At 44.6% G+C, this 144,179-nt stretch overlaps 1 protein-coding gene across 1 annotated transcript; it reads left to right on the forward strand.

Moving 5' to 3' along the window:
- Positions 1–2,142: 2,142 nt before the first annotated feature.
- On the forward strand, positions 2,143–80,411 carry ABHD3 (abhydrolase domain containing 3, phospholipase). Its single transcript, XM_088469796.1, has 9 exons — positions 2,143–2,442; positions 2,530–2,693; positions 25,876–26,058; positions 30,659–30,704; positions 59,350–59,462; positions 65,826–65,999; positions 66,897–66,945; positions 69,134–69,299; positions 79,224–80,411. Exons 1-9 carry the CDS (start codon positions 2,143–2,145, stop codon positions 79,400–79,402), a joined length of 1,374 nt encoding a protein of 457 aa, XP_088325922.1. The 3' UTR covers positions 79,403–80,411.
- Positions 80,412–144,179: the final 63,768 nt, after the last annotated feature.

The raw sequence follows: 144,179 nt of genomic DNA on the forward strand, positions 1-144,179 counted from the left end.
GGGAAGTACAGAGCCGGCTGTGTGTAGATGGGGAGCACAGAGCCGGCTGTGTATAGTGTATAGATGGGGAGCACACAGCCGGCTGTGTATAGTGTATAGATGGGGAGCACAGAGCCGGCTGTGTAAAGTGTACAGATGGGGAGTACAGAGCCGGCTGTGTATAGATGGGAAGTGTAGAGCCGGCTGTGTATAGATGGGGAGCACAGAGCCGGCTGTGTATAGTGTAAAGATGGGGAGCACAGAGCCGGCTTTGTATAGTGTATAGATGGGGAGCACAGAAGCGGCTGTGTATAGTGTATGGATGGGAAGTACCGAGCTGACTGTGTATAGAGTATGGATGGGGAGCACAGAGCCAGCTATGTATAGTGTATAGATGGGAAGTACAAAGCGGACTATGTATAGAGCATGGATGGGGAGCACAGAGCCAGCTGTGTATAGTGTATAGAAGGGGAGCACAGAGCCGGCTGTGTATAGTGTATAGATGGGAAGTACAGAGTCGGCTGTGTATAGTGTATAGATAGGGAGTACAGAGCCAGCTGTGTATAGTGTATAGATGGGAAGTACAGTGCCGGCTGTGTATAGTGTATAGATGGGAAGTACAGAGCCGGCTGTGTATAGATGGGGAGCACAGAGCCGGCTGTGTATAGTGTATAGATGGGGAGCACAGAGCCGGCTGTGTATAGTGTATGGATGGAGAGCACAGAGCCGGCTGTGTATAGTGTATGGATGGAGAGCACAGAGCCGGCTGTGTATAGTGTATAGATGGGGAGCACAGAGCCGGCTTTGCATAGTGTATAGAGTATAGATGGGGAGCCCAGAGCCAGCTGTGTATAGTGTATAGATGGGGAGCACAGAAGCGGCCGTGTATAGTGTATGGATGGGAAGTACAGAGCTGACTGTGTATAGAGTATGGATGGGGAGCACAGAGCTGACTGTGTATAGAGTATGGAAGGGGAGCACAGAGCCAGCTATGTATAGTGTATAGATGGGAAGTACAAAGCGGACTGTGTATAGAGCATGGATGGGGAGCACAGAGCCAGCTGTGTATAGTGTATAGATGGGGAGCAGAGCCGGCTGTGTATAGTGTATGGATGGGGAGCACAGGCTGTGTATAGTGTATGGATGGAGAGCACAGAGCCGGCTGTGTATAGTGTATGGATGGAGAGCACAGAGCCGGCTGTGTATAGTGTATAGATGGGGAGCACAGAGCCGGCTTTGCATAGTGTATAGAGTATAGATGGGGAGCCCAGAGCCAGCTGTGTATAGTGTATAGATGGGGAGCACAGAAGCGGCCGTGTATAGTGTATGGATGGGAAGTACAGAGCTGACTGTGTATAGAGTATGGATGGGGAGCACAGAGCTGACTGTGTATAGAGTATGGAAGGGGAGCACAGAGCCAGCTATGTATAGTGTATAGATGGGAAGTACAAAGCGGACTGTGTATAGAGCATGGATGGGGAGCACAGAGCCAGCTGTGTATAGTGTATAGATGGGGAGCAGAGCCGGCTGTGTATAGTGTATGGATGGGGAGCACAGGCTGTGTATAGTGTATGGATGGGGAGCACAGGCTGTGTATAGTGTATGGATGGATAGCAAAGGCTGTGTATAGTGTAAGGATGGAGAGCACAGGCTGTGCATAGTGCACGAATGGGGGAGCACAGGCTGTGTATAGTGCATGGATAGGTTACAGTAGCACTGTCTGTGTGTAGTGTATGGATAAAGAGCACAGGCTGTGCATAGTGTATGGATGGGGAGCACAGGCTGTGTATAGTTTACGGATAAGGAGCAGGGAAGAGCCGGCTGTATATTAGTGGATGGATGGGGAGTACAGAGCCAGCTGTGTATAGTGTATGTCTGGGAAGCACGGAGGAGCCGGCAGGACAGATCATGTGATAACCCAGGCACGGCTCGCAGCAGACACACCTGTGACACAGAGCTGCTGCCGGCGGAGTAATCTGTGACAGGTCGCTGAGACGCCGCTTTGTTAGTACCAGAAGGATGAGGATGATGATGCCGCTGCACACGACGCCCACATCTGCCGATGGCGATTATTAATGGCCTACCCCTGGGAAAACTGCTGCCTTCTGATTGGTCGTGACAGCAGAGGGGGCGGATATTTGCGTCTTCCTGGTGACCGATTGGATGAAGGTGGAGCAAGAACAATCTCCTCATCTTCCCAGTGCCGCACCGCCGGTTCCTGTGCTTCTCCTGCTGTTGCTGCCCGGGGCCGCTGTCATTATTGCATGTGGCTGCAGGGCTGGCAGGGTGACAGCGGGTGGAACAATGCTGGGGATCATCAATCTGCAAGGGCTGACCAGGGAGCTCACACTCTATTTGGAAAGCCAAGTGCGAGTGGGTCTGTTCGGCTCCGGGGTGGGCTTGTCCTTGGTGCTGGGCTTCGGCGCCGCTTATGCCTGCTACTACCTGAGTGCCATTGCCAAGGTGAGAGCGCTGCACGCGAGGAAAGCTTCTCCCATATACATTGCAGCACCGTGTCATTGTGCTCACCTCTCCTTTCTCTCTCCACAGAAGCCCCAGCTGGTGACCGGCGGGGAGCCCCTGTGCCGCTTCCTGAAGACCTACTGCCCAGCAGTGACAGAAACTTACTACCCGACGCTGTGGTGCTGGGAGGGCAGAGCCCAGACATTGCTGAGACCATTTATTACTGTCAAACCACTAGTGCATTACACCAAGTGAGTATTACAGCTGCTGCAGGGCTTTCTCAATATATCTTATTTAATATATATTTTTTAATATGTACCCACCTGTGATGGTAAATATTCTCCAGGTACTCTTTGCTATAGTAAGTATCCCTATGTTTGTCTATTTATCCAATCTGCAGCGTAATCTAAGTACATGTTTTCCTAAACACTCATTGGGCCTGATTCAGATCCGCACGCAAATGCCATCGCAGCGCAGCTGCCATATATCTCACATATCGCAATTGCAAACATATGCTAATGACTCGCCCACTGTCCAGTGCTTAGAGACGCCCACTGAAAGCATCTCACATTAATTGCAAACGCACAAAACCGGAATCATCGTACGCAGATCAGACGGCCATCAGCCTTCTTTGTAAGTCTAAGCTGCCGCAAACATAGCGGGCCAACAGACATGTAGAGGGCTCCATAGGCAAATGCAGGGGGGGTTCCGGTTGCCTGGAAACCCCCCTTACTAGACCAAATCATGCTGCCCATAATTGAAATAGCATATAATACAAAAGTTCCATGTTTTTAAGATGCCCTCAGTATCACAAATGAAATTATTATCTCGAACTGTTGATCTTTTAAAATGTGTCAGTCAGTAATGAATATACTTTTGCACCAACTAGGTTAGGGGTGCACTGATATAGACCATCTGTTTAATTATTAATACTATATAATAATACAATATCCAGTACATAAGGAGACCAATCTGTACATATATGTCCAGGGCAGTGCACGGTTCTTTTTCTGCCCCTCTCGATTCCCGAACTTGCTCAAATGATTTGGAATGGATCCCACATCTGAAATAAAAACATTTAGCTCAGACAGGATGGCCCTACTGTCCCATATAATGGCTTACTGTGATCACTGGTCCTGTATATGTCAGAATTATTACATACTGTACACTTCTGTAAACTGTACTTTGTATGCCGTATATTGTAGCATGTTAAGTGCTGATCATGCCCTATTAATGGACTGGCCACACTTGCTTTAAAATCAAGCATTTGGAAACCCCTTTCTAGAAATCCTGCGTTTGCCACTGGGCTCTCCTGCTGCGAGCACAGACGAAGTGGCTATCTTATGCACGCCCAGAAAGCAGATTTTAAACGATCAGACACGCCTGCATTTTTCTAACCATCTCCTGTTACCCCCCAAATGCCTACTACCTGTCACAAATGCCTACTACCTGTCACTCACTTTGTGAGTGATTCCTCTGCCTGTGCGTGATCGCAAAATAATAGGTGCGGGTGCACAGTGCGACTTTCACGCATTCGCAGTGGCTAACAATCGCTGAAACTGCGTAAATGTCAGCATGGCGTGCGGATCTGAATCAGGAACATTGTGCATTTCAGTATATTAGAAATTACCATTCTGATTAGTCAGCGCTGTAGCTAGACGGCAGTGCGCCCAGTGCAGCACTGCCGCCCCTCTCACTGACTCTCCGCCCCCCACCCGAGCGCTCACCCTACCTTCCGACGGCAGGAGGGAGGGCGGGATCTTCCGCCGATATTCAATGTCCGGCGCGCACCACAGCCGGAGGTCTCTATCTGCAGACCTCCGGCACAGAAAAGTGTGTGCCCGGTGCCGCTGGAGGATGGCGCCAGGTGCACATGACCCCTCAGCCCCCCCCCTAGTTGCGGCCCTGGATTAGTTATGCATATGTTTTATACTAAATATGTTATTTTGAGTTCTGTTTAACATAATTAATCTTATATGCTATACCCCTTGGGGTACACCTACCACAAGTGGAGAACATACTGTAGCCTTTAATGCATTAATCCTGAAATCAAACACATCCTGCACATTTTATTGATTATACAGTATCTGCATTGGTACAGCAATCATTAATACATTTAAACTTGTCTTGTTGTGATCTCAAAAACCTCTCTTATCATAGTTTCCCCCCTAGTTATGTATTAATGTATGAATATCATTAAGTTTCCTATCATCTAGTAATTGCCAATGCATACCAGGCTAATAGTAATGTGGCTGTAGTCACCATTTCTCTGGAGCACTGTTCCAGCCACTGATGCACACTGTTCACTCCTCTACCACCAAGAATGGCAACAGGCCCAATGTCCTTCTGCTTATGGCATAATGACAGTTCCGCAAAGTAGCAAGGTCCAGAGACATAGCATACCTGATCCTTACCACAGGCATACTAGTCCAGTCCCACAGGAGCCATAACCCATGGTCAGCCAGTCTAAAGTAAAATGTACTATTATGGAGGATGTATCAAGCCTTGGATAGATAAAGTTAAGAGATATAAAGTACCAACCAATCAGCTTCTAACTGTCCATTTACAGGCTGTGCTTGAGAAATGACAGCTAGAAGCTGATTGGCTGGTACTTTATCTCTCTCCCCAAGGTTTGACACTTCTCCCTCCAGGTCTGTATGATGGGGCTCCCACTTTTACGCCCTGTACAGTTCCTGCAGTTGTGTTGCATCTGTGGTGTTGGTAATAGTTAGCAATTCATACATTTAGAGAATAGCAAAACACCAAATTTTAAATATTTTAGTGGTATACAACACAATCAATGCATATTACTAGGTATTTACAACAGTAGTGGGTGAGAAGAAATGCCACATGAGCTTAAACTTTACTTTCAATATGCCCAACACCTTGCTGTCTCCACGCATCCCTACTTATGTACTGGACACCAATATGTATACACTAAATTGCCTTTTCTTCCGATTCCTTGAAAAAAGTTTTTTTTAGCAAAGTTTAGCGGATGGCAAGCCAGGGGCATTTTATGTACCAATGAGTTGTCTATTGGAATCTGCTGGAGTATCATGGCACAGGTCGCAGTTCCATTTCTTCAACACCTTTATCCAGAAATGTTGAAATTTCAAGACCACATAATTTGTGAGAATGAGCTAATGGTATCATAGTCCCTTCAGCAAGCAAGGAGCATCTTATGAAGTTGAATGGGGCTGTTATGACACATCACCAGCTGCTTTTAGTACCATTTCTGTGCTCTAGAACTCTTTGATGCAAGGATGTGTAGTCAGGGGAGGCAGAGCCTCACCTGTCATACTCCAGAGATTTGATCTAAAATTGATTAGAATATTACAAAGAAGATATTTATAACATATAGACATCTTTTTTGATTATTGTAATAATTTTTATAGTTAACACTCAACAGCTTTGTGGAGCTCCCTGGGATTGCAGGGAGAGTAGAAATGAGGCATCAACAGCTCAGCCTTGCTTCGGTATAGTCAGACACTGCTTGCAGAGCTGGGGGCAGGGCCACACCACAGGCAGTAAACTGCACAGAAAGAGCTATAAAGAGGCATGCCTCTGAGTTTGGGAGGTGTGCCTTGAGCACTGATGGACACCTTGGATGTGTCATGTGACCAGGAAGTGCACTGCAGTGTTTAGAGATGAGAGCTCAGTCAGCAGCAGCAAGAGAAGACACATTGATGCAGGTAGGGGAATCAATGGAATCTGAAGCTTAGTGTAGTGAGAGGAGAGTTACAGTGAGTAGGGGGTGAGATAGGCTCCCAGCACTCAAACCCATCTCCATGTGTGCCTCCCCAGCCATTGACCTCATCGCACATCACTTCGTTGATGATACATGTGATATTATAACTACATTATGCTTTTGCTGATCAGTAAAGGTACAACTTAATTCTTCCTCTGATTCGATTGAGAGGGAAACCCTGAGACTCCAATCAAAGGAAAATGTTATATATTTGAAAGAATTAGTTTGTTGAAGCCCCAAAGGGACATAGGATTTCAGAGGAGATTTCAGCATTGAGCTAATTAAATAATTAATGTGAACGTGATGCTTGAAGTCAAGTAGGGTTGATCCAAACTCTTCTGTAATTGTGGACAAAGGGCCTGATTCAGAGCCGTTTGCTATTGGCGGTCGTTCGTTCAAAAAAAAGGGGTGGCTATTCAAATGAACCGTTCGCTCATTGCGGTCTGTTCACGCCTCTAAGTCTGAACGAGCGAGCAAAACTTGCGGTCGAAATTTTGAAAAATACGCCCCCTGGCCGCTCGCCCCATTCGTCATGTCCGCTATTTATTTGATTAATCGAGTACATCGAACAGCGTATGAACTGCTCGCTATTCTTGTGGTTGGTTTTTCCTACCACTATATTGCGAGCAGTTCTGACTATAAAATAACCCAGTGACGTGGTCAATGACGCTGCTGTATTAATTATGCACACCCATAAAACGCCCGTTTTGACCTTTAAGCACGCCTGCGTTCGGATCTCCACTCCCAGTTTTCAAGCACCATCCCCTGTTACCACCCACATACGCCTCCCTCTGTCAATCAAAATAGCAGGCATTCGCTATATAGCGAACAAACGATTTTCGGCCGCACAGACTGGTTCGCTCATGCGTATTACAATCCGTACGCATACGCAGATGAGCGAACATCGGTCAGAACGAACGAGCGGCCGCTTACGAGCGGCTCTGAATCAGGCCCAAAGTTTTAATTGTAGATCCTGATATAAGATTTGCAGAGAAGCAAAGGGCCGTCCGTCTTCTAGTTCCGGAAATGTAGGAAGCCTAATGATGGGTACACACTACACGATATGCTCCCTGAGCGATATCGTGTAGTGTTGTCCCCGGCAGGCTGTGCTCAATGTCGTTCATGACATTGAGCACAGCCGCTGAACGATATCATTAACGATATCGTTCAGCGCCGGGCTCTCTCCCCCATTCCCTGACATGCAGCAACCTGACGAGATCGTCAGGTTTGCCTGCATTTCAGCCCGATGAACGATAATGACGAATGACCCGCGGGAACGCGCATCGTCGTTATCGTTCGTGTTTTTGGGGTTAAAAATGGACGATAAAATGGACGACTGAACGATAATGATATCGTTACCGTTCAGTCGTCCACTTTATCGCCCAGTGTGTACGCACCTTAAAACTGAGGGTTGAGGAGCTTGTTGCTGTTCCATGCTGTAAGATTGATAGTTGACACAGTAAGTATGGAAGATACATGGCCCCTCAATTCCTGGTGCATTTGCAAAGCAAGCTGCAGATCCATCACAGCTAAGTTGTTCTCCAATCTCACCCAATACTTTTGTTTACCATGGTCAACTTTGCCATCAATTCTTGTAAGGGCAAATTTTGTGTAATAACCTTAAATTCAGGCATCATTAGACTACCATAAGATTTAGAGCATCTTCATGTCTTGAATACCAAATTATTTTTTTCTCTTCCCAAATTAGTTGTTAACTAGCTTCTGTAGGGTCTTACATGACTCACTTAGAGTGGCAACAGGGAGAATATGTAGCATGACGTGAAGCCTCAGCAGAATAGTCATTTTGATAATACCCCCTCTGCCCAACTAGGTAAAATATTTAGGTCCCACTTTTTAAATTCATTGGAGACCCTGTTAAGTAAATTAAATGGTTCAAAAAGTAATTCTGCTTAAGCTGTCTTAGATAGAGTATGTCTCCTTCGATTCAAGTCTTATTAGCCTTATTTCATTTAAGCTTAAAGGTTAGGGGCACTCATCCTATGGTTGTATATAAAAAAGAGTACCGTATATACTCGAGTATAAGCCGAGTTTTTCAGCACATTTTTTGTGCTGAAAAATACCCCCTCGGCTTATACTCGAGTGAAGTGTAGCGCTGACCGGACGGAGTTCGGTCAGCGCTACACAGCACAAACACACAGCCGCCGGAGCCGGAAGCTGTGTGTTTGCTGTAATCAGCAGCCGCTGAGAGTCTGTCAGACTCTCATCGGCGGCTGCTGCTCCCACTGCAGGAGCCATCTTCCAGCTCCCGCAGTGGGTAATGGGAGAGACGTCATGAGTAATGACGTCTCTCCCATGCAAAGCAGCGGGACCAGGAGCGGGAGTTTCAGGTAAGTGATTTTTTTTTTTATGCTTATTATGTCTCTCTCTACTGGGGGGAGGGGAACTACTGGGGCACTACCAGGGGGCGATTCCTACAGGGGGCACTACCAGGGGGTGATTACTACAGGGGTCACTACCAGGGGGCGATTACTACAGCGATCACTACAGGGGGCACTACCAGGGGGGGATTACTACTGGGGGCACTAAAAGGGAGGGATTACCACTGTGGGCACTACCAGGGGGGGTTACTACTGGAGGCACTAAAATGGGGGGATTACCACTGGGGGCACTACCAGGGGGGGATTACTACTGGGGCACTGAAAGGGGGTTTACCACTGGGGGCACTACCAGGGGGGATTACTACTGGGGGCACAACCAGGGGGAATTACTACTGGGGGCACTACCAGCTGCTGCATTTCCCACCCTAGGCTTATACTCGAGTCAATAAGTTTTCCCAGTTTTTTGTGGTAAAAGTAGGTACCTCGGCTTATATTCGGGTCGAATTATACTCGAGTATATACGGTAAATAAAGAAGGGCTGCGAAAGTGGATCATTAACCTTTACTCAGTTAGAGCAAAGGAATTTGTTCCAACCTGTGAAGAATGAAACCCATTGAAAGTAAATTTTTCAGAATCAGTGGAGAGAGGTAAAAGATGGTCATCACAATGTTACATTAGGTGTATAATGTTTTATTATCCCAAGTCTCCCTTTTTGGTACAGAGGGCCTGATGGTTTATGTACATCTCCGATGGTGGAGCTCCTGCTCATGTTCAGGACCCGTTCTGATCACACACAGTGCCCCCTAGCTGCAGCATGGTAGACATGCTGTAGTGTTCCTTCTAGCTCCGGCGGGAGGCAGGGCGCCGGAGCTAGAGAGGGCATGCACGCGCGACCGAGAAGGGGGCGTGGTCATCGGAAAAGGGGGCGTGTCTATAAGACGCGTCCCCTTTTCGTCACTCTTGGGGGCATGCCCGGCACTTACGGACACGCCGGGCAGCCCCCAAGCCCTGCAGACAGGGAGAATAGATGCCGGGCGCATGCGCCCGGTGTCTATTCTCCGGCGGTGACTGGGCCACCGCATGTTTCTCCACCCGCGGGACACTGTGTCCCGCGGGTGAGAACGGCTCCCGCAGGCTGTGAGGGCAGGGCGCTTTTTGCCCTCCTCCTGGAGGGCAGGGTGCTTTTTGCCCTCCAGAAGGAGGGCAGGGCGCCGCGCCTCGCTAAAACAGCCTAGCGGGAACGCTAATGCTGTGGCCGATTGGGGGTGAGGAGGGGGTGGCCCCGGCCTGCGTTCCCAGAACGTGGGTTTGTCACACACGTTTCCTAGGAATGCCAAGGCCAGGGTCTGCGACGTAGGACACAGATATCCTGGCATCACAAACGGGCAGGAGGCAGCCAGTCTGAGTAAGAACAATGGTCGCAATGTTGATCTGATGCTGCGTCTTCGGGCGCAGTACTCGGATCACAGATGCTGACAGGCGACTTTTTCCTTCAGACGCCTGCAGAATATATACACATCCCTGCTGTGTCCACAGACGAGGCAGCGATGTGTTCTGTGTCCATCTCTGAATCAGGCCAGAGCCCGCTTACTGAGTGTGAGTGTTTCAAAGTGGACAAGAGTCTTTCCCTGCTGTGGAAAGGGATTCAGTAGCAGAGTCTGTGGGTGATGCAGAGCGATACTTTGCCAGTTTTTATAGTGTATTTTGCATAGAATTGCTCTGCGCAATGTTGAAGATAGTGAACACTACTGAGTATACTCCATTTTGGTTCCTCCAGGGAGACTCTTAATACCTTACTAAGATGGCCACTGTCAGTAGTTCTGAGCATGCGCAAAACCATCTTATTTCTGTCTTAGTGTGCCACTGTGGGAGACAGACATTTTCCACTTAGTTCCTCAGAGACCCTGCGACTACTGCCTCTCCAACCCTATTAAAGACGCTACACCGCTAGCCACATACAGTCACCGGCTGATGACCTGTATGCTCCACGCAACGCAACAAGTCTGTGTATGCGTAACAGTACGGTTGTACATTCACATTGCTACTAAATAAACCACCCCATTGGTTAAGTTTGTTGTCTCATGGCATCCGCTAGTGTGTACTTACCCTCTGCCATACCACCGCCACTTGTACACACATATTCCAACATGCAATGCCCAGAAAGATGACACATCTATATGTACCTATGCAGATTTGCATGATTCTGACACTTACACCAGCCTACTCCTGCAGAGGCAGGACAGGTGAGGGAGGGAAGGGAAGTTCCTATGTAGCCTGTGCACAGTAAGGGTGTGTTTTCGTAGTTGCGAACACAAGGTACTGGGACACAGACATGTGTATACGTCTGGAAAGCCGTATTATTTTTAGGTGCTCAGGGGCAACTACTTGATCATGATGATAACGGTTGCAAGCCTTATCGATTTACGAATGCACCACTGATTGTCACACTTCTCGGATGGATTATGGATGCGGCCCGTATTAGGGAGTTGGCTAGACCTATGCCTGAGGCTCAGAGTCTAATGTGCTTGCGGTATTCACCAGGGACCCTCGCAAGAAGGTATGGACTTGGCTGCGTCCGACACACAGGTCGCGGCCCTCAGGATAGGTTCCCTTATACAGGTGCTGGTAAACTCTGGATGCAGTGGAGGAGACATATAGCTTAGTCGACAGGCCGGGTCAGAACCAAACGGACTAGACGGTACCAGGGAGCAGGCCTAAACAGGTCACAGGGAATAGCCGAAGTCAAAATCAGATATCAGATGCAGTACCAGGGGTCAGTCAAAATCACAAACAAAGCCAAGGTCAGAAACAGGTAATGGAATATCACAGGAACGCTGGAGTATGGTAAATGAGCCTATACTCTGGCACAGGAATGCTCTCCTAGACTTCCTTAAATAGGCAGGGCTTGATTTTGGCGCCTTCTGTGGCTACACTAAATTGTGTGCATGTCCCTTTAAATCCCATGCAGAGCGGCGTGCACGCTCCTATGGACGCCGCGGCCGCCTGCACACAGTCGCCGGAGGAGGAGGGAGAAGACAGTGGGCGCCGGGGATCTCCCGCCCGCTGTCCCACGCCAGCCCGGAGTCCAGCGTCGCCGGACCAGGTAAGAGGGACCGGGATTCGGCAGCGCTGTGACACTGATGCTGATAGAAATGACTCCGCCAAATATTAAGGCTTTATGTGCCTATTATGTCACATTTTTTATGTGAACCTTTTTTTCGGTTAAGCCCAATTTGTGACCAACTCTTAATTTAGCCTTCTGCCAGCAGGAAGCTGACACATCTTAAAATGGGAGTGGACAAGAAGAAACAGCACTATGTAAGCCAACAAATGAATCTGTTATGAAATTGAAGGCTGCAATAAGGCATAACATTCTGTTTGTCGTACTAATCTGTCACCAACAAACCAATCAACAACAGTAATCTCACCTGTATTGAAATAGCCAACTACAGTGCCATCTATATACCATTTCCAAAACTCCAATACTGCACACAAAATTGTGTATGTACTGTTTAGCAGTAAAATGACTTTATCAGATATTATTTCTCATGTGACATATTATAGAAATATAGGTGTTGATGCTGAGGCAAAGCAAAAATAGCAATTAATTTGCTATCTGGAATGAAAATACATTTATATTTTTGCATGTAGAGTAAAAACGGGCTGCTTTTGCATGTAGCCTACAAATGCTGGACAGCTTTATTTTTACACTGCAATTTAGATTTGAGTTTAGATACACCTCTCTCAAATATAAATCTCTTTGCACATTTTAAATCTAACTACCCTGCAGTGCAACATAGTTTTGTAAAGGTAGTTGAGTGAAACGTTTGACTTTATGGGGTCGATTCAGTTAGGTACCAGCGGGGCAAAGTGCTGTTGCAATGGCAAAGAAACACTGGCAATGGCACCTCAGCTTGCTCCTATTTGACCCCTATGGGGCTGCGAACAAAATTTCCAATTTCTGAGCTACTTAAGCTGGGTACACACTGATAGATATATCGGCCGTTCTATTGAACAGGCAACACATCTATAGTGCATTGCCGGGTGTGTACAGCGCATGTGCTGTGCAGCACAGCAGATGGCCGATATTTCTGAAAGATATATCAGTCAACTGCTGGTGTGTACAGGCAGACTCGGCGGTGATTGACAGCTCAACTGGGTGAGCATTTTGAATGCCCACCCAGTTAAGCTGCAAGCGCGGCACATTGGGCAGACGATTCGTAAGTATGTATACAGTTACCAATCGTCCGCTACCCGTCGACCTTGTGTGTACCCACTGCAAGCCAACTCATGGCTAATTGAATTGACCCCTAAGTCTACATGTCAAATCCTGTTAGTAATTTTCAAGGACTCAGATAATAATATCATGATTGGATGTTTGTTTGCTCATTCATTTTACTTTATATGAGTGACTTGTTTGTTTCACTGTCCTTGTCTGTGCGCTTTGTTGTGTGTCAGCATCTGTGTGCATTACCATGTGTCAGCATCATCTGTGTGCATTACCATGTGTCAGCATCATCTATGTGCATTACCATGTGTCAGCATCATCTATGTGCATTACCATGTGTCAGCATCATCTATGTGCATTACCATGTGTCAGCAACATCTATGTGCATTATCATGTGTCACCATCATCTATGTGCATTACCATGTGTCAGCATCATCTATGTGCATTGCCATGTGTCAGCATCATCTATGTGCATTACCATGTGTCAGCATCATCTATGTGCATTATCATGTGTCAGCATCTATGTGCGTTACCATGTGTCAGCATCATCTATGTGCATTATCATGTGTCACCATCATCTATGTGCATTACCATGTGTCAGCATCATCTATGTGCATTACCATGTGTCAGCATCATCTATGTGCATTACCATGTGTCAGCATCATCTATGTGCATTATCATGTGTCAGCATCTATGTGCGTTACCATGTGTCAGCATCATCTATGTGCATTATCATGTGTCACCATCATCTATGTGCATTACCATGTGTCAGCATCATCTATGTGCATTACCATGTGTCAGCATCATCTATGTGCATTATCATGTGTCAGCATCTATGTGCGTTACCATGTGTCAGCAACATCTATGTGCATTATCATGTGTCACCATCATCTATGTGCATTACCATGTGTCAGCATCATCTATGTGCATTACCATGTGTCAGCATCATCTATGTGCATTACCATGTGTCAGCATCATCTATGTGCATTACCATGTGTCAGCATCTATGTGCGTTACCATGTGTCAGCATCATCTATGTGCATTACCATGTGTCAGCATCTATGTGCATTACCATGTGTCAGCATCATCTATGTGCATTACCATGTGTCAGCATCTATGGGCATTACCATGTGTCAGCATCATCTATGTGCATTACCATGTGTCAGCATCATCTATGTGCATTACCATGTGTCAGCATCATCTATGTGCATTACCATGTGTCAGCATCATCTATGTGCATTATCATGTGTCACCATCATCTATGTGCATTACCATGTGTCAGCATCATCTATGTGCATTATCATGTGTCACCATCATCTATGTGCATTACCATGTGTCAGCATCATTTATGTGCATTACCATGTGTCAGCATCATCTATGTGCATTATCATGTGTCAGCATCATCTATGTGCATTACCATGTGTCAGCATCATCTATGTGCATTACCATGTGTCAGCATCTATGTGCATTACCATGTGTCAGCATCATCTATGTGCATTACCATGTGTCAGCATCATCTATGTGCATTACCATGTGTCAGCATCTATGTGCATTACCATGTGTCAGCATCATCTATGTGCATTACCATGTGTCAGCATCATCTATGTGCATTACCATGTGTCAGCATCATCTATGTGCATTACCATGTGTCAGCATCTATGTGCATTACCATGTGTCAGCATCATCTATGTGCATTACCATGTGTCAGCATCTATGTGCATTACCATGTGTCAGCATCTATGGGCATTACCATGTGTCAGCATCATCTATGTGCATTACCATGTGTCAGCATCTATGTGCATTACCATGTGTCAGCATCTGTGTGCTTCACTATGTATCAGCATCTGTCTGTTTCCCTTTGTGTAAGTGTCTGTGTCCAGTTTTCCTGCACTAACATGTTGTTACAGTACTGTACATGCATGTGGTCAATATTCCCATATGTTGACAGTTCTAAATGAATGACACATCTTTAAGGGTACAATGCACATTAACCGTCAATATTTCCTCCCATTTGCATTATCCATTCAATTATTTTAATTTCCTTTTTCTATTTAAATATAGGGGAAAGTTCAAACACATTACAGATGTACCAAGGGTACATAGAGTGGGATTCTTTATGGTGATGAAAGAACAGTATAATTATTAGTGAGGAAAGTGTATTACAAACGATATGTGTAGCTGTTGTCAAATTCATTATTAATTCTTGTGAATATTTTGTTTAACTAGGTCCTGAAGATCAGCAATGGAAAATATACAGTATATGGAATGTTATTATGTATACTGTAGATGTGTGCAAAACCAAACATTCATAGCTTTACAATAAACACTGTCTTTTTCTATACACACATTCAGATAACACCATAAATGGTCCTATTCAAATTATCTGTTCTTGATACATGACATCTATGAATTTGTATCAGTGTGATTTAGTTGCACAGCCAACTGCCTTCACCTACACACACACACACTGCGTTTTTATGCTAATGCTGCAGCAGATGGTCTTGATACTGCGATGCCCACTCGCTTCGGCACTAATACCTCGCTGTGTGTATTAAGACGCACCATTGGTCACACGATTTAGATTGCACCCGCCCAATAGAGGCACAAAATCTCCATCTGGACATGGCTGCCTATGTTAGTGCAACTGTGTCTGTAGACACAGTCGCGGACCCCGACACGCACATGTCTGGCTAGCCACCCCCGTTGTCTCCCTGCAACGCCCACCAAAATCTCCCAGTGCAATTTCGATCTGCGTTTTAGGGGGGTTGGGTATGACTTGCCGGCAGTCGGGATCCTGGCGGTCAGAATCCCAACGCCGGGATCCCGACAGGGTTAACATACCGACACTTGTTGGTCGGTATGCTAACCCTCCCCCTCTCCCTACCCTTACCCTCCCTCCCTGGTGCCTAGCCCTAACCTAACCTCCTAGTACCCCTCTCTCCGCACCCTAAACCTAACCTTCCCCCCTTAGTTCCTAACCCGAACCCTCTCCCTAGTGCCTAACCCCGCACCATATCCCTCCCTCTATCCCCCAATACTTATCTTCTGGATTCCGGCGCCAGTATTTAGACTGTTGGCATCTACCAGCGGGGATGCTGACTATATCCTGTTTTATAGCGCTTGTGTGCCGTATTGACATTCTGTGCACCTTTAAGTCCGGCCCAAAGGATTATGGAGTGACAATTTAAAATTGTAGACTTTTCCATTCCTGACCCAAGGTAGGAAACCAAAAGAACCAAGAATGTGGTATTTTCAAGTAAACAGTCTGCAGTGAAAGTTGTGAATGTAGACGATGGGAAAAAAGTACAGTTGTCTTTATCTTCCTGTTATTATTGAAGATACTATCTTAGCACTAGCAAAATGAAGTGCAGTCACTTGTAAAAATGAATGAATTCTATCTCTATTTACATCTCTAGTTGATTGGATTAATTTTAAAGCAGTTAGTCATTAATTATACATTATAATCTCTAATGTGCAGTGGTGTAGCTGGAATCCACTGGAGCCCAGTGCAAAATCTGAGACAATGGTACAGATAGCCCCGCATTGCCATGTCACACGCGCAGATACGTACAGAGGGCCTGATTCAGAGCCGCTCGTAAGCGGCAGTACGCTCGTTCCGAGCGATGTTCGCACTTCTGCGCATGCATACGGTTTATAATATGCATGCGCGAACCAGTCAGTGCGGATGAAAATCGTTTGTTCGCTATATAGCGAATGCCTGCTACTTTGAGTGACAGGATGAGGCGTATGTGGGTGGTAACAGGGGAAGGTGCTTGAAAACGGGGAGTGGAGATCAGAACGCAGGCATGCTTAAAGGTCAAAACGGGCGTTTTATGGGTGTGCATAATTAATACAGCAGCGTCATTGACCACTTCACTGGGTTATTTTATAGTCAGAACTGCTCGCAATATAGTGGTAGGAAAAACCAACCACAAGAAAAGCGAGCAGTTCATACGCTGATCGATGTACTCGATTAATCTAATAAATAGCGGACATGGCGTATGATGCGAGCAGCCAGGGGGCGTATTTTTCAAATAAACGTCCGCAAGTTTTGTTCGCTCGTTCAGACATGGAGACGTCAACAGACCGCAAAGAGCGAATGGTTCATTTGAATAGCCACCCCCTTTTCCTGAACGAGCGAGCGCTAATAGTGTCCGGCTCTGAATCAGGCCCAGAGACTCTCCCTTGAGCAATGACCCAGCTCTTGCATAGATCTATAATGCATAGAGACCCCCCTGTAACAAAGGAAATGGCTGCAAATATCTGTTGTGCCATTCATTACAATATAAAAGGATTATATATTATTATATAGGATTACATATTATTATAGGGTATTAATATTTGAGTATAGTTTAAAAATGAAAAAATATAATTAATTTGGGAACATTGTAAAGTTCTTATCCAGCAACAAATAATGGGGCTGATGCAGAATTCAACATACGTCTGTTTGCAGAGCACAGTTTTGCACTGCCCATGCCTAGAATATGAGCGCACATAAATGTGGGACTGCAGAGCAAATGCCTTCTTATGAGCAGCCATGAGTATGCTGGTGCAAGCATACCCAAACACTATATGCATGGCAGGGCTGAGCATAGCTGAGACTTGTAGTTCGCAGCAAAAAAAAAAAGTTTCTATTTTTCACACATATATTGACTGTATCCCGCCACACACACTCTTACAGGCCCTGGCATAGCTATAACACGGCTGTAGTTACACAGTTCTGTGCATTTAACAACACTATGAAATTATTGTTCTTATGTACTCGATTGAGATACTGTATATTGATGATCCTGCTTGATGAATGTCCACATGAATCATGATGAGTAATGCGAAGCTGAGAGAGATGGCTTGTAGGATAACACATAAGCTAATAAAAGCATGCACCACACTTGCTAATGCTAGCTGGAAAAGAGTACAGAATAAACATGTATATAAATCAATGCTTGGATTTAAAAACATTGGGCAAATATAATAGGGTGAGAGTATCGAAATGTAAGAGTTTAGCAGTAAACTCTCTCACTTTTTAAATTCGACCAATCTAATAGAGTCAGAGAACATGAAAACTCGCATGTTTTTAAAATTTATACTAAAAAAACTCACGATATAAACTCTCATCCAGATGTTTTCCCATTTTGAAGATAAAACTCGACCAATGTGAGAGTTTACTGCTAAATTCTCACATTTTCTAAACGCTAACCCTATTACATTTGGCCCATTATCTTAATGTAGCCAATAAGATGCTAACTAAAGCCATATACAGAAACGATAACTCATTAGAAAGGAGCACTAAGTAGGAATATATAGTATTTATTAAATTGCATAGAAAAACATAAAATAATATATCAAATGTACATCATAAAAAAATATTAAAAATATTACTAAAAGTTCTCAAGCTGTAAAACATCACATTGGAATCACATTGATTTGATTCAAGTTTGCTTCTGCAGTGGGCATCCTAAAACATAAATAATAGAAGTACATGTGGAAATATAAAAATCTGTATTGCACGCTGGATCAGCATGCTGGATCAGGCTACTGTGTTGCATTAAATATAACTCTTTCGCTGTTGTCATTACCATTAACACACGAAGCAATGTAAAGCAACTTTTTTAAAATGTGCAGTCGCAATGCACGCAATTTATTCCAGTATTTTGAATTAAGTGTGTCTTATACTTGGGGCCACTTCTGCTTGGAGAGGCAGGGGCATTTAAGTGTACATCCAGTATAATGGGGGCGGGAAGATGCATCTGATTTTACTTACATGTATCTTTAAGATGCGCCTTTCAGGAGGAGTACTGGCTCCCAAGATGGCTGCCTTTCCTTTTTACATGCTTCTCAAAGTCTAGTACTAGGCGCCCAAGATGGCTGACTCACCTTTTACATGCTCCTGAACATCTCCATAAAACAGATTACATTCTACAAATCTGACATAGAAGCACCAGAAATATCCAAAATCAACAGATTGCATTCCTGCACTGAGATTCACCTCTGCTTCTTCAACTAGAACCCAGACACCCCAGAGCAATGTACTGTGGAAAATAAACTATCTTTAGCTCCATCCAGCTCCCCCCTTAGACATCATTAACCTCTGTTCTCTGCTCAGCAAATGACTCTGAGTTATTGCATTAATAATTTAAAATAAAGTATCCCCAGTCTCTGAATTCTGGAAGTCTGTTAATTTTAAAACACAGGATCCCATCTTTTTCCCTGGAGACGTGTTATCTTTACCCTTGCACAGAATATCCACTTCAAAAGGAGTCTCACAATGGCATTTTCACACCTATACAAAGGAATGGCTTCTAACACCTTTCCACAAGCCTGCTTTGTCCTGGAATAATTTTGAAGTGTGACTCTAAATCATCAACTGAAAATACAAGTTATCTTATTTAGATACTCCTTGTTCAAAATATAACTGAGCATAGCAATAGCCAAATTAAATTAGATTGTTCATGAATCCCATTATAACTTCTGGCTCACACACAGAATTGAGAAACAAAACTAAAAAAAAAACTGCTTGATCTTCTCTCATCATCATATGCAATTCATGCTCTCTCATTGATGACCCAATGTATTTTTACACCTCCAACTTTATGCTTTCACTTCGCTCACCACGAACAGCAGTTCCTATTGATCCAGCACAGGCTTCCATTCTTAAATCCCTTGGCATTTTCAAAAAAAACTCAACGGGGCAGTCGTGGGAAGCGAGGATGAAAATCTCTTATCCGCTGTAACCACCTAAGATCCTTGCCTTTAGGCTCACCAGATTCCTATAGTAGACAAATAGTGGTACCTAACAAATGGTTCTGTGCTTGGAAGAACAGATCTGTAATTCTTGCTCTGTAACTGACATCCCCCGAGCCATCACACTCAATATAAAGAAAACTACAGGGCCCAGGGGCGGATTGGGATGGAAAACCAGCCTGGGAAATTTCTGAAGCAGCCCCAAATGGGAGGAGGTGGAGTCTTTGAAGGGGGCAGGATCTGATGGCATATCTAAGTGGGTGATGGTATATGAGGGTTATGTAAATGAGAGAGAGCAAGAGACCGCCTAAGGGCCTCATTTAGGCCGTTTTATTCATTCACAATGAGTGATAAAACTTGCTGTGTATGATAATGGTGCTCCAGTCAATCACCTCCCAACTGTCATCTGTTTGAAAAATGATAGTTGGGAGATTATTGGTTAGAGCACCATTGATAAAACTAGTTGATAAATGAGGCCCAGATGGGAGAGGGAGAGAGAAAGAGGCATAGGAGGAACAGAGAGAGAGAGATGTCTGAAAGCTGTTTTATTCCTCATCATTTATCAATGTACAGTCCCCTCTCCTTTATATAATAATGCTACATATCAGTGTGTGCTGGGAGCTGTGTTATTCCCCCTCATATATCACTGTACAGTCCCCTCTCTCCTATAAAATAATAATACCACATATCAGTGTGTGGCGGGAGCAGTGTTATTCCCCCTGATATATCACTGTACAGTCCCTTATCCTCTATAAAATAATAATACCACATATCAGTGTGTGGCGGGAGCAGTGTTATTCCCCCTGATATATCACTGTACATTCCCTTCTATATATAATAAAAATACCACATATCAGTGTGTGCTGGGAGCTGTTATTCCCCCTCATACAGTATATCAGTGTACTGTCCCCTTTCCCCTGTTTAATAATAATACCGCAAATCAGTGGGCTGGGAGCTGTGTTATTCCTCCTAATCCATATCACTGTATGGCCCCTCTACGGTAATTAATATAAATAATCCTAAATCAGTGTGTGCTGAGAGATGATTATTAACACTAACATAAAGAGCATACGGAGGAGTGTGATAGCACATTAAGGTGCACCTGGAGGAGTCTTATGGCACATAAAGGGCATATGAAGGGGACTATTGGCACGGGTATATGAAAGGGTCTGATGGCATAGTTGTGGCATGTGGAGAGTTCCATTACTCATATTTTATGCCAATCACCGTCCTTAAACATATATTCCCATTACCCCCCTGCTCCTTTATATGGGGCGGTCAGTGGTGCGGTACAGTGCTGCAGTGAGCTGAGCTCCTTTTTTAGGGCAGAGCCACCACCGAGGACAGCATGAAATAAGAAGCTGTTGCCGGGACCAGCCAGGGCCGGGTGTGCACTGCCAATTGCATACCATGCATCGCAGCATGCGCCCGGCAATTTGGTTTGCGGTGGCTAAGCATTGGCAGGCTGGGCAGCAGCTGTTTTCGCATGCACCCCCGCACGAGGGATTGTCCGGCTGAGGGCGTCGTCATACTGGGTCCCGCAGTCCCTTAGCAGAGGGCGGGGTTCTGGGTGAGTGGGGTGGGGCCACCCACTCGGCCAGTCCGAACTTGGCTGGAAGGAGAAAATAAAGCCTTTCCAGGAATTAGTGGCGAGCTGTAAATGATGCGGCGCAGCCCCAGTAAGTGCTTCCAGGCCGCTGGATACTTGTCCAAATGCCTCTAAAAGGGGACCAGCCCGGGGGGGGGCATATTATCCCCCGCCCAGCCCGCCCCTGCACATATGGTCGCAAAGGCACAACACAGTCATGGCAGTGAAGGGGCTGCTAATGGAAGGTGTCCGGCCCAGCGGGAAGCAGCCCGGTTTCCCGGCGGCCCAATCCGCCCATGACAGGGCCTCTGGTATGCCCAATCAGGTCTGTCCTTTGTAATGCCAGATCTATAGGAAACAAGACTGCCACCAGGGACAAACGTAGGATTTCTAGAGGGGGGTTTCCAAATGCTTGATTTTAGAGCAAGTGTGGCCAGTCCATGAAGAGGGCATAATTAGCACTTAACCAGCTATAATATACATTATACAAAGAATAGTGTATGTAATAATTCTGACATATACAGGACCAGCAATCACAGTAAGCCATTATATGCAGCAGTAGAGCCATCCTGTCTGAGCTGAATGTTTTTATTTCAGATGTGGGCTCCATTCCAGATCATTTGAGCAAGTCCAGGGGGAGCAGCAAAAGAACCTAGCACTGCCCTGGACATATATGTACAGATTGGTCTCCTTATGCATTAAATAGTGTATTATTACACAGTATTAATAATTGACCCTATAGATGGTCTATATCAGTGCACCCCTAGCAGTGTACAGTATGTTTTCCAGATCTCCTAGTTGATGCACAAGTGTATTTATTACTGGCTCACACATTTTAAAAGATCAACAGGTGCTGCTAATTATTTAAATTTTTTACACTGGGGAGATCTTAAAAACATGCACCTTTTGTATTATATGCTATTTCTGTTGTGGTCATCATGGTATGGGCTAGGGAGGGGGGTTTATTGGCAACCAGAAACCACTCCTGCTTTTGTCTATGGCCACAATTGCAGACCTTATTGAATCTTCAGATCTTGCCTGTGTTACAGAGACTTGGCTAGACGAAAATGCAACACCTATTTTGGAAGCTGCGGTTCCAACACATAATTCTGTCATTCACAACCCAAGACTTAACTGCAGGGGAGGGGGAGGTGCCATCTGCTTTAAAAAAATTAAATTTAGGGTCCACCCAATGGAAATAACTCACTCATTTGAGTTCATCGCTGCTCAGAGTTCTACAGACTTGGTATTCAGATTACTTCTCATTTACAGCCCCCCTGGAGATGGAAAGTTATTTCTACAAGAATTTGCAGATATTGGGCCTGATTCAGACCCACTCGCGAGCGGCTGTCCGCTCGCAAGTGGGTCGATGTTATGGACTGAGCATGCGCACGACGGAGGGAGCTCCGTCGTGCGCATGCGCCAGACGCGACGAGCGAAGGAAAGTCCTTCGCTCGTTGTGTCTGATCAAAGGGGGCGTGCTGTCAATGTTGATTGACAGCACGCCCCCTTTGGTGGGCGTGCCAGGGGCGTGCCTCCCTGACGGGGGCGTTCCCACGGGAACGCCTCCCGTCAAAAGCCGGCCCACTGACATCACTAGTGATGTCAGTGGGAGTGATTTTGGCTCTGATAGAGCCAAAATCACTCCGGAGCTTGCGGTTGAAAACCTCAACCGCAGGCTCCGGCTCGCAAATTCGATGGTCGCGATGGTCTCGACCATCGCGACCATCACAATGCACGCTCGTATAGCCTGTGGGTGGTGACCCACAGCTATACGAGCGTCCAGGAGGACGCTCCATGAAAATGGAGCCCGGCCCTCATTCAGAGCGTGCGCTCTGCTCAGAGAGTACGGCTCTGAATGAGGGCCATTGTTGCTGGACTAGCTCTGGAGCATGAAAGATGGCTAATCCTTGGGGATTTCAATGCATGGGTTGAGGATGAGCTCTCACACCTTGGCCAAGACCTCCTGTGCACAATGAATGCTCTGGGCCTCACGCAAGTCACTCCTTCTGCTACACATATAAGTGGTCACACTCTTGATCTTGTCTTCCAGATTGGATTAGAAGTCTATGACCTAAATATAAACCCAGTCACGTGGTCAGACCACCACTCAATTTGCTTCTCAGTTGCAAGCCCTCAAAATAGAACTTTTCCCATGGAGTTGACAAGGTATCGTCCAAGGAGAGGCATGACCCGCCCAGACTCTTGCAGCAAACCTGGATCTCTGTGGTAATGGGGGCCTGTGAAGATCCTTCTTCCATAGTACATTACTATAACAGGGATGTGACAGCTGCAATGGATATTATCGCCCCTGTGCTTATACGACCCCGCATATCACACCATCAAGCTCCTTGATTTGACAGTAATGTTAGTGAACTCAAGAAAAGGGGTTGTAGACTTGAAAGACGATGGAGGAAGACGAACCTGGTAGAGGATAAGTTAACACTAATCAAACATTTGGAGAATATCAATCAACAATCACCGTAAGAAAACAGAGTTCCTTTCAAATGAGATCAAGGCAGCAAACAATAGGCCAGCTCAGCTTATCTGTACAGTGGAGATGCTTTGCAAACCAGCATGCCTGCAGCTTGATGAAACCCTCCCCCAGTCATGATGCAATGAGTTTGCAAAATTCTTTGCAGATAAAGTACCCTCCATCCGGGCTGGAATCCCCACAGTGCCATCAAAGGAGTGCCAAACTACCAAGCCTGTCAAGGTAAGCCAACTGTCTTCATGAAACAGCTTTCACATAATGGATGTAAAAGACATTGCTAAAATGAGAATGTTGAGACCCACCACCTGTGATCTGGATCCTGCCTCAACCAAGCTTCTCATAGGGTATACGGCCCTGTAATTGCAAAAATAGTTCAATACTCTTTGCAGACAGGAATTTTTCCAGAACCACTAAAGGAAGCAATTGTTAGACCACTTCTTAAAAAACCTAATTTAGACTCCGACTGCATGACCAACTACAGACCGGTATCAAACCTTCCTTTTCTAGGAAAGGTCATTGAGAAAGTGGTGGCAATGCAACTGGAAACCTGCCTGTCTACCCTTCATATTTATGATCCATTCCAGTCAGGATTCAGGAGAAGACACTGCACTGAAACTTCCCTGGTATGTGTGCTAAATGATCTTCTGATGGCAAGAGAAAGAGGTGATTGTTCAATCTTAAACCTGCTGGATCTCTGCAGCATTTGATACCGTGGACCACGGGATTCTAATTGAGCACCTGAAAAATTGCTGTGGACTGGTTCTGGAGTAAACTTCATCACTAGTGCCACTTCCATGCATGAATGAGCTCCACATTCAGACCTGCTCGCAAGATGTGGCCGTTCGGTGGCAAAAAGGGGCCGGTATTCAAATTCCATGGTCGCACTGCGTGGCTTAAGGACGCCCTCTATGTCTTAGCGAGCTACGGCACTGAGCGCTCGCTAGTGTATAAAGATGCCCCCTTTTCCACTCGCAACACACGTCCTCTTCTGGAATTGTAGGATTAATCGGTAACATCGAGAGCCATTGGAGCTGCTCGCAGCCCTTGAGATAGCCTTACCCCGCCGCAAGCACTGCGATCAGTGCTGGTTGAAATACATGCAGGTGACGTGTACAATGACTATGCTAATTATGCATGCCCTTTAAACAGCATTTTGACGGACTGACACGCCTGCGTCCGCAACACCACTCCCCCGTTTACAAGCACCTTCCCGTTACCACCCACAATCGGCACTGTCACTCAAAGTAGCGGGCAGTCTGTGTACTACGAGCGCACGATTCCCCATCGCTGAGACTGGCTTGTGCACGTGCACTGCGAATTATACGCATGCACACTGAGCAACAATCGCCCGGCAATGAGCGATCGCGCCTTAGTGAACAGCTCTGAATCAGGTCCTAAGCCCATAGTGTTTAACAGTAGTAAGTAATATTATGCAATTATTTAATAAATTATATTTTGTTAGGGTGACTTGTTTGATCAAAAGTAATTGGCGATGTATTGATGTTTTGTGGGATGTTGTGGGTGGGACTACTCCCATTTATCCTGATAACCCAGATGATGAGGAATTAGGATCATAAGCATTTTGACCAAAAGATTTTGATTAACTACCAGGGAAATCTAGGGGGTCATTCAGACCCGGTCGTTAGCGCCGATGCGCTCGGACTGGGTCGATGGCCCCCCACAGAGCATGTGCACGACGGCGCCGTCGTGCGCATGCGTGAGACACGCTACGACCGACAGCGCCGGTCGTAGCGGGTCTCGATCCAAAGAGGGCGAGCTGTCGATGTTGATTGACAGCTCGCCCCGTTTGGAAGGCGGGCCGGGGGGGTGGCAGCCCAAACGGGGGCGTTCCCATGGGAACGCCTACCGTTTGGGGGCGGCCCCACTGACATCACTAGTGATGTCAGTGGAGAGCTTCCGGCTCAGACAGAGCCGAAAGCTCTCCGGGGCTTACGACAAGGGAGACCCTACCCTAGGGTCTCGTCGTAAGCCCCGATGGTCGCGATGGTCTTGACCATCGCGACCATCACCTTAGGCGGTCGTAAGGCTGTGGGTGTTAACCCACAGCCTTACCAACGCAAAGGAGGACGTCTTGAAAATTCAAGAGGTCCTCCCCTCATTCAGACCGACCGCACGCTCTGTGCGACCGGCTCTGAATGAGGTCCCTAGTCCCTCCTTCTATGGACTGCTCACCAATCCTCTTTTCATTATTAAACTATATAAAGTTATAATCACTGAAGGTTCTTTCCAGAAATCTCATTAAAGCGGTGTACTCTTTTCTGTTGTGTCTTACAGTGAGCTTATTAAAACAGCAGATGGAGGGCAGATTTCACTGGACTGGTTTAGTAATGATGATAATACACTTTATCCTGATTCCATCACAAGACCTACAATCCTTTTACTACCTGGCCTCACAGGAACAAGTCGGGAATCCTATATTCTCCATATGATTAAACACAGTGAAGAACTTGGCTACAGGTAATGCACAATAATATGAATAAAGGTATAAGCACATGTGTAGGAGAACATTTTTGGATACATCTTTTGTGGAATGCTTCTTCAAAAACATTTAAAGTATTTATGAGAGGCTGCAGGGGAAAGGAGCAGCACAGAAATACCATGATAAGGGTATGGTGCATACTTATGACTGATAAAAACAGGATATGCATAGGCAATCAGCGCTGGAAAACATATTGCTAGGCATCTGGGATTGGGCAGGTAGTATTTTTATTGTGTGTATCTATATATGCCATCATGTTATGCAGCACTTCCAGAACATTGAATTATTGCATCAGCTAATGCACTATACAGTGTACTACAGAATAAATCGCTAACAGACACACTAGGGTCCAATTTATTAGGAGCAAAGTAACCTGCCAGCATATGTTTGTAGTGTGGAAGGAAACCAGAGTAACTGGAGAAAACCCACACAAACCTGGGAGGAACATACAAACTGTACACAGATTGGGCCCTCATCAGAATCAAACTTACGACCTAGCACCTTGACAAAACCATGTTGTGTTCCGGGTGAAGGTGGACAAAATTAAAATGTTGAGTCAGATTTAGAGGTCAGAAGCGGTGGCGCATCCATCTCAAGTGCATAGCACAGTTGTAAAATATATGCTCAGTGTTTTGTGTGCTACAGATGTGTCCTCACACACCTAGCCTCAATACGCCATGCGGCGCAAGACGACTGGACGAATGAGGTGCCAGTCCCTTGTGCTGAGCGTCTTTATCTGCCGAATGTGACAAACCGCTTCAGGAGACCGCACTGATTAATTTGATATTCAGCACTTGTATATCTGTGTACATCTGAGTGTGTATACAAAGCACAACTGAACATGGCATGAAAGAAAGCTGCAGTCGCTGCATCGTAGCACTTCGGATACAGACTCAGTCGCACACTGATATACAAGTATCGCATTTCAAATTAATCAGTGCGGCCTCGTGAAACAGTTTGTCCCATCCGATTTCTATTAAGTTGCATTTTCGGCCAAAAAAAGACACTTGCTGCGAAAGGCGCAACTGCAGCAATAGTGCATAAGGACAAATGCAAAAGCATGTTTTATTCCTATATACAAAAGAATATTGCATTGCACCCCTTGCTTCGAAAAATGCACTGTAACTTGGTTGTGCTGATTTAAATACACTGTGGCCCTGATTCAGAGACGGACGCTCTGAAAGAGCGCTCGCTCTGGATCTGGGCGGTTATTTTTTGTGCGGCCTCCAGGCCGCTCGCATAGCTGTGGGTGACCACCCACAGCTATTGCGAGCGGCCAGGATGATGGTCGTGATGGTCAAGACCATCACAAGCATCGGGCTTGCGACGAGACCCTTGTGGTAGGGTCTCGTAGCCGCAAGCCCCAGAGAGCTTCTGGCTCTAATAGAGCCGGAAGCTCTCTCACTGATATCACTGGTGATGTCAGTGGGGCCGGCCACAAACGGCAGGCGTTCGCTTGGGAACGCCTCCGTTTGTGAAGCCACCCCCTGCCACGCCTACAAAACGGGGCGAGCTGTCGATCAACATCGACAGCCACCCCTTTCGTAGTGAGCCACGGAGCGAGAGATTTTCTCTCTCGCTCCGGGGCTTGCGCACGCGCAGTGCGACCGCTGCGCGTGCGCAGAGCGCACCATCGACCCCCTTGCGAGCGCTCAGGCACTTGCGAGCGGGTCTGAATCATGCCCCGTATTCGCTCAAAGATTGGTGAAACTAGATTCCAGAGATGTAGAGAGACCGTTTACAATGGTGTTTTTCGTTACCAGTGGGCCAGCAAAAGAACCAGCTTTACACATCCTCAGAGGTGATGGTGATCAAGCCTCTGTCTATACTTTCAATGAGATGCCTTTTACAGCTTCCATGAGAACTTTATAAAGCACATTTGTTGGCACGATACATTTATGTTGGCAGAAATACATTTATGATATATAGAAAATCTCCATGGACACCTCAAAGATCCGGTGATGTATCCATATATAGTGTCATCATGCACACTGCACGATACACCATACGACAACACAACATATCGGTACATTCTTAATGTAACTACACTGCATCATACGTCGCATTGTCCGATGCAAGCACACAATTCATCAAATGATTTTGTGTGCACACATTACACGATGGTTGTGCAGGTACCATTATTGCACGACAACTCGTGTAGTGTGTACCCAGCTTTACTCTCATGATTAATTTAAGACATAACCAAGGTGTGACTGAACAGGTGTTTGTGGGAGAGAAAAGGAAAATTTTAGGTGAATGAAAGGCTCCAAAACTTTCAAGTGCCATATTTACTTTTAACACCTTGCAAAGTGCAAAGTTGATGCAGAGTAATTTACTGGGGAAGTTCCCAAAGTAGAATGTGGGTGTGCACCTGTGTATGCTCTTGGCAATTAAATACAGATGTGTCATTAAACAGCTTTGATGCAGATAAAAAGCCCCTCTCGGCATGCCATGAAACTCTGCTAGTGCCGGGCGTCTTTTTTGTGTCTGTTTTCGCCGAAAATGTGTCTTAGGCCCGTATTCAATTTGAGGCGAAAAGTCCAGACTTTTCGCCTGCTGGACTTTTCACCTCCTTCGGCTGTTTTCCAGGTGGAAAAGTATTATGCGCGTGCCCGATATTCCCCCTATTCAATTTAAAAGGACGCGAAAACGGGACCTGGTGAAACTTGGATCGTCGAAAAAAAATGGGAATTTTCGGGAAATTATCCTGGGACCCCCTTACAAATGTCCAGACATGTGGGATCACTATGGGTACCCCCGTTTTGCATGCAGAAGAGAAGTCGAGTTTTTAAATAGCTGCGGCAGGTGCATAAATGCGGCTTTGAAGAAGGTGATGCAGAAGAGCATTTTGCTATTTTGGGGGGAAAAAATAACTATGTCCATCAAATTTGGGGTACATGAAAATGGGTGCAAGCATATTTTTAAGTCCCTAAAATTATTTTTAAAAATTCTTCAAAAATGCACCTGCCACTACTACCCACATTGAAGAAAACACCTGCCGCATACTTCAGAACCCCTCTGGAATCTATTTCTATACTTTAGGATGTGTTCCCACTTTTTTTTTAACCCCCAAATTTTAAATAATTTTTTTGGGGGTGTCCCGATTTTATTTTACATTTTTTGTTTTTATACAGATTGTTTTTAGGGGGCATTCGCGCCGGCGAAAAGTCAATGTAATTGAATACGGGGGATAATTGAAATAGGTGAAAATGACGTCATCGGCCATAAATAATCGCTGATAACGACTTTTCGCCTCCAATTGAATACTGCCCTTAGTCACAATGCAATGCAACTAGAAAACACCAGCAGGCTGTGCTGATTAGTTTTATATGAAACACTTGTATATCTATGTGCGACTGAGCCTCTGAATCTGTCCACAATGTAACAGCCGCAGCTTTTTTCATTCCAAGTTCCGTTGCGCTTCATATACAGACTCTGTAGCACACAGATATACAAGTGTCACATATCAAATTAACCAGCAGTCTGCTGGTGCTTCTTATTGTCACATCACGTTGCGACTTAGACGCATTTTCGGTGAAAAAGACGCTTGACGCTAGCAGAATAGCGCAGGACCTGGTGGCTCACTCATGCCAGGCATATCGCGCTGCGTGGCATATTGAGGCTAGATGTATGAGGACACATCTGTAGGCACATTGTCAAATAATGAAATGACCGCCCCCCCCCCCCCCCCCCCCCAGGGAGTGGTATACAAAATGTGTTTATTATCATCTTTGTTTTTCAAATTAAGATAAACTCATTATTGTTAAGAGAAATAAATAATTATAATTTCATAAATCTCATGCCATGGCTTAGAACAATGTTGTAATAGATAAAAAGATTTATTTTCATTTATTTGTTAATTAACTGTAATAAATAAGAACTGCAAAAAGAACTATTACAGAGATATATGAGAATACAGTTTGCTGATTCATATAAAAAGTGTTGGCTTCTGAGAATAGCAGCAGTGCAGGAGGAACTATTTGGCCAATGATCCAACTCTCAGTATGATTAGATGACAATCCACTTATATTAAGGAAAACTGTGGTTTCTGAGATGGTTATTTGCAAGGTTGTTATCCTTTGTAGATCAGCTATTTTGTTTTGTCTGAGCTATTTCTAACAATATTGTAAAAACTTGTAATATGGACCATGCATGTGCTGGTTTACCTTAGCCCTATACCAGCACTGGGCAAAACTTCGGGTCTGACGTTGCAACGTCCTCCACACTACTGGTCTGTTCCGTATCAGTAGGGAGTGGGCACTCCTAGTGCAGATGTCCATCTTAGGACATGCGTTCCGCAATTATGATATAGATTGTAGTCTGGCTCCTGTTTGACAGCGAGTAATAGACATTATCAAATTCTCCCAAAAGTATAGAAACTTTGATATATATATATATATATATATATATATATATATTTATATATATAAATTGTTTTTATACCTTTATTTTTGTCCCTCTATTTTTGTTTCAGTGATCCTATAATATGCTGTTATAGTAAAACACTTAATTAAAGTAATGAAATACAGCTGGCTTTTAATAACCACTGCTAATCAATGCTGCTCATTCCTTTTTCAGGTGTGTTGTTTTCAATAATCGAGGTGTTGCTGGTGAGGATCTTTTGGTAAGACTTCATTACAATATATTTGAGTCTCAGGAACACATGCCATATTAATTTGCTTGCACTGCTTCTTACATAATTACTGTTTCATTTAGTTTACCTGGTCATGAGCTTTAAGTCATTACTCAATACTGTTGGAGAAATCTGCACCTTTCACTATCAAACTTTGACTTACGGTTTCCAAATATGCCCTTTTCCCTCACATCATCACGCTTGCCTGTTGCCCAACTTTCACTTACTCTGTTATACAGTGTACAGGTCCACTTCCTCCCACATCAGCAAACTCATCTGAAATCCTAAAAATGCTGCTGTGAGCATTCTAATGTCCTAGCCCCGCCCACGTGGAGACTGCTTATACATGAACTTATAAAAGATGGCAAGTTAATACATTAGCTGCTCTGTCTCTACTCATACACATGTAACAGTTGCACTGTTATAGGATTCTTTCACGAAGAGTTTTTACATCTGAAGTGGAACAATAATGTCCGATTAATGCAGTCCTTTAGTAGTCAATTTGGTAATGCCAAACAAAACTATTTTCAACAACACATATTATAGAAAATGTACATTATTAAATCTGAATTTGTCTTCAGAATAAGCAAAAACTGTATTATTATTTTTGGTAAATATTTCCTCATCCAATTATTTTGGTAATAATACGAATAGTTGAACATTGTTCTTGGTGGATAGTTTTACTAATATTTTATGATATACATAAAGGGTATCTGCAGGTAGAATGTGTAGGGTTAGGCCACAGGAGGGATATGTAGGGTTAGTCTGCAGGAAGGATTTGTAGGGTTAGGCCACAGGAGGGATGTGTAGGGTTAGGCTGCAGGAGGAATGTGTAGGGTTAGGCTTCAGGAGGGATGTGTAGGGTTAGGCTGCAGCAGGGATGTGTAGAGTTAGGCTGCAGGAGGAATGTGTAGGGATAGGCTGCAGGAGGGATGTGTAGGGCTATGCTGAAGGAGGGATGTGTAGGGTTAGTCTGCAGGAGGAATGTGTAGGGATAGGCTGCAGGAGGGATGTATAGGGATATGCTGCAGGAGGGTTGTGTAGGGATAGGCTGAAGGAGGGATGTGTAGGGTTAGGCTGCAGGAGGAATGTGTAGGGATAGGCTGCAGGAGGAATGTGTAGGGATAGGCTGCAGGAGGGATGTGTAGGGATAGGCTGCAGGAGGGATGTGTAGGGATAGGCTGCAGGAGGGATGTGTAGGGTTAGGCTGCAGGAGGGATGTGTAGGGTTAGGCTGAAGGAGGGATGTGTAGGGTTAGGCTGAAGGAGGGATGTGTAGGGTTAGGCTGAAGGAAGGATGTGTAGGGTTAGGCTGTAGGGGGAATGTGTAGGGATAGACTGCAGGAGGGATGTGTAGGGATAGGCTGCAGGAGGGATGTGTAGGGATAGGCTGCAGGAGGGATGTGTAGGGTTTGGCTGCGGGATGTATAGGTTAGGATTGGTGTTAGAATACTTACAAAAATCTGTTGGGACTTGACCGCTGAGATTCCGCTGACGTATTCTGACCATCGGCTTTGTGACCGTCAGAATACCATATCCAACCCATAAAATAGTATATACATTATCCAGTCAATCTGAGCATATGATAATATATGATATAATGATTCTCTATAATAATGTTATAGCTGTTAAAGATTTTGATTGGCTAACTTATAAAAATGTGTAGCAATTTGCATTAAAAAGCTGCAGTTGCGGTCATATGCAAAGAAGCAACTATAATAAGATGCATACATATATATCAGATATACTTATATCCTACTTGCACTCATGGTTTTGCCCATTTATTTTATTTTAGCAAAAACATTGAGTCAGAGGTGGAAGTTTGCACAGTTGAGTGATGCCTAATACTTCATGAGTTGCTGGGCTTTCCCTAGTCTGTCTGCAGCGTCACCCCCCTCCCCCTTCCCTCGGGCCACTGTGATCTGATGGTGGGATGCTGGGACTGTTCCACCAAAATCAGTACTGTTAAGAGTTATGCTTTCATGGCATTTTATTTATAGAAGGAGGCTAAACTACTTATCTGATGGAGGGTTAACATAAAATTTATAAATACAAAAGTACTTAGGGGTCTATGTACTAAGCCTTGAATAGAGATAAAGTACAACCAACCAGCTCCTAACTGTCACTGTCAAAGGCTGTGTTTGAAAAATGTCAGGAGCTGATTGGTTGGTACTTTATCTCTATCCACTTTTATCTCTGCCCAAAGCTTAGTACATACACCCCATAATTTGCAATTAACTATAGTTTGTGTAAAATACCAATATTTTACTGTATTAATACTATCTATGCATTTGGGATATATAATATGTATGATATAAAATGTCCTGGCACAGAATCTGGAGACAAATTGCTCCCTGGACCACTGTGTAGATTTATTAGTAGTCTAAATACATCCACTGGTTGAAAGATCTGCATGTCCTTTCTTTATTGTCTGCTCACTATAGTCTCTTTAGAGCTGTTTAGTATTCAGACAGGACCAGACATTTGTTTGACAGTATTGTCACCAAACACGGATTGCAGAGAGACCGGCAGTAAACTCTGATCTGATAGTGATCTTTTTTTCAGGACCTTGTTGTGAGTGTTTGGAAATATCTTACATAGGTCATACATTTCCCAGGGCAGATATGTTTTCTCTAAATTACTTACATAATGTGATTAGTTAGAAAAAGGAGAGATTTTATTATGTGCAGGATGGCTACACTTCTCTTCTAAGTGACTAAAAAAGTTTATTTGCATGGAGGCTACACCTAACTATGATATATTATGTTACCTTTGTAAAATAGCAGTAAAACATAGTAAAGTTCTAATTGAATCATCAGGGTATGTGTTACTACTGTCATATATATTTGTAAGGAATTCCCATGTAAGTGATTTTCTCTACTGAACCAGTAGGTGAAAGGGAATAAATGCAATAGTATCTCAGTATAAAGCCGGCCATACACGGTGCAATATGCACCGCACAACGCGACGGGGGATCCGACGTCCGACATATAGGGCCGTCCCCACACATGGTGCGATTGGGTGGCCGACCACCCGATATTCCAGCACCCCACCCGCATATCGCTGCATGGGATCGCATATCCCATCAACAGATCGACTGAACCTGCAGTAAGATCTGGGGGTACGATGTACCACCCCAGGGGTGCACGCTCTGTCCAATATCATGCCCATACACGGTACAATAGAGCAGCCAAATCGTACCAATCCATCAGATCGGCTGATTTATCGCACCATGTATGGACACCTTAAGTGTTCCTGTATTGCAGTTAGTGCTAGTAATTTGTTGCACTGCAGTTTATTGTCAGAGGCCATTCTGTTACACATGGACGGTGAAATGGGCCTGGGACAGTAAAGGTAAGTCGTACATTATGTGGACACATTGACCATTGCAACAGTAGAAGTGGAACTTGGGTGGGGGGAAAGGTGTCCTCGCTTAGGCAAATTTCACTGATGGCGCGTTGACGCATATTCTGTCTATGCAGATCGGCATGTTGGGGAATATAAACCTGTTAGGAGGCATAACATTTGCCCCTGGTACAGGGCATGTGCACGTGCACACTGATGATGATGATAACTTACAGTATAGTAAACCAGGTGCATACATGATAACCATGCAGTGTAGGCCGCTTCTTGAGATATGTACAGTTCTCCAATGGGTAAAAAATTTATTTTTGCACATTTCTTTTATGTAATATAGGCTGGATTTACATAGGGGTTACATTTATGTATAAGTAATATTTTGTGTAAATGTTGACTTTTAACTTTTTTGTTTCTGCTGATGAATTTATAATGGGAACTGTAATATATTCTAAACAAGCCTGATTTAGCATTCATTACTGTTGCTGTTTCAAACTCATCGCCGTTCATCTCTTGATTTGAAAACCAGAAAGTTAGTAAATGTACCCCAATGTCTTCTTTGACTGTGTCTTGTGAACAAGACCTGTTTCCATACTAGATATAAAGTTCTTGACAATATGACAATACATAGCTGCTACACAAGTATAAACTAGACCAGTAATTTTACTCTGACACCACACTAGAATCAATGGCAGATTTCCTTATGAAAGGAATCTCTTCCTAAACCTTCTAAGAGAACAACTGGTTCCGTGTTGCTTTGGAAATCACCACAATGCCCTTTTGTGGCAAGACGTACATATTCTTTATTAACAAAGCTCAAGTCCGTGAACTGAATAACTCCACAGTATAAGCAGATATGTCATAATCAGCTTTAAATATCTTGGTATGTTAAGCGCCTTTTTAGTGTTTAATGTTTTGTTTCCTGAGTGTTAATCCCATAATAAATTTCCATTTTTTCCTGTCAACTTCAAAGATCTTGAGGTAGCTGTGAGGTGATAAATACTGTAGATATGTAGGCAAGAAATATGCAGTTGTGCAACATAGTGTAATCTTATTTATTTAAACCATTCTTGACAGAATTAGTTTGCACCATAATAACCAGATCACTTTTATGCTTTATTGTCTATATATTTTTCCCCAAAAGAAATAATGTTTTCATTTGGTAGGAAAATTGGATTAAATATGTATTTAATTTATGGGTTGTAGATAGTGGAAATATGCATGATCACATCAAAAATATACTTGAATATTTCTTATATATACGAGAGTGCAGGAAATTACCAAAATGTTATCGCCTTGTTCTCCTGAGTAAAGGGATACTTATTTGCAATGAGTTACGTAGTTGTAGGACCATTATTTCTTATTTAACTCACCTAACAAGCGTGAAAATCACCTTAATGCTACTAATAAACTATAAAACATAAAATAAACAATTATATATATTTATAAAAGTTTTTTCTAAATAAAAGTGCACCACAATAAGTCCAAAATAAATGGTGATAGTGATGGACTAGTAAATTCCTCTTTCCATGATGGCAGTCAGTCTTGTATGAACCACACCAAATCGAAAGTCTGAAAATATAAAGAACACAAGGGCAACTCCTAATGCAATAATGTATGAAAATCCACAAAGTGCAAGAACTTCAAATAAAGTGGTCCCATAGCAATATAAAAGAAAGAAAGATAAAACTTATCTCAGAATGACTCCTTAGACCAGGAATGGCCAACCTGTGGCTCTCCAGCTGTTGTAATAACTACAAGTCCCAGCATGCACTGCTTCAGTTTTGCTATTAGGGAATGCTAAAACTGTGGCAGGGCATGTTGGGATGTGTAGTTTCACAACAGCTGGAGAGCCACAGGTTGGCCAGGCCTGCCTTAGACGATCCTCCATAAAACAATTCTTCTTTAATAAGGCTTATGGGAATACAAATATAAAAACAGACTAGTGTTCCCGCCAGGCTGTTTTAGCAGGGCGCCGCACTCTGCCCGATTTTAAAAGTGCAAAATGCGCCCTGCCCTTTTAGCAGTACCCTGCTAAAACAGCTTGCCCTGGGCCTTCCCCAACCACGGGCTACAGTGTCCCCCGGTTAGGTAAAGTTGCGGTGAACGATCGCCGCCGAGTGAATAGACGCTGTGCACATGCGCACAGCATCTTCTCACTGTGAGGGGAGAGCTTGGGGAAAGCCCAGCTCCTCCATGAGTTCTTTGCAAACCCCCAAGTGTGACAAATCAGATGCGTGTCACAAGAACAACCCCCCTCCCTAGTCTTTATTAGGATTGATAAAGGGCAGAAACATTGCTGCTCTATTTGGATAATGTGCTTTAATCAGGATAAAATAAAAAAAGATTGTGCTAATAACTATAACCAATGAAAATTGTGACATGGCAGAAAATATATCAGTCAGCACTCCATTATGTAAATTTATGAAAAAAATTATCATTTAATCACATATAAAACATTAGAAATACAGTGCATCCGGAAAGTATTCACAGCGCTTACATTTTTCCACATTTTGTTATGGTACAGCCTTATTCCAAAACGGAATAATTTCATTTTTGTTCTCAAAATTCTACACACAATACCCCATAATGACAACGTGTAAAAAGTTTTTTTGCGATTTTTGCAAATTTAATAAACAAAAAAAAATAAGAAATCACATGCACATAAGTATTCATATTCACAGCCTTTGCTCAATACTTTGTTGATGCACCTTTGGCAGCAATTACAGCTTCAAGTCTTTTTGAATATGATGCCACAAGCTTGGCACACCTATCTTTGGGCAGTTTCGCCCATTCCTCTTTGCAGCACCTCTCAAGCTCCATCAGGTTGGATGGGAAGCGTCGGTGCACAGCCATTTTCAGATCTCTCCAGAGAAGTTCAATTGTATTCAAGTCTGGGCTCTGGCTGGGCCACTCAAGGACGTTCACAGAGTTGCCCTGAAGCCACTCCTTTGATATCTTGGCTGTGTGCTTAGGGTCATTGTCCTGCTGAAAGATGAACCGTCGCCCCAGTCTGAGGTCAAGAGCGCTCTGGAGCAGGTTTTCATCCAGGATGTCTCTGTACATTGCTGCATTCATCTTTCCCTATATCCTGACTAGTCTCCCAGTACCTGCTGCTGAAAAACATCCCCACAACATGATGCTGCCTCCACCATGCTTCACTGTAGGCATTGTATTGGCCCGGTGATGAGCGGTGCCTGGTTTCGTCCAAACATAACGCCTGGCATTCACGCCAAAGAGTTCAATCTTTTGTCTCATCAGACCAGAGAATTTTGTTTCTCATGGTCTAAGAGTCCTTCAGGTGCATTTTGGCAAACTCGAGGCGGGCTGCCATGTGCTTTTTACTAAGGAGTGGCTTCCATTTGGCCACTCTACCATACAGGCCTGATTGGTAGATTGCTGCAGAGATGGTTGTCTTTCTGGAAGGTTCTCCTCTCTTCACAGAGGAATGCTGTAGCTCTGACAGAGTGACCATCGGGTTCTTGGTCACCTCCCTGATTAGGGCCTTCTCCCACGATCATTCAGTTTAGACGGCCGGCCAACTCTAGGAAGAGTCCTGGTGGTTCCGAACTTCTTCCTTTTACGGATGATGGAGGCCACTGTGCTCAATGGGACCTTCAAAGCAGCAGATATTTTTCTGTACCCTTCCCCAGATGTGTGCCTCGAGACAATCCTGTCTCGGAGGTCTGCAGACAGTTCCTTGGACTCCATGCTTGGTTTGTGCTCTGACATGCACTGTCAAGTGTGGGAACTTATATAGACAGGTGTATGCCTTTCAAAATCATGTCCAAACAACTGAATTTACCACAGGTAGACTCCAATTAAGCTGTAGGAACATCTCAAGGATGATCAATGGAAACAAGATGCACCTGAGCCCAATTTTGAGCTTCATGGCAAAGGCTGTGAATACTTATGTACATGTGATTTCTTAGTTTTTTGTTTTTTTTTAATTAAATTAGCAAAAATCTCAAAAAAACTTTGTACACATTGTCATTATGGGGTATTGTGTGTAGAATTTTGAGAACAAAAATTAATTTATTCCATTTTGGAATAAGGCTGTAACATGGAAAAACTGAAGCGCTGTGAATACTTTCCGGATGCACTGTATCTCAATAAGTGTTTAAAAACATCGACATAAAAATAAATTATCTCTATATTACTTTGAATAATTATAGTGGTTCAGATCAATGTCCAATACCTTAATACTGATGAGACATTCAATTGCAGTCCATTGTATTGATCCGGCTCAAGCACCCTTGCGTATGATTCCAGCATCCAAACATACAGCCAGTGTCATTAAGAACTATCTGTATGTTTGGGGTCATTGTCCTGCTTCAGAATAAATTTGGAGTCACTCAGACGCCTCCTTGATGGTATTGCATGATGGATAAGTATCTACCTGTATTTATCAGCTTTGAGGACACCATAATTCTGACCAAGTGCCCAACTCTGTTTGCTAAATTGCAACCCCAAACTTGCAAGGAACCTCCACCATGCTTCACTGTTGCCTGCAGACATTCATTATTGTACCACTCTCCAGCCCTTCGGCGAACAAACTGCCTTTTCACCCCCTTAAGGGGTAGAATTTTGAAAGATCCCTGCTTAGTGGGTGCTTACGTCATGGCAGCAATATACTCCCCAAATTTCATGTTTCTAGGTCATGGAAACAGGGCGTTGATGAGTCAGTCAGGACATTGCATTGTGGGAGTATATATTTTAGCCTTTTTCACCCCCTTAGTAGTCAAATTTCAAAAATTCCCTACTTAGCGGGTGCCTGCGTCATGGAAGGCATATACTCCCTGAATTACTTGATTCTAGATCCAGGGGTTTGGGCTGGGCGTTGATGAGTCAGTGAGTCAGTCAGGACATATGTATTTATATTTAATATATATATTTGGCTAAAGCTGGGTACACGCTATTAGATATATTGGCTGATCTTGTAATCCGTGATGGATCACAGTGATCATCATTTAGTGTGTACACCCGAATCATTGTTTGAGAAATTGGGTGGTCGCTTTTTCCATATCAGATGGGACGATGTCACAATGACACGGTGTTACATTAAGCATGTAACAATATATCATGTTGCACTCTTCAGAGCGATGCGATATATTGTTACAGCTCATCGCTGGGTCGGCACATCGTTTAGGTGTGTACCCAGCTTTAATCTGTCATGTCTCTGACATGCGCAGTGGGAGTAAGGAGTGTTTCATACATGTTTATGTGTAATGATCTTCATGCCTTATATCCCCTGTGTTATACGTTTGTTCCGTGTGTTGTTGCATTTATTCACTGTCATATTTTATCTGGTTTCTATTTACTATTGACTTCAAGTTGTTTGACATGAACCTGTCTCGAGTTCTTTATCACTAGAAAGTATCCTTTCCTTGATTCTCAGTCATACTATAGCCGGCTTCTTCAGCGATTCCATTGTGATCTGATTATAACCTTCTTATAATGCTACAGTTTAACTGTAATACCTGCCTAACATGTATTGTTTTTATTATTTGCTTGTTCAAGTACTGTTCTGAACCACCCATTAATCTCCAGGCTTTAGTGTTCTCTATTAATCTCAATGTTCTATTTGTTCATGTACCGTACATCTTTTTTTTTCCACACCTATACCCATTATATCATTCTCTGTACCTCCACTCCCAGGCTACCATACACCCATTTTACTTTGCTGTATTTCTTTTTTTAAATCAAGTTCTCTTCTGCTTCTCAGAGAAAGCTTGCTATATTAGTCCTTCCTATTGTTTTTAATAAGTTTCTACTACTTTATATTTTAATTTACTTTTGTATATATCACTGTTTTTATCTTTGGAAATATTGGAACAAACATACAGGGCCATACAGCCGGTACTGATGTACTGAGCCTGGCTCACAGAGGGGCCCTCAGCGTGCCGATGATCTAACCTGTGAACTGCTTCTTATTCACAGGCAGCTGTCTGTCTGTGAGTAAGAAGCAGTTTGCTGTTAGAATCATAGGCACGCTGAGGGACAGTCGATGTTCTGCTGTCCGGGCCGACAGACTCCCATGCATACAGGAAGATATGTGCACCTTCAGTAACACCCTCCTTTATTTAAAACACCCATTTCTCAGTAATGTTATATCCGGAACTCAAACTTGGGACCTCACACATTGCAGTTAGACACCTTAAACGTGGAGTTATATGCTCCTGCATAGGAAGCCTGGTAATTCTAACGATATGAAGCTAGGTGTAATTGTCAGTATAAAACCATTACAGCTACTGTAAGTAGAAATATGTAGTATCCAGCCACACATCCAATGCCCTGCAGTCACACAGTAAATAGATTTAAGAGGATTTGTGTTCAAATCACTCTTGGAGAGGTCTGAAATTAAGTGTAGATGTGCTAAAATTCGTGTGTGTGTGTGTGTGTGTATATATATATAATTATAATTATATATTTATTTGTGCGTGTATATATACACAGTCGAGTCACATTATTTTGACCACCAGCTAATAGCCAGAGTAGCCGCTGTGTGCAGCACGGACAGTAGCTAGACGGGCTGGGGGTGACTCAATAAGGTGCTGGTAGGTTGGCACAGGTATCTGCAGCTATGCTGACTGCAGTGCATCCCACAGCTGCTGGAGGGTGCGTGGTGGAGTATCCATAGAGCGAACCCAATGATCAAGGTGGTCCCGCAGATGCTCAATTGGGTTCATATCTGGGGAATTAGGGGGCCAGGGAAGTACTTGGAAGTCCTGGTCGTGCTCGTCCAACCACTGACGGACATTTCTAGCTGTTTGACATGTCGCATTGTCTTGCTGGAAGATCCCATCCGCCTCAGGGAAGACATTCAGCATGTATGGGTGTACGTGCTCTGCAAGGAAGGATGAACCAAATCGGTTGAGGGTTCCTTCCATATGGATGAGTGGACCCAAAGAATGCCATGAAAACATTCCCCAGACCATAACGCTGCCACCACCAGCTTGTGTTCTTCCAGCAATGGTTGCAGGGTGTTTGATCTCTGATGTTTCTCGCCTTACACGCCAACGTTCCTCCATTCGATGAAGCAGAAAGCGCGACTCATCGGAGAAGGCAACCCTTTGCCAATTAGCGGAGGCCGAATTCCAATAAAGGCGTCAAACTGAAGCATTTTTCCGCCGATGCACCTTCGTTAGCATAGGTTAAGTGACCATCCTTTTCCTTCAGAGCACCATACGCAGCAGGGTATGCTGAACTGTCGTTTTAGACACACGTCTGGTGGCCCCAGGTTCTTTTTGACGGTGAGCTGCTCCATTATAGCATGTCGGTCGGGCCTCACACACCTTCTTAGCCGATGTCCACCTCTCACATCAATGGCATGTGTTGCTCCGCAGTTTCCAGGTCGGTTATTCGCAGTGGTGTCATTTGTCCAGTCACAACACAGCAGCACGCAAACAGTTCACAAACTGCGCTGTTTCAGAAATACTGCCACCCTTGGCCCAAAAGCCAATAATCATCCCTTTTTGCAACTCGGATAAATCGCTCCTTTTACCCACGACAGCCACGAGTGATATGTGTGCAGACGGCCTATAGCACACCTTATATACCCACCAGGCCAGCGCACGGCACGTGACGTACTTCATGGGCGAAGCGCTGCCGATGCAAAATGTAGGAGGTGGTCATAATAATGTAACTCGACTGTGTATGTGTGTGTGTATGTATGTATATATATATATATATATATATATATATATATACATATTTAGATCCACAGAAAAGAAGAAGGTGGCACTCAGAGACTTGTCACATCAGTGAAAAAGGCGAAAACTTGACTGCATATATCGACATTTCGGGGACGTGCTCCCCTTCAGGACAGTAATAAATCATGAATACAGTGAAACAATAAATAGGTGCACTTACCAATCGTGTTCCCTCCATCTGTGTGTCTCCTGGACACGCTGCTCGCAGCTCCGGTCTTTGCACCGCCGGAAATGCTTGTCTGTAAAACCGGAAGTGACGTCGCGGGTCCCGGCAGCGCTACCATAGAAACCTAGTAAACAAAGTATAATTATTACTGATACTTAAGAACCACTAAAAACACAAATAGACTTTCAAAAAAATGTCAAAAGTGACAATGATTATGTGCAAAAAATAAAGTGCTAAGGCATTGTGCAAATGGTTATGGTTTGCACAATGCCTTAGCACTTTATTTTTTGCACATAATTATGTGTGATGATTGCACACGTCTTAACTTGTTTCTTGTCACTTTTTTTTTTTTAAAGTTTGTGTTTTTAGTGGTTTTTAAGTATGAGTAATAATTATGCTTTGTTTACTATGTTTCCACGGTAGCGCTGCCAGGACCCGTGACGTCACTTCCGGTTTTACAGACAAGCATTTCCGGAAGTGCACTGACCGGAGCTGTGGGCAGCGCGTCCAGGAGACACACAGATGGGGAGGGAACACGATTGGTAAGTGCACTTATTTATTGTTTAACTGTATTCATGTTTTATTACTGTCCTGAAGAAGGGGAGCACGTCCCCGAAATGTCGATATATGCAGTAAAGTTTTCACCCTTTTCACTGATGTGACAAGTCTCTGAGTGCCACCTTCTTTTCTGTGGATCTATACATTGAGGGGTGCTGTCCCCTAAGGAGGGCACCAGAGCAAGCTATCCCCTGGTGGGGTGACGGAGTGCCGGAGTGGTGGAGTTTATATATACATGTGTGTGTGTGTGTATATATATATATATATATATATATATATATATATACATATATATATACTGTATATGTATATAAGGAGACTATAGAATGGTGCACCGGTTTAAGTCCCAAGTAAAATTGCTTTATATAAAGCTTAGTGCAGAAGGTTCAAATCCAAATAGTGCTAACAGGGTAACACGTTGATCCTTCTGGAGAAGGTGGCAGCAGTCTTCCCGTGTTTCCAAGTGGCAATCGGATAAAAGTGATCTAGAGATGGGGGTTGGAAGGCACATGCACCTGATATTGTAGTAATATTTAAAAAATGCACGTGCTCAAATAATAATCTATGTGTGTACCAAATAGAAAAACTTTAAAGCTTATCTGTAGTTCTTTACAAGGATTCCATGTGGTGGGACTGACCCGGGATTCCAAATGGCTGGAAGCCTTTATAGGAAGGGCTCAATCGGAGCCAGATGAGACACATATATAGTGTAGTACCTCTTTATAAAACAATTTGCATAATTAAATGAAATGCGTACCAAAAAGAAACTTTAGTATCAGCATGTAGAAATGTATGTCCTGGTCATTTCATCAATATCCCATATTTGCCCCAGTGGTTTGCATATAGGTAGGTTAATTGGCTTTAAATAAGCAGAAAATAACCCTTTCTCAGCAACAGTTTTAAAACAGGGGTTTATTGAGACCTAATACAAGGGGATATGGAATACAGGGACTAAAAAACATTAAAACAAATAAAGTTATAAAGTGCTTATCTGCAAGTGGTCAATAGCATGGAGAGAGACTGTTACAGAGGTCCCAATGCGTCTCGTCCTGATATTTTCGACAAAAAAAACAGGCGAGAACGCAATTGGCGAAAAGAAAACTAAAGATAAGTTTTCTCCATCCCAGACCAGGCAAACAAAAATGCGGGGATTTCTTTCAGAACCCTTTGGACACCTCCCTAATGATAAATTACCCCAAAAATGTTTTCGTAAGTTGTGCACTTTGGCAAATAACGACCACGCAATTTTGGGTAAAAAAAAAAAACCTATGAAAATGGTTTTAATGTATTGGATCCGGTTTTTCCGGGGGGGGGCAGTATGGATGTGTGAAGTGTTTTAAACATCGCACGCGGTCGCAGCAGGCGTTTTTTTATGGTTTTTAAAATTGCGTTTTTGCGACACAAAAATATACTTGCACCCATTTTAATGTACCCCCAATTTACGTGGAACAGTCATTTCCTGTAAAAAAAATTGCTTTGCATCATTTTCAGCTTTTTTTCTTTTTTTACTTTTCTCCAGTTTTTTTCGGCAATTGCGGTTTTGCCTGTTTTTTTTTGCGAAAATATCACCGGTTTTTGGCAAGAAACGGCCGTTTTCGCCGCTAATTGAATACGGCCCCATGTATATATTTGTTAATATTATTATTTATACAACAATTTATATAATTTTATCAGTGGATCAGATACAAAATAAGGAAACTAAACATTGAATTATATGATACAAACAAAATATTTCTTATATGTATTCATACTCTAATGGGGCCTATCCATTACATGACTTTTAGAGCGATCCGACCAAAACCTGGAGGTTTTGGTCGCATTGTTCACAAAGTCGTGTAATGCATAGCCGGCAAGGACCAGTGATGCGCGTGCACGCTGGGTCCTTGCCGACCCCGACTATATACGGAACATGCCCGTCAACCTGACGACGATCGGAGGTCGGACTCCTGCCCTGAATGACGTTGAACGCCGTTCAGTGCGGGCACCGCACCTCGGCGACCTGAAGGTCTGTACGCAAGTCGTTCAGTCTTTCAGATCGCCTAGTGGATAGGCACCTTAAGTCATTTTAAAAATATTCAATTTTCTTCTGAACCAGTGTTCATCATCTGGGTTTTTTTTTAGGAACTAGATCTCCTTTTTAGCAATAAAAGTTGAGCGGAACAGCATTTAGGTCGTAAGTCACGCCTCGCCACAATAGTCTTTATAGACAGTAAAACATACTTCCGTTCAACAGTAAATGACAGAAAACCACACTTCCATATAGCACTACAAAATACTGTATAGAGGTAAAAACTGAATGTCCATAAAATAGCTGCAGGAAAGTTGTTAGGTTATCACCAAAGTGCAACAGCGGCATTAGTCAATGATATTTTTCTATAGTGCATGCGCAAAATTTTGGGAAAATGTCAGCCGGTTCATTTTCCCGGTGATGTTTTTAGCGCCAGCTAAGGACTCCAGACGCTTACGTAAAATGGCTGCAACCATTAGAGATACACCCATGCAAGTTTCCTATGTATATATTCAGAATAATATACTGTGTTTCTTAAACTTTTCAAATGTCTGATATGTCCTAGGAAAATGATATAATATTTGTAGAACTCACTATTAGAAGTGTTTTTCTTTCTTTTCGGAAAAGGCAATGAAACAACTGTAAATCACATTACTGTACCTCTGCTCTGATGTCACAGTGAAGAGGATTTAGGTGGAAATAGTTTAATTTTCAGTTCTTGAAGCTCAGGCATTCTACATATTTATCGTCCATAACTCATAGCCTTTCCCGGGCAGCATATAACATGAGTGACATGAGTACTGTTTCTGTTTTTATTCCAGTTTTAATGTATTTTTTTGTATGTCAAGTTATCACCATTTTTGTTGAATATACATTGTAAAATCTTATTATATTAATCTTCAGTGTGTCTTTATATTCTTAAAGAAATTCTAATGGTACTGTACGCTTACTGTAGGTAGGGGATTGTTTGGATATCAGTATCCCAGGTTACACAAGTCTGTGACTTCAGTTTCAGATGAGTCTGGTGTAACTGAAGGCTTCCTAAGGGTGGGGGAATGCAATTGTTTGGGTTTGGGTGCCCATTTAGTCCGCCCAAACGTTTTTGCGGCTATGGCACCTAACCAAGCTGAGGAATGTTAGCTCTTGAACTAAAACTGGGTGTTTATGAGTGGATGTGAGATATATTTTGGGAGTGTTCAGTCATTTTTAGGCAGGCATGGTGGTTTTGTTTTGATTAATTAACCCTTTAACACCCACATGTCACCCATGATCATGTGGGTCTTGTTGTGACACCTGCTCTGTATGCTTAGGTATCATATTTTTTTAAACAGAAAAGTTACTTTTAGTGTTTCATTAGCTATAGAGGTGTGTGCATATATGTTGCTTGTAATGATAATTTCCCTTATAAGATTACAAATAAAAATCACTGAAGCTGCTACACACCATTACAGTGTTCTCCCCCAAAAATTTTGTCAGCCGGATGGGGGCAGTGAAATTCTTTGCAATAATGAAAATTGTTGAAATCCTGAACTTATATTAATTTGAACTCGAGGGGATGTTGTTATAATCCCGATAAATCAGGATGCCGGTGCTTAGAATGCCGGTGTCAGAATCCCGGCACCGGCATCCCGACAGTAAGTACTGGGGTGAGGGTTAGGGTTTGTCACGACCAGGGTTTCTCGGCATGGCGGTCGGCGGGTGATACCTGTGAGGATGCTATGACGAGGGGCGTCTGGCGGTGGCGCTGGTGCCTGGCGGGGTGCATTGGCTGTGCGTAGCCCTGTGCGGGCATACTGTCACTCTGGTCTGGTTTGGTGGTGCTTCCGTTCCGCTCTGGCATGGGCGCCACCATCTTACCTCCGGTCATGTGACCTAGTCGCCCTATCCTGGTGTGTCACATGCTCCTCTCTGACCAGTCACGGCTGTCGAAGCTGGATAATTGGCTGAGACAAGAGCAGTTTAAAATTGGATCACAGCGACGCCATCTTGCGACTAGCCGCAAGACGCCATCTTGGAAATGAGATCGCAAGACGCCATTTTGTGAATGGCCACCCAACTAGTCGCATATTAGCGAATGCATAAGATCCTGTATGAAAACGCTGAATATTAGCTTCATGCACACGCATCTGCCCCAAGTTAACTAGCGTCTTTACATTAAACCCCACAAGTGCGCTTTAGTGCTAAACCCGGACTTTCTGTTTTGCCACATTAATGTCTGTTAAGCCACTCATTAAAAACTCTACGTTTAATTTTAAATCTGCTTCAGTGTCTGCTCCTAATACTACCCCGGGTCCACAACAAAACCAGGACCTCACAGGGTTAGGCACTAGGGGATGGGTTAAGTACTAAGGGGGGAGGGTTAGGTTCAGGCAGAGGGGAGAGAGGGTTAGGATACTGTTGGGCATCCTTGTTGGGATGCCGGCGTCGGGATTCTGACCGCTGGGATCCCATACCCATCCCGAACTCCAGATTAACATTTTATATATTCGTTCTTCTCTTCTTAGAGGCCTACTTGTCTGCTTTTTCATATTGAAAATCTGTAGGATCTGGTCTCTAGTGAAATCAGCATCAGTTTATTTTGGTGCTCTGCTTCTTGCGATTCTTTGAACAGGCTTTAACTCTTTATAGAGTAGAAAATGCTCTTCCACATTCAGTTTTGCTTACAGATATAGTCAGTCTAATAGCAGCTCGTTTTGCTAAATTTGGGAAAGATTTTTGCTCAGTTGTTGAAAATGTATGCATTATTTCTTTTGAATCTATATTTTTGTAGGTCTCTAGTTCAAACTATTTTGATGCAACTGCCCATTCTAGTTTACTATGTCAATAGTGTAAAGATTGCAGGACTTCCATTTTTAGAATAATGCTCAAAAAGAATCTCAAAAGCCTCATTTTAACATGGCTCTCTCTATTGAAAACTGGGTATGAATGGCATATCTGGAAATCTTGCTTCTAGGTGGTTAATAACTGTGTCTACGTATTTATTACAGATATTCAACTTAAAAACAGTAGCATTAGCATTAGAACAATTTACACGAAGGTCTGGCCATTCACCAGCATGATGTAGATGGATATTTTTAAAAAGGGTTGGGTATGGGATACCAGCAGTCGGGATGCCGGCAGTCAGAATACCGACAGGATTAAGTAAGTATCCTAACCCTCCCCCTAACCCACCTTTTCTGCAGCCTAACCCTCCCCTCCCGCAGCCTAACCCTAATACTTACCATTGGGATGTCATCGGTTGGGATTCTGGAGACGGGATTCTGACTACTGTCGGGATTCCGGCGCCGTGAATTCTGACCGCCGAGATGCTGACTACATCCCTTTAAAATGAGTAGCAAGTGTGTTTTTCAATTCCTTAATGCATAGTTTTGTAGCTTCTAAGACCGGGTCTATATCAGTTAAATTAAGATCTTGCCTTTGTCAAACTTTAGACAAATGAGGCAGCACACCTAAAAGCATCATAAGTGAAGCTACTGAATTGTATGTTCTCATATATTTGCTTAACCCTTCAGTTGTGATTTCATTTTGTTCAGTGGCTTCTCTTTCCAATACAGCAATGACACTCACCAAGGATTCAATTAAAGATTGTAGAGCAAAGTCAACAGACAGCCACCAAGTGTGACTAGTCATTTTAACTTTAATCTGAGGACTGTTCAGTATATTTTGGATTTCAGTTAAGCCAGCCATTCTAACTGGGGAATATTGAAAAAAAGAACAGTTGTCTCAAGATATTGTTAAACTTTACAAAAAAGTCACTGCTTGGGCACTATCAAGAGTCAGGTGGTAGTTAATGCAATGACATTGAACATGATTCTGCCTGTTTCATCTTTTAATAGTTTTCAACTCTATATTGCCAAATATTTCAATAATTTTGTTAGCTATAGTTTCAGCTTTGCCATCAATGATATTACATTTTGATAACAAACTAATACTAATCTTTTTTAAGTTGACAAACATATTTAATGCATATAATAAGCTGCTTCAAAACCGAGATGTCTTTTTTTTCATCACACAGAACATTGAAATAATCAGCAGAATGCATTTTTTTTGTATTTCACATCTAATTGCTGAAGCTAAGATGACAAGTAATTCTTGCATTATTCTTTCCGAAGTGTAATTTGCATTCTTTCCAATATCAAGTTGCTTTAAGTATGTTAAGCCCAAAATCTTGCAGTGCTCAAGCAATTTTTCATACAATGTAGTATGTGGGAGTTTGTTTTTTACCAGCCAATACATACTTTTTAAAGTTCCCACAAAACCATCTCTCTGCAAATTAGTCAAAAATGAAATTGATCTTTCAATTTCTCCTAACCGGTTTCTTCAAGAACATTTTTTAATTATATTTGAACACAAGTCATTAGGTAACTTACTTTGCTCATGGTCAAGTAAACTTTGTTTTTGAAGCCTTTTGCACAGAGTAGTCGCTCAAGTCACGTTCTTGTTGAGGCTGGTCACTTTCCATATTTAATACATGTGGAATGCATCAGTCCTGTCACGACCACTCACTGGGCACCTCGATAGGAGGACGGGAAGTTGGCGTACTAGGGTGTGGAGTGACAGCAGATGAGGAGGAAGTAGGTATGTCTTCGTGGCACCCAGTGAGCAGATCGCTGCCCTCTGGTCAGGTACCCGGAAACTAGCAATGAGACAAGATGGCAGGGTTGAAAAGAATAACTACTTGCACTGGAGAATACACTGGGAATTATACACTGAAGGATGACACACCGGAAGAGTCACTTATGGAATACACTGGAGAATGACACGTGGAGGATACACTTGAGAATGACACGTGGAGGATACACTGGAGAATGACACGTGGAGGATACACTGGAGAATGACACATGGAGGATACACTGGAGAATGCTAGAGGCAGTACACGGATGACGAACTGAATACACACACTGGTGATCCAGACGCAGGTGAATCACTGTAATAGAGTACTTGGAATCAGTACACAGATGATGTACTGAGTACACACACTGGTGATCCAGATGCAGGTGAAACACTGTAGTAAAATACTTGGAATCAGTACATGGATGATGTACTGTGTACACACACAGGTGATCCAGACGCAGGTGAAACACTGTAGTAAAATACTTGGAAGTACACGGATGATGTACTGAGGCCCTGATTCAGAGCCGGACCCTCTGAAAGAGCGCTCGCTCTGAATCTGGGCGTTTTTTTTTAATTTTGTGCGGCCTCCTGGCCGCTCGCATAGCTTTTTGTGCGGCCAGGATGATGGTCGCGATGGTCAAGACCATTGCGACCATTGGGCTTGCGACGAGACCCTTTTGGTAGGGTCTCATGGCCGAGAGCCGGAAGCTCTCTCACTGACATCACTTGTGATGTCAGTGGGGCCGTCCACAAATGGCAGGCGTTCGCTTGGGAACGCCTCAGTTTGTGAAGCCACCCCCCGGCCACACCTACCAAACGGGGCGAGCTGTCACTCACCATCGACAGCTCGCCCCCTTTGGTACGAGACCCAGGGCGACGGAGCACCCATCGCTAGCCAGGTCTCGCGCATGCGCACGACGGAGCCGGCTCCGTCGTGCGCATGCCCAGTGGGCAAACATCGACCTGGTTGCGAGCGCTCAGCGCTTGCGACCGCGTCTGAATCAGGCCCTGAGTACACAAACAGGTGATCCAGATGCAGGTGAGACACTATTGTAAAATACATCAGTACACGGATGATGTAATGAGTACACAAACAGGTGATCCAGATGCAGGGGAAAAACTGTAGTAGATTACTGGAGATCAGTACAGAGACTGATAATGAAACACTGGGAATCAGCATATGAGCTGAAACATATAATACTAGGAATCAGCGTGAGAGCTGAAATATATAACATTAGGAATCAACGTGAGAGCTGAAATATATAACACCAGGAATCAGCGTGAAAGCTGAAATATATAACAGTAGGAATCAGCGTGAGAGCTCAAATATATAACAGTAGGAATCAGAGTGAGAGCTGAAATATATAACAGTAGGAATCAGCGTGAGAGCTGAAATATATATAACAGTATAAATCAGCTTGTGAGCTGAAATATATAACACTAGGGCTCGTATTCAATTAGGTGCGAAAGTTCTGGACTTTTCGCATTCTGGATTTTCCCGCCATCATCACTGGTTTTGCATTCGGAAAAGTATCGTGCTCGTCCCCGCTTATCCCTGTATTCAGTTCCAAATCAGCGAAAACGGAACCCGGCGAATTTGAAACCAGCGAAAAGTCCTGTCAGATTTGGGGAAATCAGCTTGACACCCCCCAAAAGATGCACTGATATTGGGGATCACTATAGATCCCCCGAATAGGCCTGCTGAAGGTATTTCGGGTACTTAAATGCTCTCAATAGCCGCTAATTAGCGTCTTTGCAGAAGTGGTGAAGAATAGCATTTAGCAGGGTTTTTTTGCAGAAAATAAGTAGTCCCAGCAAATTTGGGGTACATGAAAATGGGTGCTAGCATATTTTGAAGTTGCTAAAGTGAAGTTTTAAAAAACCTGCCACAAACAACTGCAATCTTAAAAACACCTGGGGCATACTTGGGGACCCCCCTGGAGTCTTAGGCCCTCATTCAGAGCCGTACGCTCTGAGCAGAGCGCACGCTCTGAATGAGGGCCGGCCTCCATAACTATGGAGCGTCCTCCTGGACGCTCGTATAGCTGTGGGTCACCACCCACAGCCTATACGAGCGTGCAGTTTGATGGCCGCGATGGTCTTGACCATCGCGACCATCGAAACTGCGAGCCGGAGCCTGCGGTTGAGGTTTTCAACCGCAAGGCCCGGAGTGATTTTGGCTCTATCAGAGCCAAAATCACTCCCACTGACATCACTAGTGATGCCAGTGGGCCGGCTTCTGACGGTAGGCGTTCCCTTAGGAACGCCCCCGTCAGGGAGGCACGCCCACCAAAGGGGGCGTGCTGTCAATCAACATCGACAGCACGCCCCCTTTGATCAGACACAACGAGCGAAGGAAAGTCCTTCGCTCGTCGCGTCTTGCGCATGCGCACGACGGAGCTCCCTCCGTCGTGCGCATGCTCAGTGCAGAACATCGACCCACTTGCGAGTGGACAGCTGCTCGCGAATGGGTCTGAATCAGGCCCTTATTTCGCTAGTTTTTAAGTTTTTTTCCCCTAACTTTGTACTTTTTCACCCCCTTTTTCAAAGTAATTTTTTGGGGTGTTGTTTTTTTTTTACTTTTTTTGACACAATTTACCTTTGGGGAACTGTACCAAGGGTGTAGGGTGGTTCCCGCAAGTTTGCACCCCAAAACCCCAATTCTGCACTTTTTTTTGACAGGTTTTTCATTGGCGAATCTATTTCGCCTATTCCAATGCATCGACTTTCCGCATCGGTGAAAAGTCTTTGGAATTGAATACGGGGGAAAAGTTTTCGCCTGGTAAAATGACGTCACCGAAACTTTTCCGCAGGAACTGACTTTTTGCACCTAATTGAATACCCCCCTAGGAATCAGTGTGAGAGCTGAAATAGAACACCGGAGATCCTGACGCTGAGTAGCTCCGGAGAGTATCTCGGAGTGGAGCCTGGTGCAATGTAATAGTCACAGTCACTGGAGTAGTGAGCAAAGTTGTACAGGAAACTCCTGTTTCCTGAAGTCCTGCTTAGGTAGCTGTCCATTGGAGGAGTGAGTCAGCTGAGAGCTGGCAAGGCTACCATTGGATGGGGGACTAATCAGGTGATACAGACCAACATGGCTGCACCCATGACTGCAGCCACGGGAAAACTCCACAATGGAGCATCTCACAGAAGTCATAACAGACCCCGGGGAGAATACTCAGCGCGTCACCCGCCGCTGAACATGGCATCTGACCGTCAGGAAGATCAAGGGAAGGCGGCGACATGGTGAGCAGCGGCCGATCCCAGTCCACATCCTGACAAGTCCATTATCTTTCACCAACAGCCACTGAAATGTTTTCATTCAGTCATTGTTTTATTCCTGATATGCGATGTTTAGAGAAACATTTTTCATGTGAAAAAGACTGTGCTTAGAAGAAGATAGAAGATAGACCAGCCTCGTCTGCAATGTCCTAGTTAGAAATCTCTGGCTCTGTTGTTGTTTTTCATACTTTCATTTATCTTAAAGAAACGTAACATTGTTGTTTTCTGATTTCAATTATTTCTTATTATTGCTGAACACAGATCTGATTTTTATAAGCTGCCCAGTGTCACAAGCGTAGGATTTTGAGGCTGGGTCTTGGACCTGTACTATTAAACTCAGATGCTCTCTGGAGGAGACTTGGGACCTCATTCAGAGTCTCGCTAAGGCACGCTCGCTCGGTGGGAGCGATATTTGCACATCTGCGCATGCGTATAATTCGCAGTGCGCGTGCGCAAGTCATTCATTGCGATCTGATTATGGTAGCTCGCAAGCCACTTTCAGGTCGCTGCTTTTAGTGACAGATAGTGCCGTTTGTGGGTGGTAACAGGGGAAGGTGCTTGTGAACGGGGGAGTGGTTGTGGGAACGCAGGCGTGTCTGACCGCCAGAATGGCTTTTAATGGGTGTGTATAATTAGCAAAGTAGTGTCATTGCACACGTGACTTGGTTGTTTTTTAGCCTGAACTGCTCGCAGTGCTTGGGGTAGGTTAGGTCAACCCCAAGCGCTGCGAGCAGCTCCAATGGCCCTCGATGTTCACAATTAATCAGATTCTTCCCGGAAATTACGTGTGCTGGTAGTGACAGGTGGGAGGTTTTATAGTCCAGCGTACACTAACTGCCGTCGCTCAATAAGACATAGAGGGCGTCCTTACAGCGCAAAGTGCGATCGCTTGATTTGCATACCCGGCCCCTTTTTGCAAGCGAGCGATCGCATCTTGCGAGCGGCTCTGAATGAGGTCCTCAGTTTGATGAAGTTTCTATGCATGAAAGAGTATAAACCTGTAGATACTTATGAGTGCGTGTAGAAGGATGGCTGAAAGCTAGTGACAGCACGGAAGCTGCTTGGTGCGTCTAGGAAGGCGTAAGGTGAACGGTGGTAGCACTGGAGCTACGTGGTGCGGCTGGGAAGCCGTAAGGTGAATGGTGGCAGTATGGACTGCTTGGAGTGGCTGGGAAGCCATTTGGAGAAGTATTTGCTGGATGGTAGCAAATACTCACAGAGCTCAGTGAAGAGGCTCACTTAGTCAGACTAAGGGACTTGTTGCACTGGCAATTTGTGAGTGCAACAGGGAATCCTTTTATAGAATCCACAGGACGCTGATTGGCTGAGAAAGAAGGAGAAACATCCTCATTGTTAGTAGTGGAGTCACATGGGCAAAACCATGATAGCCGCGCCCATGGACTGCAGGGCAGCATTTCCAGCATGTGAGTATTGGAGCCGGAGCAGTCAGCAGGAGCCTGCGTGGAAGTGAGAGGACAGCAGGACCTGTCGGAGAGGACAGCAGCAGAGGGAGAAGACACAGCTGCACATCGTGGGGGCCGGGAGACACCGCGGGTCAGCGCCCGCAAAGGTAAGTGACGGGGTCTGATCCTGCGGTCTCTGTTGCGGGCTGTGACACCCAGATACTGCCTAATATCTGTCACTATAAGTATATAATCATTGGCTCACTGGACTAATGGAACATTATTTGTTTTGCCCACTCGGGCTGACCACCTAAGGGTCAGGCCTGCCCAACATAGAGCATGTGGCCACATTCATCACAGATTTGCCAGATTTTCAATAAGGATGGACATCTGGAATTTAACCGTCTTTCTGAAAATGGCCACAGTAAGCAGATTTAGGCTGGATGTCATTACTATATATTTTTATAGATCTTAATTACACCCTGCCAATGTTGGACCTCCCTGGTCCTCTTCCTAAAGAAACCATTCTGCAGCATAGATTCCCTCTATGGTAATAGTCCCAATAGAAATGTAAGGGAAGCCCAGATTAAATCTCTCCTGCCTCTAACACTATTAGGTACAGCGTTACTGGATCTAATAGCAGCGTACATAACAAAATGTGGAAAAAGTGAAGCACTGTGAATACTTTCCGAAAGCACTGTATAAGTCTCCTCTTGCTAATAGATCCTATCAAAGTGTAAAGGAAAATCGCATATAAAACCTTTTTTTAAAAAGTAAATAAATACAGATAAAATGTTAATACTATACCAAGACTGTGTCCTACCTTGTGCACTTCATCATATGCTCTCATAAAAATGTGTGAATGTCTCCCAAAATATGGGATGGAGACAAGGTGGGTAGAGTGAGAGACAAGTTAAGAGGATATTTAAAGCTGGGACACTATGTGGAACTTAACGATGGGAAGAATCATGGAACAGCAGTATTTTGTTGAGCTACTAAAAGAAAGCACTGTCATCTGAAAAATACATAAATGTAAAATAGAACTTACTTGCATGGGCTAAGAATAGAAAAGTTCTACCCATGTGAATTGGCATATTGCAAAATTTGAAACTTTTTGAGCAGTTGAAGGCATAGTTGACATTAGGGGCATCAGATATTTGCCTAATAAAAGAGGGGGTATCTCCCTATCTATGGCTGTTTATAGGAGGGTTATCTCAGCAGCATATTGCCAGCAATTGGTGGGTGTACGTGTAACTTTTTGCTGGCAGTTGGTGGGTATATGTGTATATAATTGGCAGTAGTGATAATACTTTGTAATATGTGGCTGGCAATGTGGCATTTCTTTGCAACATATGGCTGCAGTGCTTATTCGTTATCTTTGCGCAAAATGTTTCTAGCAATGAACTTATTATTAGTACGATATGTCTCCCAGTGGGGTCATCCCTGCAATATGTGGTTGGTAATTGGTATATATAAATTGATGTGTATACATCGGGATTCATCCTGTTGCTTCCGGTTGGTTGCTTAGCAACCAAGACTGTACACCGATTGGCTGTGTCGTGAATTATATGTACTGTATTTGCCTTGGATCTTACTGACTTATTTATGCTGAGGGAAATTGATCCGGCTTCCTATCCGACACCCAGACATAATTAGGGGTTGGTTATGATCCAATGTTTATGTTTAGTGGTGACGTCGCTGGACCCGCTGACGTCACTTCTGGCACGGCGGTACGGACCTGCGTTCCCCTGGCCAAGGGGACACGCTTGTTGGTTCCGCCTACCGGTGATTGACAGGATCCGGCATCAGCGACACGAGGGAGGAGGGTTAGACAGGTGAGTACACTTTAGCTGATTAAGATAAGGGCTATTTATATGTATGCTTGGGGAGTCCAGTGTATAGCAGACCCCTGAGGAAGGTGGTAGTACACTGAAACAGCTGTCGGGTTAGGACCAGGAATCATTCATCCCCCATTGCCTGTGCTCTGTTAAGTACCTTTTTTCATACACTATTTTTGCACTTTATATGAATTACTGCATTTGATGCATTTTTTGTTGCTTCATTAAAATGCATTAAGAATTGACTCTTCAATAATGGAGTGCGGAACTATCTCTCTTCATACCTCAATATGTTGAGCTGGTTGGCAATTGTGTAGGTTATTTGTCTGTCAGTGTGGAGGGTGTGCCTTATAACCAGGGGCCTGTTCTATCTGTAAAAGTATTTTTTCCTAATTTTGTTTATTTTTCCCTATAAACCAGACTCAATAAGTTGGCTACCCTAAAAAGTTATATAAAACTTAGTATGCTAAATAAAACTCAGAAAAATGCTTTCCAACAAAATGGCTATACACCAAATGTAAAAAATTGTTTTGGTCTTAAAAGGTCATAAAGGGCAAGGTATGATAATGGTGACCCATTGCCAGGAGACTTGTGATCATTATTAAGTAGGTGAATAGCAGTCATTTGCTGTGCAGGATAATAAGGTTATTGTTACGTATGATATGCTGTGTTGTGATTTTCTGCACATTTATATATGCTTTAAAAGGATAAAGCCACATTACTATTTTGTGCAGTATGTGTCATGCACCCAATGACCCTTCCTGTGCCCACAAGTAACCACTGATTTTGTTTGGTACAGAAAAACATTCTGCTCACACTTTATTAGAGAGAACATTGATTTTAGTGTGAGTGGCCACTTTATGGGACTGATTCTGAGATGGGAGCAAAACAACAAAAGCGAGTATCTGGAACAAACCATGTTGCAATGCAAGGGGTGCAAATATATTTATTTTTGTGCATGCAGGGTAAATACTGGCTGCTTTTTCATGTAGCCCACAAGTGCTGGAAAGCTTCATTTTTACAATGCAATGTAGATTTGAGCTTGGAAACATCCCACTTAAATGTAAATCTCTCTGCACCTGTTAAATCTGTACTTGTTACTTGAGAACAGCGGTATCTAGAATTGTAGTGACAAACCGAGTCTTATCCTTACATAACTGTTCTACCATTGCTCCCTAGGTCATGAGGTCTCCTGAGCTGTCAGATGATCTTCATAGTAATACAGCAGGTAAAATAAGTATTGAACACATCAACATTTTTCTCAATAAATATATTTGTAATGGGGCTATTGTAATGAAATGTTCACCAAATGTCAGCAACAACCCATGCAATCCACACATGCAAAGAAATAAAACCATAAATGTCCATTATTATTATTATCCTTTATTTATATGGCGACACAAGTGTTCCGTAGCGCCTTACATAGTACAAATCCATAAATTATGTGTAATAATGTGATATGACACAGGGAAAAAGAAAAAGTATTGAACACATGAAGAAAGGGAGGTGCAAAAAGGCATGGAAAGCCAAGACACCAGTTAAAATCAGTAATTAGAAAGCTATCCTGGCCCTTGTCAGTGCAAATTAATATAAACTGGTTCAGTCCCAACTGATGGCCTATGAAAAGGTGGCTCATTACCAAGGTGTCACACAGGAAACATCTCATGATGGGTAAAAGCAAAGAGCTCTCTCAAGACCTTCGCAACCTTATTGTTGCAAAACATACTGATGGAATTGGTTACAGAAGGATTTCTAAACTTCAGAATGTCCCAGTGAGCACTGTTGGGGCCATAATCCGGAAGTGGAAAAAACATAATTTCACCATAAACTGGGCACGACCAGGTGCTTCTCGCAAGATTTCTGACAGAGGAGTTAAAATAATTATCGTAAGAGTTGACCAAGAGCCAAGGATCACTTGTGGAGAGCTTCAGAAAGACCTGGAATTAGCAGGTACAATTGTTTTAATGAAAACAATAAGTAATGCACTCAACCGCCATGGCCTGTATGCACACTCACCACACAAGACTTCATTGGTGAAGAAAAAGCATGTTGAAGCTCATTTAAAGTTTGCTGCACAACATTTGGACAAGCCTGTGAAATACTGGGAGAATATAGGCCCTGATTCAGAGCCGGACGCTCTGACCAGAGCGCTCGCTCTGAATCAGGGCCCACCTCCATTAATATGGAGCGTCCTCCTGGACGCTCGTATAGCTGTGGGTCACCACCCACAGCATATACGAGCGTGCAGGATGATGGTCTCGATGGTCTGTGAGCAAAAGCCTGCGGTTGGGTTTTTCAACCGCAAGGCCAGGAGTGATTTTGGCTCTATCAGAGCCAAAATCACTCCCACTGACATCACTAGTGATGTCAGTGGGGCCGGCTTCAGACGGTAGGCGTTCCCTTGGGAACGCCTACGTCTGGCAGGCACGCCCACCAAAGGGGGCGTGCTGTCAGTCACCATCGACAGCACGCCCCCTTTGATGAGACACTCCGAGCGAAGGAGAGTCCTTCGCTCGTCGGGTCTCGCGCATGCGCACGACGGAGCTCCCTCAGTCGTGCGCATGCGCAGTGGGGACCAGCGACCCACTTGCGAGCGGACAGCCGCTCGCGAGTGGGTCTGAATGAGGGCCATAGTCTGGTCAGATGAGACCAAAATTTAACTCATTGGATGCCATAATACACACCATGTTTGGAGGAGAAATGGCACTGCACATAACCTCAAAAACTCCATGCCAACAGTGAAGTTTGGAGGTGGGAACATCATGGTGTGGGGCTATTTTTCAGCATACGGTACTGGCATACTTCATATTATTGAAGGAAGGATGAATGGAAAAATGTACCGAGACATTCTTGATAAAAATCTGCTGCCATCAACCAGGATGGTGAAGATGAAATGAGGGTGGACATTTCAGCAAGACAATGATCCCAAGCACACAGCCAAGGATACTTTCAATTGGTTTCAGGGAAAGAAAATAAAGCTGCTAGAATGGCCCAACCAATCACCTGCCTTGAATCCAATTGAAAATTTATGTAAAGAACTAAAGATCAGAGTTCATAGAAGAGGCCCACAGAACCTTCAAGGTTTGTATGGAAGAATAGGCCAAAATCACACCTGAGCAATGCATGCGACTAGTTTCTCCATACAAGAGGTGTCTTGAAGCTGTCATTACCAACAAAGGCTTTTGTACAAAGTATTAAATACATTTTAGTAAGCTGGTTCAGTACTTTTTCCCTGTGTCATTTCACATTACTACACATAACTTAATTTATGGACATCTATGGTTTGATTTCTTTGCATGTGCGGATTGCATGGGTGGTTGCTGACATTTGGTGAAAATTTCATTACAATAGCCCCATTACAAATATATTTACTGAGAAAAATGTTCATGTGTTCAATACTTATTTTACCCGCTGTGTATGTTATCTGTTTCTCTGTTTTACAGAATGGATAATGTTCTTTTTTAATAAATAAAATGTGTTTCTTTTGAAGTATACACTTTCTGAAACCTTGAAAATGACATTGTAAGAACACCATTAAAATAGATTATTGGATATAATGTATTTTGGGGTAAAACCTGTAAAGATTTTGACTTAATTTATTCCCTGGAAAATAATCACATATTTGTACATTACTATGACCTTTCATGGCAGCTGTATGAAGCTTATCATAGTGTCTTCTTGTTTGGCTTCTTCTCATAGACACCCAGGACATATTGTGCTGCTAACACAGAGGACTTAGAGACAGTCATTCATCATGTGCATAACATGTACCCAGAAGCTCCACTTACCGCAGCTGGTGTTTCCATGGGAGGGTAAGATCGATTACATTGTATTTTCATTATTTTACTGGAAAACACATTGAACAATATGCACTTAAGCTACTGTATACAGACATATAGACATTTTAGTGACTGATGTGCGATAGGGAGCTTAAAAAGACAAATATACAATTAATTGGGTGGTATTCAATTCAACGCAAATTGAATAGCGCCGGGAGGGAGCTCCCGGAGCGATTCAATTCATCTTCTGTTATGTCGGAGAATGCCGGTTCTCGCGACTTAAACTGGGTAACTGACTAAAGTGCCGGGCGCTCGGCTGTTAGCGCCACGCTAAGCAAGAAAACAGCTGTGCGGCCGGCACTTTTGTTGGATTTCTCCTCAAATCCCCAGGGGGGTGCGAGAAGAAATCCTTATCCCACCCAAACCCCGCGTTGAATTGAATGGCTTCGGAAGCTCCCTCTCGCGGCTATTCAACATCACTTTTAATTAATTCCCCCCCATACAGCATTACAGTGACCACTAAAGATTAACACAGTGATCTTTCTTGTTAATATACAATACAGAGAGCATTCTAGTGACCGACATAGATAAACACAGAGATTATCCTAGTGGCCATTATGTAATATGAAAAGAATTTTAGTAACCAATATATAACACAGAAATCAAACTACACAATTTTACTATAGAATACAAATACACAAAATATAAACGACATTCTGGTGAACTATACACTATAAACAGAGCATTCTGGTGACCTGCACAATTGACCAATAAACAATACAGACAATAATAGTGCCCAATATATAAATACATACCAGTCACCTCTAGACAATACAGAGAGCATTCTAGATATCTCAATATAACACACAGAACATTTCAAAACCAGTATATATTACATAAAGAATACAAAGAGTTATCTAGCAACCTACCAGCACATAAAATGTAGAGAGCATTCCGTTGAGCTCTGTACAACAGTGCAACTTTTTTTCTATTGTCCTTTATACAATACAGAAAGCATTCCCGTGGCTGATAAACAACAATCAGAGCATTCTAGTGACCGAAATATAAAACAGAATGCATGTAGTAAGCTCTATTAAAAAAAATAGAACATTTGAGTGATCTCTATGCTATACAGAGAGCATTCTAATGACTAATTTGCAATAGACCACATTTTACTGACCAATATACAGCATTCTATAGACCAAGATATGAAAGAGAACATTTAAGTGACTGCTATTAAATACAGAGAGCATTCTAATGACAGATATATGAATACAGAGAATGTTCTAGATAATTATATTCAATACAGAGAGCATTCTAGTTACTGTTATATAGATAGAGAGAGCATTCTGGTGAATGTTATACAATAGGGAGACCATTCTATCTACATCTGCAATACAGAGAGCATCTTAGTGTCAGACAAACAACGCACAGTATTTACCTTTGACCATCATAAAGTGCAAATTCTGGGCAATACTTTACTATATAAACATGAGTTGTCTATTGTCTATACAAGGCAGACCTCAAATCTATGGTGGCTGAATTAGGGCATACACACAAACACGAACAAAAAAGACAGTAATAGCATATCCTTTAACGTGAAAGTTGATGAGCCATCATCCACCCTCCCCCCACCTTCTCTTCCCTTCCTTAGACGAGGCCATGTATTCTTCATATGCATGCATGTATTCACACAGCATTAAAAACATAGTTAAAACAAAAACAACATAGTTTTGGAGATTCTGCTTTAACCAATTGCCTACAGTACACATGAAAGTATACACTGTGCTAAATATTTTTCCTATAACAAGGCTATGAGCAAATTAAGGGATCTCCGCTTGCCTCTCTATACCTATTGTACATTTAAGATTTTATAGCTGTGTAAATATCATACGCTCATTTAGCCATAACTATAGTAGCATGATGGTCACGTATCATCGGCATTAAAAGAACTTTATTGGCAGCTAATTAAAGTTCATAGAAAAACAACATTAAAAATAAATAACAAAATAACCAGAGGCCTTTTGAATGCCAGCAAATCACAACTCTCACATTCTCTCTGTAGTGTAATATTGCCTGCAGGAGTAAGCACATGATTTGTACAGGTGGATTCCACTTTTGTACATTACCAAAATATTAATTTACTATTGATCTTGTATAGAGCAGGGGTAGCCAACCCTGGTCCTCGAGAGTTACCAACAGTGCATGTTTTCCAGGTCTCCTCACAGAATCACCAGTGAACTAATTAGCTCCAAATGTGGATCTTTTCAAATGTTTCAGTGAGTAATGAATACACCTGGGCACCAGCTAAGTGGTCTGGAAAACGTGAACTCTTTGTAACTCTCGAGGACCGAGGTTGGCTACCCCTGGTATAGAGTATATGTAGCAAAGATTTATACATACATACATGCATACTTTTAAATGAATCCGTGCAAAGGTATAGATTGTATCACATAATTAATTCAGCACATCCAGTACTCTAGAGGGGGAATTCCAGGCACATGTAATGCCCCTCTGTGCTTGCCTTTGGCCTGGTACATAATTATACAGGTTTTATGTAGCTCATTAAGGGCAGACATATGCTTTATTGTTATCAGACAGATTTGGGACACTTTAACTAAACCTGCTCTAGTGTTCCCATGTGTCCTCAGCTACAGAACCTCTTAAGCACAGTAAAAATATAACATTTAAAAATAACAGCTGTGTGGAAAATGCAGTGATAGAATATTGAAGGTCCAATAAAAAATCAGCTAATTATGGCATATTGTAATGCAGACCAGCTACCCTTTATAGTTAGGGCTGAAGAAGTGAAAAAGTACCCTGAATGCTGGCTAGGTTGTTTCTTATTTTCTAGTGCTGCATGCTGTCAATATTAAAGCATAATTTTGTTTGTTTTAACCCGTACAAGCTGTATGGAGACACACACACATATCTATCTATCTGTCTACCTACCTATCTACCTACCTATCTATCCTATATCCAGTTTGGCACTCCTGTGTACAGCAACACAACTCTGCCCGATGCCTCTCCTATTAATTTCAATAATAACACCCACAGATGGACGGCACTCACGACTGTATACAATGTAATAAATGAACACGCCGGAATAAGCGCTAAATGATCAACGTTGCAGAGTCTCAGCTCATTCATCAAGACAAAGAATAAACAGAAACTTGCATACCTTTATAGAAGAACACCTAAATGTGCATAACCTTCACCATCATGGACCCGTGGAGTCTTGATGACATCATCAGGCTGCGCCTCAGCGCCTGCTACTCCGCAGCCAACCGGGTCTCACCACCTCACGTGACCCATCACCATGGTTACATGTATACACTGATAAAAAAAGACATACATATCTATTAAAATGTAGCGCTCAAGTATCTGAAACAGGCAGTCAAATACTGACAACAATGCCTAATACTTCATATAATGCAGCGCTAAACCTGAACTAAACTGGATCCTATTCTATAATGAATGAATGTATAATTGTTGGCAAAATGCCATGTTAGCTGCGAATATAGAATAGTAACCTTAAAAGAAGGAGATCTAACGAGGTCAAATAATTTAAGACTATAGAATGCAGAAGCTGTTGAGGACTATAGGGTACAGTGACTGTATTGAAACTGAAAAATGGCAGTCAGAGGTAGCATGATAGGGAAAGCATCTCATTCAGACCGTGTGGATGCACGGTATTTAATCAATGTATCCATCTTGCATCTCTTTGTAAAAGGGCTTTATTTACGATCTCCGCCTCTGCGCTGTACGGGTTCATGATCTATCATCTTATACTTGATGGTTGATAATCCGTGCCTGTAGTCACGAAAATGTCTGGCTACCGGTTGCTCCGATTCTTTTCCATCAATTGCTGCACGTATGGCCGGTTGATGCAAAGCCATACGCTCTTTAAACTGGCGGGTGGTTTTACCTATATAGAGTAAGCCACAGGGGCACCTGATGTAGTATATGATGTACTTGCTGGAACAGGTAAGGGGGTAACTCATTTTTAGAATGAGGATGGACAAACGTATCTCCCAATTCTAATGAACTGCACGTTATGCAGCCTAGGCATTTATAGTTGCCTGGTTTGCGTCAGGTAGCGTCACTCCAACTCCCAAAAGCATTTAGTCTCACAATTAGACTTCGTCAGTGTGCCCACTGACGAAGTCCAATTGTGTGACGAAACTCGTTTGAGGTTGGAGTGACGCTACCTGTATTCCCATCCAGCGCGAAGGAGAAGGGCCGGAACTCGCATACAGCCGTGACGCTCAGCCGGAGCACACGGTCTACAGCAGTGTGGTGATTACCGGAGTCTTGTTGTTATGCTTGCTTACTCTTTTACAATGTGAGTGTTCTCATTGATGTGGAATAAATATTGTTTTATCTGGTTCATGATGGTGCTCTCCCTGATTTTTGTTTTGAGATATATATATATATATATAGCGTCCCCGCTTGGCTGTTTTAGCAGGGTGCCACGCCCTGTCCTCACCTGCGGCCGCAGTGTCCCACGGGTGGGAGAAATAGCTGTGCAGGGGTCACCGCCGGTGACTGAATGCCGGGCACATGCGCCCGGCATCTATTCACTGACACAGGAGAGCTTGGGGCCGCCCGGTATGTCCGTAAGTGCCGGGCACGCCCCCAAGAATGATGAAAAGAGGGCACGTCTTAAAGACACGCCCCTTCTACTCGTGACCACGCCCCCTTTTCAGACGCGCGCGTCGAGTGCTCTTTCTCTAGGTCCGGCGCTCTGCAAATGGCCATCAAGCAATGAAACATACCGGTTACCGGTCAGTGACATGTTCAGGTGGACCAGCGGACCCAACCCATGCCAGGTGAACACACCCCACACCATTATGGAACCACCACCAGCCTGCTTGTTAACAACTGGGTTCCATGGTCTCCCCCAAACCCTACCATCAGCCCGAAACAACTGGAACTGTGACTCATCGGACCATGCGACATATTGGCAGTCCTCCAGGTTCCAAATAGCGACATAACGAGCCCAGGTGAGCTGCTATATCCGATGTCATAGTGTTAACTCTGGTGGGTCTTCTGCTCCCATATCTCATGGAAGCGAAAGAACGCTGCACTGACCTACTGGATATGCTTCTGGTACCTCCTGCATTAATTGTAAATGTGATTCAGCCAGTGTCGCTTGTCTGTTACCACGGACAATTCTGGCCAGACACCACTGGTCACGATCATTAATCGCCTGTGGTCAGCCACTGCGCTGTCCACTGTGGGTGGTAATGCCTTGGATGTGGTATTCCCGGTACACACGTGACACAGTAGATCGAGGAATATTGGATGTCCGCACAACTTCGGAAATGGAATGTCCCATCCATTGGGCACCCACTATCATGCGCCATTTGAACTCCGATAATTCACGGTGCCTTGCAATAAGCAAAATAAATAACAAAAGAAAACCCTGAGCACCACCTTAGATGGGGGTCACAGTCTTAGTAAGATTAAGTCTTAATGTCCACTGTCACATGGACTGGAAATGGAAAAAAATTGTACTTTAGATGTGGAAGAATCCTTCCAAGTTCCCAAAACCGGGTGGGTAGATGAATGAAAATAACTTCTTAATGTTCAGACAGTTAGCCTAAAGGAATATGCCACTTTATCCTCTTCTCTCACCAGCGTTTATACCTCTTGTTCCTCAAATGATAAGAAAGCGGAACAAAGACGGGTCGCAAATAGTGTAATACAGTTTATTATATAAGACAAATTTCCTAATTTTAAAACAAAACAATTGTGATTCAGCGTACCAAAAGACCAGGTGTATACAAACACCATCAAGTGTTTAGTATAGCTTTGAACAGGATACCTCCTGGGACCAAGAATCTACCTGCTGTGTCCTAGTCTGGATGGTCACCCCTTCACAAATCCACCAACGCGTTTCTGCTTCAGAAAGCTTTTGTCAGGGTGTAATAAGCAGCCTAGCTGGTGATCAAACTGATTCACAAGATGTCAGATTAAAACTGTTGCATGTCTGGGCATTTTCAAGACATCACAGTATGGTGATGCCGCCTACCATTACCTTTACGTATTGCTATCCCATGACTTTTGGCACTTCAGGATTTGTGTGTGTCCATATATATTTATATATATATTATACATACACTGTATGTGTGTATATATATATATATATATATATAAAATCTCTTATACCTTATACATACACACACACAATACAGAGACCAAAATCAACCTGGTTGGCATTGTCTGCATTTTAGTGGTGGTGGTAACTGTGCTGCATGAATCATTTGTCTTTGTTCCTGATGAGTAATCACTCTCCTTTATCTGCTGATTGCTATTCTAATTAATTTTGCCAACCACCGTTTTCTGCTAACTTTATATGACTAATCAGCACTTTTACACACTTATTTATAGAATGCTGTTACTGAACTACCTGGGTAAAACTGGGCGTCAGACACCACTTTTAGGTGCAGCTGTGTTCTCCGCTGGTTGGGAAGTCTTTGAATCTGCAGTTGTCCTTGAAAAAACTCTTAATTGGATACTCTTTAATTACTATTTAACAACTTGCCTACAAGCATCAATTATGAGGTAAGCCTCAGTTGCTTTATTTAGTGTAATTACTTTTTTGCCAATTAGGGCCTGTTCTCTATCAAATAAGATGGTTTTATTTCAAGATTTGTTTTTACAATGTAGGAGTTTATTTTGGATAAAACATTTGTCATGTACTAGACCTACAGAACTTTATGTGAGCCCAGGGCACTCTTTGTTATGTTGTGTTTTCATAATACAGATGTGTCCTCATACACCTAGCCTCAATATGGGGCATTAGGGAGCCGCCAGGTACCGTGCACCTTGGCTTGCACCAAGAGTCTTTTTCGTCCGACAATGCACCTTAGTCACAAGCGGATGCTATAAACCGCTTCACAAGACTGCACTGATTAATTTGATAGGAGACACTGGTATATCAGTGTGCGACTGATTCTGTATATGAAGTACAACAGACCTTTGTATGGAAAAAACCCGCAGCCGCTGCATCGTACCACTTTGTATACAGCTTCAGACTCAGTCGCACATAGATATACAAGTGTCACATATCAAACTAATCAGTGCAATCAGGTGTAACGGTTTTTTGCATCCTTTTGCTGAGTCACACGGAATCTGTCCTGGTGAGAAGGGATGATGTGACTGCAGCAATAGGGTATGAGAACACATCTGTATGGGCATAACTACAAACGCAATATGCACATCTTCACCTGACCCATTACAAGTGGAATTTCAGAGACGAACAATAATGTTTTCTTTCATGTACTAAATGTACAGTATGGCAGGGTCAGCAATAAGAACATGCATGCAGTGTACCCATTCAGAATGGCAGCTACTCAGAGGAATAGAATTACAGGTAGAAGGAGGTACATTCTGAGACGCTTATAGTCCACCTCACCAGGTTTACTCCATATTGAAATCAATGTATCTGTTTTTTCCTAGGCACCGCAATATACTGGAAAAACAATTTGACATTGATTATGTCATGAAGGTATGTATATCATATGTGAATGCAGTAGAGTTATACAGTCCATTCTTACATATAATAGTTGTGGCAGGTACATTCATGTATGGCAAGATAACACCACATGCCTGACTAGACAAGGAAGAACTGTAGCAGCTCTTTTGAACTGACACCTAAGGGAACCCAGTGAACTCTATCTGCAGCGTTCCAGGCTCTGCTAGTGTGTGGAGGCGCAGAACGTTTCCTATGTATTTTACAGTGAAGACAAGAAAACATCCATCTGAACAAATGGCTCTTGCAGTGAAATTATTGGTCTTGTATGTTTGTAGTGCTATAGACAATGCCTGTTTTCACAGAAGTATAGAATCATCTGGCTGAAGGTGTGCAGTAGCGTTTAGGATGGAGGCATAGTTAGTAGCAGGGGCCTGTTAGTAAGCAAGGTATGCAGTTAGTAAGCTGACAGTTATGATGTCAACATGGTTAAAATGCCAACATCATTAATGTTGACACCTGGAAAATGTCAACATGGACAGAATGTTGACATATGACATGTCAACATTGTGAAAATGTAAATGTTAGGGTTAAGGTGCCCACACACATACCGATGTCCTCACGATACGATTTTATGGCCAATTTCCTCATGAACTTTCACGGGAGCTCCCTTGCCGTCGTGATCACGACTTGGAGTTAAAAATGTCCAATCTGACTAAAGATCTATCTTGCAGCCAGTGCATTGTATCCCAGATTGGCTAATCTGCCCTGCAGCACGACAGATCAGAAGATATGATGTACGACGAGCGGGGACGCGCATCGGCATCGTGCTCGTGAGTATAAACTCACGATTTGTACTTTTTTTACCCGATTCGTCGTCACGATTCGTCGAAATCGGCCAAATCGTGTAAAATGTCGCTGTGTGTGTGGGCACCTTTAGGCTTTGTCATCAGGCATCCACCGTTAGTTCGTATTTTTAGTCATGTTATAGTCCTTGATTGTGATTTTGTTTGCATATCGTTGTTTGCCAAGAGTCTGCACCTGTTATTTTTTGCAGAACTAATAATAATCACAAAATAGTTTATGTTTTTTACTAAGCAGCGTTGAAGCCAAGGAGAATACTGCAGCAACACTTATACTGGATAGCAAGCTCCCAGAACATAATGTTAATATACATGTAGATTGTCAATGGCAGGATATTTCAAGTAGGATTAATAAAATAGGCACAGCTGAAAAGTTGTCTCTTGCCAATGATAGTGTACAAAGATATAATAAATCCTTGGACTCCGTGGCTTGCGTCACCAGTTGGGTCACATTTTCTGAGGATGTGTCACACATTATAGGTTTATCCAAGTTTTGTTCTGTAGGTTAGTGCTAGTAGTTTGGATTGGTTTCAGTACAGTGTTTCAAATCACTGTGTGTTAAACTAAGTAAATAACGATAGCAACCAATCAGCAATTACCTTTTTAATCTGTTTTGTTGATTACTGTGGTTAGATCCAAATTTGCACCTCAATACAACATTCCTAAATAGCTCTTACTGTGTGCAGGGCCATCGTACACTCACAAGGGCCTGGGTACCAGAGGGTGTGGCCAAATCTCGGAGGCGTGGCCCTCTGAAATGTTTATAAAAATACTAGGTGCGAAGCTCGCTGCAAAGGGAGGAATTTGTTTCTCCTTGGTAAGCACCTGATGTAGTTATACTATTATGGGTACAGTATTTAAGCAGAGCATTATTACCAAATAGGATGAGAGGACCAAATACACACACACACACCCGGGCCCCCCGGTCAGCGCGTGCCAGTCACACAAACTGGGTGGGGGGATCCTCCTCAGTGCTTGGTTCCAACACTTTCCCCGGATCCACAACACCAAACACACTCACCTGTCACACTTACTTCACTGCTCAGTCAGCTGACACAGCCGTACAGGTTGCTGGGGGGAGTCCTCCACTGCTATTTACATTAGACAGTCATCCCAGTTCAGAAGTAAAACACCAGTTGATGTGTTAGGTGGCTAACACCCTCAGCAGCGCTGAAAAGGGGTGCAATGTCCCCCTCAGCGACTGACCCAGGCCTCCGCCAGGCTCCTCCAACAAGCTTGGTTAATTAGTACCTGCTCCCCCAACCTCTCGGCACCCCTGACTGAGTGCTGTGTAATATGGTCACATTGGCCTTGATGATTGTGACCCGATTTGAATTTCCTGATTGATATTTGAATTTCAGGCTAAGTCCATTCGAGAGTTTGACACAAGGTTTACATCAGTGATGTTTGGTTATCCAACAAACGATCACTATTATACAGATGCTAGTCCTTGCCACAGGGTGAAATCCATTGAGATACCAGTGTTATGTCTGAATGCCGTGGATGATGTGTTCTCCCCAGGACATGGTGAGTTCATAAATATATACATAACAAATATTTAATGTACATAAGCATGACAAAGTTAATTTTACATGGAAAATGCCTGTCCACAACCAAGCACTATCACTGATATTAACATGACATGTTGACATTCACATAGATCAAGACATTCCTACAGAGGGGCTTCATGCTAGTGGAGAAACCATGCATCTGATGTTACTACAGGATGCAGTCAGGAAGCCGACGGTCGAAATGCCGACTGCTAGCTTCCCGACTGTCTGATCCCGGCAGGGGTCGAAATCCCGGCGCCTATCATTATCCCTACGCCGGTAGCCCAACGCACGGCATACCATATGAAGGTAAGCCGGGCGGCGGGTGCGGACAGCCGTGGGGGGGGAGGGTTTAGGTGAGGGGCTCCCGGGGGGGACTTAGGGTTAGGTTACCCCCCCCCCAGGAGGGTTAGGGCTAGGCTAGGGGAAGGGGGGGTTAGGCACTAGGGGGGAGGTTAGATTTAGGCACCCCTAAGGGAGGGTTAGGGGGGGGACATGGTTAGTTTTACTTACCTAAATCCCCTGTCGGGATCTTCACTGCTGCCAGTCTGCCGGCTTCGGGATTTGAACGATGCGGCCGGCGGTCATACATACTGATTCCGTTAGTACAGAACAAGTGATGTTAGTTCTGTATTACCAGTGAATTGTGATGTCATCACTTATAATCTGTGAGTTGTGATGTAATCACTTCAGAGTTCATTAGGAAAATCTGTGTAAGGGATAATGCACGACTGCTGTAAATGATTATGGATGTTAGATGTCGCCTTGGATTTTTGTGACCTGTATAAAACCAGTCCTTCAGTGACCATATAAAAGCAGAATGTCAAGTTTCGGCCTAGGATCGGCCATTACTCACCGCTGCACCGACTTCCCCTGATTTCTTGTGCGGTCAGACGTCTGGTGTGGCAGCTGGTGACGCGCTGAGAATTATTCCTAAAGCTGCATACACACACAACGATTTAGTAAATGAACGATTTTAATAAACGATTTTCGTTCATTTTTTCAAGGGAAAAATGAACGAAAATCGTTTACTAAAATTGTTCATTTACAAAATGTAATGAACGATTTTTTTGAGCTGCAAACGATTTTTGTAAGTTTCCCTTAATGAAAATCATTAAGTTGTTCAGTCAGAATGGACGATGAACTACAAACTACAAACGTGAACGCGCATGAAGGATAATCGTTCATCGTTTAGGCAAAAAAATACAACGATTTTTTAAAACAATTGAACGATAACGACGTCGTTATAGTTAAGTCGTTCAAAAAATCATTGTGTGTGTATGCACCTTAAGGTGCATTATCGTCAGTGGCTGCTCCGTTATTTGGTTTCCATGGTTTCCATCATGGACACAGCCATGACAGTCTGTATCACCTGACTGACCCTCCATCCAATGGTAGTATGGTTGTTGTCAGCTGACGTGCCTTCCAATGGATTGCTACCTTAGGGTATTTAACCTGGCTCTGGGCAACAAGAAGTTGCCTGTCCAATGTTGTTACTTCTCGTGTCTACTTGTCGTCACTTCATTCCAGGTTCCCTTGTTCTTATATCCTTGAGCTTCTTCAGTGCCATCTCCGTGTGCAGCAGTGCGTCAGAAACACCTTGCCTGCGTGCAATCACCAGTGCCATCTCCGTGTGCAGCAGTGCGTCAGATACACATTGCCTGCATGCAATCACCAGTGCCATCTTCGTGTGCAGCAGTGCGTCAGAAACACCTTGCCTGCGTGCAATCACCAGTGCCATCTACTTGTGCAGCAGTGCGTCAGATACACATTGCCTGTGTGCAATCACCAGTGCCATCTCCGTGTGCAGCAGTGCGTCAGAAACACCCTGCCTGCGTGCAATCACCAATGTCATCTCCGGGTGCAGCAGTGCGTCAGAAACACCTTGCCTGCGTGCAATCACCAGTGCCATCTCCTTGTGCAGCAGTGCTTCAGATACACATTGCCTGCGTGCAATCACCAATGTCATCTCCGGGTGCAGCAGTGCTTCAGATACACATTGCCTGCGTGCAATCACCAGTGCCATCTCCGGGTGCAGCAGTGCGTCAGAAACACCTTGCCTGCGTGCAATCACCAGTGCCATCTCCTTGTGCAGCAGTGCGTCAGAAACACCTTGCCTGCATGCAATCACCAGTGCCATCTCCTTGTGCAGCAGTGCGTCAGATACACATTGCCTGCGTGCAATTACCAGTGCCATCTCCGTGTGCAGCAGTGCGTCAGAAACACCTTGCCTGCGTGCAATCACCAGTGCCATATCCTTGTGCAGCAGTGCCTCAGAAACACCTTGCCTGTGTGCAATCACCAGTGCCATCTTCGTGTGCAGCAGTGCGTCAGAAACACCTTGCCTGCATGCAATCACCAGTGCCATCTCCGTGTGCAGCAGTGCGTCAGATACACCTTGCCTGCGTGCAATCACCATTGCCATCTCCTTGTGCAGCAGTGAGTCAGAAACACCTTGTCTGCGTGCATTCACCAATGTCATCTCCGGGTGCAGCAGTGCGTCAGAAACACCTTGCCTGCATGCAACCACCAATTTCATCTCCGGGTGCAGCAGTGCGTCAGAAACACCTTGCCTGCATGCAACCACCAATGTCATCTCCGGGTGCAGCAGTGTGTCAGGAACACCTTGCCTGCATGCAACCACCAATGTCATCTCTGGGTGCAGCAGTGTGTCAGGAACACTTGCCTTCGAGCATCCATAAGTGTCATCTCCTTGTGCAGTATTGCAACTATTGCATACAGTCAGGTCCATAAATATTGGGACATTGACAGAATTTTCATATTTTGGCCTCTATTCACCACCACAATGGCTTTGAAATGAAAAAAACAAGATGTGCTTTAACTGCAGACTTTCAGATTTAATTTGAGGGTAATTACATCCAAATCGGGTGAACGGTGTAGGAATTACAACAGTTTCAATATGTGCCTCCCACTTTTTAAGGGGCCAAAAGTAATGGGACTATCAACGCAAAAACTATTTCATGGACAGGTGTGGGCTATTCCCTCGTTATTTCATTATCAATTAAGCAGGTAAAAGGTCTGGAGTTGATTCTAGGTGTGACATTTGCATTTGGAATCAGTTGCTGTCAACTCTCAATATGAGATCCAAAGAGCTGTCACTATCAGTGAAGCAAGCCATCATTAGGCTGAAAAATCAAAACAAACCCATCAGAGAGATAGCAAAAACATTAGGTGTGGCCAAATCAACTATTTGGAACATTCTTAAAAAGAAAGAACGCACCGGAGAGCTCAGCAACACCAAAAGACCCGGAAGACAACTGTGGTGGATGACAGAAGAATTATTTCCCTGGTGAAGAAAAACCCCTTCACAACAGTTGGCCAAATCAAGAACACTCTCCAGGAGGTAGGTGTATATGTGTCAAAGTCAACAATCAAGAGAAGACTTCACAAGAGTGAATATAGAGGGTTCACCACAAGATGTAAACCATTGGTGAGCCACAAAAACAGGAAGACCAGATTAGAGTTTGCCAAATAACATCTAAAAAAGCCATTACAGTTCTGGAACAACATCCTATTGACAGATGAGACAAAGATCAACTTGTACCAGAGTGATGGGAAGAGAAGAGAAGGAAAGGAACTGCTCATGATCCAAAACATACCACCTCATCAGTGAAGCATGGTGGTGGTAGTGTCATGGCGTGGGCATGTATGGCTGCTAATGGAACTGGTTCCCTTGTATTTATTGATGATTTGATTGCTGACAAAAGCAGCAGAATGAATTCTGAAGTGTTTCGGGCAATATTATAAGCTCATATTCAGTCAAATGCTTCAGAACTCATTGGACGGCGCTTCACAGTGCAGATGGACAATGACCCGAAGCATACTGCAAAAGCAACCAAAGAGTTTTTTAAGGCTAAAAAGTGGAATGTTATGCAATGGCCAAGTCAATCCCCTGACCTGAATCCGATTGAGCATGAATTTCACTTGATGAAGACAAAACTGAAGGGAAAATGCCCCAAGAACAAGCAGGAACTGAAGACATTTGCAGTAGAGGCCTGGCAGAGCATCACCAGGGATGAAACCCAGCATCTGGTGATATCTATGCGTTCCAGACTTCAGGCTGTAATTGCCTGCAAAGGATTTGCAACAAAGTATTAAAAAGTGAAAGTTAGATTTAGGATTGTTTAGTTTGTCCCATTACTTTTGGCCCCTTAAAAAGTGGGAGGCACATATAGAAACCGTTGTAATTCCTACACCGTTCACCTGATTTGGATGTAATTACCCTCAAATTAAATCTGAAAGTCTGCAGTTAAAACACATCTTGTTTGTTTCATTTCAAAGCCATTGTGGTAGTGAATAGAGGCCAAAATATGAAAATTCTGTCATGTCCCAATATTTATGGACCTGACTTTATATTCTCTTGGCTGTATACTCAGAATCACTCTCCAACACAGATACTTTGCTAGTGCTTCTTTCTGAAGTATATCACTCGGGCCATCGGTTGTGTTTGTCTCTATTCCCACGAATATCGGATACCTGACCAAAGGACCACGACCTGCCTGCTGGGTGCAGCTAAACCCATATCCCGCTTGGAGGGGTCACTGGTGAACACATCCTGGCAGGTTAGACTCTGCACCTTTGGCCAGGTCTCGCCAACATCCGATATTGGTGGATGAGGAGATCATACATCCCGGCCCATCGCCTCCGATTCCGCCCCGGACCTCAGCTTTCAACTAGCAGGAGATTCTCCAGAGCCAGGCGTGACACAGAACTCTCAGGGGACTAATAATATCCATGTCATTGTACAGTAGTGAATGCATTATCAATCATATATATGGAGACAAATACCGGTTCTTCCTTTTTCTCTCCTGCTCCAGTTCATACCTATATTTGTTATTCTTTGGATACCCAAAGCTGTTTCCTGGGCTTATTTATATGCCATCTAATAATAAGGTGGGGAGAACAAGCTAAGGAATTTGTTAGTTGATGATTAAGGCTATATACTCACATATACCTACTAAATACTATACATTCACAGGAGGTGTGACATATCCCGCATGTGTTCTGTCCTGCATTCTATTCACTGAATAGTCAGCTGAACTATGAATAATACATTGTCTGTGCTAACTGCATTATTTAAAGCACTGATGAGCCTGTAATGCTGTATGTTCTGCTACTGTTTTACACATAAAACTACCAGAATGAACACACATGTAAAAAAGCTTTGGGTGTTCATTTTCAGTGGTTCTCCAACTCAGGGCCTGATTCAGAGCCGGACGCTATATGCGCTCGCTCGTCCAGAAAAAGGGGCTGGCTATTTAAATTGACCGTTCGCTCTTTGCGGTCTGTTGACGCCTCTATGTCTGAACGAGCGAACAAAACATGCGGACGTTTTTTTGTAAAAAAACGTCCCCTGGCCGCTCGCATCATACGTTATCTCCGCTATTTATTAGATTAATCGAGTACATCGAAAGGCGAATGAACTGCTCGCTATTCATGTGGTTGCATTTTCCTACCGCAATCATGCGAGCAGTTCTGGCTAAAAGACACCCAACTGACGTGGTTGATGACGCTGCTTTGTTAATTATGCACACCCTTAAAACGCCCGTTTTGACCTTTTGGCACGCCTGCGTTCGGATCTCCACTCCCCGTTTTCAAGCACCTTCCCCTGTTACCACCCACAAACGCCTCATCCTGTCACTCAGATTAGCAGGCATTCGCTATTTTGCGAGCACGCGATTTTTGGCCGCACTGACTGGTTTGCGCATGCGTACTAAAACCCATACGCATGCGCAGATGTGCGAACATCGCTCGGAGCGAACGAGCGGCCGCTTACGAGCGGCTCTGAATCAGGCCCTCAGTCCTCAGGATCCCACACAGGTCACGTTTTCCATGTCACCCAGCAGGTGCACAGGTGTATTTATTACTCACTGACACATTTTAAAAGATCCACAGGTGGAGCTAATTATTTCACTTGTGATTCTGTGAAGAGACCTGGAAAACATGCACTGTTTAGGGTCCTGAGGACCGAGATTGAGAACCTGTGCCATATATCTTAACATTGTCCAACTGAAAGAAGTACAGTAGATTTTATGTCACTCACCAGTGGCGGATCTTACCTAGGGGCTGCGAGGCTGCTACCCCCCAATAAAATCCGCCACTCCAGTGAGCCAGTGCAGTCCGTAACTGTACTGGCTACACTGTGACTGGAGGTGGCTTCCCATTGGACAGTAACGCTGAAGACAGGCAGCCAGGGGGAGGTGTCTCCTCCCCTTGGGACTGCCAGTCTGGGCTGCGGTCCAGGGCTTCTCAGGGCTGCAAACAATGCAGCCCCGAGAAGTTGGTGTTAAACGTGCGCATGTGCAGTGCCACTGCCGCTCATGCACTGGTCCCGACGCCAGATTCATTGTGCAGGCGCCAGGACCCAAGCCAGCAGCAGCGGCAGCCCCCTCAGGTAAGAGGGCAAGGAGACGCCACTATGCATAGCTATGAGAAAATGTAATCACACAAATAGAACAATATAGTATAATGTCGAACACATACTGTAAGTGAGAATCATAGTATATTCAGTGTTATTATTCTCATTACATAAGATAGACACAATGTTATATGGACATGAGTGAATAGCGTACATACAATGAGAGTTATTTATGTAAATGCAGTATTTGAAAGTCGCGTTTTTCAGATAAAAGAAAAGTTAAATATAAATCCCCTACACAATTATAAATTCATTGCGAATCCCCTTTCCTGCAGTCTTCCAAGTTGGCCAATTAGTAGATCCAAGCAGACAAGTGCAATTTGGCATATAGGGCCTGATTCAGACCCATTCACTAGGCTGCGTTTGCACATAGCCTGCCAATGTTTGCAATCTGCGCATGCGTATAAGACGCTGTGCGCATGCGCCAACTAGTCCATGCGATCGGGAAGCGTTCACACCCTGTACACAGATGCTCCTGAAGAATGAATGACAGGACGAGCCGTTTGTGGGTGGTGACGGGGTGGTCGATGGTAACGGGGGTGTGGTGGTGCGAACGCAGGCATGTCTGTGAATCTGAACGCCGTTTCAGGGGTGTACATAATTAAGACTCATCGTCAGCATACACATCACATGGCTGAATTACACATAGCAGCACTCGCAGTGCTAGCGGTAGGGTATGGTCAACCACAAGTGCTGCGCATGGGTCCGATGTTACTCGAGGTTACCGATTGTTTAATACACTTCCTGGAGATGATGTGTGTTACTAAGGGAAAGTGGGCGTCTTGTGAACGGCTGGTGGGCCTCTAAATACATACCGCGATCGCACAGCAAAACATATTGGGCGTGCTAATGTCTTGCTAGCGATCGCAGGATTTGCATACTCAGGCAGCTGACAGCAGCGTGTGAATGCATCTTAGCGAACGGGTCTGAACAGGCCCCGCTAAGCAACACCAAATGACCTGGAAGACCACGGAAAACAACTGTGGTGGATGACAGAAGAATTATTTCCCTGGTGAAGAAAAACCCCTTCACAACAGTTGGCCAAATTAAGAACACTCTCCAGGAGGTAGGTGTATATGTGTCAAAGTCAACATTCAAGAGAAGACTTCACAAGAGTGAATATAGAGGGTTCACCACAAGATGTAAACCATTGGTGAGCCACTAAAACAGGAAGACCAGATTAGAGTTTGCCAAACAACATCTAAAAAAGCCATTACAGTTCTGGAACAACATCCTATGGACAGATGAGACAAAGATCAACTTGTACCAGAGTGATGGGAAGAGAAGAGTATGGAGAAGGAAAGGAACTGCTCATGATCCAAAACATACCACCTCGTCAGTGAAGCATGGTGATGGTAGTGTCATGGCGTGGGCATGTATGGCTGCCAATGGAACTGGTTCCCTTGTATTTATTGATGATTTGATTGCTGACAAAAGCAGCAGAATGAATTCTGAAGTGTTTCGGGCAATATTATAAGCTCATATTCAGTCAAATGCTTCAGAACTCATTGGACGGCGCTTCACAGTGCAGATGAACAATGACCCGAAGCATACTGCAAAAGCAACCAAAGAGTTTTTTAAGGCTAAAAAGTGGAAATTTATGCAATGGCCAAGTCAATTCCCGGACCTGAATCTGATTGAGCATGCATTTCACTTGATGAAGACAAAACTGAAGGGAAAATGCCCCAAGAACAAGCAGGAACTGAAGACATTTGCAGTAGAGGCCTGGCAGAGCATCACCAGGGATGAAACCCAGCGTCTGGTGATGTCTATGCGTTCCAGACTTCAGGCTGTAATTGCCTGCAAAGGATTTGCAACAAAGTATTAAAAAGTGAAAGTTAGATTTAGGATTGTTTAGTTTGTCCCATTACTTTTGGCCCCTTAAAAAGTGGGAGGCACATATAGAAACCGTTGTAATTCCTACACCGTTCACCTGATTTGGATGTAATTACCCTCAAATTAAATCTGAAAGTCTGCAGTTAAAGTACATCTTGTTGTTTCATTTCAAAGCCATTGTAGTGGTGAATAGAGGCCAAAATATGAGAATTCTGTCAATGTCCCAATATTTATGCACCTGACTGTATAATAATCGTATAGATGCGATGCTAATAAATTAAGTACTCTCTTTTGGCAGGGTTAATGTTCAAGCAGCCAGTCAGAAACAGTTAGATAATGCTGCTGGTATCGCCATTAGCAGGGGGTATCTTTACAGCAGGACTCCAGTACTTGCTAAAGGAACGCCTCCTAAGTTAGGTATCACTCTAATTATGCCACAACTCAGGTTGGCATGCTACACTTAAGGGGCAATCCAATTAGGTACAAGTTGGCTTGTAAGAGCAGTTCTAACAATGAGGTGCAGTTGCAATCTAATTCCAAATTCGCATTTTTCTTCAGAGGAAAATTAAAAAATTTTGTGCATTTTTTGGGGTTTTAAAAAAAAAATGGCCTTAAATTACACCCAAATCAACTTTTTTCTTAGTTTAGGTGCACCCAAATCACCTTTTGTTCTACAATTTTTGCCTTTTTCGTTTAATTAATTTGTGATTCATTGAAAAAAGTTTGCTTTTTATCTTTTTTTTTCTTTCAAAAAAAATGCACAAATCAGCCATTTAACACCATTTAAAAACCTTCAGTAATTTCATTATGCCAACTAACAGCCTTTTGGGGTCCACACTGGTCTCCACACTTTTTCAAGCACTTCTCCCAGGTCATATTTTGTAGAAAAATCGCACACCCTCACGCTGATTGTCGAGAATAGGCATTTATATAGTGCTCACTCTAGGCTCCGGCGGCAGGCAGGGCTCCGGAGCTAGAGAGGGCAACTTTGTGTGCGCGCCGAAGCGCGTGGCCATAAAAAGGGGGCGTGTCTATAAGAAGCATCCCCTTTTTCATCATACTTGGGGGCGTGCATGCGCCCGGCGTCTATTCTCCGGCGGTGACCGGGTCACCGCACATTTCTCCACCCGCGGGACACTGCGTCCTGCGGGTGAAGACGGCACCCGCAGGCTGTGAGGGCAGGACGCTTTTTGCCCTCCTTCTGGAGGGCAGGGTGCTTTTTGCTCTCCAGAAGGAGGGCAGGGCACCGCGCCCCGCTAAAACAGCTCACGTTGCTCGCGAGAGCGCATTTCTGCGACGTTTGTGAGTTACCTGAGTGGATTGATCTCTTAATGTGCGCACACTGTTGCTGTACCAAAGTTACACTTATCCACCCTGTAACATCTTTTCAGACATAAAAGTATAAATACATGTTTATAGGCGGTGCGGATGAGCGGACTGAGGTGCAGCTTGAATTCAGTGGTGCAGCATTGTTTTGATGTGTGCTGCAGTATTTGAGATCATGACAGAGCTATAAGGCAGGTATTACTGGTAGTTTTATATGTTAGAACCAGGATATGGCATAAATACAATTCTACTTGTATTTGCTTTGTTGCTCTTATAAAATACTGTTTCTCTATGTTTTAGCAATACCAGTGGAAAGTGCAAAACAAAATCCAAATGTCTCATTGGTGCTTACAGCCTATGGCGGCCATATTGGATTTCTGGAGGGCATTTGGCCAAGGCAGCAGACCTACATGGATCGGATTTTCAAGCAGTTTGTACAAGCAATTTTTGAGCATGGAAATGAACTTTTCAGCATGTAACTTTTCCAAATGATGCTGCTTTTTTTTCTTTGTTTTAAAGATCATAGTTGTATAGAGACAGGTTCTTTAAAAAGTAAGTTTAGCTTATGCACAAGTTAACCCTTCTGATGCTGATGAATCATGAAACTATACCTCTAAAGAAGCACAAGGGTTAACAGCCAATTGTTACAAGCAGGTAAGCCAGCGAGCTAGATCTAAACATCTAGTATTCAAACACTTGCATATATATATTATATACATACTGTTTTGTAGAAAGGACTTGCATCCAGGAATGTTATCATTTTGTATGTCATTTTTTTTATGTGTTACCAAGAATGACCTTAAGTATAATTAAGCTCTGCATATACTGAATTGCACTCACCCAGAACCATTATGTACAGAAATATACATTCCTCAGGGTTTTCATATAGATCAGTTACTCTGCCTAGAATTGCAAGCATTACCATTATACAGTGTGATGGATTGGCACATCCTGATTTGTGTTAATGTGATGCATGCTCATGAGGGCAGTGTGATATGCAAAAAATAATCCTATACATACAATGCAGGAATGAATAATATAAACTGCACAGGCATTCTATAGACTGAAAGTAAGCATGGATTGTAGCAGTATTGATGATGTATTAACTTATTACATATAACCTGTCAGACATACAGTGCAGCACTTACTTTATGTTGTTGTAAACCATGTTCCTTTTACATATTTATTTTATAACTGGCTGATATAAAATGCATTTGAAATATATAGATATATTTTTAGTTTACCCTGTTAAAAATAAACAATGTAATTTTAAACTAACTGGCCGTTGTGTCCATATTGCTGAATAACATGTTGTAATTATCAGAGTAGACTTTGTTGCATAACTTGCAGGTTCTTAGTAGCCACTATTGCAGGCTGTTGTGTCTGACTAAATTGCATTTTGGAGAAGTGAGAAACCAAGTGTGAGCAGAAGCTTACAAAGTGCACGTTTCAACAAGTTCTCCAATGTATCCGGAGCTAATAAAAGCATCTGACATTCTTTTCCTATTTCTTGCAGTCTTATGAATGTGGTCCACGTTATTCTAAATTATTCACATCACATTTTGCATGTAGTTCTGATGGTTACACACAAAATTGAGGTTAAAACTAATGGCACAGTCCACACTTGGGCTAAGATTCTCTGTGCTGTTTCTGAGTACTTGGGGCCTAATTTAGCAAGGAACGCAGATGCGAATGCAATAGCGATTATGCACGCAGTCTCATTACAAAGTATGCTAATCCATTGTGATCACAATGCAATCTCAGCATAACATAAGGACGCCCACCTTACCTTACACACATCCGTAATGTTTAGCAAGACTGCAAAATCATCGGTACATTCGAGCACCATCGCAGCTTCACGCACACTTGCACAAGGTCAAACCTTACTGAGGAATTGCTAACCAGCGCAGGCTATGAGGCCACAGGCTTCGTAGGGCATCGCACTGGTACGTCTGCGTTCAGCCAACCACACCCCCCCCCCCCCCCATTACCAACCACACACTGCACTTCCTGACAATCACTCTAGTGTTCACTCTATCCCCGGCGGCAGGCAGGGCGCCGGAGCTAGAGAAGGCACTTCCGCGCATCCGAAAAGGCGTAGCCATTGAAAAGGGGGTGTGTCTATAAGACGCGTCACCCTTTTTGTCACTCTTGGAGGTGTGCCCAGCACTTACGGACACGCCGGGCAGCCCCCAAGTGCTACTGACAGGGAGAATAGATGCTGGGCGCATGCGCCCGGCATCTGTTCACCGGCGGGGACCGGGTCACCACACATTTCCCCACCCACGGGTGAAATCGGCACCCGCAGGCTGTGAGGGCATGGTGCTTTTTGCCCTCCAGAAGAAGGGCAGGGCACCGCGCCCCGCTAAAACAGGCCAGTGGAAACGCTAACTCTGTGATGGGTCTGTGTAGCCCGATCGTAATGGCTAGTTCGCAGACGGGCACTGCGATGCATGCGCAGTACGCAACAATCGGCCTATTGAATGCTTACTAGCAACTGCGTTCCTTGCTGAATCAGGCCCTTGATCTGTATAATGGGTCTGATTGAGAGATGTACGCTAATGCCATCGCCACTGTGATCCCGTACGCAGCTGCTGTGCACAAATATGCATATGTCACAGAGGCCGGGACTTTTATTGAGACGTACACCTGCGGCTTTGCAAATTTGCGTGCAAAGACATAGCATCGGTCACAGATCAGTCAATTATCGCAGTTCTGAGAATGGCCGCAGGAACTGTAACGCCAGAGACATTTTTATTGTGTACGGTATCGCAGACGCAGGTTGTGACACATCCTGAAAATGGTCTCAACAAGCCTGTGTTATTTGCTGCCACTCCCTGCTACCTCCCACAAATGCTCCCCGACTGTCACTCACACTGCTAGTAACAAGTCACTGTGTACGACTACAGTAATGTACCTTGCCTCATGCGCAGTGCGACTTAGATGCATGTACAGTTTACAGATAATCACTCAACTGTGTAAATTTTGGCATCGCGTACATCTCTGAATTAGGCCCAATGTACTGAAGCATGTAGTATGTGATTTTGTATTGTTGTACTTGTATTTTGTGCTTTGTACACCAAGGCAAAGTGGTAAAGGAGTCCTGTTCACGTGAGCACGGGATGCAGTCAGGAAGCCGACGGTCGAAATGCCGACCGCCAGCTTTCCGACTGTCTAATCCCGGCATGGTACAAATGACAGGCGTTGAAATCCCGCGGACAGCCGCGGGGGGGAGAGGGGGAGGGTTAGGTCTTAGGACTCCCGGGAGGGGACTTAGGGTTAGGCACCCCATGCGGCCGGCGGTATTATATACTGAGCATTGAATCATAGGTAGGATATCACAAACGGGATACATAGATAGAGGCTGTGGGGACACTCACTAAACTGAAGATTATTGGTCAGGAGAGGTAGTCTCAAGAGCATACATAGTTGATTGCCAGAGAACCTACTCTCAAATTTAAGAGGGCAATTTCTTTTGAGATATATAAAGTGTTCATGAAAGATGGAAACCTTGACCAGTGCCACCCAAGAATGAATGGGGGGAGGGGAGTATGGAGCCATCCAAGTCCAGGCAATAGAAACCTGTGCTAAAACCAGGAGATTATTAACATAACTAAATAAAAGTAAAAAAAATCAGCCAAGCCGAGACCAAAGAGGCAAATATAAGGGTCAAAAACGGGAAACCGTATCCCAGTTTCACATAGACAATTTACAACCCAAGACCAGAATGAGGCAACCAGAGGACTGGTCCAAAGCAAATGCCAGAAACCAGCAGTATTCTTAAATTAACTTAGGCAGCTAGATCTATTCACAGGATAAAAAATATTCATATTGCAAGTAAACTTGCTAAACCTATCATTTGTATACTAAGAAGCCCAATAATTCAACAATGTATTATATTTAAAGTGACTACATATCCACTTACATCTATAAACATTTAATAGATATTTATCTATTGGATAAATAAGTAATAAAGTGTCACAGGCAGACAACTTATTTAATTTAATTTCACTCTTTATTTTTTAATACTTTGCTTCAATCGCTTTAATGTTATTTGAATATTTTATTTATTAATAACAAAGGTTATGTTTTAAAAGAATAATGGGTGTGAACACACCCCTCTGAAATAAAACTGTATGAATTAAAAAAAGAAAAGTGACTTTTTCAAAAGGGTTTGTGCACCTCTTTTTCTTTCCTTGCTTCATACTATAAACTTGGCGTCATCAGTCGTACTCCTATATACAGTATATACGTTGGGATCAAATTCTGAATCTCCATAAGGAGATTTTAAATAATCATTGAAAAACTCAATAACCCATAAGAGTAACTAATGCTGTTTTAGGTGAGATTTGGTGCTGGAACATAACCCCTTATTTTTCCTAAAAAATCTACATTTGGCAGATTCTGTCAAGATAGTGACTACTCAGTCTTCCAAATACGGCTCAGGATAGCAGTATAGCTTGAAGGACACGCCATTAAGTCATCAAAATATCCTTAAACAATATCCTTACAACATTTCAGTATGTGAATTTCAAAGAGTCTGCCATATACAGTCCTGTTAGAGCATGGTTATCACAGGGGAATTTAAGTTTTCAACAAACAATATAACCAGAACAAACAACCTTTAATCAGCTAAAAAGGGACTGAGTTATATACCATTAAAAGTAGCATGCTGTGTCAAAAACAGTATCTATGCAGAAATAAATTATCTATAGATAGTTAAAGAATAGATGCAAATATAGCATAATATGTACATAATATATAATACTCCACAGAGCTGGAAAATTGACCAACCCAGTATGACTGCTAGACACTGGCGAAAGACCCGTCTCACAATCCCTCCAGACATGGGGACCAGATTAGATGGTATATGCTAATTGCCTCCCTGCTTATATAAAATGCTTATAAGTCATGGTTATATTAGCAAGGGCTATCCAAACCAATGCGTTTAGGAGCATCAGATGCCATCCAAATGCGAGCAACAATTACTTGCACAAGAAATAATAACTTGAAGGTGTATTTAGAAATTAGTTTAAATGGAGTCTCCTCCAATGAAGTTCCAAATATGCAGACCTTGGGGGTTAGTCACACAGGGAAAAATCAGATCAGGTGGTAGGTGTGACTAAATTAAGGGAAAACCTGCTGCTGTATTGGTGCAGTGTATTTATTACTAAAAATTACAATTGTTTTTAGCATTTAAGACATCTTGCATCTGTGTCAGACTAGGCCCAATGTAAGCATAGAACAGGACAGTGCATATTCAAAAGTCTGTAACACTTTATCAGGGCAAAGTACCCCAAAATAATATCATCTCTTATTTTTAAAATGCCACAAAGTGTTCCCAATGCCGTACAGGGAATATACATAGAAACAGGTTTACTTGCGGATATTTTAATCACATTTTCTAACTTCACATACTTTCCTATATATTTTTTTCACTGGTTTTATAATATATAATTTAGATATTAAAAATGAGAAATAAGTTATATTTTATGTGTTGTTTATTTGTGCACCACATCAGACAATTCATTCTATCTCCTTCACCTCATTCAGCATCCAGAAACACACAGCAGAATGGTAACCTGATTAATGGCAGAAGTTCTTTTGCTTAGCGGGCACAGAACACGTGATTAAATGCAGACGTTCCTTAGCTTAGCAGAAACAGGAGCTTGCAGGAACAAAACAGACTGGAATCCAAAGTTCTAGCAGACAGCAAAACAAGTAGATGAATAAACCAAACATGAAACAGTAAAGTCCATAAGCAGCAGTTCTGGTAAGGACCAGTAGTGCAGCTCACATGACCAGAGGACTGGCGACACCTGGTGGCAGGGAATCATACTGCAGGGGGAGAATGAAAAAAAAACAGCTGAAAGTCTCCCAATAACAATTGCAGCATGAATTTTGTGATTCTCTCAAATGTACACTTTTTAACTTTGAGTGGATGAAAGGTCCCAGTAATTAACGAGGTAAATAGTAGTACATTTGTGGGAGGTCCGGGCAAGGGAGCCCCTCCTCCCCTGAACACACCGGCGTCACCTCGGCGTCACCGTGTCACCAGGTGCGCCATCAATGGGTCATCAAACTCATCAAACCCAGAAGGCTGTGTTGTGGCTTATTTAAGCCATCCTGTGCGGCTCGGACAGGGTTAGTGTTGGGATCACTGCTGGACAAGGCCCATGCCGTGGATGGACCATGGGACAACAGAAGGAGACCACAGGAGCGGTCGGTTGACCAGGTAAGCCCTCAGTGAGACCTTTTTTTCTCCTCTTTGTGTCTCCAACAACCCCCCACTACCACCACCATTCGGCGCTAGGCCGAGGCCCCATCCAGCACCCACACTCTATGCAGGCTAGAGACCTGAGCCACAGAGATGCTAGGCACCTTCCACCACCCCCACTTTAGGCAGGCCAGGAGCCAGTGGGTGCTAGGCCCCATCCACACCATATTGGTTAGGCAGGCTATAGGCCTGCACAGCAGAGGGCGCTAGGCCCCATTCATTCCCACCCCACATTCAGCACTAGGCCGCAGGCTGTGTATAGGTAGGCCGTGGGCATTATCATTGTTCAGCACTAGGTCGTGGGCTGTGTATAGGTCGGCGCTAGGCCATGTGTATTGTATCTCTTGTTAGGTAGGCGTTAGGCCAGAGTAGTGTAAGCCCCGGGGGTAGCTCATCCAACCCGGGTAAGCGGATGGTAGGTCACATCCAGCCCTGTCCACGGCCCCGGCAGCTTGCTAGAGCCCTTTCCCTTGCAGTCCAGATCCAATCAAAGGTAGGCGGTTGGTAAGGGGACCTTCTCAGGTAATCACTGATGGCTAGAGTATTGTGGTTACTGTGTTGCCTAATAACTGATTTTGCATTTGTAGTGTGGGAGCTAGTAGGGACATCTGTTAGGGACTGTACTACACCCAGCCTGTGCTAGTTGTTCTTCACCGGTTCAGCAAGAGGTAGGGCCCTGATACGGGAACAAGCAGTCAGGTTGTTGTGGGAGACACACCATAGGCCAAGAGAGTGTTGCAGCATCGGATGTAGGCTGTTGTCCACTGTGTTTACTTGCAGGAGCCGACCCCAGGACCATCTCACCATCAAAAGAACAAGAATACATTTGGTGTGCTATTTGTATTGTGTGTTTTCCCTTTTGGGCGTTTTCATTCGGGTTGCATTCTTGTGCTCGGCACGTAGGTGTAATCAGTCTGAGGCCAAAAGTGCCAATGATGACCATCCACTGATCCATTCTCATGGCGTCCTGTTCCTTTCTAGAGACTCTGGGCCTCATTCAGAGGCGGTCGGAGGATGCAAGCGGTCGCTCAGAAACTGGGCGGCCGCTTGCATCCTGACCGCCCACCTCTGTTGCGACCGCTCCGGTGATGGTCGCGATGGTCAGAGACCATCGCGACCATCGGGGCTTACGATGAGACCCTAGGGTAGGGTCTCCCTTGTCGTAAGCCCCGGAGAGCTTCTGGCTCTGTCTGAGCCGGAAGCTCTCCACTGACATCACTAGTGATGTCAGTGGGGCCTCCCCCAAACGGTAGGCGTTCCCATGGGAACGCCTCCGTTTGGGCTGCTACCCCCCCGGCCCGCCTTCCAAACGGGGCGAGCTGTCAATCAACATTGACAGCTCGCCCCCTTTGGATCGAGACCCGCTACGACCGACGCTGTCGGTTGTAGCGGGTCTCACGCATGCTCACGACGGCGCAGTCGTGCGCATGCTCTGTGGGGGGCCATCGACCCGGTCCGAGCGCATCGGCGCTAATGACCGGGTCTGAATGACCCCCTCAGTGTGTCCAACTTCCCTTACAGGGTAGATCCGTCACTGGCCACATCCGCCCTGAATTCCAGGACCGGTGGTAGGAGCACCATCGGCAGCCTGAAGGTGAGAGTCTTGGAGTGTGGGAGGTAAGTGCCATGACCACACCTACACAGCAGCATTGTGCACCCCGACACCCCCCTCTTACACAAGTTTCAATTCTGTGCACATGTCTAATATTGGTTGGTTTATTCTTCGAACTAATAATCTGGATGAATAAACTACACAATTCTAATTGCCTGGACTTGGTTGGGTAATATGTTATTAATTAATTTCATATTTGACTGAATCCTAACATGTACAAAATGTATGGCTAATATGTTTGACTTAGCCATGGAAAAAATATATATTTCAAAATATATCTGAAACATATATTAAAATAATATTAAAGAATGGATCCTGTCTTACCCCAGACACGTCCTAAGCACAGCATTTCTAAGTCACTCATTATGCTAATACTAATGCATTTTGTATGGGTGCCAAATAGATGCATGACACAGAAAGGCACCATTTCACTGTCTTTGGGGACATTAGGAGCTTCTGGAGATTGCAGTAATAACAAAAAAGGGGGAGAGAGAGTGCTAAGCATAGCAACAGCAAATAGTAACATAATATAACTAATACAGTGGGACTTCCGGTTCCGGCTGCCGCATGGAAAGCAGCTTGTAGAGACAGCTCCATTACCACCCGTCCAACACACCTTTTACACGGCCATTTTAGCCTCTACAACGGACCGCAGTGAAAAAACCTGCACACGTAGAGAGCTGGGCGCTGCATGGAGAAATACTTTCTCCCTCTCATGCCGAGTAAACAGCAGAGGCAAAGACAGGAGAGGCGCCGCACAGAAAACAAGATGGCGCCGTCCACCGCTGCGAGTACAGAGCAAGGAGATTCTTCTCTTGCGCAGTTTACAGAGGAGACTTCTGAATCTTCCACCTCCTCCTTGACTTCTGGAGATAAGGGTGAGCACTTATTATTACCTGCAGCAGACACTCCGGTTACCTATGGGGACTTGGTTCAGGCAGTGAGAGAAGCCATCAATCCATTATTGCAAGCCCAGACAGGATATTAAACATCATATATCCCAGATATCAGGCAGGGTTTTGCAGGCGGAGCAGCATGTGGGGGAAATGTTTCATGATGTACAAGAGATGAAGCAATCAATGGCTAAAGTCACAAAAACACATAATCAACTGTGGAATAGGGTGGATGATTTAGAGAATAGATCACCCCGCAATAATCTCCGAGTGGTCGGTGTACCTGAATCGATAAAAGGAGCTGAGCTGGCGGATTTTGGCCCTCATTCAGAGCCACTCGCTAGCGGCAGTACGCTCGTTCCGAGCGATGTTCGCACATCTGCGCATGCGTACGGATCGTTATACGCATGCGCGAACCAGTCAGTGCGGCCGAAATTCATGTGCTCGCAATATAGCGAATGCCTGCTATTTTGAGTGACAGAATGAGGCGTATGTGGGTGGTAACAGGGGAAGGTGCTTGAAAATGGGGAGTGGAGATCCGAACGCAGGCGTGCTTAAAGGTCAAAACGGGCGTTTTATGGGTGTGCATAATTAATACAGCAGCATCATTGACCACGTCTCTGGGTTATTTTCTAGCCAGAACTGCTCGCAAAATTGTGGTAGCAAAAACCAACCACAAGAATAGCGAGCAGTTCATATGCTGGTCGATGTACTCGATTAATCTAATAAATAGCGGACATGACGTATGGTGCGTGCGGCCAGGGGGCGTTTTTAACAAATAAACGAGCGTATGTTTTGCTCGCTCATTCAAACTTAGAGGTGGGAACAGACTGCAATTTGCGAACTGATCATTTGAATAGCCACCCCTTGTTTTTGAACGAGCGAGCGCAAATAGCGAACGGCTCTGAATCAGGCCCTTTGGCCCTCATTCAGAGCCACTCGCTAGCGGCAGTACGCTCGTTCCGAGCGATGTTCGCACATCTGCGCATGCGTACGGATCGTTATACGCATGCGCGAACCAGTCAGTGCGGCCGAAATTCATGTGCTCGCAATATAGCGAATGCCTGCTATTTTGAGTGACAGAATGAGGCGTATGTGGGTGGTAACAGGGGAAGGTGCTTGAAAATGGGGAGTGGAGATCCGAACGCAGGCGTGCTTAAAGGTCAAAACGGGCGTTTTATGGGTGTGCATAATTAATACAGCAGCATCATTGATCACGTCACTGGGTTATTTTCTAGCCAGAACTGCTCGCAAAATTGTGGTAGCAAAAACCAACCACAAGAATAGCGAGCAGTTCATACGCTGGTCGATGTACTTGATTAATCTAATAAATAGCGGACATGACGTATGGTGCGTGCGGCCAGGGGGCGTTTTTAACAAATAAACGAGCGTAAGTTTTGCTCGCTCATTCAAACTTAGAGGTGGGAACAGACTGCAATTTGCGAACTGATCATTTGAATAGCCACCCCTTGTTTTTGAACGAGCGAGCGCAAATAGCGAACGGCTCTGAATCAGGCCCTTTGTTCGCAAGACATTACCTGCCTTGCTTACAGTGCAAGATAAATGTGCTGACATTATAATAGAACGAGTTCATTGTGTGGGACCTCAGCGTAACTCTGACGGATCCAGGCCTAGAGTGGTACTATTTAGATGCCTGAATTACCTACATAAGGAGACACTCTGGATTGCATCATGTAAAATACGTAATTTAGTTTGGAAAGGAAACAAACTTTTCATCTTTCAGGATTATTCTGCTGAACTATCCAAAGCTAGAAGAGAATTCTCCCCATTATGTGCGCGTCTTGTTCAGCAAAGCAAAAACTTTGCGCTATTATACCCTGCACGTCTCCGTTTGTATGAGGGCACATCGTTTACTGACTTCCTCACAGTTGCTGATGCCGAGGAGTACTTGAAGGAATTAGAAGATAATCGCAGACCCTCTCTTTCGTCAGTATCTACTTGAATTATGTTTATGAGGGAATACTCTCACCTTTTCCCTTGTGTGCATATCTAAATTATCACTATTGGTAAAGTTTATGTACATCAAAGTTCAGGGAAATTTGTAGTTATACTTGCTGGTGAATTGTGTGGCACGTTCTAGACACATATTACCTAAGATGATAACTATCTCATCAGATTAGAGTACTGATGGAGAATTCTGGGATATGTCTTATTCCTCAATATATTATATATTGCAAAACATATTTCATGTTTGTCATGGCGGTCTCTTTAGTAACAATGTGATAAAGACGGTGTTGGTTAGGAGTTAAGGAAAAAATAAAAAAGTCTCTATTATGGGGACGTATTCATGATAGCAAAATGTTTGAGTGGTTGATTCCACTGGTATATATGTATCAGATGCTGTCAATGTGTATATCCAGTATATATTCCTGCTTGTTTTTATTTCTTTTTCATCTTTTTGTTTGTTTTTCTTCAGATTATGTTTTAGATGATTGTTTTTTCCTTTTTTCTTTCATTTCTTTTTTTATTTCATTAATGTGGTGTTTGTTATTTATTTACGGATTTATTTACGGATTGACATATACATGCTTGCATTTATTCTCGAGTGGCATATGGTTAAAAGATTTTTTATTATTGAAAATGGTTAATTTGAAAATAGGATCCTGGAATATCGGTGGATTTAATTCACCACAAAAACGTAAGAAAATTCTATTGTATTTAAATAAGTTACATCTGGATGTTATATTCCTACAGGAGACGCATTTGATCCCTAGTGAGATTCTCAAGTTAAACATATTAAAATGAAAAGTTATTGCTTCAGCCCCTTACTCATCAAAGGCCAGAGGAGTAGTAATACTTGCCAAACAACACTTACAGATAGAATTGAGATCTACTAAGATTGATCGTGAGGGGAGATTTGTTTTATGTGATATTCTGATAGAAAAACAAAGATTTATTTTTTGTAATGTCTACGCCCCAAACGTATATTCCAAATCATTTTTTCAAAAATTGATAGCTGATCTTAGTCCTTATACAAATATCCCTATGATTGTTGGTGGAGATTTCAATTTAGTATCCTCGATCCAACTAGATAAACAATTTCCGAAGTTAGGTAGAAGTAGTACTCCAAAACTAGGTATTCCTATGTTTATGAAACAATTACAATTACTGGATACTTGGAGGGTGTTTCATTCCACAGATCGTGAATTTTCTTGTTTGTCGGCTGCTTATGGTACTATGTCTAGGATCGACTACATGTTTGCATCCTCGTCCTTATTGCCGAAGATTTCACACGTAGAAATAGAACCCATTTGTTTGTCGGACCATGCTCTGATTTGGTTAGACCTAGAACTAATAGGGGAAAAAAGTTCTTATGGGTCGTGGAGATTTCCTTCTTTCCTGTCTCAGTCCATCAAATTTCGTAATAAAGTGGAATCAGCATGGGAAGAGTATAGATTAAATAATTCAGAATCGTGTTCTGATGCTCCAATATTGTTCTGGCTGGCCTCTAAGGCTGTTATACAGGGTAATATAATCTCATATACGTCAGCGATAAAAAAAACATTGGCTGAGGATTACCTTAAGGCACAACAAATTTTAACAAATGCTTTCCAAACTTATAAAACCTCTCCTACATCATATGCTTAAACTAAATATTTAGAGTCTAAAATCCATTTTGATAGTTTATTCATTAAGATGGAATCTAATTATTCCTTTAGAAAAGAACACAGATTCTATAAATTTGGGAACAAATCTAGTTGTTTATTAACAAATTTATTAAGAGGACAGAGGCCAAGGATGATGGTTCACCCACTACGCTTATCTAATGGCAAACTGACTACCTCCAATGCACAAATAGCACTAACAATGAAGAGCTTTTATTCAAATCTTTATTCAGAGCTGTCTTCTGATGCCTCTGAGTCTTTACATTTTTGGAGAAACCTACATTTGCCAAATATTTCTGAGGAACAAAGTGATGTCTTGGTATCGCAGATTGAGGAACTAGAGGTCTCAAGGGTGATATCTGGATTGAAAACAGGTAAAGCTCCCGGCCCAGATGGACTAACGGCAGAATTCTACAAGGTTATGTCACCTAAAATCACACCTATACTGACTGAAGTATTTAACAAAATTCTGAATTTGGGAAATATGCCTCTTTATTTTAATTCGGCGGTGATAAATGTAATTCCAAAAGTGGGGAGGGATTTATCAGACCCTGGCTCTTATAGGCCTATATCTTTATTAAATATCGAATACAAGTTACTAACAAAAATATTGGCAGAACGCCTGAAATATATACTTCCTTCTATAATACATTGCGATCAGACAGGATTTATAATTGGACGAAATTTGGTTGTAAATATTCGTAAAGTATTGTCAGTATTGCATCACAGTAAAATTTCTACAACTAATATACCAAAGGCCATACTGACTCTAGACGCTGAAAAAGCGTTTGATATGATTCACTGGACACATTTATTTGACACATTAAGTAGATTCGGTTTCCCACCAAAATTTGTAGATTTTTTTTACATTTTATATTCTAGTTCCACATCTCAAGTTCTATGTAATGGGTTTTTATCAGATCCACTTTTCATATATTGAGGGACAAGACAAGGGTGTCCCTTATCTCCTTTGCAATTGCAATAGAACCTCTGGCTTTGTCTTTACGTCTATCACCTTTGTTTCAAGGTATTGTAATACAAGGTATAGATTTAAGGGTAGCGTTATTCGCAGATGACATGTTACTTTTTTTTGTCATATCCCCAACATGCTATTCCAGTAGTTTTTGAAATAATAGAACAATTTGGAAAGTTTTCTGGTTATAAAATTAATATTGATAAGAGTGAAATTATACCCTTGAATACTGACTCATTCATTTTACCTGATTCTGGACCATTACAAAGTATGAAAATAGTTACCACACAATTTAAATACTTGGGTGTCTATATTCCCTCATGTATAGTGTCATTGTATAAACTTAACTATACCCCAATTATAAAAAATATTATAAAAAAATTGGATAGTTGGCGTTTATTACCCCTTTCACTTTTGGGACGAATAACAGTGATCAAGGCTATATTATTTCCTAAACTCTTATATATAATGCAGATGATTCCAGTTAAATTATCTAACTCGGATATAAAATTACTAAATATTGCTTTTCAGAAATATATTTGGAAAGGAGGGAAATCTAGAATTGCCCGTGCAAAATTACAATCTTCACGTACGGAAGGGGGACTAGGATTACCAGACCTATTACAATATTCTCATTCAATACTTTTCAGATATATAATAGACTGGTTGTTAAATAAAAATGATTTTACGATTTTGGCCTTAGACGCTGCTCTCTTGACCCCTTTCTCACCTAGTGCTTTATTACATACCCCGATAGCTCAAGTACCACCTCACCTATTTAGTAATATAATGTTTAGAGATACGTATAATGCCATAATGCCATAAATAAGAAATTAGGAAGGAATCCTAGACATTCCAACATGATACCATTTGTGGGTAACCCCTTGTTCACTCCGGGACTGGAAAATGCAGTATACTTGTGCTTAATTAAAAAAGGTATTCAAATTACTGCTGATGTATTTGATCCAGGGGGAGGACTATTATCATTTCAATTGTTACAAGATCGATACGGTATCACTAAACAATTTTTTTATCCCTATCTTCAAATGAAACATTTTATTGCATCGATCCCAATGGCTATGTTATCTCCTGACAAAACGGATCCTTTAATGTCTCTACTATCATTTGTCAAGCAAACTAAATACAAACTTAGATATTTGTATACAGATCTGATACGTCCTAATAGAAATATTTTATGGAAAAATACTATTAACGCTTGGCAAAAAGATATACCGTCCTTTCTCCAGGTTGATATATTAATCGATCATTATGACGATGTATTGAGTACTTTACAATCCTCCGAACTCCAAGAGATACATGTAAAAACGGTTCATAAGGCATACATCTCCCAGCATCAAAGGAGTCGCTATATATCATCAGAAACAGGTATTTGTCCGAAATGCAGAAGGGAAAAAGCTACATTTGTTCATAACTTCTGGTATTGTCGATATATTCAACGTTTCTGGAATAAAATGCTTACTTTTATAAATAATAATGTTTTAACACATTTTAGGCTAGATCCTTTAGTGTTTCTTGGTGCAAATTTTTTTGTCTTGGAACTTAGAAGCGGAGGGGAAAAGAAATTTAAAACCTTTTTTGACTATTTTAGTAACAGTCGCAAAAAAGATAATACTGAGATCTTGGATCTCGCATAAATCACCTAAACTAACAGAAGTAACTCAATTATTACTGAAAGTATTGTATAATGATAGGCAGTCAGCTATTCCGGAGATAGAGAAGGGAGTGAAAATATTTTATAGTAAATGGGAACCATATATTGACAACTTACCTTCAGAAACACAAAAACAAATATTTACAGTTTTTGAATCGACAGAATGGTATATGTATAAAAATTGCATAGAAGCTACATAACATGTTTTTTACATGGTAACACCACACGGAGGTATTTAATCTCCGTTCAACTGTTTATGCTTAATTACTTTGCTAGCTAAATTTATATGACAGATGTATGTATGTGTCCGTTTTTTTTTATCATTTATTATTATGTTATTATTTTACTTAATTTAAGTTATATTATATTATTTTCTTTAATTAATACTATTTCATTATGTTCTGTTATTGCTTACTTTTTCTTTTCTTTTCTTTATATAATTCTAAATATTGGTACATTAAGATTAGTCTTTATCTTGGTACGATTAACAAGATTGAGAGTGTTCATGTATTCAGTGCATTTAATTCAACTGAGATATTTTATATGGCTAATTATACTTTGTTAAAGAATTGCATTCTAAAATTTTAACCAATTGTTGTTAAATGTATATTTTTTGAAAAATGAAAAATCCAATAAATATGATGTGAAGAAAAACAAAAAACAAATACAGTGACAAATCAGTAGAGATAAGTATAGCCAGACAGGCATCACATGGCATAAATTAGAACATACAACCATGTCAAGAATATAGGAGCATTAAAGCCCATTGTTCAAAACATCAGCCATCCGGCAGGATAGTAGAGATTCGCAGCTGGTACAGGTATGCTGACAGCCGCTGGATCAACGACAGCACAGTAATGGGATGCCACACATTGGGGTCTGGGTCCCCACTACTTGGGGGTCTATTTGCTAAGCAGTGTTAGGAGACAAAGTGAAAGGAGATAAGTTACCAGCCAATCAGCTCCGTACTGTCATTTTTCAAACACAGCCTGTGACATGGCAGTAACAGTAGGAGCTGATTGGCTAGTAACTTATCTCATTTCACTTTGTCTCCTAACACTGCTTAGTAAATAGACCCCTTGGTCTTGCTGTATCACTTTACTGCCACCTGTGTCCCCGCTGGTCACCTGTTGCATCCCTGAGACCAGGGATCACTCATCTGTAAACGTGCAGTTCCTGCTGTTCTGCATCATGGGTGCTGCCATCTTGGACAGTATCACACGATTTGCTCGGACAAACCAGTCTCTAGCAACTCCAGTTACATGGTTCTTCCAGGCTACCAGCATCCTGCTGCATAATAGTTTCTGCCTATAGCACTGGTCAGCATGAGGAAAAGCATAATCAGGCCATCTAGCTCCGGTCACTCTATGGCACCTATAGCTAGCCCTAGGGGTAATAATCCAAATCAACCTATCCCCAGTGACGTGACATGGGAGCCGTGGAACATAAGTCTGCCTAATATACTGGATAGGCCACTCCCGTCCAGGATGTATTTTTATAAAATGTAGATGTTATATACCATGATGGTGAAAATAAATATATTCACATGTATCTACAGTTGATGTGATTTTCAACTTCTAATGCCTGAAAATCACATTCAAAATTGGATAAATGGCTTCATATAGGCTCATTCCAACCATTGCATTATAACATTTTACAAAGCGGTTCAACCACCTTTTTTTGATATATGTGGGCAGCACAGACAGTGTAATGCTTAGCATTACCGCATCACAGCACTGAGGTTGTGGGTTCGATTCCCACTACGGCCCTATCTGTGCGGAGTTTGTATATTCTCCCTGTGCTTGTGTGGGTTTCCTCCAGGTACTCCGGTTTCCTCCCACACTCCAAAAATATACTGGTAGGTTAAATGGCTCCCAACACAAATTAAGTAATTGGCTCCCAACACAAATTAATTAATGTATGTATGTGTGTGAGCATGTGATAAGGAACAAAGGGCCTGATTCAGAGCTGAACGCTCTGACCAGAGCACTCGCTCTGAATCAGGGCCCTCCTACCTTTTTTTGGAGCGTCCTCATGGACGCTCGCATAGCTGTGGGTTACCACCCACAGCTATAGCGAGCGTCCATGATGATGGTTGCGATGGTCTTTACCATCGCGACCATCGGGCTTGCAACGGAGACCCTGTGGTAGGGTCTCGCTGCCGCAAGCCCTGGAGTGATTTGGGCTCTATCAGAGCCAAAATCACTCCCACTGACATCACTAGTGATGTCAGTGGGGCCGGCTTGAGACGGTAGGCGTTCCCATGGGAACGCCTCCGTCTGGCAGGCACGCCCACCAAAGGGGGCGTGCTGTCAATCAACATCGACAGCACGCCCCCTTTGGTGCGAGACCCGGAGCGATGGAGAGCCCGTCGCTCGCCGGGTCTCGCGCATGCGCACGATGGAGCTCCCTCCGTCGTGCGCATGCACAGTGGGGGAACGTCGACCCGCTTGCGAGCGTACTGCCGCTCACGAGCGGGTCTGAATGACCCCCATAGGGCCTGATTCAGACCCGCTCGTGAGCGCTGAGCGCTCGCAAGCGGGTCGATGGTGGCCCAATGCACATGCTCTGTCGTGCGTGTGCGCGAGACCCGGATAGTGACGGGCAAACCGTCTCGTACCAAAGGGGGCATGCTGTCGATGTTGAGTGACAGCACGCCCCCTTTGGTGGGCGTGCCGGGGGCGTGGGAAGGCCTACCGTCTGGGGCCAGCCCCACTGACATCACAAGTGATGTCAGTGGGAGTGCTTTCAGGGCTTGCGGCAATGAGACCCTACCACAAGGGTCTCGTCGCAAGCCCGATGGTCTTGACCATCGCGACCATCTTCCTGGCCACTCGCTATAGCTGTGGGTGGTCACCCACAGCTATACGAGCGGCCAGGGGGCCGCTCTAAAAATCATGAAGGACGGCCCTGATTCAGAGCAAGCGCTCTGTCAGAGCGTCCGGCTCTGAATCAGGGCCATAGAGTGTAAGCTCCGCTGGGGCAGGGAATGGCCAAATATTCTCTGTAAAGCGCTGCAGAATATGTGTGCGCTATATAAATAACTGGTAATAAATAAATATATTAACCAGTACAATATTACCAGTACATTATATTACCAGTATAATAAACAGTATTGCTAAAAGCACAACACATCAAAAGTGCTGTGGAAAAGTATTAATAACACATCATTAAAATGAATCTAAAGCATGCAATTATTTTCAAACCATTTCCCTCTTTTTCCCAATGTATGTAACCTGGGGCAAAATACAAATATTTAGCATCTCTATGCTTGAGAGAAGTAGCCATTAACTTTTGTGGTAAATGTCAGTGATTTTACTTCATTTTGCAAAATAATTTACCGAAAGTAACTTGGAAAAGTGATTGTTTTTTCTACATTGGAAAAATACACGTACAGGTTGAGTCTCCCATATCCAAAATGCTTGGGACCAGGGGTATTTTGGATAATGGAATATTCCTTATTTTGGAATAATTGCATACCATAATGAAATATCTTGGGAATAGGACCCAAATATACATACAGAATGCATTTATGTGTTATATATACACCTTATACACACAGCCTGCAGGTAATTTTATACAATATTTTCAATAATTTTGTGGCTCAAACAAAGTTTGTGTACAGAAATGAAATCCATTTATGTTTCATATACACCTATACACACAGCCTGAAGGTAATTTTATACAATATTTTTAATAATTTGTGCCTTAGACAAAGTTTGTGTACATTGAACCATCAAAAATCAAAGGTTTCATTATCTCAGTCATGCCAAAATAACTCTGTATTTCGGAATATTCCGTATTTCGGAATATATGGATATGGGAGACTCAACCTGTAGTCTCAAAAAGCACCAGATTATATGTTTTGAAAGAAATTGTTTAAAAACATATTAAACACTTGTACATTATATAGTAAAAGGACAGATATCTTCAAGTGCATTAAACAAAGAATAGTATAGTCCCCTCATATCGTAAAATCTGGAGTTAATATTAACTACAGTATTTCTTCACTTATTATCTCTCTATAAATTAATTTCTGTGATATTGGCAAGGAAAATTGTATTTCAAATACTATATAGCATGTAGTGCATACACACGGCACGATATTAACGATTTGTCCTTCCGATTCGTCGGAATCGGCCAAATCGTTAACAATATCGTGTGTGTACCAACCTTAAATTTCAAAGGCAAAAAGTCTCCTGATCACCTAGGACTTTTAATACTCTGATGAAGTTATGGTTCTTGTAGAAAGTTAATGAGATGGAAAAAACACCAAAGGGAGAGTGTAATAGACTACAAAATTGTGGTTACTAATATGCCACAGTAAATAGCTGTAGATTTTGGTCTCCAAATTGCTGGATGTAAAAGTTGAGATTTGGAGCGAAGTTGGCAGTGATGTACATCGGGCTCTAAAATAAAAAAAATACAAACTTTTTATAAACCATGTGTCAATTCCCCCCCCTCCCTCCCCCTACTCCCCGCCGCCACGGTGCAACTGTTATTCCAGTTGCTGATAATAAATGCACTGGCTTCACTCTGCTTGCTTAGAATACGTTGTTATATTTCCACCAGCCTTGGCTGGCAAAGCCTAGTGCAGGTAGCAACAATTTGTCCTCCAGATTTTTCTGCTATCATCCTAGTCTGGCAGCGTTAGTTACATCTTAGGGCAAGGCTCCCCAACAGTACAAGTTTTAAAGAAATCCATGGTTGAGCACAGGTGACTTCATTAGTACCTCAGTCAATTTGATTTAACCACCTGTGCTCAGCCATGGATATCTCTAAAACCTGAACTGTTGGTGAGACTTGAGGACCGTGTTTGGAAACCTCTGCCTTAGGGGGATACATACATGCCTTTTTTTTTTTTGCTTCTTCCATATTTTAACACTGTGCCAAAAGAAATAGCACTGACTAGAGGCACCTTTGTTATTTAATATTTATTTTTGTCACATACAATATTCAGCAAACTATTATATCTAGTGCCCAGTACCTTTCACATAAAAATAAGAATCAGGACGGCAACTTGTGTCAACTTATGGCTGGTTTCTATTCATTTGAAAACCTATGCAAACCCACAATGTTTCCATACTTGGAGGCGATATGACTCCCACCCAATAGTTAATTTTCTAAAAGTTAGCAAAATTATCTTATTATTAGAAAAAAATCATATAAATATAATAATATAAATATATTTAATTTGCAGACATCAAACTCAGTAATTATGTCCATAACATGTCTTTTCAGTCACAAAATGCAGCAGTTTATGTGCTTTTAAATAATTTGTTTAAATTATACACTTGCACGATGCATCATAATAACTTTATATCCCAGTGACAAGGCACTTGTTATGTATTTGAAAGTAACAAGATCATCTTAGAAAATAAACATTTGTCTGGAACATTTGACATCAGCTAGTCTCAAGGTCCTCCAGTTCATATTACATCAAGATGGATAATAGTAATTTATTTTATTCTAAAGGATTACAGAGACATTCTTCCTGAATACAAGGGTAACAATTATAAACCCCACTTATAAACAGAGAAAAAACATGTTAGAATATGTATGAACTTCACTACGGTTATTTGTCCAGAATGCAAAAGGCAGATATGGCACAATTGTCTACAACCGCCTTACCACCTTTCTTTCCTCCTACTCCCTGCTTGGCCCATTTCAGTCTGGCCTTCGTCCTCTCCATTCCACAGAAACTGCCCTCACTAAAGTCAGGAATTACCTCCTTGCTGCCAGATCCAAGGCCACTACTCTCTGGTCATTGTCCTTGACAACATTTACCACACTCTCCTCCTGCAAATCTTTCACTCCAGGGCCAGCCCTGACCAATTTGGTGCTCTAGGCAAGCTTATAAGGGTGTCATCTCCCTACCATGCGCATGTCTGACTATGTGCCATGCAGGGGCAGAACTATGGGAGACAATGGAGGCCGGGCGCCAGCACTGAAGGGGCACCTTCTCCATTGCCCACAATATATTCACCCCACTTAGGGCTGTAAATACATGGCACCTCTTCCCGGCACCTGAGAAGCTACCATAACCATATACTAGTGAGGGATCTGTGTCAGATCATCAGCTGCCGCTTCCGTCTATCTATAGCCTGTCTTCGCTCATTGGTGTTGCTGCCCCTCAGCAGCTTCTTACGCCAGTGTGACACATACGGCATCCCCACTCACCCACAACTCCTCGTCCCACGCCCCCAAAAAAGGGTGTTTTGGGGGGATATCCTGCAAATTTACTTTAATAGAAACAAATTCACATATTCTATATTAGTGTTTTTTGTGCATGTGGATAGATAGATAGATAGATAGATAGATAGATAGATAGATAGATATGCACCATATTTATTTTCCCTTTTTTTAAGGGTGTCACCAAATCATAACTTGCCTCCGGGCGTCTGGGATGAACTTACGCCACTGGTGCCACGGACCTAATGCCTGACACCCTGTTGGTCTAGGGTGGTAATGAGTACAACCTCTGCCAACCTTGGCAGACACAGAGGGGTACCCTCTGTGCCATCTCTTCCCTGCAGGGATCAGCTGTGCTCCTCAGCATGCCAAGTGCTGGCCCTTCTCTTTGCTTTTCAGCGCTGGCTTGACTATGCCAGATACTTAACCCTCATCTCAGAAATATCTCTAGGATCAGACCCTTTCTCAGTAGGCAACAAAGACCCCCATTCACTCACTGGTTGCTTTTATCTGACTTCTGTGTCCCCCACTTCTCTCCACTCTAATCTGTCTTCAATGCTGCTGGCCAGCTCATCTTCTTCTCCAAACACACTGTGTCTGCCTCTCTTTTCCTACAGGTCCTACACTGACTCCCCTTCCCCTTCAGAACCCAATTCAAACTCCTCACACTCACCAACAAAGCCCTTACCCAATCCTCTTCTATTTACATCTCTGACCTTATCTCCTCTCTCACTCACGCCTACCAACTTTGCTCCACAAACAAATTCCGCCTCTTCTTCCAACTGATTACTTCCTCCCACTCCCACCTCCAAGATTTTTGTTTTATAGGAGGCTTGCCACCTATCAACAGCTTGTGGGCTAAGGAGGCAAGCATCTGAAGCAACCACTGATGTCAGGAAGAGTGATTTCCTATCTCTATAACCCCAAATCACTCAAGATTAGTACACTTCCACTGGAAAGGACAAATATTCCAGTGGACAGTGCTAGTGTTTGGCCTATCCATCGCCCCATACACATTCACAAATTATTAGAGCAGTATATGTGCATCATCTGCAAAAGGGAGTCCAGTTTATTGTTTACCTGGATGCAGATCATACTACCCTAATATAACAAAGGGACATGACATTGGCTCTACTAACACATCTAGACTTCACTATCAATCCACAAAATCAATATTAATTCCATCTCAACACATACCCTTTCAAGTTACCCTAGATATCCCTTCTTTATCACTCAGCGTATCAGAGAAGAAATGGTCAGTAATCTAATTATCAGTTTCCAAGTTGTTAAGGAAGCACAGATTTACCCTCAGGGATTTGGGAAAATGATTGCACTGGTCAGTAGAGGAATGTAATCATCAGAGCTTTCTACCTACCAGACCACAAAAGCGAGATGCCCTTTCCAGACAAAACTGAACTTTAGACATAGTAGTTCTAAAAAAAGAAATATTCCAGAACATAGTCCAGACCTTTGGAAGGCCAGACATAGACCTATTTGCCATCCCTTCCACCACACAAACCCCCATGTTTGTGTCCAGAATTTGGACAAATTGAGCGTGGAAGATGGATGTGATGTCCTTTCCGTGGTCCAGTCTAGCTCTCCCATATGCTTTCCCTCCACTGATACTACTCCGGAAAATACTACACAAAATCAGAACAGACCAAGTTCACAGAATAATCTTGCTATACCCAGTCTAGCCCTCTAGAGCATGGTTACCCTCATACCTCCTCTGTGGATAGGGCCCAAGATACCCCTAGGATTCCCCAAAGACTGTTTCCATGGGACAATAGACCTTCTAGACTAGCTAGCCCAGTTATGTGGATGGCACCTTTGCTAGGTTACTCACAGACCTATCCCTAGTCCCTTCTATAACAACCCTAATTAATGCCTCTATTAGACCTAGAACATGTGCCAGATATAAGGCCACGCTCTCAGAATTCAATATATGGTGTTCCAATTCAAAATCATCTCACTCTTCCATACTGCATCAGGCATTAGATTTCAGAACAAATAATAACGAATCAGGGTTGGCCTCCTCGATTATAAGAGCATATAGATCAGCTCTTAATTCCTGGGTTTTCAGACAATAGGATATTATTGCTTCTTTTAAGAGGAATAATCCTGTCCAGACCAATCACACCCAAATTCTCCTCCACTTGGGACATTGAACCTTTCCTCATAAGAGTAGAAGAACTCACACTAATTAATATTACCAATCCCTGGCTAACACACACCCCACAAGGATTCAACACACTAAAACACCAATCCAACATAGCCCCTCATTCAGAGCCGTACGCTCTGAGCAGAGCGCACGCTCTGAATGAGGGCCGCCCTCCTAAAAAATGGACTGTCCTCCTGGACGCTCGTATAGCTGTGGGTCATCACCCACAGCCTATACCAGCGTGCAGTTTGATGGCCGCGATGGTCTTGACCATCGCGACCATCGAAACTGCGAGCCGGAGCCTGCGGTTGAGGTTTTCAACCGCAAGCTCGGAGTGATTTTGGCTCTATCAGAGCCAAAATCACTCCCACTGACATCACTAGTGATGTCAGTGGGCCGGCTTCTGACGGGAGGCGTTCCCGTGGGAACGCCCCCGTCAGGGAGGCACGCCCCCGGCACGTCCACCAAAGGGGGCGTGCTGTCAATCAACATCGACAGCACGCCCCCTTTGATCAGACACAACGAGCGAAGGACTTTCCTTCGCTCGTCGCGTCTGGCGCATGCGCACGACGGAGCTCCCTCCGTCGTGCGCATGCTCAGTGCAGAACATCGACCCACTTGCGAGCGGACAGCCGCTCGCGAGTGGGTCTGAATCAGGGCCATAATTCCCTAGTGGAATTCGACATTAATAAAGACAATGAGGAACCTACTGTCCACACTGGTTGTATATGTGCAAGACAATCAGTTGTGCCGTCCCCCCTTCTCTCCATCCATCTGACAGAACCAGACAGAAAAACAAACAAAACATTTTGTTCAACACATACTGACTGCAGACGGGCCCCCTAAGGTCCAACCAGCCATAGGCGGCCGCATGTACCACTATGTAGATATTTTGACTCTGTATGAAGACCAAACCTCCTATACCATATTCAGACACTTAGGGGTCTATTTGCTAAGCCTTGGATGGAGATAAAGTGAACTTAGATAAAGTACAAACCAATCAGCTCCTAACTGCCATGTCACAGGCTGTGTTTTAAAAATTACAGTTAGGAGCTGGTTGACTGGTACTCTATTTCCTTCCACTTTATCTCCAACCAAGGCTCAGTACATAGACCCCTTTTTGTTCTTTGCGACTTGAATATTCGGGTGTTTTTTCCTGCACCCATATGAGGTACAGTATGTTCCAATAGTAATTGTACCTAGAAATGCTATATAATCTATGCCTTTGTTATACTAAATCTAATCTCTGCCAACATTAATATCAGTTATTATGTCATCCCTGATTAATCACAGTCTTATAGAAAACAACAGCTGTCCCTTTCCTTAGGTAATATCTTCCCTGCCGCCACAAGTACTGCAGATAATAAATGATGCATTTAGCAATAATGACTGAATGAGTGTAGTATTGTTTCTGGGAAGCTACGTATGTACTGTTTCTATTTTCAGCTGCAGTTGACCCTTAGAGAACATACTGTAATGTACATGGCTTCAGACTCATTAACCGTTGTAAGCAAGCACTATTTATGGCAAGAGAACTACTTTGCAGAGATCAGTTTATTCTGCTTGATGTTTACTAATTGAGCTTTACTACATAAATTAGAATGAAATTAGAATACTGCATATCCCCATTTTAGGGATCAGGGGTACATGATGTAAAATGACAGATATATTGCTGTGAAATTGCTTGTTTATAATAAACCATTACTTAGAGTATTTTCACTGATGTTCCCAGAATGTCTGGAGGATTTACAAAGCCCAAAAGCAAAATCTTGCCTGGTGCCAAATGACACATTTCCAGGATACTGTGAGAGATCTTTGGGCGATAGATGCCTATAATGTGCTGCCAGGATGGCCAAAGCTCCCAAATCAGGCCTCCAGATGAATTAAATATCTTATATAGTCCTGCAAAGGAGGACCAAAAATAGAGAAATAATAGTATACAGTACAGTAGTGTGTACTATTGGTAAACTAATGGAAACAAATTCTGGTTAAACATTTTTTAACGTCCCGACTTTCCGAGAATTCCAGCCCTGGCCTAATCAGTTTTGGGCTGGTTATTGTGATGGCAGGGGAGCCCCAAGCTGTGTGTCTTACTTCTAGGTCATTATCCCACGTGCTGGTTCAGCCCTGTGCTGGTTATTGGAGAACAGGAGGAACTCCACGCTGTTTTTTCCCTATATTCCAATACTAGCCTATATACTCACCCCCTTAATATAGTGGGGAGGGTCCCAACTTCCCAAGGAATCCCCAGCCTAGGCTGACTAGAGTGAGGTTGTGAATCAATTGGCAGGGGCACCCCGTCAAGTGTGTCCACTTGCTGTGGCATTATACCCCTGCTAGTTAGAGCCTGGTGCTTCTTGTGTATGATACATGAGGTGCCTACTCATTTTGTCCCCCATATTTCCACAACCAGGAAGGATCACAGAGGCTGGTGCTGGTTGATGAAAATACGGGGAACTCCTACGTTTTTTTTGCCTGTATTTTTACAACCAGAACCTGCTCACAGAGCCTGGTTCAGGGGTTGTTGAAGGGGTCTGGCAGGAGCCCTGGTCAGCTTCCGATGGGGACAAATTCCATACTTTGCAGTTCTGCTGAAGCGAATAAAAGTTCTCCTTTGCAATGCATGGTGAGATCCAACCTACACTTCCATTGTGGGTGGCATCCAGTATGGCGCTCCCCAGACCCTGTTACCCCCCAGTCACAGAACCTAAAACCGTGCAGTCCTATGTCCCGCACCCCGGCCGGTCCCGAAAAAACTTGGCCGAGTCCCCTGCAGCTGGCATGCGGAGCAGCACCCAGGTGAGTCTGGCAGTGTGGAGAAGTGATGGTTCAGTCAGCTGGGCAGCTGGGCAGGGAGGCTGGGTGGACTACCCAGGAGGGCTTAATAGTCAGATTTTCCCACCCCAGGGCAAGAAGGACCACCTGCAGCCGGAGTCCCTTTCCAGGCAGGTGGGCTGGCATCCCCGGTGGGCATCCCTCCCTTTCACCCCCAGCTTTCCTGGTTCCCCATGTGGGCAGGGCTGCATCATGCTGCCTGGCTGGTCCCGGAGAAGTTGGCTGAGTCCCCTGCAGCTGGCACATGGAGCGGTGCCCAGGTGAGTCTGGCAGTGGGGAGAAGTGGTGGTTCAGTTGGCTGGAGAGGCTGGGCGGACTCCCCAGGGGGGCTTTATAGTTGGATTTCACCCCCCCTGGGGCAGGGCGGACCACCTGCAGCCGGGGTCCTTTTCCAGGCAGGTGGGCTCGTATACCTGGTGGGCATCCCTCCCTTTCACCCCCAGCCTTCCTGGCTCCCCATGCGGGCAGGGCTGCATCACGCTGCCCAGCCGGTCACGGAGAACTTTGCCGGGTCCCCTGCAGCTGGCATGTGGAGCGGTTTCCAGGTGAGTCTTGCAGCAAGGAGAAGTGGTTCAGTTGGTGGGCAGGCTGGGTGAACTCCCCAGGGGTGTTTAATAGTCAGATTATCCCACCTCCTGGGGCAAGGAGGTCCACCTGTAGCCAGGGTCCCTTTCCAGGCAGGTGGTCTGGCATCCCCAGTGAGTATCCCTTCCTTTCACCCCCAGCCCTCTTGGTTCCCCATGTGAGCAGGTCTGCTTCACACTGCCTGGCCGATCCCGGAGAACTTGGCCTGGTCCCCTGCAGCTGGCACGTGGAGCGATGCCCTGGTGAGTCTTGCAGTGGAGAGAAGTGGTGGTTCAGTTGGTGGGCAGGCTGGGTGGACTCTCTATGTGTGTTTAATAGTCAGATTATCCCACCCCTCAGGGCAAGGAGGTCCCCCTGCAGCCGGGGTTCCTTTCCAGGCAGCAGGGCTGACATCCTGGTGGGCATCCCTCCCTTTCACCCCCAGCCTTCCTGGTTCCCCATGAGGGCAGGGCTGCGACACACTACATCCCGCATGTGACAGCGGCAATAGAGCCCACAGAGATGCCAGCAGAATTTTTTTTTAATTTTCTCAGTTGCTGCAGTGTCACCAGTTGGCCACCAGGGGGTGCCGCAATGGGTGGGTGAAGGAAGAGTGGCCCGCTACATCCCGCATGTGACAGCGGTGATGGAGCCCACAGAGATGCCAGCTGAATTTTTTAAAAATTTCCTCAGTTGCTGCAGTATCACCAGTTGGCCAGCAGGGGGTGACACAATGGGTGGGTGAAGGAAGAGTGGCCCGCTACATCCCACATGTGACATCGGTGATGGAGCCTGGAGAGATGCCAGCGGAATTTTTTTTTTAATTTCCTCAGTTGCTACAGTGTCACCAGTTGGCCACTGGGGGGTGCCGCAGTGGGTGGGTGAAGGAAGAGTGGCCTGCTACATCCTGCATGTGACAGCAGCGATGGAGCCTGCAGAGATGCCAGCTGAATTTAAATTTCCTCAGTTGCTGCAATGTCAACAGCTGGCCACCGGTGGGCTCTGCAGTGGGTTGGTGAAGGAAGAGTGGCCCACTACATCCCGCATGTGAAAGCAGCGATGGAGCTTGTAGAGATACCAGGGGAATTTTGAAAAACATTTCCTCAGTTTCTGCAGTGTCACCAGTTGGCCAACGGGGGGCGCCGCAGCGGGTGGGTGAAGGAAGAGTGGCCCGCTACATCCTGCATGTGACAGCGGCGATGGAGCCCGCAGAGATGCCAGGGGAATTTTTTTTTACAGTTCCTCAGTTGCTGCAGTGTCACCAGTTGGCCAATGGGGGGCGCCACAGCGGGTGGGTGAAGGAAGAGTGGCCCGCTACATCCCACATGTGACAGTGGTGATGGAGCCTGCAGAGGTGCCAGGGGAATTTTCTTTTAAATTTCCTCAGTTGCTGCAGTGTCACCAGTTGGCCAATGGGGGATGCCGCAGCGGGTAGGTGAAGGCAGGGCCGGCCCTAGCCCAAATTTTTTGGTAAGCGAATATATTTTTTGGTGCCCCCAGGCATATTGTTGTGCATGCCCAAACAAATTAAGGGGCCGTGGTATCATGGAAAAGCCATAACCATGACAGACACCCCTTTCTCGTCCCTCTGGGAACAGTGCTTTCCATTCCATATGCACCTAGTGGTCTCTCTTATGCAGGCCCCAAGTAGTGCCCCTTATACATTGCCCCAGTAGTGGTCACCCTTATGCAGTCCCCCAGTAGTGATCCCCCCTATGTAGTGCCCCTTATACAGTGCCCCCAGTAATTGTCCCCCCTGTGCAGTACCCCTTGTGCCCCAGGAGTGGTCCCCCTAATGCAGTCCCCCAGTAGTGCCCCCAGTAGTAGTCCCCCCTATGCAGTGTCCCCTGTAGTGGTTCCCCCCTATACAGTGCTTCTTGTGCCCCAGGAGAGGTACCCCTTATGCAGGACTCCAGTAGTGCCCACAGTAGTAATCCTCCCTATGCAGTGCCATTTTTACAGTGTCCCCAGTAGTGGTCCCCCCTGTGCAGTGCCCCTTGTGCCCCCAGTAGTAAGCCCTTTATATAGTGCCCCCAGTAGTAGTCACCCCTATGCAGTGCCCCCAGTAGTGGTATCCCTATGCAGTGCCCCTTATATAGTGCCCCCAGTAGTGGTCCAACCCTGTGCAGTGCTCCTTGTGCCCCCAGTAGTAAGCCCCTTATATAGTGCCCCCAGTAGTACTCCCCCTATGCAGTGCCCCCAGTAGTAGTCCTCCCCATGCAGTGCCCGCAATAGTGGTACCCCTTATGCAATGCCCTTTAAATAGTGGCCCCAGTGGTGGTTCCCTCCTATGCAGTACTCCCAGTATTGCCCTTTATATAGTGCCCCCAGTAGTGGTCCCCTGATGCAGTGCCCCCAGTGGTAGTCCCCCCCCTTGTAGTGCCCCTAGTAGTAGTCCCCCCCTTGTAGTGCCCCTAGTAGTAGTGCCCCCTTGTAGTGCCCCTAGTAGTAGTCCCCCCTTGTTGTTCCCCCAGTGGAGGTTTCCCCCCTTATGCAGTGCCCCTAGTAGTAGCCCTACCCCCCAGTAGACACACACATAATAAAAATAAAATCACTTACCTGAATCCCCGCTCCGGCTTCTGCTCCCGCCACATTACCCACTGCGGGAGCTGGAAGATGGAGCTCATGAGTGAGCTCCAGCCCGGCTCCGGAAGTGAGCACAGCAGCCAATGAAAGTCTGACAGACTCTCATTGGCTGCTAATTAAAACAATCGTGCAGCTGCCGGCGCCAACGGCTGTGTGTTTGTCACTGTGTAGTGCTGACTGAACTCTGTCCGGGCAGCCTACACAAGTGGTGCAGCGACACAGTCTGCCCGCAGCCCGCATGGTCGCAGCTGAGGCGCCCTCCACTATGTGGCACCCTACTCAGCTGCGTACCATACGTATGCGTAGAAACAGCCATGGGTGAAGGAAGAGTGGCCCGCTACATCCCTCATGTGACAGCGGTGATGGAGCCCGCAGAGATGCCAGGGGAGGCGCCACGAGGGGTGGGTGAAAGGAGTGACCCGCTACATCCCGCATGTTATTAGCCGCAGGGGAGTCCGCAGAGGGACCAGGGGAATTTAAAAAAATAACAAAAAAAAAAATTCTTAGCTGCAGTACCAATTCTGGCCTGTAGGGGGCGACTGAGCATCGGGGTGTGGCCCCTGGTACCCTATGCCCGCAGCTCTATGCCCACCTCTATGAAGCCCGATCCTGGCCCCAAGACGCTGCTGATTCCCTTTGGAACTGCACCAATGGAAGTGGCGATGAGGCCGAACTTCCCCGCTCCGGACTGAAATCAGTTCCAGGGCCCTGTGTAATGTTTGCACAGGTATCCCTAAAGGGGGTCACACAGCAGCAATTGCATGACCTTGGCAGGAATTCCTTCAGGAGATTTATACAGAGAAGGGAGACAATCAAGGGAGACAGTCCTTCTCTGGAACTCAATAGAATTATGCCTGACTTGAGTTCCAGAGAAGGGTACCAGTTTGTGTGTATATTTCACCAGCCTTGAAGGAGCCCACATTGGTATGGACATGTGACATCCGGGGGAATTCCTCTGCCGGAATGATAGCAGGCGGGGTAAGGGCAACAGAAATTGAGAACTTGGCCGTATCCCCAGGTCCCTGCACAGAGGGCAGAGCCAGGTGAATCTGGCAGCGGGGAGAGGTGGTGGTTCATTCGGTGTGCAAGCTGTGGGGTCGACTCACCAGGTAGCTTATTAGTCTGATTTTCAGCCCTTCCCAGGCTCTTCCCCACCCGCAGCCAGGTTCCCCTTCCAGTCAGCTGGCCTGGCATCCCCGTCCGGCAACCCTCATGTCCCGCAGCCATCCCTGGCTATCTGCCCGCCATGTGCTGCCTTACCTGCTCCACCCCGGTGGCCGAACTGGGAACTGCAGCCCTGGAAGTCCCGATGAGGAAGAATTGGACCCTATTGGCAGGGGTATGCCTCCAGGAGCCCGGGTAAAATCAGCATGCGCACTGCAAAAGATGGAGCGCAGCAGCGACGCCGTGATGTCCGGGGGTATTCCTCTGCCGGAATGATAAGAGGCAATGGAAAAGGGCAGCCTCCGGTACTCTGATCGATGTGGCATCCCATGCCCCGGCCGGGAGGGTCGGTCACTTGGCCAGAACCTAGGGGTCCTGGTCAATAATGGGTAATGTGACCCTCCTCCAGCCCATTGTGCATCCGAGACCTCTCTATGTGAGGGTGTCCGGTCTCCAGGCACATCAGCCTTAAGCTTCACCCATCCCTGGGACAACATCAGTCTGACTCCAGATGGCATGGTTTGCTCTGCCTGCCAGCCCTTCAGGGGCCTGATGCTGCTACTGGTGCTTGGGGAGCATCAGATTTGTATATGAGGTGTCCATCCCAAGACACTGGTGGAGCTCACAAGTTCAAAACAAAAAAATATATATGAATAAGCCAGCACTTGAAAATCAGCTTGATCTCGTGGAATGGATCAGGATAAATAAAACATGTATCCAACACGACCTCTGTGTGACAGGATAGTTGCAAAAGCTTACATAACTATCTGTACTCACGTGCACATCAAGGTATCTTTATCCCATTGGTAACAGAATAACAGCTTGCATACAAATAATAGGTAACACTTACATCTGCGTTCTTTCTCGTGTTCACATAAAGGTGTCTTTTCTGTCCAATCCCCCAACTAACATATAGACTCCTACTTGTCCAGATCGTGAAGTATAAACATTTTTTTACACACAAGGAACAGGAACAGAAAAAAATATTCCAAATACAAATATAAAATACAATAAGATTGGATCCCGACAATCAGGGATTTCTGCGTGCCGCATCTCCCTATGCTGCAGTCATCAGGAGCATAAATGCAAGTCCGCAAAACCTTTCTGTGTGGGCCCATTTGTGGAATATGATGATGACTTCAACGCGTTTCGAGGGGCCTTCCCCCTGGAAACCTGGACCAGCCAAAAGAGGACCCCACTCTGACTGCACCCATCAGCCAGGATCCGGGGGAACGCGATTCACACAGGCCAGAGGGATGGCCCCGGGAAACCCATCCCTCTACCGTACTGTGCCCCCCGGCACTCCCTGTGTTTCCACACATCTCGCCTGTCCACGCCCCCTCCCATCTCCAGGGCAGGGAGGACACAAGTGGAACCTGGACCAGCCAAAATCGAACCCCACTATGACTGCGCCCGTCAGCCAAGCTCCAAGGGACCATGACACAGGCAAGAGGGCTGGGCCCGGGAAACCCATCCCTCTACTGCACCGTGCCCCACCAGCACTTCCGGTATTTCCACACATCTTGTCCTTCCACGTCTCCCCCCCATCTTCGTGGGGAAGACACGAGTGGAACCAGGACAAGCCAAAAGGGGACCTCTCTCTGACTGCACCCATCAGCCAGGCTCCGGGTGACCGCGAGGGATGGGTTTCCCGGCCCACCCCTCTGGCCTGGTTGATGGTCACAGTCAGAGAGAGGTCCCCTTTTGGCTGGTCCAGGTTCCACTGGTGTTCTCCCTGCCAATGAGAAGGGGGGAGGCTTAGAAGGGCGAGATGTGTGGAAACTCTGGGAGTGCCGGGAGGCATGGTGCGTTAGAGGGATGGGTTTCCCAGACCCACAACTCTTGCCTGTGTCGTGGTCCCCCATTGTCTGGCTGACAGGTGCAGTCAGAGTGGGGTCCCCTTTTGGCTGGTCCAGGTTCCACTCATGTCCTCCCTGCCTTGAAGATGGGGGGGAGGTGTGGAAGGGCGAGATGTGTGGAAACATCGGGAGTGCCATGGGGCAAGGTGCGGTAGAGGGATTGGTTTCCCAGACTACCCCTCTGGTCTGCGGCGCAGTCCTCTGGAGCCTGGCTGATGGGAGCAGACAGAGTGGGGACCCGTTTTGGATGGTCCAGGTTTCACTCGTGTCCTCCCTGCCCTGGAGATGGGGGGAGGTGTGGAAGGGCGAGTCGTGTGGAAACACCGGGAGTGAAGGGTGGCAAGGTGTGGTAGAGGGATCGGTTTCATGGGCCCACCCCTCTTGCCTGTGTTGCGGTCCCATGGAGCCTGGCTGATGGGTGCAGTCAGAGTAGGGTCTCCTTTTGGCTAGTCCAGGTTCCACTCATGTCCTTACTGCCCCAGAGATGGGGGGGAGGCATGGAAGGACAAGACATGTGGAAATGCTGGGAGTGCCGGTGGGTCATGGTGCGTAGAGGGATGGGTTTCCCCGGCCAACCCTCCTGGCCTGCGTGAATCATGGTCCCCCAGAGCCTGGCAGATGGGTGCAGTCAAAGTGGGGTCCCCTTTTGGCTGGTCCAGGTTCCACTCGTGTGCTCCCTGCCCTGGAGATGGGGGGGAGGCGTGGAAGGGCGAGACATGTGGAAACACTGGGAGTTCCAGGGAAAATGGTGTGGTAGAGGGATAGGTTTCCCAGGCCCACCCCTCTTGTCTGTGTTGTGGTCCACCAGAGCCTGGCTGATGGGTGCAGTCAGAGTGGGGTCCCCTTTTGGCTGGTCCAGGTACCACTCATGTCCTCCCCACCCCAGAGAAAGGTGGGGGGTGTGGAAGGGCAAGACGTGTGGAAACACCAGGTGTGTCAAAAGGCATGATGCAGTAGAGGGATATGTTTCCCAGACCCACCCTTCTTGCCTGTGTCGTGGTCCCCCAGAGCCTGGCTGATGGGCGCAGTCAGAGTGAGGTCCCCTTTTGGCTGGTCCAGGTTCCACTCATGTCCTCCCTGCCCCAGAGGCATGGAAGGATGAGTTGTGTGGAAATGCCGGGAGTGCAGATGGGGCATGGTGCAGTAGAAGGATGGGTTTCCCTAGCCCACCACTCTGGCCTGCGTGAATCGTGGTTCCCCAGAGCCTGGCTGACAGGCTCAATCAGAGTGTGGTCCCCTTTTGGCTCATCCAGGTTCCACTCATGTCCAGAAGTGGGGGGGAGGCATGGAAGGGCAAGATGTGTGGAAACACCAGGAGTTCTGGGGGGGCATGGTGTGGTAGAGGGATGGTTTCCCCAGCCCACCCCACTAGCCTGCAGGAATCACAGTCCCCCAGAGACTTGCTGATGGGCGCAGTCAGAGTGGGGTCCCCTATTGGCTTGTCCAGGTTCCACTCGTGTCCTCCCTGCCCTGGAGATAGGGGGGAGGCATGGAAGGGTGAGACGAATGAAAACACCGGGAGTGCCAGGGACACGGTGCAGAAGAGGGATGGGTTTCCAGGTCCGCCCCTCTTGCCTGTGTTACAGTCCCATGAAGCCTGGCTGACGGGCGCAGTCAGAGAGGTCCCCTTTTGTCTGGTCCAGGATCCACCCATGTCCTCCCCGCCTTGGAGATGGGGGGAGGCGTGGAAGGATGAGACACGTGGAAATGCTGGGAGTGCTGGGGAGGCACGGTGCGGTAGAGGGATAGGTTTCCCTGGCCCACCCATCTAGCCTGCATGAATTGCAGTCCCCCAAGCCTGGTTGGCAGGTGCAGTCAGTATGGGGTCCCCTTTTGGCTGGTCCAGGTTCCACTCGTGTCCTCCCTGCCCCAGAAATGGGGGGGATTTGTGAAAGGGTGAGATGTGTGAAAACATCGGGAGTGCTGGGGGTCATCGAGTGGTAGAGGGATGGGTTTCCCAGACTACCCCTCTTGCCTGTATCATGGTCCCCCAGCTGCTTACTGATGGGCGTAGTCAGAGTGGGGTCCCCTTTTGGCTGGCCCAGGTTCCATTCATGTTCTCCCCACCCCGGATATGGGGGAGAGGAATTGAATGGTGAGACGTGTGGAAACGCTGGGAGTGCCAGGGGACACGGTGCAGTAGAGGGATGGGTTTCCCGAACCCACCCCTCTTGCCTGTGTCGCGGTCCCCTGGATCCTGGCTAATAAGCTCTGTCAGAGTGGGGTCTCCTTTTGGCTGGTCCAGGTTCCACTCATGTCTTCCCCACCCCAGAGATGGGGGGAAACACCAGGAGTGCTGGGGGGGCATGGTGCGGTAGAGGGATGGGTTTCCCCGGCCAACCCTCCTGGCCTGCGTGAATCATGGTCCCCCAGAGCCTGGCAGATGGGTGCAGTCAGAGTGGGGTCCCCTTTTGGCTGGTCCAGGTTCCACTCATGTCGTCCCCGCCCCGGAGATTGGGAGGAGGCGTGGAAGGGCGAAACATATGGAAACACTGGGAGTACTGGGAGGCACAGTGCGGTAGAGGGATGGGTTTCCCCAGCATAACCTTCTGGCCTGTGTGAAATGCGGTCCCCCAAAGCCTGACTGATGGGTCCAATCAAAGTGGGGTCCCCTTTTGCCTGATCCAGGTTCCACTCATGTCCTCCCTGCCCCAGAGATGGGGGGAGGCATGGAAGGGCAAGATGTGTGGAAACACCGGGGTGCCAGAGGGCACGGTGCGGTAGAGGAGTGTGGAGTGCCAGAGGGGCATGGTGCGGTAGAGGTATTGGTTTCTCCAGCCCACCCCTCTGGCCTGTGTGAAACACATTCCCCTGGAGACTATCTGATGGGTGTAGTCAGAGTGGGGTCCCCTTTTGGCTGGTCCAGGTTCCACTCGTGTCCTCCGTGCCCCACCCCAGAGGTGGGGGGAGACGTGAAAGGGCAAGATGTGTGGAAACACCGGGAGTGCCGGGGCGCCATGGTGCAGGATATGGATGGGTTTCCCAGAACCACCACTCTTGCCTGTATCATGGTCCCCCGGAACCTGGCTGACAGGTGCAGTCAGAGTGGGGTCCCCTTTTGACTGGTCCTGGTTCCACTCGTGTCCTCCCCACCCCAGAGATGGGGGGAGGCGTGGAAGGGCAAGACATGTGGAAACACCGGGAGTGCCGGGGGGCATGGTGCAGTAGAGGGATGGGTTTTGCGGGTCCACCCCCCTTGCCTGTATTGCGGTGCCCTGGAGCCTGGCAGATGGATGGATTCAGACTTTTCTTGAGTAGTTTCGATGTGCTTGGGAGTGCTGAGAGTGACTGAGAGGGAGAGAGTACTAGCAACCTGACACATTGATCCTCATTACTTTACAAGCACCAGCAGTCCAGGGAAAAGCCAGGAATAGGCCCAGGATTGCTTGTTTTCTCCCTTAAGAACTTGGTCCATGAAGCCCATGCCGGCACCCAGCGCACCACCCCCATCCTCGCGGAGGGCAAGAGGGTGGGAGGAGTGGCCCAGTTCCCTGTCAGCGGCTCCCTCCACAGGCTTAATGGTCAGCTGGGGCTGGAGGAGAGGGCACCATCAGACCCCAACCCCAACTGAAGGGTCGGTGGGTGGCACGGTTGGCATCCACTGTAACCCCCAGCCCCTCCCAATAACTTGGCCCGTGCGGCTCAGGCCAGTGCACAGCATCTTCACCCCCATTGAAAGTGGGAGGGGGTGGCCCCTGGTGTCTGTCTTCTTCCCCCACAGTGGTGTAAGTTCATCCCAATGCCCGGAGGCGAGTTGTAATTTGGTGCCCCTCCTAAAAAAAAGGTAAAAGATATATGGTGTATATATATCTATCTATTACATATGCACAAAACCACTAATATAAAATAGCCTTAAGCAGGGTGAATATATTTTGGGCAATGAAGGAGGTGCCCCTTCAGTGCTGGCACCTGGTGGCAGGTGTCTCCATTGTCTCCCATAGTTCTGCCCCTGTTCCTTCATCCACCATACTCTTATCCCATCTGTGCAGCTGTATGCTCTGCTCAGACTGCATGTGTATATGCCAATGAGCACACAATTCTGTGAATTAGCAGCTCCACAATTTTATGAGTGACAGCAATCTCACTCTGTGAGAGTGCTGAATCTGCAGTTAACCACAGGGTTTGATAGCATACCATATCTGTATTGCGCAAGGAACACGTCCATTAAGGTGTCAGCCTTAATGATCGTAATTTCATTGCATTTTTTAGTGAGTAGGTTTTGTGAAATTTCAGATCATGTCTAGGAAGCCTTAATGGAACATGTGAAACCGTAAGGATTTTGGCTATGGAATTTCATTGCTTTTTTATAATTTATTAACCATCAGGGTTTAGACAAGCAAACCGGTCCAACTGCAGGGCAGAAGGACAACAAATAGGTACACTAACACAGGTGGAGGAGCAGACAGCACACAGGAGGTGTTTTGCACAGGTAGAGATGGCTGTGGGGGCAGACTGCAGGTGTGTGGGACAGTGGCAGCAGCAGGGGTGTGGAGCAGTGGCAGCAACAGGGCCATGCACAGAAGCATCAGCAGGCAACAGAGGGACTCACTGGTGCTGGGCATGCACCTGAGAAAATCAAATCAATAAGACACAGATGCATGGACGTATAAGTGAGATCTATCCATGCACTGTATTAACAAATGAATGTGTAATATAAAAAAAATGATGTGCCCCCACAGCACAACCAGCATCAAACTTTGGAGCCCTAGTGCTGGTTGTGCTAAATACAGGGGACAAACGAGGTAGAGGTTCCCTGTATAAAGCACAACCAGCACCAGGTTAATCAGAGCCAGTCCTGTTTAACAAAATACAGGGGACAAACGATGTAGGGGTCCCCTAAAAAAAAACAGAATTTTCCCATAGAGAAATCCCGAGGTGGGGCATGGTGTTTAAGGGGCTACACCTCAAAAGCTATTGGAGGTACGGAGATGAAATTTGGCATGAGCTAGCATGCCAAATTTCAGGGCAAAAACATCAAAAATTAGGACTTGGGAGTAACCTAAATTTCCAAATGTCAGGTTTTTCTGACACTCAGTTAGGACCACTTTTCTGCTGTTCTCTATGGCAGATTTTTGGGAAGGTATAACTCAGGGTAGGGGGCGAATTTAGACTTGGGGGTTTCTTTTATTAGGCAGCTATTGTTCAATGGTAGATGCTTTTGGGGTTCAGGTAATTGAGAAAGTTACAGTTTTTAAACTATTAACTCACAAATCCACCATTATATAGATAGGAAGTCTCAACTTGATGCGCAGCCTCAGTAGGAGCGTCCAGCAGGTGTACTTACTGGGGCTTCACTTGGGTTCACCAAGATGGCAGGTCAGTGCGGGCGGTAGCAACAGTGGGCTCTGGGGAAGGAAGCGGCCGGAAATTGCGTCCGGAACCTGGGGGGGCAGCAGGCGTTAGCTCTGGCCATGGCCCGGGGGCGTTAGTGGCGGTGGTTGTGCAGGCAGAAGGACCCGGGGGAGGTAGCAGCAGACAGATGCAGGCTCGGATCTGTCTGCTGCTACAAGCAGCAGCCTGAGCAGTCTCCTATGCCAAAGGGGGGAGCAAGCACGCTTATTGTGCCCCCACTGGCTGTGCGCCGGGCTGAGGGGCACACAGCGCCCCCCTCACCAGCACCGCAAATGTTTTTTTTTCTTCGAATGGGGCGTGGTCACGCCTTCTGCGATTAGGCCACGCCCCCTGCCATGATACAGAATTAAATATGGGTAATATCTCTGATCAGGGGATAGGTCTTTTATGTCTCAGATGTGATGTCTTCTGAACTAACCACGCGCATTGGTTCAAATGAAGCATACAGTAGAACTGTTCATTTACCTTAGCATCTATGGTGTCACAATGGAACAGAGGGCCTGATTCAGAGCTGAACGCTCTCAGACCAGAGCGCTCGCTCTGAATCAGGGCCCTCCTCCATGAAAATGGAGCTGCCTCCTGGCCGCTCGCATAGCTGTGGGTGACCACCCACAGCATATGCGAGCGGCCAAAAAGATGGTCGCGATGGTCTTGACCATCGCGACCATCGGACTTGCAGCGGAGACCCTACAGTAGGATCTCCCTGCCACAAGCCCTGGAGTGATTTTGGCTCTATCAGAGCCAAAATCACTCCCACTGACATCACTAGTGATGTCAGTGGGGCCGGCTTCAGACGGTAGGCGTTCCATGGGAACGCCTCCGTCTGGCAGGCACGCCCCTGGCACGCCCACCAAAGGGGGCGTGCTGTCAATCAACATCGAAAGCACGCCCCCTTTGGTGCGAGACCCAGAGCGATGGAAAGCCCGTCGCTCCCCGGGTCTCGCGCATGCGCACGACGGAGCTCCCTCCGTCGTGCGCATGCGCAGTGGGGAACATCGACCCACTTGCGAGCGTACTGCCGCTCGCGAGCGGGTCATCACCTCCAACAGCCAATCAGAAAAAGGGAAAATAATTTATGTGTCAGCATGAAAGGGAAAATAACTTTTGTGTCAACATGATTTTTAATTTTCTATATCTGTACGGATTGTGCGTACACACTATACTATGTGTACATAGGCAAACGCAGCGGCGGTTTCTGCCTCCCCAGCCCACACCATGACCACAATAGAAATAGTAATGTAATAGAATTTTACTAGTGCTGCATGTTCTTCACAGTACCACAAATTAAATAATTAGTAGCACCACCTGTGGATCTTTTAACATGTATCAGTCAGTAATAAATAACCTGTGCACCAACTAGGAGATCTGGAAAACATTCACTGTTATGCTGGGCATACACTATGCAATTATCTGCCAGATATCTGTCCAATCTGCCTGGTTGGAATGAAAATCTGGTAATGTATGGGAGCAACTAACAATAGAAATTTGCTCCCAAACACTAGAAAACTGACCAGATTTTCCTTCCCACCAGACAGATTTGACAGATATCTGACAGATAATTGTAGAGTGTATGCCCAGCATTAGGGCTATGCTGCTATAGAGCCCAATATGTACATATATATGTCCAGGTCAGTGCTAGGTTCTGCTGCTCCCCCAGACTCCCGGACTTGCTCTAAAACTCTGGAATGGTGCCCTCATCTAAAATAAAAACATTCAGCTCAGGCAGGATGGCCTTACTGTCACATATAATGGCTTCTGTGATTGCTGGTCCTGTATATGCTGGAATTATAACACACAATATACTTTGTATGACGCATATTGAAGCTGGTTAAGTTCTAAAATTATACCCTCTTCATGGACTGGCCACACTCACTCTAAAATCAAGCATTTGGAAACCCTCCTCTAGAAATCCTGTGTTTGCCACTGGTGTACGATATATATTGTTCCAATCTGCAATAGAACAATGTACTGTACAATTGATTGTATAGTCTGTACCAAGACTTATACCTGGGAACCTCTGTCTGGTATACTGTAATCCTGCTATGCAGGCAGAGCCGGCCCTAGCCAAATTAGTGCCCTAAGCAAGATTTTGGGTGGTGCCCCCCCCATGGGATCCATACACATATATACATACTTACATATATACACACACACATATATATATATATATATATATGAGTATATATATGAATATATATATATATATATGAGTATATGTGTGTGTGTATATATATATATGTATATATATGAGTAGATATATATATATATATACATATACTCATATATATACATATACTCATATAAATATATATACTCATATATATATACACATATACTCATATATATATATATATGTATATATACATATACTCATATATATATATATATATATATATATATATATGAGTGACCGTCATATATATATAGCTGTGCTTCATATTATAGTCAGTCTTCTTACCTACGCAGCGAGCATTATTTTACAGTGGCTGTGGGCTGTGGCTGGGACAAGATGGAGGCGGAGGCGGAGACGTGAGTTGTTACTCACGGCTCTGCTCCGCAAAGGCCCATGGGAGGTGTGGCAGCGGCTGGGCATGCGCAGCATGCCCTCCCGCGGCCATCTTAGCTCCTCCGACCTGTATTGTCAGAATGAGCTTCTATGAAGAAGCTCATTCTGACTAAGGGGCCGGGCGGATGCGGATGACGGTCACATGACCGGCCGCCACCTGGCCATCCGCTGCGCTTGCCGATTGGAGTGCTCTGATCACGGCAGCAAGCTGGGGGGTTAGCTGTGCTGCCGGGCTCTCCCAGCTCTGGGTAGGTGCCGGTTGGACTTAGAGGGAGCAGCGGCTAGCGGCAGTTGCCGGCGGCGGGGGGGGGGGGGTGAGGAGGGATTGGAAGGACTGTGACAGTGTGACAGATTAGGAAGCAGAGGCGGCCGCACGCAGAGCTCAGCCTCAGCCCTGCTTGATGGAAAATGCCCCTAGCATGGAGACTCGCCCCTAGGCATTTGCTTATCATGCCTATGCCTAGGGCCGGCTCTGTATGCAGGGATGCCAAGAGGGATGCTGGGGGAAGTGAGTACTTATTACCCGGGCCCAGATTTGTTTAAGGGGCCCAGGCCAGTCGTTCAGGGGTAAGTTTTCATTTTTTTTGGGACGGGTGTGGCGCCCCATCGCACAGGCCCTTCTCTATGGCTAAGTTGCTATGCTATGATACTGCTGTGCCTTGATACTACTATACTGAACTACTATGCTATGATACTGCTATACTGCTAAACTGATAGTGTAACACTACCTTGTTATTGATGAAACACTATTGTTCTGTTGTGACTATTTAATAATGTGCTACAGTGTTTATTATTTACGACTGCTTCAAAACTCTACTTGAAACCACTTCACTACAGGGTCTTTCTGATAGGAATGTTGAGCTCAATCTCAAGGGCGGATGGTCACCCCTTCTTTTTTGAATTTCAATCTGACAGGACTCCGACAATATCACTATTACAGGCAGGGCAAAATGACATTATGCTGCTCTGCTCTCAACCACTGCACATTTTTACTTTATTACCTGAATTATTTAAGCAACTGTCAGTTTTGTGCCATTGTGAATACCTGCTTTAAAACAGATTGGGTATGGGATCCCGGTGGTTGAGAAGCCGGCAGTCAGAATACTGACACCAGCGGCATCCCGAATTTATAATCCCGACGCCTGACGGTAAGTATACTAACCCAAACCCTCCCCCAAACCCTAACTTACCTTTCCTGCAGCCTTACCCTAACCCCCTCCACAGCCTAACCTTAACCCTCCCCCTCGCAGCCTTACTCTAACCTTCCTCCCCTGCAGCCTAACCCTAACTTTACAAGTCCAGTACACTTCCTAATTCCCACTTCACACACCTATGGATACTATTGAGAACATATGTAAGGTTCCCGGGATGACTGCCCATATCTGAGGTTCCCGAGATGACTGTCCAAATCTAGGTTCCCGGAATGACTGCCTATATCTGAGGTTCCCAAGATGACTGCCCATATTTAAGGGTCCCGGGATGACTGCTTATGTCTCAGGTTCTCGAGACAACTGCCCAAATCGTTCCTTCGATGACTGCCCATATCTGAGATTCCTTCGATGACTGCCCATATTTAAGGTTCCCGAGATGACTACCCATATCTGAGGAACCCAAGATGACTGCCATATCTAAGGTTCCCAGGATAACTGCCCATATCTGAGGTTCCAGAGATAACTTCCCATATCTGAGGTTCCTGAGATGACTGCCCAGTCTGAAGCATACCTTTGTAGTCATTTTAACCTGTGATTTCTCCGCATACCTATTCTATTCCATTGTTGTATATTAAAAAACTTCATCTTAGTTTCAAAACCTGTTCTGAGTGCAATTGCTGATGGATCTCATGGATTTCAGCATACTGCGCATGCACCAAAGAAAGAAATTGGTGACTGTGCATGCGCAAATGTGCAAACAGATTGATCTGTCTGTAGACAGACCACACTTTCAGAGACATGAGTGCTTCTGAGCGGTAACTGGGTGGCAACCATACAATCTCATTAAACTGCTCCATCTCATGGGAGTGTGGTACCCCCAAGTTTGTTCCCAAATAGGGGTCCCCCAATATTTTTTTTATGTATGTACACATAGATATACTGCAGCCCCATTCCTTATAATAGTCAGAAATAGTGAACTTTCACTAACCTGCTCTCCCTGAACCCCACTGAGCATGTGCAGACAGGGAGGTAGAAAGTGCCCTTTGGTCAGCGATCTATTTAGGAGGGAAAATTCTGCCCCATTGATTGGTAGCCTGGGTGTCCAGGCAAAGATCCCTGTAGGTGGCCTGTTGCTGGGGACCCCTGTTCACTCATAGATGCTGGACCGACAGGGAGGAGAATATGGAAAAGTTTATAAAATACCCTCCCCAGTGCTGTCAGTGCTGAGTCTGGGAGGATTTGTCTGTGGAGTGCTCAGAGTCTGGTCATACAATAGGGGAGAGTATTCCCCTATGTTACCCTGGATTACAAATACTGCACCTGGTGTGCTGCCTGTAAGGATTGTCTGTGAGGTGTTTCAGTGGAGTGCCCTTGGAGCTGTAAAAATAAGGATGTTATCACTTTTATGTTTGCCCTGGATTACAATTACCAGACTTCACATTAACCCGGATGGCTACCTATCCAATCTGCCAGGAGAGGTGTTCTGATGCTGGATGTGAGTCCCTGGAGGAAGCTTGCCTGGGGATTTACATAGAGGACCCTGCTTTGGAAGAAGCCCCCTCTGAATAAAGGACTGCCTTCCTAAGTGCCTGTTATCAGGAGGCACCGCATGTGGAAGTCTGTGCATGCTGGGAGAGAAGACGAGCTGCTTGGGAAGGATGTCTCATCGCTCCATCATCACAGATGAAGCCCCAGCTGAGGAAAAGGTCCCGCCAGTGACTAAAACCCTGCTGGCACCCGCACGGGCAGAAGAAAAGACAGCCCCAGAGGAAGAGTGCTTCAGGACCCCTCCTGCTGCTGTTTGCTTGCTGGACAGAGCCCCTGTGGAAAGGGATTTTGCACCTGTTGCTCCTTGTAAAATACATGCCATAGGTCTGCAGTTGGAAGCTCTGGTGCGGTGCCTAGCATCCCAGAGTTGCCCTGGACATTGGAGGAGGCTGAATAGCCACTGCCAGGGGTGAGATCATACCAGAACCTCCCTATACTCTGTCCCTCCACAGCTCCTATCTTCCCTCCATTAAAGCCCTGCCCCTCTGTATCCTATCTGGGTCCCCTGGGTCTATTGCATTATCCTTTACCTTGTGGCTAACCATGATTAGACTGGGAGACTAGGTTTTGTGTAAAAGCTGGGACCGGGGGTTAGTCTCCCACACAACTGGTGTAGAAAGGGGTCATAGTGTCTTAAATTAGGTAAAGTGTGTGTGTAGTGATGAAATGGGGGGGAAGTGAAAGATAGGATACCTCTTCTGTCCCCCAAGCATTGTATTGGTGGTTATTTCTCTTCTGTGAACCTCTGGCTCATGTCCAGGAGGGGACGTGATCTATGGGTGTTGGCTCATGTCCGATGCCACCGTGGGTTGTCCTAATGTTTATTTTTAAACTAAATGCAATGCTATTGATGTGTATTTGCCTCTGTTTAGTGTTGACCAATTGTGTCAATTAAGTGGTTGATAGTGGTCCTCCTTAGCCCTTTATCTGTTATAACACTCTGTAAAGCTGTTCACTGCTCGCTGTGTTATTATTGTCAATGCTGATTAATATTTTGCTTGCAAGAAATGTTTGAATATTTACTGGTATTGGTGTTAATGTAAATTGTCTCTTATACACTGTTTGGCCTGGTAACCATTTCAAAGTCCATTCATGCTGATGTAATGTACATTACTTGTTTATTTAGCCTCAGGCTCAAAGACTGTGTTACATTATAGCTGCCGGTGAACTACTGCTATCAGCATAGCCTCAGTGTTGTCCCTATTTCCTCAAGGCTCAAACTCTGTGCTACATTATAGCTGCTGGTTAATTACTGCTATCAGCATATCCTCAGTGTTGTCCTTATTTTTCTCAAGGCTCAAAGACTGTGTTACATTATTGCTGCCGGTGAACTACTGTTATCAGCATATGCTCAGTGTTATCCTTATTTTTCTCAAGGCTAACCTACGTGTGTTTTTCCCACATTATCCTCAGCAAAAAGAAGCATAACACAGACTGTATTTTAAATATATAAATTGCCGGTGCATTATTGATACAAGCTCGACCAGCAGGTTTCATGTTTAGGTTTCTCATTTGTTTTAGATAAATGAAAAGTTCTGTAGGAATTGTGGTTCTTGTTGGTGTCACTTGCTTGCCAGCTGGAGTCACCGGTAGAGGACGGGGAGGTAATAAATAAATACCTTGACATTGAAAAGTGTAATTTATTTCATTCAATCTGTGAATGGTAAACATTTCCTGTGTTCATTGTTAATCTTTGATTGGTTACAATAAAATTGCTTTGCACCTTTCCCTCCTGACTGGTCATTGTGTCTGCAGAAGGGGAATACAGGCTTGCCTCTCTGTCACTGTGTGTCCTATCTTAGCTATGGGGAAATCGGCCACCGAAGCATTCCGAACACTCCTGAACCTGGTGCTAGTGGTGCAGCACTGTACAAACTTTCAGAGCATCAGTGGAGTGTCAAAGGAGCAGGGCCGAAACTAGGATTTCTGCCACCAGGGGCAAGACAGTAATTTGGCGCCCCCCATGTAATTCCTCCTGCAGTAGTGCCCATATTGTAATGCCCCCATAGTAATGCCCATATGTTAATACCCCCATAGTAATGCCCCTGTAGTGCCCACCATACAGTAATGCCCCTGTAGTGCCCATGCTCCCATATTAATGCCCCTGTAGTGCCCATGCTTTCATAGTAATGCCCCTGTAGTGCCCATGCTCTCATAGTAATGCCCCTGTATTGCCCATGCCCCATAGTAATATCCCTGTAGTGCCCTTACAGTAATGCCCCTGTAGTGCTCATGCCCCCACAGTAATGCCCCTGTGGTAATGCCCCTGTAGTGCCCATGCCCCAATAGTAATGCCCCTGTAGTGCTCATGCCCCATTAGTAATGCCCCTTATTGCCTATGCCCCCATAGTAATGCCCCTGTGGTAATGCCCCTGCCCCCATAATAATGCCCCTGTAGTGCAGCTTATTAAAAAAAAAAATACTTACCTTGAACCCCGCTCCTGCATCCAGCGTCGCGTCCGGTCCGCCGGCTGCTCCTTGGAACTATGGGGGAGATGTCATGACGTCTCCCCCATAGTGCCCGTGGGGAGAGCCGGAAGCTGGAGTTCGGGAGAGAACTCCAGCCTCCGGCTCTGGCTACACCGCGTCGCTGCAGAGAAGGAGCCGAGCGCCCGCTGGTAATAAATATTACCAGCGGACGACTGGCTTGGAGCCTCTCTGCAGCGCCGGGCTGGAGGTCACTGGCACCAGGTACAGCGGCTCACCCGGTGCACGTACACCTCCAGCCCCCCCCTAGTTGCAGCCCTGAAAGGAGTGTCATGAGCATGTAAGCCGACTTCCATGTATGACGGTAGCATGCAGATGGAGATGACACATGTGTTTATGACAGATCTTTTGCACCTAGCTTTGGGTGGGTGCCTGTCCAGATGCTAATGATGATGGCTGTGCATGGAAAACAGTGGCCGGGAGAGGTTTCCAAATACAGCCATATGGAAGGAAAAAGTGGCTGCAGTCATGTCCAACTCAGAATCAGACCTTTACAGGCCGTAGGGAGCTTTGTGATCCCCATAGTAGTGGAGGAGAAGGCAGTGGATCTGTGACTTAGGATTGTTGACAGTGGACAGCATTATATATTTGACGACCATGTGGCAACCAATCACTACCTCCAACCTCTTACTCCCCCATCAGGGTCCCCGACCTCACAGTCTCAGGGCCTGATTCAGCAAGCAACGCAATATTGCGTTCGCACACACCCGGTGCGTGTGCGTGTATATGCTAATCATGCATACGCACAGTAATCACAGCACAAAGCTACATACACCCATCAAAAGTCAATTCCGCCCACCTCTCTCTACGTACAGGTAGTAGGGAGTAGTCAGCAAGCATCGGTCACCTCGCGAACCATCAAACCCAAACGCACACTATTGGTTGACCTGACCCTGCCGCAGTAGTTGAGAGATTCCTGCACACAGAGAGACACCTGGCTGCGTGCAGCACAGCAGTGGCTAATTTGCAATGGCGTTGCAACTTACAGGCACGCCTGCGTTCGCCTGACCACTCCCCCGTCACCACCTACAAATGGCACTTCTTGTCAATCGCTCTGCTTTGAGTCTGCGTGGCTTCTGCACACACAGTTTCCATCACAGTTGCTAGTATGCGCACGTGCATTGCGATGCATACGCATGTGCAGTGCGAAAACATCGGCCGAGTGCGTGTGTTCTCTCACTTGCATTGCTTGCTGAATTAGGCCCTCAGTCACCAGCCCAGTCCAGCCTAGTTCTCTTTGACTTCCCTGCGGTGAATCTTAGCACCCTTGCCCCGTTTATTACCATTAATCTTCTGTAGTGTGTCCAGGGTCACCTTTTCTAACGTGTAGACATTTTTCTTTTGTGCTATTGTCATTTGTTTAAACTTATACTGCCATGTTTAGTGCATACTTATGATGTTTTTCCCTGATTATGCTCCCTGATTATTATTATTTGTATTATAAGGGCGCAGTCGTGTCCTTATATTAAGGATTTTGGAGTAATCTAAAGTTCCAACTCAGGGTAGGGAGCAAATTTAGGCTTGGGGGTTTGTTTTATTAAGTAGCTATTGTGCCAGGGTATTTGCTTTTTGGGTTCAAGTATATTAGAAAGTTACAGTTTTTAAACTATTACCTCATGAATGCGCCATTATACAGATAGGAAGTTTCAACTTGTTGCGCAGCCTCAGTTGGTGCCTTCAGCAGGTGTACTCACTGTGGCTTCACTTGGGTGCACCAAGATGGCTGTCGTTTGCGGACATCAGCGGCGGGTTGGTGCCCGCCAGACGAAGACGCTGAAGCCTTGGCGGGTTGGTGCCCACCAGGTGAAGACGCTGAAGCCCTTGTGTGGCGGCCTCCATGCAAAAGAGCTTAAAGGCCGCCATCCCCTAGGCAGAGACGTCGAAGCCCTGGCGGGCTGGTGTCCACCAGGCGAAGACGCCAAAGCCCTGGGGTGGCAGCGGCCATGTAAAACAGCTTAAAGGCCGCTGTCCCCCAGGTGAAGATGCAATAAAATTAAATATTACAATATTAAAGTGTGTTTATTTTAATATTTTCTTTACAGGTGGACTACAGGTGCCAGTAGGCGATTATGCCCTGCATGCTGGTACTTGTGGTTCTCCAAGTACCAGCATGTAGGGGAGGCTTACTGGGACCTGTGGTTCACCTGCAAAGGACAATATTATTTTAACAATACACAATCAAGCCCCAGGGATGCTGGGGATAGCCCTGGGCTATCAGCCTCGGCCTAGGGTGCCCTGGAGAGGGGGAGCCCTTTATTAGGGGGGATCCCCAGCTCTCCAGGGATCCCCAGCCTGGGCTGACTAGCGTTCAGGGGTATTGGTAAATACAGGGGAACTCTACTAAATTTTTTCCCCTGTATTTCCAAAACTAGGACCGGCTCAGATCCCAGTGCTGGTTGTGCTAAATACAGGGGACCCCTAAGTCTTTTGTCCCCTGTATTTTCACAACCAGGACTGGCTCTGAAAATCCCGTAGCTGGTTGTGCTAAATTTGGAGGACCCCTAGGCTTTTTGTCCTCCATATTTTCACAACCAGGCCCAGCATTGAAAAGCTGGGGGCTGGTTGTGCTTTGGGGGGGGGGCACATATTCTTTTTATTTTACACATTCTAACATAGATGCATAGATGGATCTCACTGATGCATCCATGCATCTGTGACATTGATTTTATTTTCTCAGGTGCATGCTCAGTACTGGTGAGCTCTCTGTCGTCTGTTGATGCCCGTGTGCACTGCCCCGCTGCTGCCACTGCTCTGCACCTGTCGAAGCTGAATAATTGGCTAAGACAAGTTCAGGTTAAAATTTAATTGCGGCGACGCCATCTTGCGACTGGCCGCAAGACGCCATCTTGAAAATGAGATCGCAAGATGCCATTTTGCGAATGGCCGCCTAAGCGCCATTTTAGATAAACTCACATTTTAGTACATGTGGCGATAATACTAATAGCACCATGCGTTTGCATCTTTCACCATTTCTTATACACACATTAATACACACATTTGCGCTGTTAACTAGTCGCATATTAGCGAATGCATAGGACTTTGTATAAAACCGCTGTTTTATTAGCTTTATGCGCACGCATCTGCCCCAAGTTAACTAGAGTCCTTATTTCAAACCCTGAATACCCACAAATTACATATTCACACATAAGGTTCAATAAGCTCTAAAGTATATGATTTAAGTTGGTTCAGTTAGTTTAAATGCTGAGAAATAAAGATATTTGATAACTAGTATTATACATGCTAAACAAGTCATGTTTGGAGTTGTACTGATGCGTATCCTTTTTTACAGTATTCCGGTGTTATCGGTGGGGAGATCGCATCATGCATTCCCGAGTTATGGATCGCAGAGCCTACAAGCAACAAGATGTATATTTTAGAAACAACTGTTAGGATGCTACAGGAGGCGTGAAGAGGAAGACCCCCAGCTGTTAGAGGCAGGGAGAGTCTGTTTGAACCAGCCTGTTAAATGTGCTGTAACAGATGCTTCACCCCTGGGAACTAATGATATCAGCAACAGACTTCCCTATTGTCCTGCTTATTCTGGGGGGGGTTTAAATATGAGTGCATAAACGCTGGTTCTGGGACTTCATGCTAAATGACTAGGGGTCTCTTGTTGATGCCTATCTCTGGGTCCAGAAGCACCTGAGTATGTATACTGTACTTGGGTCTGTATAATTTCCTTTTGCGCCTAAATTGTGTCTTGATCAATTGCATGTAACTGTCTGAACGTTTACCTGAATATCACTTGTGCTTTGGAACCACAGATTCCATGTCTAAGTCATTATTTATGGTGTGACTGCGTACGCAAATTAGCGTCATCCTTAGAAGGTATAGGCAGGACATTAGAAGGTATAGGCAGGACATTAGAAGGTATAGGAAGGTGTGTATAGAGGTTCTGATCCAGTATCGTTAGTTGGGGGCTCATAGTGAAGTCACTTACCTGCTCACACGGTACATGCAGTCATCGATATTTCAGCAAAGGGTGGAGTGGCCACATGCAGGGTTTGCCTGCAACCACTTTGTGCTGAAAGATCGCTATCCGTCTCCGTGTGAATCAAGGGAGCTGACTAGAATCCAGGGACAAGAGAGGAAAAAGTTTGTTTTCCTCTGTTGATAGAACCTTACGTTTAAAGGGGTGTCGCAGTACTGAGTACACGGCTAAGTCGCAGGTTTGCGCATAGCAAAGACGCACTTTTGCGTACGCAGTTAAAAAGCCATTATACGGTTGTGTGGTAGTCACATTATTGTGTATGCAACTGGTCGCACAATAGCGTATACGTACTTCCGGTTGTGCTGCCATGTGTTTGAACAAAGCCATTGAGGTTTTCATTTTTTTTCTATTACCAATATCTGGGTTAACGTGTATTTTTCTGCACAGGAAAAAAGTGGGTAACAGTGAATACTTGTTGAACAAAGTTAGGGGTATTGTATGATCCTTAAGGGCTAGGTGCAAGGGTTAGCCTAGCCGCTCGGTAAGCAGCTTTACCGTTCTATACACAGTAGCAGGTGTACATGTTGTCTTTGTTGTAGAGAGGTGCGTGAGAGTAGCCGACATATAAACTCTCATAGGTGTGGAAGTTGCCTTACTAAATCTTATCCGGGTGTGGAAGTTGCCTTTTTCAAATCTTATCCAGGTGTGGAAGTTGCCTTACTAAATCTTATCCAGGTGTGTGGGCGCCGCCGACTTAAATCGTCCACAGGTAAGTGAAAGTGTCTTGATTGTCTTTCACCAGCTTAAATCTTTATTGAAAAGCATAGGAGTTGTCTCAGAATGGGAGCCACGCAAACAGTAGAGATGTTAGGCAATGATGTGCTGCTAATGGAGGCGCCGATCGGATTGGCCCGTCGTATCATGCATACCAAGTACGGTACTTATGCAATAAGGTATTGTGATTTATGGTTTAATATGATGAGGAAGAGTGTTAGACCGTTTCCCAGAATTGGTAGTTCTGATAAAAATGCGACAAACAAACATAGAGAAAAGACAAGATTTTATCAGGTGCACTTATAGGGTCAAATTATTCCAGTATTTAGACAATTCTCTGAAGCAATATTAAACTATAACCTTTATTTAAATATACTTAAAATTTCAGTAATTTAGTCCAAAAATGTAGGCGAAATATGATTAAAATAAAGAAAGATAAGTAAAGAGTGTGTACATATGTAGAGTAATATAAAGTGATTTAAAAAGCCACCTGCCGCCGGTTTATTCAATGTATATTACAATACCTGAGGCTTATATGGTGCAACTTAATCAAATGTATAGATGGTGTTAATGTTAATACACCGTATAATTCATAAATAGTTACACCTGGTGATTATTTGATGGGAATTGTATGTTATTAGTGTTTTACTAAGGAGTGAAGGGAAGGAAGAGATAAATGATATTGCTTGCAATCTATATCCTTGTAACTCCAGTGATGTTGAATTTAGGAAACAGTTTTAATATAATGTTGTTTGAGAGTAACAGTAAATTTTACTGTGTATATGTTTTTTTATTATATCTTAGTCTTCATTTAATATGATTTAGCTCTTAGTGCCTAGATAAAGCAGCTATCTCTTCCTTCCCTTCACTCCTTAGTAAAACACTAATAACATACAATTCCCATCAAATAATCACCAGGTGTAACTATTTATGAATTATATGGTGTAGTAACATTAACACCATCTATACATTTGATTAAGTTGCACCATATAAGCCTCAGGTATTGTAATATACATTGAATAAACCGGCGGCAGGTGGCTTTTTAAATCACTTTATATTACTCTACATATGTACACACTCTTTACTTATCTTTCTTTATTTTAATCATATTTCGCCTACATTTTTGGACTAAATTACTGAAATTTTAAGTATATTTAAATAAAGGTTATATTTTAATATTGCTTCAGAGAATTGTCTAAATACTGGAATAATTTGACCCTATAAGTGCACCTGATAAAATCTTGTCTTTTCTCTATGTTTGTTTGTCACTGTGATATTTACAAGATCATAAGGTAGCACCTTCACCTATATTATAAATACGAATTTAATAAAAGAAGTGAAGTTGCAGGGTCCCCTAAATTAATGGGAAAATCTTTCTGGAATGGAGAATTTGTAAATATATTGGTGCGAGATCACATATAAAAATTTGTTAGACAATGTCCGGGATCACATCAGTTTGATGCGCTCCCGAGAGAAAATTGTTAAATATTTTGAATGTTTAAAACTGTGGCAGCATGAAGGGGATGCGTGGCTTAACAATGTGCAAATGATGCAAACTAGCGTCACAAGCACATTGTCAGAAAATACATCCGCGACGCTAAATTGCAATACGGGCGAGCCGCAAAATGGCGCGCACGTGCGACAAGGTAGCATCGTGGAGAGTATTGCCAGCAGTTCACGCTCACCTCCCCCCCTTATGTGGATGGAGGTGCAAGTACAGTAACCAAAAATACCCATAACAATGTAACAAGCAACTTGTACCCTCTCTTAAGCAACTATAAAGAACATGTTCATGATGCGGATGATGAGCCTATTGTGATGTCTGCCATTTCCCATGCTGTGCAGATGATAGATGCTGCATCACCACAGTCAAGAGTGGTGCCACCATCTCCATCGGTAACAGCAAGGGAAGTGTTAGTGTCCTCTGCACCTGTAGAGGAAGTTGCTCATACCATACGCAGCAGCAGACTAAACCCCCAGCCAGGTAACCAGGTCAAAGGTAGCAGCGCTACCGGTCTGCATCCCATTCGGACAATAACTGTTCCAAATGGAAATGCAGACGCAAACGGTATAGTGCCCACGAGGGAAGTAGTTATGCATTGTCCTTGGACAAGAGCAGAACTAAATTCCATCATAAATGATTTCCCCGATCCCAAAAAGGAATTAGCCAAATGTCAAAGATTTTTGAGAAATTTGGGTAGTTCACATGAGCCCACTAATAAAGATTAGCGTGGGGTGTTAAGGGCCTGTCTGCCACGCAATACCGACGTGACAAAATTTATCACAGATTGTGTATTGGATGGTGACGTTCCCCTAACAGACCAATTAAACCAAGGTAACATTTCCCGCATTGTAACTCAATTGGGTATATATTTTCCAGTAGTAGTTAACTGGAACAAAATTTTCACCATTAAACAAAAAGAGAGTGAGACTGCAGAAGATTACTGCGATTTGGCTCTGCAGGCTATCACCCAGTACACTGGGATAGAAGATATTAAAGATAGCACTCATCACAGGGGAATGATAGTCACAGTACTTGTGGACGGTCTGAAAGAGAGTTTAAAGACTCGGGTTCAGACCTCACAGCCTAGCTGGTGGGGACTTACAATAGATACCCTCATAGAAACCGCTATTGAACATAATAAAACCATCTCCAAAAAGAGAGAAGCCCAGAGCGAAAAACTAATGGCTGTCAGTATACAAGCTCTGGAGGGAATGACGGTAACACCACAGCCAACAGACACACTTGCACTTGCGTACACACTCACTTCTGAACAAGTATGTGCTCTCACTAACCCCACTCAACAACAAACACAACTCTATCCCACTAGCCCGATGCAACCACAGGTCCCAGGCTATCCACCAATCTCTTATCCCCCACAATACCCTTACTCTCCCTATCCTTACCCATATCCACCACCTTCACCCTCTGCGCAAACCTCACAACACCACATGTCTTCACCCGAAACACGAACATGTTTAACTGTAAACAAACAGGACACTTAAGTAGAAACTGTACAGTAAAAGGAGTAGGGATCTCACATCAGGGAAGACCTAGATATCCCATAGGGGATATGCACAGAGGCCAGCAAATGTTCAGCAGGCACCAGCTCCAATTGTAGCCATAAATGCTTTACTGGAGAATGGTAGCCAACGCTAGGGTCAGGTCATACCTGTAGTCTACACATGGTCAGGTTAACGGGAAGTACTAGGGAAGAACCGGTCATGATGGTTGATGTAGCTGGTACTGAATATCCTTTTCTTGTAGACACAGGGGCGACCAGGTCGGTGATAAAATCTCCCATTAATTTGCAGGTGACCAACGAGACAGTACTAACAATGGGTGTAACAGGTAAAGTGGAACATTATCCTTTAACAAAGTCCACAGAGGTTACTATTGGGCCGTTGCATACCAGGCATTCTTTTCTCCTGGCTGCTGCGGCTCCTACTAACCTACTGGGCAGAGACTTGTTATGTAAGATGGGATGTGTTATATATTGCACCCCTGATGGTGTATTTTTAGATATCCCAGAGAGAATGGTATACAAGGTGCGGGATATGCTAGACACTCCACAAAGGATAATGTATCACTCTACCATTTTAAATGAAACTCCATCACAGGTAGATGAAATGTTGTCCCTAATTCCAGATTCCCTTTGGACTAAGGATGGACAGAACACTGGATTAATGGCAAACGTAAGCCCTGTAATGGTAAATTTAAAAAGCGGAAGGCAAGCTCCAAAAATTCCCCAGTACCCACTAAAACAGGAGGTAGAATTAGGGTTTTTTCCAATAATTGAGCGATTATTGCAACAGAGAATTTTAGTTCGTACAGCTAGTGTAGCCAACAGTCCCATCTTTCCAGTGAAGAAGAGTGGTGGGAGGGGTTATAGGCTGGTACAAGACCTTAGAGGTGTCAATAAGGTAGTAGAGAGACAATTCCCCGTAGTGCCGAATCCAGCTGTCATTTTGATGCAAATCCCACCAAATGCAACCCATTTCACTGTCATTGACCTCTGTTCAGCTTTCTTCTCTGTGCCTCTCCATCCTGACTGTCAGTATCTATTCGCATTTACATACAGAGGTTTATAATACACATGGACATGATTACCCCAAGGTTTCATAGACAGCCCCAGTATCTTCTCCCAGGCATTGCACGACTGTTTACAATCTTTTCAACCTGCCAATGGATCTGTTATAATTCAATATGTGGACGATTTATTGCTATGTTCAGACTCGTTTATGTCATGTTTGAATGATACTAAACTTTTGTTACTTCATCTCTCACAAACAGGACACAAGGAGGCTAAAGACAAACTACAGCCGTGCCAATCCAGAGTAAAATATTTGGGACACTGCCTAACCCAGGGGTTACGACACCTTACAACAGATAGGACCCAGGCCATACAAAACATGACACTGCCGCAGAATCAACAGCAAATTCGTACCTTCTTGGGAATGTGTGGATATTGCCGAATGTGGATACCAGGTTTTTCTATTTTGGCCTTAACTTTACAGGAATTAGTCTCTTCCTCAAAACCCGATCGTGTCATACACACAGAGGAATCAGAACAGGCTTTCCTTAATCTTAAGGATAGTCTGACAAGAGTTCCTGCATTGGGAATACCTGATTATGAAAAACCTTTTGATTTGTATTGTACGGAAGCCGATGGTTGTGCTGCAGGTGTCCTTACACAAAAACATGGTGATGCTAGTAGGCCCGTAGCATACTACAGTGCCCAATTGGACACGGTAGCAAGATCACTCCCCACCTGTTTGAGAAGTGTAGCAGCTACCACTCTATTGGTGAGTAAAAGTGAGGACATAGTATTGGGCCATGATATGATTGTCTACACTCCCCATGCTGTATCTGCTCTGTTGAACTCAGCTCAAACCAGACACGTCTCCTCGGCTAGGTTCACCAAATGGAAACTAGCTCTAATCGCTCCTGAAAATATTACTGTTAAACATTGCAGTACGCTGAATCCAGCAACATACCTACCATATGTACAACATGATGTACAAAAGGTGGAAGGAGAGGAGTTGCTGGTGGGAGGTGAGTTTGGCAGACGTAATGATACGCATGATTGCATGACATATCTGAATCAGACCTTTACTGCTAGACCTGACATACACGACACACCTTTAGAGAATGTGGATGTAACTTTTTATATGGATGGGAGTTGTCATAGACAAACAGACACAGGTGAAATATGTACAGGTTATGCTTTTGTAAATGACACAGACATCATAGAAGCTAAACCTCTCGGTCCTCCTCACTTAGCCCAGGTGGCAGAGTTAGTAGCACTGACTAGAGCATGTGAACTGGCAGCAGGCAAATCTGCTAACATTTACACTGACTCGAGGTACGCGTTCGGGGTGGTGCACGATTTTGGGGCTCTATGGCGTCTGAGAAATTTTATGACAGCAGCAGGCTGCCAGTTCCATTCCCGACACATAAAACATCTTCTAGAAGCAATCCAACTGCCCAAAGCAGTGGCAGTAATTAAATGCAAAGCCCACACATGTGAGGATGACCCGGTATCACTGGGCAACAACAGAGCTGATGAAGCTGCAAAATGGGCAGCAGGGTTAAAAATGTTTCCTCCAACTGAAACAATTATGTCATTCCAAACTATTGATATGCTGAAATTAATTGAGATGCAAAATTTGTGTTCAATTCAGGAAAAATCCATTTGGAAGTCCAAGGGGTGTGGGCAAGAGTCCTCTGGGCTCTGGAGGGACGGACATGGTAAGCCAGTAGCCCCCAAGGCATATTACCCCAGCCTGGCTGAGGCAGCACATGGTCTGACTCATCAGGGTATGTGCAAGTTGGTGAGGGCATACTGGTGCGCACCAGGTTTTTCTTCACAAGCAGAGAAGATAGCAATGTCCTGTCTGACCTGTTTGAGAAAGAACATAGGGAAAGCGATCCCTACCGAACCGTCCCACATTCCACCGACTGATGGACCTTTCCAGGTGATACAAATTGATTTCATCCAATTACCACCCTGCAGGAACCTTAAGTATGTATTAGTGTGCACAGACGTATTTTCTAACTGGGTTGAGGCTTACCCAGCGGCCACTAATACTGCTGCATTTACTGCTAAGAAAATAGTTCAGGAATTTGTATGCAGGTACGGTATCCCTAAAATCATCGAGAGTGACAGGGGAACCAATTTCACAGGTGATGTTTTTCAAAATATGTGTAAGCTGATGGGTATTAATAGCTGACTTCACACCCCCTACCGACCGCAAGCCAGTGCCAAGGTAGAGAGGATGAACGGGACTATTAAAAATAAGCTAAGTAAAATCATGGCAGAGACTGGACTAGGATGGCCAGAAGCTTTACCTTTGGTCCTACATAGCATAAGGACCACTCCTAGACCTCCTCTGAATCTGTCCCCATTTGAAATATTGTTCGGTAGACAACCTCATTTGATTATAAGTCCACAGGAAGATCTAAAGGGTAACAACGAGGTAACTGTGAAGTATCTTATATCAATGAGTAAACAGTTAAAGCAACAGCAGCAAAAACTGAAATTGTTGTCTAATGATATGCCTGAAATGAACTGTCATGATGTTGAACCAGGAGAATATGTAATGATCAGAAATTTCTTGCATTCAAGTTGTTTGACTGATCGGTGGGAAGGTCCGTACCAGGTGCTGCTGACGAGTACTACATCTTTGAAGGTGGCCGAGAGAGATACCTGGGTCCATTCCACTCACTGTAAAAAGGTCAATCAACCGGTGGAGAAACAAGTTGGAGACAAAGCTGATAGCGTGGATCTGTCGCTCGCGAGCTTGTTCCGGGAGGATTGAAAAGGTTGTAGTAAGATACCTGAACTGAGGGAAATTTGCAGGTCTTGTTGTGACAATGGACGGGCCTGCTGTGTTCATTTTCATATTCTCTTTTAGAGTGTTCACCATCCTGGTCAGTCCGGGGATATCCAGTGTCTGTGATGGGGGACCGATAGAGGAAACGGGAGCTGATGGCAGTGCTGATGGAGTGGAATCAGGAGGAGTGCAATGCCAATCAGGGGAGTGTCTTTCCAATCTTAGTACTGTTATTGTTAAAAGAGCTGTTATTCTGGATACTCAGGGAAGGTGTGGAGGGTTATCGTCTGAAGATTCCTGTATTTGTGAGCTTTGTGGGTCCCTAGTTGATGAGAACTGTATCCAACGGTACCAACCTAAATATAATCCGTACTGGGGTGGGTATCCTCTAGAGGATTATCATAGCATGGTAGGCAAAGTGTTAAATCAAACCGATTGCTGGGTGTGTTCACATGTGCCCCAGGGACAGCATAACGTAGGGTTGGTGCCATTTCCGCTGAATATCACGGAAATTTTAGAATTACAAAAAGGGAAAACATTGGATGGAAAATTCCTCTCATCCAAACCACCTCATTTCAAACTCTATCAATTCCAAGTAGATAGATCACTTTTGTGTTTAAACATAACCAACCCCAATAAACCCGGGAGTTGGGAAGTGACGGGGAATAAGCAGACAATGACCTTCTCACAAAGAGCTGATAATGAGTCCATAAACCATGATTTATTGCACTCCATTAAGTCTGGTGGGAAATATTTTAGGTATCGGTATACATTGAGTTCCTCCAAAGAAATTATTGGTAAGGTGCCAAATGGTTATTGTGCTAAAATAATACAGCCAGAAACTTGCATGTACCAGATGGAAGAACCAGAAATAGGATTGTTTGCAAGGGAAATGTGTTCAATGATAATGATGCATACCATTCCTTATGTTCTCCCTCATAATGTATATTTCATCTGTGGAAGAAAAGCGTATAAATGGCTCTCCCCGAGTTCCGAAGGTTTGTGTTACCTGGGAAGAATAGTCCCAGAAGTTATGACCCTCACACATGTTGAAATGCTGGGTATACATAAAAACACACCGTCACCATATCTTCACACACAATATGAACACAGAGGCAAAAGAAATATGGTACCTGGTGATATGCATAAAGCCACTCAGTTAATCAGTGAGACAACTGGCTTTCAAGTTCTGATCGCATTGGACCCCACCAGGATCGCTCGGGTACATTAAATTTTAGATATATCCAGGAACTTGCTAAATTAATAGATAATATCACCGAGATGTACAATGACACATTCAGGTATACAGGGAGAGAATTGCAAGCGTAAGAACGAAAGAACTGGTGCAACACAGGCTAGTGTTGAATTATTTAACTGCTGTTACTGGAGGGTATTGCGTAACATTGGCCACCCAATTTGGAGTAAAATGTTGCACCTATGTCACCAGTGATACAGCGACCCTAAGGAGGTGATAGACCGGAAGATGGACGAAATTCTGCAGCTAAGGTGGGAATTTTGCAAAAACCATAACGCTTCAGTGGCTGAAGTAGGGGAAAAGATAGAAGGATGGGTGTCATGGCTGAACCCAGTAAAATGGTTCTCAGGTCTAGGGGAATGGGTCCAGGAAGTAATCGCCAGCATAGGCAAATTCTTAATTCTTATACTGATTGTCATCATAATAATTGGCATATGCGTCTGGTGTGTTCCAATTGTGTTGAAGTGAGGAAAATGTAGAAACAGAGTGAAACGAAAGAATGAAACTATGATGGTGGTCAGTAATGACAATATGTATACTGAGGTAAATATAGAACTGCATTACAACCCCGAACTAGGAAATACAATCATTTAATGTATTATATTTAGACATGCATAGAATGTATTATTGAAATGTTATTCATAGAACACCTCAGATGATGTAAAGTCTCAAATTCCCCTTCAAGACTGCTATTATAAGACTGGTGCATTCCCACACCTTTCACATGATCTCCCAAGATCCGCGGTGTGCGTATAATAGTAGTTTTATGTCCCCACCCAGAGACACATTATTGATGGATAAAGAACCACCTTGTGCCATCCCATAATAACACCAAATAATATGTAAATGTAAGCCTAAATTAAATTCTAATAGCAGATTGTGATAGCATGTTGTTTGCTATCAAAGGGTGGACTGTTGAAGCTGAATAATTGGCTAAGGCAAGTTCAGGTTAAAATTTAATTGCGGCGACGCCATCTTGCGACTGGCCGCAAGACGCCATCTTGAAAATGAGATCGCAAGATGCCATTTTGCGAATGGCCGCCTAAGCGCCATTTTAGATAAACTCACATTTTGGTACATGTGGTGATAATACTAATAGCACCATGCGTTTGCATCTTTCACCATTTCTCATACACACATTAATACACACAATTGCGCTGTTAACTAGTCGCATATTAGCGAATGCATAGGACTTTGTATAAAACCGCTGTTTTATTAGCTTTATGCGCACGCATCTGCCCCAAGTTAACTTCCTTATTTCAAACCCTGAATACCCTCACATTACATATTCACACATAAGGTTCAATAAGCTCTAAAGTATATGATTTAAGTTGGTTCAGTCAGTTTAAATGCTGAGAAATAAAGATATTTGATAACTAAGGTATTATACATGCTAAACAAGTCATGTTTGGAGTTGTACTGATGCGTATCCTTTTTACAGTATTCCGGTGTTATCGGTGGGGGATCGCATCATGCATTCCCGAGTTATGGATCGCAGAGCCTACAAGCAACAAAATGTATATTTTAGAAACAACTGTTAGGATGCTACAGGAGGCGTGAAGAGGAAGACCCCCAGCTGTTAGAGGCAGGGAGAGTCTGTTTGAACCAGCCTGTTAAATGTGCTGTAAGAGATGCTTTACCCCTGGGAACCAATGATATCAGCAACAGACTTCCCTATTGTCCTGTTTATTCTGGGGGGTATAAATATGAGTGTATGAACGCTGGTTCTGGGTCTTCGTGCTGAATGCTGAATGACGAGGGGTCTCTTTGCCTATCTCTGGGTCCGGAAGCGCCTGCGTATGTATACTGTACTTGGGTCTGTATAATTTCCTTTTGCGCCTAAATTGTGTCTTGATCAATTGCGTGTAACTGTCTGAACTTTTACCTGAATATCACTTGTGCTTTGGAACCACAGATTCCACGTCTAAGTAATTATTTATGGTGTGACTGCGTACGCAAATTAGCTTTATCCTTAGAAGGTATAGGCAGGACATTATAAGGTATAGGCAGGACATTAGAAGGTATAGGAAGGTGTGTATAGAGGTTCTGATCCAGTATCGTTACACCCCCGCTGCTGCTGCTACCCCGCATGCCTACAGCCCTCCCCTGCAGCTGTCTCTCACTCTGCAACTCCCAAACCACCTTCTTTGTGTTGGACCCTCTTCCACCTGCGCTAGTGTGCAATTTTGTTGCTTTTCTTCCCTGCAGGTAGCATGGTTGCTCCTCCAAACCCTGAGAGTTAATACATTTAAAAAAAGAAATGAAATTCCATAGACAAAAAAAATTACGGTTTCACATGTCCCATTAAGGCTTCTTAGACATGATCTGAATTTTTACAAAACCTACTGAATTTCTACCACTCAAACTTAAAAAAGCAACAAAATTCCAATTATTAAGGCTGATGCCTTAATAGACGTGTTCCTTGCGCAATACAGATATGGTATGCCATCACACCCTGTGGTTAACTACAGATTCAGCATTCTCACATAGTGAGATTGCTGTCACTCACAAAATGGTAGAGCTGCTAATTCACAGAATTGTGTGCTCATTGGAATATACACATGCAGTCTATGCAACTGAGGTATGATCAGAAAGGCATGGAGAGGGGGAAGATTAAACAGTAGAGATGGGGGGAAACCAAAGTGATTCAGATGGGTGGAAAACAGTGGTGTGGATGGGGGGGCACAAAGTGATGCAGATGGGTGGAAAACAGTTCTGCAGATGGGGAAAGACAGCAGCACAGATAGCGGGAGACAGAGTGGCCTGGTTTGGGGGAACAGAGTGACGTGTATGGAGTGCTACAGATTGGCATGGACCCGGGAAGACAGAGCAGCGCAGAATGGTAAAGACAGATTGGTGTGGATGAGAGAATACAGACTAGCACAAATGGGAGAACACACAACAGTAGGGATTGAGGAAAACAAATTGGTGCGGAAAACAAATTGGGAAGACAGAGTGGTGCAGGTGGGGAGGACAAAGTGGTGCAGAAGGAAGAAGAAAGAGTGGCAAAGATGAGGGCAATGATTGGAATTTCATTGTTTTCTTAAGTTTGAGTGGCAGAAATTCAGTAGGTTTTGTGAAAATTCAGATCATGTCTAAGAAGCCTTAATGGGACATGTGAAACCATAAGGTTTTTTGTCTATGGTATTATTATTTATTTGGTTGCTATGACCTTATACATGTTTTATTGTTTTGATTTTTTTGAGTATATTTTCAGAAAATTGCTTTTTCAATGTTTTGGTTTGGAGAATGATATAAAATAGTTTGAAGCATGTACAATTGAACACATTTTTGCTATTTAGAGCTCCTATGTTACCCGTATTCTTTTCTTGTTGGTCTCAGTACCTCGTGGTCTGGAGGACATTTGACATTCCTGTCTGCTTGACTTCCCGGCTGTTCTTCTTATGGTCATCACTTGGGAGGTATCACACCCATAAGGCTAGCCAAATAGTTGTCTCTATTCTCCCCTATGCCCTGCCCAACCTTTCCTTCGCACTGCACTTTGTTGGCTTTTTGGAATGTTGGAGGGCTTGATACCCAACTTAAACATAGGAAAGTTGTATCTTCCCTCCACAAAGTCAAATTTGATATTGTTTATCTTCAGGAAACTTACTGGAAAGAAAAAAAAATCTGGTTTGCAAATTAGACAATATCGATACAGAATGTTGACATAAAAAAGGCAATAGGCCAGGGGCAAGGTAAGATGTCATTTAAACATATTTATTATATTTAATATGCAAGATTACACTATTATTGCTATTGCTATTATTACTTTTATTACTGCTATTATTACTTTTTATTTTATTATCTTTTATTACCCTGTCTACATTTGAAGGTACTAATTTATATGAATATTAATAAATTACATTTTATATTGCAGCTGAACCATGGTAACTTTTTTTATATCAGCATACTGTATAGATAGTGTCTAATACACTATCTACTGAATTTTTTTCATCAACATACTATATCGATAGTGTCTAATACTGTTTTTCACCAGATCTATTGTCAGGAAAGTTGGCCTTCTGTGATGAATCAGACTCTGCGGGCTGAGACCGTGGTAGCAAGAACTGAGGAGGTTTCAAATAGTTTTCCTCATAGGAGAAATAAGATTAGAATCCAAGTGGATTTTCAGAATACAAGGTTTTATTGAACAAACAGAGGACTGTTGGGAACGATGGGTAGAATCAGAACTAGAAGTCCAGAATGAAAGGTAATGCTAAGAACATGAGTCTTGAGAATCTGTGACGAGAAGGTAGCAGCGTAGTGGGAGTAGGACGACTGGTATTAGTGTATGAACTTCACAACAAGCAGGACACTAGTCAGATGACACTGAAATATCCTCAGTAGACGGATGCAGGAATCCTGAGTCCGAGTCACCGGGATTCACCCAGTAAGATGATATGGGGATCCTAGGTCAATGGTATAGAGGTTTGTCCAGATAGACTGTGATGATTTTGGCTTGCGATTAATGTGGGTCTTGAGTATACAAAGGTGCGTTGAACTCCAAGAGTAGTACACTGGGATGCGTCATGGAGATGTGGACAGAATTTGCAGGTGTGCGTCTATAGGTGCTCTGGGTTTGTACCCCGATAGCGTTTTTAGGTGCTGCGGGTTTGTACCCTGTTAGGATCCATGGGTAGCGGATCATCTTGGTGGCAGGTTCCAGCCATAGTTGCGACTGGGATAATGCATTTAATCCTGTCTTGTCTATTTACAACTCATATCCTGTAATTCCTGCCTGTCTGTGTGCTGATCTCATATGCTCATTAATTAACTAGCTGTCTGTGTACAGAACAGGTGCACACATGCCTTTGATTAGGAATTGCTTTCTCCAGGAATTGGTTCTGATTGGACCCTGCTTCCTTTAAGTTACAGCCAGCCCTGCACTCAGTGGCAGTTATATTATCTGACTTCTGGAGAATGTTTGTCCTGTGCTCAGAAGTCTGCATCTTTACTGGTCTTACCTTGTCCCACAGTTCCTGTATGCAGAGTCATTCTTCCAGTGTCTCGCACCTGTCTGTCTGTTTTGTATTAGCCTGTCAAATATAACCTGCTGCTGCTGTCCTGCCAAGCCGTGTCAGTCTGACTGTGTTCCTGTCATGCCAGAGTTCAACTGTCTAACCATCAGTACCCAGACTGTTTCCAAGCTTCCAAGCTGCACCATTGCACAGCCTGTTTCCTGGCTTCCAAGCTGCACCAGCGCACACACTGTTTCCCAGCTTCCAAGCCGCACCAGTGCACAGACTGTTTCCCAGCTTCCAAGCCACACTATTGCACAGCCTGCCTCTTGGCTTCCAAGCCGCACCAGTGCACAGACTGTCTCCTGGCTTCCAAGCCACACCAATGCATAGACTGTTTCTTGGCTCCCAAGCTGCTGCATCGGCCTCTGGCCACCACTGGCACTCCAACCACATCCTTGGCACCTTGCCACACCAACGGCTCCTAAGCTGCATCATCGGCTCCCAAGCTGCAACATCAGCCTCCGGCCACTCTACTGGCTCTCCAGCCGCATCGTCTCCACCTTGCAGCACTAACAGCTCTTAAGCCGCATCATCGGCTCCCAAGCCACAAAATCGGTCTCCGGGCCACTCTACTGGCTTTCCAGCCACATCATCGGCACCTTGCCGCACCAATGGCACCTTAGCCACACCATCAGCTCCCTAGCCGCACCATCTGCTCCTTAGCCGTACCATCGACGTTCAGCCGCACCAACGGTGTTCAGCCACACCGTTCGTACTTTGGACTATTCTTTTAAACGTTCTTGCCTGTTCTTTGTGACAATAAAGTCACTTACTTTGATTTCACCCTACATCTCCTGGAGTCTTTCTCCTTAAGGTATTCTAGTCGCCTGGACCTCCAGACAACCTTAACATTATATTCGGCCCAAAAAACAGACGCTACTGGAGTGTTTCAATATGGACTCTGTCCTGTCAAATCCTAATATGGGACTATCAAACAAAATTCTGAACCTCGAGAGCATGCAAACGCTGCTGCTTCAAGCCTTCCTTGGATTATCATCTCATGTGGATGTGCTGCAGCAGCAAACATTTCAAGCCTCCTAGATTTTGTCGGATGCATCTAGCTATTGCAAGAATCAATCTAGGGAGGAAAAGTTGGATGGCACCCCAACAGTAAACTGTTTTATAACACCTCAGTCATCTGATTTGATATATCTGGATTTCTTACGGGAATTTCATCTAAACACTGAACAGTTACAAAAATATTGTATAGTACTAATATGTTAGTACAAACATTTTTGGGAAATTTTCCAGACTTTGAAGATATTACATCCTTCCCAGCGAAGACAAAAGAGATGACAGACTCCACTTCCCTTCCCTCTACAATGCCATCCTCTATGCAGAGGGAAAGTGGATATCGGAGCTATTTACGACCTAGGCTCTCTGAGGCCGAGCGTCAAAGGTGTAGGGAAAATAGTCTCTGTTTATACTGTGGGAGTGGTGATCATTTTATTGCAGACTGTTCTTTATGCATACCAAGAAGAAATGACCAGCCTCAAAGTTCTAGGCTTCAAGTTAACCACCCACCTTGTAAGCCTATTAATGCTGCAGACTCCGTAATTCCCGACAAAGGTGCCGTGGTTCCCCAAAAGGAGCCATTTTTTTATAATTGGGGTCCCATCACTAGGGGACCAAATTTCAAGTTGGGGAACCAATTAAACAAAGACTCTCATTGTGCTAGCAAGGGTTAAGTTGGTTCTTTTGCAGGAACTTCCAACATTAAAGTCGATAAACCTCACATAGCCAGAGAGACACCTGATTTTCCTACCCCAGGAGGGGTCTCTTCTGCCTGTTCCGGTTACGTCCCAGATTCTGCCTGCTCCTTATCCAGTCCCGGATTCTGCCTGTTCCGGGCCCAGCCCGGATTGTGCCTGTTCCGGTCCCAGTCCGGATTCTGCCTGTTCCGGTCCCAGCCCGGAT

The sequence above is a fragment of the Taudactylus pleione genome, unplaced genomic scaffold (genome assembly GCF_031769625.1).
Source record: "Taudactylus pleione unplaced genomic scaffold, aTauple2 ptg000093l, whole genome shotgun sequence".
Taxonomy (NCBI): Eukaryota; Metazoa; Chordata; class Amphibia; order Anura; family Myobatrachidae; genus Taudactylus; species Taudactylus pleione.

Excerpts from the sequence above, each read along its gene's own strand:
- ABHD3 (XM_088469796.1), top strand. The coding sequence starts at position 2,143 with ATGAAGGTGGAGCAAGAACAATCTCCTCATCTTCCCAGTGCCGCACCG. Across the intron at positions 26,059-30,658 it reads AGTGAAGAACTTGGCTACAG|GTGTGTTGTTTTCAATAATC; the intron begins GTAATGCACAAT and ends TTCCTTTTTCAG. Across the intron at positions 59,463-65,825 it reads GCTGGTGTTTCCATGGGAGG|AATGCTGTTACTGAACTACC; the intron begins GTAAGATCGATT and ends ACTTATTTATAG.